Source organism: Mytilus californianus, unplaced genomic scaffold (assembly GCF_021869535.1).
Source record: "Mytilus californianus isolate M0D057914Y unplaced genomic scaffold, xbMytCali1.0.p SCAF_19, whole genome shotgun sequence".
In the NCBI taxonomy this organism is placed as follows: Eukaryota; Metazoa; Mollusca; class Bivalvia; order Mytilida; family Mytilidae; genus Mytilus; species Mytilus californianus.
In genome coordinates, this window is record NW_026262667.1 from 4,458,535 (window position 1) to 4,602,713 (window position 144,179).

The 144,179-nt window shown below is 32.4% G+C and overlaps 5 protein-coding genes across 5 annotated transcripts; 1 reads left to right on the forward strand and 4 right to left on the reverse strand.

Annotated features, from left to right (window-relative positions):
- Window positions 1-13,664: 13,664 nt before the first annotated feature.
- On the reverse strand, window positions 13,665-37,135 carry LOC127726994 (uncharacterized). Its single transcript, XM_052234365.1, has 5 exons — window positions 37,121-37,135; window positions 36,410-36,847; window positions 31,840-31,941; window positions 21,286-21,342; window positions 13,665-13,865 (listed from the first exon to the last, which is right to left on the reverse strand). The coding sequence occupies exons 1-5, from the start codon at window positions 37,133-37,135 to the stop codon at window positions 13,755-13,757; spliced, it is 723 nt and encodes a 240-aa protein (XP_052090325.1). The 3' UTR covers window positions 13,665-13,754.
- An 8,033-nt stretch (window positions 37,136-45,168) lies between these two features.
- On the reverse strand, window positions 45,169-57,189 carry LOC127727105 (alpha-ketoglutarate-dependent dioxygenase alkB homolog 7, mitochondrial-like). The gene is made up of 4 exons (XM_052234520.1): window positions 56,816-57,189; window positions 55,114-55,287; window positions 52,132-52,256; window positions 45,169-47,738 (listed from the first exon to the last, which is right to left on the reverse strand). Exons 1-4 carry the CDS (start codon window positions 57,104-57,106, stop codon window positions 47,603-47,605), a joined length of 726 nt encoding a protein of 241 aa, XP_052090480.1. The 5' UTR covers window positions 57,107-57,189; the 3' UTR covers window positions 45,169-47,602.
- Window positions 57,190-57,262: 73 nt separating this feature from the next.
- LOC127727094 (cilia- and flagella-associated protein 57-like) lies at window positions 57,263-70,090 on the forward strand. The gene is made up of 20 exons (XM_052234506.1): window positions 57,263-57,333; window positions 59,459-59,955; window positions 60,526-60,773; window positions 61,374-61,533; window positions 61,791-61,943; window positions 62,292-62,437; window positions 62,852-63,017; window positions 63,364-63,690; window positions 64,129-64,314; window positions 64,541-64,705; window positions 64,974-65,129; window positions 65,444-65,537; window positions 65,748-65,938; window positions 66,214-66,387; window positions 66,877-67,035; window positions 67,331-67,474; window positions 68,049-68,165; window positions 68,421-68,552; window positions 69,048-69,191; window positions 69,430-70,090. The coding sequence occupies exons 2-20, from the start codon at window positions 59,482-59,484 to the stop codon at window positions 69,739-69,741; spliced, it is 3,648 nt and encodes a 1,215-aa protein (XP_052090466.1). The 5' UTR covers window positions 57,263-57,333; window positions 59,459-59,481; the 3' UTR covers window positions 69,742-70,090.
- A 6,603-nt stretch (window positions 70,091-76,693) lies between these two features.
- LOC127727104 (probable very-long-chain enoyl-CoA reductase art-1) lies at window positions 76,694-103,527 on the reverse strand. The gene is made up of 12 exons (XM_052234519.1): window positions 103,476-103,527; window positions 100,020-100,070; window positions 89,940-89,991; window positions 88,713-88,757; window positions 84,700-84,803; window positions 83,542-83,654; window positions 81,962-82,067; window positions 81,493-81,565; window positions 80,948-80,991; window positions 78,445-78,502; window positions 77,696-77,830; window positions 76,694-77,012 (listed from the first exon to the last, which is right to left on the reverse strand). Exons 1-12 carry the CDS (start codon window positions 103,479-103,481, stop codon window positions 76,885-76,887), a joined length of 915 nt encoding a protein of 304 aa, XP_052090479.1. The 5' UTR covers window positions 103,482-103,527; the 3' UTR covers window positions 76,694-76,884.
- A 37,249-nt stretch (window positions 103,528-140,776) lies between these two features.
- On the reverse strand, window positions 140,777-143,801 carry LOC127727097 (Krueppel-like factor 4). Its single transcript, XM_052234510.1, has 2 exons — window positions 143,606-143,801; window positions 140,777-142,922 (listed from the first exon to the last, which is right to left on the reverse strand). Exons 1-2 carry the CDS (start codon window positions 143,681-143,683, stop codon window positions 141,735-141,737), a joined length of 1,266 nt encoding a protein of 421 aa, XP_052090470.1. The 5' UTR covers window positions 143,684-143,801; the 3' UTR covers window positions 140,777-141,734.
- Between the last annotated feature and the right edge of the window lie 378 nt (window positions 143,802-144,179).

Genomic DNA, 144,179 nt, shown 5'->3' on the forward strand with positions numbered 1-144,179 from the left:
ATTTGTCCTAATAGTAGTACACTACACTGTAAAAAAAATTTTGAGATAGAGCAGGTGCGATTTTTTTAATTTGAATTTATTGTCTAAAAGAAATGCACTATGAAATAACTGTGTTCTCGGGCCAGCATGAATTTAGAGAACATGCTCCATCATACCAAAAAAAAAACTTTTGTTGATTTCGAAAAAAATCCGCTACAGAAGGTTAACTTTCCCCTCTCCACCAATCACTCCTCGCTTCCTGTAGTATTAAAAGTGTATTAGCCCCTAATTAACTCAAAAACATGAAAATCTGCTTCTACCTTTGAACAAACAAATGAACTTCTACATCGACATGGAAAGCATTGAAAATAAAGTTTATTTAGTCCATCAAACATCAGCGTTACCACCATTGCACTTCGGTGTAGCTATCAAAAGATAGAGTCACAATGCAACCATCCCACTTCAGCGTGATCAAAACTCTATTCTGCGTCAAACCATCGCACATCAGCGTGACTATCGCGGTTAAGAATCCTACATATATCAATTATTTTTACATGTTGCAAATTATGACATTAAAAAATACAAAAAAGTCACTATCATACAAAAAAACCTGATTGAGTTTCCCCAGACATGCCAGAGAACTCAGTTTTGTCTCGCCTTGATGGAGCTAAGCTTAGGAATGCTGTTCCCGTGGGCAGCAGCGTCAACAATATATAAGTTTGTTATTAGGTCAGTTTAACGGTATGTAGTTGTATTAGCATTGGCACAACTCAGTTCCATGGAGATTATTTGGCCTCACCTCAACAGTCATGGTCTGTTGACTTTGAAACTTTTGCTTACTTAACATGTATTAGTTTGTGATCAGGTCAGTTTAACGGGAACCACTAGGGTACATGTAGGTCAATGATATTTGGTAGCAGATGCATAAGCATTGGCACATCTCATTCCATGGAGATCATTTGGCTCCGCCCCCTCAGTCATGGTCTTTTGACTTTGAATCAGAATGTTTTGCATAGTTTACATGTTAAAGTTTGTAATTAGATCTCCATTTAATAAGAGGAACCACTAATGTTTAGTCAATGATATTAGAATTTTGCAAGTCTTCTTTTCCATGGAGATTATTTGGCCCCACTACTATCAAGGTTCATTGACTTGAAACTTTTACATTGTTTACAATTTAAAGTTTGTGTTTAGGGAACCACTATTTGGTACATGTTTTTGGTATGCTGTTTAATGTTTAATAAGCATTGGCATTTCTCATTTCCATGGAGATTATTTAGTCCTGCACCTTATTGTCATGGTTCATTGACTTTAAATGTTTTGCATAGTTTATATGTTTATATATTGCCATTTGAATCCAATATTTGCATTATACTATCATATAAACTACAAAAAGGCAAGACAATATGTGTCAACAGTTTATGTTTGCTATAAATTTGTATTTTGAATAAGCACATGACTCATTTTATTGTCGATCCTGCGACTTTTGTCGCAGAAAGCTTGACATAGGGATAGTGATCCGACGGCGGCGTTAGCTAACTTCTTAAAAGCTTTATATTTTAGAAGCTAGAAGACCTGGATGCTTCATACTTTGTATATAGATGCCTTATGTTACGAAGTTTCCGTCTGTCATATGTCCATTGTCCTTGACCTCATTTTCATGGTTCAGTGACTACTTGAAAAAAAAGTCAACATTTTTTGTAATGCTAATTTCTTTCTTATTATGAGTAATAGGATAACTATATTTAGTATGTGTGTACCTTGCAAGATCCTAATGCCCGTCAGACAATTTTCATTTGACCTCGACCTCATTTCAAGGATCAGTGAACAAGGTTAAGTTTTCGTGGTCAAGTCCATACATCAGATACTATAAGCAGTAGGTCTACTGTATTTGGTATATGGAATGATTGTAAGGTGTACATTTGTACATGTCCAACTGGTAGGTGTCATCTGACCTTGACCTCATTTTCATGGTTCAGTGGTCAAAGTTAAGTTTTTGAGTTTTGGTCTTTTTTTCTAGTACTATATGCAATAGGTCAATTATATTTGGTTTATGGAAATATTTTATGATGTACATGTCAGTCTCACAGGTTTTATTTGACCTTGACCTCATTTTCACGGTTCATTTATTTCTCAGTGTTAAGTTTTTGTGTTTTGGTCTGTTTTTCTTCAACTATAAGCAATAGATCAACTATATTTGTTGTATGGAAGGATTGTAAGGTGTTTATGTCTGTCTGGCAGGTATCATCTAACCTTGACCTCATTTTCATGGTTCATTGGTCAATGTTAAGTTTTCATGGTTAAGTTTGTTTCTTAGATACTATAAGCAATAGGTCAACTATATTTAATGCATACATTGATTGAAAGGTGTACATGTCTGTCTGGCATGGTTCATCTGACCTTTACCTCATTTTCATGGTTCATTGGTCAATGTTAAGTTTTCTTGGTTAAGACTAGTACTGTTTCTTAGAAACTATTAGCAATAGGTCAACTATGTTTGGTTTATTGAATGATTGTAAGATGTACATGTATTTCTCGTTTGGTTTATCTGACCTTGACCTCATTTTCTTGGATCATGTTAAGTTTATGTGTTACTTGTAGTAAAGCTTTATATTTAGGACCATCAACATAAAATCAATGGTAAGTAAAGAAGGCGAGATATTTCAGCGTGTGCACTCTTGTTATGTATACAAACATAATAATTCAAAATATTATTCTTCCAATTTCTTTGTAAATATACACAAATGAATTTGGGTATTTATATCTTTTTGAGCTGTTACACTCAAATATGTATGCCATAAATTTGTCAATTTGCTTCCTTTTATGTTCTCGTCGTTAAGTGATTGAACTTATATATTGGGGGCCACATCAAACTGGCAGTGAGGTGAGAGTTTTTGCCCCTTGTTGAAGGCCTCACTGTGACTTTATGAAGAACAGCAATAAAAACGCTGTTCCTTTGCTTTTTGTGTTTTTTGCTGTGCATGTACTGATATCGTGTCATGTATGGATAACCCATATCCTTTCTTTTCTATTATACAATACATTTTAGATTGACTTCTGTCATGAATCATGATCAACAAACAATCAAAGAGCAAGGTTGGGAAGATCAAAATGACCATAGTAGGAAGGTGGACCAAAAAATAAAAACAATTTGGGATTACCAATTTTATTTTCTATATTGTAATGAGAACTTTGTTCCTTATAAACATATTTGTTTTTTTTTTATTTTCAGTTACTGGCTGTGATTGTGTTGCTTGCCTGGGTATATGTTATAGCTGCTGGTAGATTTATATCCATCAGGACATTAGAAGAGCAGTTCCCAACCTCATAGATTTATATCCATCAGGACATTAGAAAAGCAGTTCCCAACCTCATAGATTTACATTATATATCCTAGGAAAATGGAGGTGAAAAATGACAACGCTGCAATACTGAGTAATTATGAAGTTCTACAACTCTTGTCTGACATTCATACTGGACGAGGACAAATCAAGCCAAACAAACACCAGAAAAACCTTGCAACTATTACTTATGAAACTGTTAAATATCTAGAAAATACACCTTGCAAAAACCAAAGTCCAGAACTTATTCAAAACATCATGACAGATTTGCAAGCATTTAATTTAACAAAAGCAGAAAAACTACAAATTTTGAATCAGTGCCCAACATCAGCTGTTGAAATACAACTGATTATAGAAGAAAGTGAAGAACGTTTAACAGAAGAACAGATTTATCAGCTGTTGGAAATTATTACAAAATATAATGTAACAAAAGAAGCATCTAACGCTGGAGATGAAGATATGGAAGATGAGGAAGATTCTGGGGAACAAACTTAATTGATTTACATATCTACTTGTAATATATTATGCCTGTTAATTAAATTTCTACTTGTAGTCTTGTACATGTATTTATATATATATGTATATATAAAGAAAATTTGATACTATTTATTGTATTTCTTTTTAATGAAAACAGTCTTTAAATAGGATACGCAAAACTAGCTTACATATGAAAGAATTGATAATGGTTTTACCTTGTTAATTGTTGTTGTTTGTCCATTTGATGTCTTTGATGACATGTATCTCATCTACAAACCATCTAATGTCAACATTGCATTGAGTTGGAACCTTATTTTTGCAAAATTCCAAAAGCTATTCAACCTTTGACAGTATAACCTTAAAATCACTACAATCAATAGTGTCTCATCCTTCTGTAAAAGCCATACATGTAAGTCAACCAACTTTGTTTTGGATCTGAATGTGAAATGTCTGAGACGTTGATACATTGATATTTGGAATGTTGTCTCATGCATTTGCAGAGCATATATTTTTTCTCTCTTCTTATTCAAACATAGCATGACACTTTCCAACTTCACTATTAAACAATTCAACCTTTAGAAAATGATTATAGATTTCCAAATATGTAATTGACCAAATAATGTATTTATATCATCTGTATAAATGTTACTAAAATACAGTGAATCAATGAAGTTGATCATATAAAGTTAGATTATTTGTTGTTTTATTTGATGTTGTCTCAGATACATGTTTCCCTGAAAGGCTTCAAGTATCATTTGAAGTTCGGGGCAAAGAATAGAAGTTGCAATAACGAGGTCAGCTCTGCCAAAATTCAAAGAGTCATAACTAGAAAAAGTCAATGGACCAGAACATGCACATTTGCATACTAGTATCAGAGTTCTCAAAATCTTTTTTTTTTCGGGTGGTCCTTGAAATAAATCTGCTGGTTCTCACTATTATTTCTATTGCAAAATACCAAAATTGTGTCGGTCCTTTACAACTTTTTCAAGAACTCTGCTACTAGTATTAGGATCTAACAATGTAGCAAGTTTCATGTTGATACGAATACTTTGATGTGATAACACATTTGTAATGGAGGAGTTGCAATGACAAGTTCAGTTTTAACTTAAATTTCTAAGTTCAAAGAGGGATATAACTAATAAAAACACCATTAGGCCGTAACATCCTACCAATATGCATATAAGAATCTAACACCAACAATGTAGTAAGTTTCATGTTGATACAATATTGGTGGAGTTGCTAAGACAAGGTCAGTTTTGCCAAAACGTCTAAGTTGAATTCATAAGTAAAAATAATCAATTAACTCGAACATCCTACTCACATGCACATCTGTATATTAGGATTTAACAATGTAGTAAGTTTCATGTAGATGTGATAAATCATGTAGAAGGAGTTTCAATGACAAAGTTGTTTCTGAAATGGGTAAAATTTCTCAGGTGTAAGAGCCATAATTCTTTATAAACTAAACAGAAAAAAATTCCTTTACATGGCAATGATTTCATTTCATGATCTTTTATTCTACAAAGTTTGAAGTGAATCAAATAAAGGATAAAGAAGCTGGTCCAGACGAACAGGCTGATTTCAACTTTGTTTGTAGGGAGGATGACAAATTGTAATTATTCTAAAACTTTTTGTTTTGAACTTTCCTATTAATAGCATCAATTATTTTGAAACATAAATGACTTACACACACTAGTAAGAGGGTTTGGTGTGCTGTTAAACCCAGTTTGACTTCCCTGATTCACTAAAAGAACATGCACCAATTCAATATCATATTCAACTTGTTGATTGTTTGCAGATTTTGATAGTAGATCAGTAGACCTGCTTGTAATATGTGTTGTCTATCAGAGTCCTGAGTAGATTTGCTAGTAATACTTGTTGTCCTATCAGAGTCTTGAGTAGATTTGCTAGTAATACTTGTTGTCCTATCAGAGTCTTGAGTAGATTTGCTAGTAATACTTGTTGTCCTATCAGAGTCTTGAGTAGATTTGCTAGTAATACTTGTTGTCCTATCAGAGTCTTGAGTAGATTTGCTAGTAATACTTGTTGTCCTATCAGAGTCTTGAGTAGATTTGCTAGTAATACTTGTTGTCCTATCAGAGTCTTGAGTAGATTTGCTAGTAATACTTGTTGTCCTATCAGAGTCCGGAGTAGATTTGTTGGTAATACTCGTTGTCCTATCAGAGTCCTGAGTAGATTTGCCAGTAATACTTGTTGTCCTATCAGAGTCCGGAGTAGATTTGTTGGTAATACTCGTTGTCCTATCAGAGTCCTGAGTAGATTTGCTAGTAATACTTGTTGTCCTATCAGAGTCCGGAGTAGATTTGTTGGCAATACTCGTTGTCCTATCAGAATCCTGAGTAGATTTGCTAGTAATACTTATTGTCCTATCCGAGTCCTGAGTAGATTTGCTAGTAATACTTGTTGTCCTATCAGAGTCCTGAGTAGATTTGCTAGTAATACTTGTTGTCCTATCAGAGTCCTGAGTAGATTTGTTTGTAATATTTGTCATCCCTTTGGTATCCTGAGTAGATTTGTTAGTAATATTTGTCATCCCTTTGGTATCCTGAGTAGATTTGTTGGTAATATTTGTCATCCCTTTGGTATCCTGAGTAGATTTGTTAGTAATATTTGTCATCCCTTTGGTATCCTGAGTAGATTTGTTAGTAATATTTGTCATCCCTTTGGTATCCTGAGTAGATTTGTTAGTAATATTTGTCATCCCTTTGGTATCCTGAGTAGATTTGTTAGTAATATTTGTCATCCCTTTGGTATCCTGAGTAGATTTGTTAGTAATATTTGTCATCCCTTTGGTATCCTGAGTAGATTTGTTAGTAATATTTGTCATCCCTTTGGTATCCTGAGTAGATTTGTTAGTAATATTTGTCATCCCTTTGGTATCCTGAGTAGATTTGTTGGTAATATTTGCCATCCCTTTGGTATCCTGAGTAGATTTGTTGGTAATATTTGTCATCCCTTTGGTATCCTGAGTAGATTTGTTAGTAATATTTGTCATCCCTTTGGTATCCTGAGTAGATTTGTTAGTAATATTTGTCATCCCTTTGGTATCCTGAGTAGATTTGTTAGTAATATTTGCCATCCCTTTGGTATCCTGAGTAGATTTGTTGGTAATATTTGTCATCCCTTTGGTATCCTGAGTAGATTTGTTGGTAATATTTGTCATCCCTTTGGTATCCTGAGTAGATTTGTTAGTAATATTTGTCATCCCTTTGGTATCCTGAGTAGATTTGTTAGTAATATTTGTCATCCCTTTGGTATCCTGAGTAGATTTGTTAGTAATATTTGTCATCCCTTTGGTATCCTGAGTAGATTTGTTAGTAATATTTGTCATCCCTTTGGTATCCTGAGTAGATTTGTTGGTAATATTTGTCATCCCTTTGGTATCCTGAGTAGATTTGTTGGTAATATTTGTCATCCCTTTGGTATCCTGAGTAGATTTGTTAGTAATACTTGTCATCCCTTTGGTATCCTGAGTAGATTTGTTAGTAATATTTGTCATCCCTTTGGTATCCTGAGTAGATTTGTTAGTAATATTTGTCATCCCTTTGGTATCCTGAGTAGATTTGTTAGTAATATTTGTCATCCCTTTGGTATCCTGAGTAGATTTGTTGGTAATATTTGTCATCCCTTTGGTATCCTGAGTAGATTTGTTAGTAATATTTGTCATCCCTTTGTTATCCTGAGTAGATTTGTTAGTAACATTTGTCATCCCTTTGGTATCCTGAGTAGATTTGTTAGTAATACTTGTCATCCCTTTGGTATCCTGAGTAGATTTGTTAGTAACATTTGTCATCCCTTTGGTATCCTGAGTAGATTTGTTAGTAACATTTGTCATCCCTTTGGTATCCTGAGTAGATTTGTTAGTAACATTTGTCATCCCTTTGGTATCCTGAGTAGATTTGTTGGTAATATTTGTCATCCCTTTGGTATCCTGAGTAGATTTGTTAGTAATATTTGTCATCCCTTTGGTATCCTGAGTAGATTTGTTAGTAATATTTGTCATCCCTTTGGTATCCTGAGTAGATTTGTTGGTAATATTTGTCATCCCTTTGGTATCCTGAGTAGATTTGTTGGTAATATTTGTCATCCCTTTGGTATCCTGAGTAGATTTGTTGGTAATATTTGTCATCCCTTTGGTATCCTGAGTAGATTTGTTAGTAATATTTGTCATCCCTTTGGTATCCTGAGTAGATTTGTTAGTAATATTTGTCATCCCTTTGGTATCCTGAGTAGATTTGTTGGTAATATTTGTCATCCCTTTGGTATCCTGAGTAGATTTGTTGGTAATATTTGTCATCCCTTTGGTATCCTGAGTAGATTTGTTAGTAATATTTGTCATCCCTTTGGTATCCTGAGTAGATTTGTTGGTAATATAAATTATCCTAGTAGTATGTGGTGTGCCTTTTTAAGATAAACACTGTTTCTAGTTACATTATAATGCTTGATGTTCTACAAGAGCCCAAAATGAATTTACACCTTATTTGGTCTTGAATTAATTGTACAAAGTTCAGGACGGAAAGACATTGAGTACTGTGTATTGGTATGTGTGTAGTAATCCTTTGAAGAGTTTCAGCTGCATGGAAATGTAAACAACAATAGATGTGTGTCTTTTGGTTTTTTCTTTCATTGGGTTGCTATTTCATAAATGTATTTAAATTTTTGCAAGTGGAAGGTTAGATAAGCTGTAATAAGTGTTTATACATAGAAGAGACTATGGACATCATTCTACTAAAGTACTTTTTCCAAGTGGTGCAACTGTATATGGATAATTATTTTTGGTTAAAGACTGAACAAGCAACCTTTTTTCCTACAAGGAAAATTGGTAATGATATGCTCCTGTTATTTTCTACAGTTCAGAATAAAAAATAAAGAACCTTTGTGAACATGCTCACATAACCCATGCCCAAACATTGTCATTGGGCTAACAAAATCTCATTAGATTCCTAAGTTCAAAGACTCAAAACTCCTACAAAAGTCAACTGATAATAAAATTTTTGTGAATATGCACATCTACATATTATGTCCTTATTGTCTACAAATTTTCAAAAAAATACTGTTGTGTGGTTTCAGAGGAGTTGCGATGACAAACTGTTGCAGTAGTATATTTAGGCCAAATTTTAAGTTCAAAGGGCATAACTCCTAGAAAAAATTTGATCATAATTTCCTGTCGATATGCACATCTACATAGTATGTCCTAAGTAACTACAAAGTTTCATGAAATTCTGTTTTGTGGATTCAGGGGAGTTGCGATGACAAGAACAGGACAGATGGACCAACGGACAGGTCTAAAAAATTATACCCTACAGAACTTTGTTCCATTGGGAAAAATCCTTCGGGAATAATAAAAAAAGTAACAAATTTCTGATCACCATGAGCTAGTAATCCCATCATAGAAATAAAATGTGATGTGAGGTAGATACTTCGATGAGACAGCAATCACATGATAAAACTAGAGGCTCTCAAGAGCCTGTGTCGCTCACCTGTATTTACTGATGCTTTGGAAATCATGTAAAATAAGATTAAAATCATAATTAATAGTATTAGATATTAGATATTATAATGATATCTAAGATAATAACAAAAAAACTGCAAAATTTCTGTAAAATTACTAACTCGGGGGCAGCAACCCAACAACGGGTTGTCGGATTTGTCTGAAAATTTCATGGCAGATAAATCTAAATCTGATGAACATTTTTGCCACATGTCAGATTTGCTCTAAATGCTTTAGTTTCAGAGATATAAACCAAAAACTGCATTTTACCCCTATGTTCTATTTTTAACCATGACGGCCATGATGGTTGGAAGGCGGGGTCATCGGACAAATTTTTTAAACTAGATACCCTAATAATGATTAAGGCCAAGTATGGTTAAATTTGTCTCAGTAGTTTCAGAGAAGATTTTTGTAAAAGATTACAAAAATTTACGAAAAATTGTTAAAAATTGACTATAAAGGGCAATAACTCCTAAAGGGGTAGACTGACAATTTTGGTCATGACAACTTATTTGTAGATCTTACTTTGCTGAACATTATTGCTGTTTACAGTTTATCTCTATCTATAATATTATTCAAGATAATAACCAACTAGAGGCTCTTTGAGCCTGTGTCGCTCACCTTGGTCTATGTGCATATTAAACAAAGTACACAGATGGATTCATGACAAAATTGTGTTTTGGAGATGGTGATGTGTTTGTAGATCTTACTTTACTGAACATTCTTGCTCCTTACTATTATCTCTATCTATAATGAACTTGGCCCGGTAGTTACAGTGGAAAATATTTTGTAAAAATTTACAAAAATTTACAAAATTTATGAAAATTGTAAAAAATTGACTATAAAGGGCAATAACTCCTTAAGGGGTCAATTGACAATTTTGGTCATGTTGACTTATTTGTAGATCTAACTTTGCTGTACATTATTGCTGTTTACAGTTTATCTCTGTCTATAATAATATTCAAGATAATAACCAATAAAATGCTTCGCTGGGCGCAGCTTGATACGACCGCAGAGGTCGAACCCTGAACAGTTGGGGCAAGTATGGACACAACAGTCAAGCTTGATACAGCTCTGAATTTGGATTGTGATTAAATATTTGACACAGAAAGAATGTGGTCTAAGAACTTCAATTTTTTTAATTTACCTATTATGGTCCAATGTCCAAAATCAAAATACATGGTTAGATTCAGCATATCAAAGAACCCCATATATTCAATTTTTGTTGAAATCAAACAAAGTTTAATTTTGGACCCCAACTTGGACAAACTTGAAAACTGGTCCCATAATCAAAAATCTAAACACATGTTTAGATTCAGCATATCAAAGTACCCCAAGAATTCAATTTTTGTTAAAATCAAACTAAGTTTAATTTTGGACCCTTTGGACCTTAATGTAGACCAATTTAAAAAACTGGACCCAAAATTAAAAATCTAAAAACATGGTTAGATTTGGCATATCAAAGAACCCCAATAATTCAATTTTTGATGAAATCAAACAAAGTTTAATTTTGGACCCTTTTGACCTCAATATGAACCAATTTGATAGCAGGCCCACAAAATAAAAAATCTTAATACATGGTAAGATTCAGCATATCAAAGAACCCCATATATTCAATTTTTGTTGAAATCAAACAAAGTTTAATTTTGGACCCCAATTTGGACCAACTTGAAAACTGGGCCAAAAATCTAAAATCTAAATACATGTTTAGATTCAGCATATCAAAGAACCCCATATATTCAATTTTTGTTGAAATCAAACAAAGTTTAATTTTGGACCCCAACTTGGACCAACTTGAAAACTGGTCCCATAATCAAAAATCTAAACACATGTTTAGATTCAGCATATCAAAGAACCCCAAAAATTCAATTTTTGTTAAAATCAAACTAAGTTTAATTTTGGACCCTTTGGACCTTAATGTAGACCAATTTAAATAACGGGACCCAAAATTAAAAATCTAAATACACGGTTAGATTTGGCATATCAAAGAACCCCAATAATTCAATTTTTGATGAAATCAAACAAAGTTTAATTTTGGACCCTTTTGACCTCAATATGAACCAATTTGATAGCGGGTCCACAAATAAAAAATCTAAATACATGGTTAGATTCAGCTTATCAAAGAACCCCAAGAATTCAATTTTTGATGAAATCAAACAAAGTTTAATTTTGGACCCTTTTGACCTCAATGTGGACAAAGTTGATAACGGGGCCCAAAAATCAAAAATCTAAATACATGGTTAGATTCAGCATATCAAAGAACCCCATATATTTAATTTTTGTTGAAATCAAACAAAGTTTAATTTTGGACCCCGATTTGGACCAACTTGAAAACTGGGCCCATAATCAAAAATCTAAATACATGTTTAGATTCAGCATATCAAAGTACCCTAAAAATTCAATTTTGTTAAAATCAAACTAAGTTTAATTTTGGACCCTTTTGACCTTAATGTAGACCAATTTGAAAACGGAACCAAAAATTAAGAATCTAAATACACGGTTAGATTCGGCATATCAAAGAACCCCAATAATTCAATTTTTGATGAAATCAAACAAAGTTAAATTTTGGACCCTTTGGACCTCAATGTGGACCAATTTAAAAACGGGGCCCAAAATCCAAAAACTTAATACACGGTTAGATTCAGCATATTAAAGTACCCCAAGAATTCAAGAATAAAACCCCATTGAAATTGATCAAGAAATAAGCAATTTATACGAAGTATCTTCTTTTGCACAATACTGTGCAATTGAATATTTCTTGCTATTGTGCAATACTGTACAATTGACAATTTCTTGCTATTGCGCAATATTGTGCTATTGGATATTTCTTGCTATTGCGCAATACTGTGCAATTGAAGATTTCTTGCTATTGCGCAATACTGTGCAATTGAAGATTTCTTGCAATTGTGCAATACTGTGCAATTGAAAATTTCTTGCTTTTGCACAATACTTATTATATAATAATTTACACATCCTGTTTGGTGTGTATCTCCTACCATATCATTATTATTTGCTTTTAAATATTAATCAGAAATAACCAACTTAAAATGGAAAATTTTAAAAGAAAAAAAAAAGGAAAAAAAGAAAAAAAAAGAAAAAAAAAAAATCCCCCCCCCCCAAAATTTTTTGAACCCCCTTATGATTCATCACCCCCAAACTCAATCCCAGCCTTCCCTTTGTGGTATGGTACCTTGCAGTACAATTTCAGAGAGATCCATACACTTGAACACAAGTTATTGTCTGGAAACTAGAAAAATGCTTATTTTTGGTCCCTTTTTGGCCCCCAATTCCTAAACGTTTCGGGCAATTACCCCCAAACTCAATTCCAGCTTTCCCTTTGTGATATGGAACCTTGTAGTACAATTTCAGAAATATTCAAACACTTACACACAAGTTATTGTCATGAAACTAGAAAAATGCTTGTTTTTTGCCCCTTTTTTGGCCCCTAATTCCTAAAATTTTGAGGCAATTACCCCCAAAATCAATTACAGCCTTCCCTTTGTGATATGGAACCTTGTGGTACAATGTCAGAGAGATCCATACACTTACACACAAGTTATTGTCTGGAAGTTACAAAAATGCTTATTTTTGGCCCCTTTTTGGCCCCTAATTCCTTAACTGTTGGTACCATAACCCCCAAAATCAATCCCCACCTTCCTTTCGTGGTATTGAACCTTATGGTAAAATTTCATGGAGATCCATTCACTTCAACTAAAGTTAGAGTGCGAAAATCAATGTGTCTTCGGACGACGCCAGACGACGACGACGACGACGACGCCAACGTCATACCAATATACGACCAAAAAATTTTCGATTTTTGCGGTCGTATAAAAACGGCAAAATTTTCTTAAATTACCAGTTCAGGGGCAGCAACCCAACAACGTGTTGCCTGATTGGTCTGAAAATTTCAGGGCAGATAGATCTTGACCTAATGAACAATTTTATCCCCATCAGATTTGCTCTAAATGCTTTGATTTCAGAGATATGAGCCAAAAACTGCATTTTGCCCTATGTACTATTTTTTAGCCATGTCGGCCATCTTGGTTCGCGGGCGGGGTCATTGGACACATTTTTTAAACTAGATACCCTAATGATGATTGTGGCCAAGTTTGGTTAAATTTGGCCCAGTGGTTTCAGAGGAGAAGATTTTTGTAAAAGATAACGACGACGGACGCCAAGTGATGAGAAAAGCTCACTTGGCCCTTCGGGCCAGGTAAGCTAAAAAACCAAGACATCTGAATGTCAAATTACTATCTTCAACAATAGACTGTTGTATATACAATATGTCAAGCTCTAAATCACTGCAAAAGTTCATTATAAGGAGAATTGTAGCATGCCATATATAATTAAACAAATATTTTTATATCTTTTAATAACATACTTTAATTGTTCACTCATACTTCAACAATTACAAATTTTAAATACAATCTAGTCAATGTCAATAATTAACTGACAACCTCAGAGTTAAAACTAGTTTTTCCTCCTAGAAGTACTTTCCTTTCTTTGAATCCTTGGTTGGCAAAATCACAATGTTCTCTAACTGGTACCTCACGTCCCTGAAAACGATAAATGCGGATTAATATATCAGTTCAGAAAGGATTTACCACAATTATTGGGTTTATTATTAAGCTTCCTTCCTTGATAGTATACCATTCTCTGTGTGTCCATCTATCTGTCTGTCTACACAGCATACAATAACAAGCATTCTGAGAGTATTGCATGTAATACATAGCCGGTTAAAAATTCATTGTATTGGAACAAAATGCTAACTTGATCTATAACTTAACATGGTGTAAACTATATAACAAATAATCAAGTCAATATCTTCAAGCATGACGAAAACAAGAGGCTCTCAAGAGCCTGAATCGCTCACCTGTATTTCAGAGAAGATTTTTAAATGTTAGCAAACTTGATGAACAAATTGTGTAAAATTGTCTTTAAAGGGCAATAACTCCTTAAGGGGTCAATTGACAATTTTGGTCATATTAACTTTTTTGTAGACCTTACTTTGCTGAACATTATTGCTGCTTACAGTTTATATATATCTATAATAATATTCAAAATAATAACAAAAAACTGCAAAATTTTGTTAAAACTACCAATTCGGTGGCAGCAACCCAACAATGGGTTGTTCGATTCGTCTGATAATTTCAGGGCCGATAGATCTTGACCAATTAAACAATTTTACCCCATGTCACATTTGCTCTAAAAGATTTAGTTTTTGAGATATAAGCCAAAAACTGCATTTGACCCTTATGTTCTATTTTTAGCCATGGCAGCCATGTTTTTTGATGGATACAAACTTCGGATACAATTTATAAACAAGATACCCTAAGGAACATTTAGTTAAAGTTTGAAGGTAATTGGCCCAGTAGTTTCAGAGTAGAAGATTTTTTAAATGTTAGCAAACTTGATGAACAAATTGTGTAAAATTGTCTTTAAAGGGCAATAACTCCTTAAGGGGTCAATTGACAATTATGGTCATATTAACTTTTTTGTAGATCTTACTTTGCTGAACATTATTGCTGCTTACAGTTTATATATATCTATAATAATATTCAAAATAATAACAAATAAAATGCTCCGCTGGGCGCAGCTTGATACGACCGCAGAGGTCGAACCCTAAACAGTTGGGGCAAGTATGGACACAACATTCCAGCTTGATACATCACTGAATTTGGATTGTGATTAAATATTTGACACAACACAGGTTTCTGACACAGAATGAATGTGGTCTAAGAACTTAAAAAATTTTAATTTACCTATTCAAACCATATCATTATTATTTGCTTTTATATATAAATCAGAAATAACCAATTTAAAATGGAAAATTTTAAAGAAAAAAAAATCCCCCCCCCAAATTTTTTGAACCCCTTATGATTCATCACCCCCAAACTCAATCCCAGCCTTCACTTTGTGGTATGGTAACTGCAGTACAATTTCAGAGAGATCCATACACTTGAACACAAGTTATTGTCTGGAAACTAGAAAAATGCTTGTTTTTTGGCCCCAAATTTCTAAACGATTAGGGAAATTACCCCCAAACTCAAACCCAGCTTTCCCTTTGTGATATGGAACCTTGTAGTACAATTCCATAAAGATCCATACACTTACACACAAGTTATTGTCCTGAAACTAGAAAAATGCTTGTTTTTTGCCCCTTTTTTGGCCCCTTATTCCTAAAATTTTGAAGGATTACCCCCAAAATCAATCCCATCCTTCCCTTTGTGGTATGGTACCTTGCAGTACAATTTCAGAGAGATCCATACACTTGAACACAAGTTATTGTCTGGAAACTAGAAAAATGCTTATTTTTGGCCCCTTATTCCTAAACATTTTGGGCAATTACCCCCAAACTCAATTCCAGCTTTCCCTTTGTGATATGGAACCTTGTAGTACAATTTCAGAAAGATCCATACACTTACACACAAGTTATTGTCATGAAACTAGAAAAATGCTTGTTTTTTTCCCCTTTTTTTGCCCCTAATTCCTAATATTTTGAGGCAATTACCCCCAAAATCAATCCCAGCATTCCCTGTGTGATATGGAACCTTGTGGTACAATTTCAGAGAGATCCATACACTTGAACACAAGTTGTTGTCTGGAAACTAGAAAAATGCTTATTTTTGGCCCCTTATTCCTAAACATTTTGGGCAATTACCCCCAAACTCAATTCCAGCTTTCCCTTTGTGAAATGGTACCTTGTAGTACAATTTCAGAAAGATCCATACACTAACACACTAGTTATTGTCATGAACCTAGAAAAATGCTTGTTTTTTGCCCCTTTTTTGGCCCCTAATTCCTAATATTTAGAGGCAATTACCCCAAAAATCAATCCCAGCATTCCCTTTGTGATATGGAACCTTGTGGTACAATGTCAGAGAGATCCATACACTAACACACAAGTTATGTCTGGAAGTTACAAAAATTCTTATTTTTGGCCCCTTTTTGGTCCCTAATCCCTTAACTGTTGGTACCATAACCCCCAAAATCAATCCCAACCTTCCTTTTGTGGTATTGAACCTTATGGTAAAATTTCATAGAGATCCATTCACTTAAACTAAAGTTAGATTGCGAAAACCAATGTGTCTTCGGACAACGCTGGACGACGACCACGATGCCAACGTCATACCAATATAAGACCGCAAAAATTTTTGCGGTCATATAAAAACTGCAAAATTTTGTTAAAACTACCAATTCGGTGGCAGCAACCCAACAATGGGTTGTTCAATTCGTCTGAAAATTTCAGAGCTGATAGATCTTGACCAATTGAACAATTTAACCCAATGTCAGATTTGCTCTAAAAGCTTTAGTTTTGAGATATAAGCCAAAAACTGCATTTGACCCCAATGTTCTATTTTTAGCCATGGCGGCCATGTTTGTCGATGGATCAAAACTTCGGATACAATTTATAAACTAGATACCCTAAGGAACATTTAGTTAAAGTTTGAAGGTATTTGGCCCAGTAGTTTCAGAGGAGAAGATTTTTGAAATAGTTTACGACGACGACGACAGACGACGGACGCCAAGTGATGGCATAAGCTCACATGCGGCCCTTTGGGCCCCGGTGAGCTAAAAAGTGTAGAAAATTGATTATTTAAGTGCATTTTCTGAGTCCAAGGACCATAACTCTGCACAAAATCATCAGACAGGAACAAAATTTGAACTTGATCTGTAACTTGTCATGATAAAACTATATCCCAATCATCAAATCAATATCTTCAAGCATAACGAAAAAAAGTGAGGAAAACTGATTATTTGAGTGAATTATCTAAGTCCAAGGACCATAACTCTGCACAAAATCATCAGACCGGAAAAAATTCAAATTTATCTGTAACTTGTCATGATACATCTATATACTAATTATCAAATCAATATCTTCAAGCATGAAGAAAAAAGTGATGAAAACTGATTATTTGAGTGAATTTTCTAAGTCCAAAGTTAAAAAGGGGCATAACTCTAGAACGGTAAATAGATATAAGGAGATGTGGTATGAGTGCCAATGAGACAACTCTCCATCCAAGTCAAAATTTATAAAAGTAAACCATTATAGGTCAAAGTACGATCTTCAACACGGAGCCTTGGCTCACACAGAACAGCAAGCTATAAAGGGCCCCAAAAATTACTAGTGTAAAACCATTCAAACGGGAAAACCAACGGTCTAATCTATATAAAAAACGAGAAACGAGAAACATTTATGAACCACATCAACAAATGACAACTACTGAACATCAGATTCCTGACTTAGGACAGTTGCAAACAATTGCAGTGGGTTTAAACGTTTTAATGGTACCAAACCTTCACCCTTATCAAAAACAATAGTGTAACATCACAACATAGAAAGACACACTATAAAATATCAATTGAAATGGTTTAACTCAATCAAAAGACATATTAACACCAGTGAACATACACTGAACAAATAAATTTGATCTATGATACAATGTAAATACAAAATAAATAAACCAAGGGAAGAATAATAAAAGTAACATATTATACCGCTGTGAAATGTTAAACAATTTAAGGAAAACAATATGCTTGAACAAAAATATCAGCCATGACTCAAAACCCAAATTCAAACTCTGTCTACATGTTGTGGTTCTTGGCATTGTGTATGAGTTTCATAAAATTTGCATGAGGAAAACTAAAGTTAGAGTGCGGAAACAAAAATGGGACGGACGGACAATCAAGGGTAACACTTAATGCCCCCATTGCCTACCGCAGGGGCATAAAAATTTAATCATAATTTTCTGTAGATATGCACATCTACATAGTATGTCCTTATTATCTACAAAGTTTCATTAAATTCTGTTGTGTGGTTTCCCAAGAGTTGCGATGACAAGAACAGACAAACAGACAGACTGACGGGTCAAAATCATTATACCTCACGCAACTTCATTGCATGGGGTATTACTTGAGAATGCCTTAAAAAAACATTTTATATGGTATATATTTGAATTGAGAAGAAAACTTCATTTCAATTTTGAAAGTTTTTCTGGTTTGTTGTGCTATAGTTATGGGACTATGACAGTCAGATTTAAGTATTTTTTTCACATGTGCACTAGATCAAGTATGTCCAGATTTACTTCTTTAAGGGCAATTTATCCATCAGCATGTGATATACTAACTTGTGTATGCTTGTATCAATAGGCCTTTTCACGGTTATTGCAGCCAAATTTAATAGGGGGCATATTTTCATAATGGAAGTGATAATGCTTTGAAAAACACAGGAAAACATCATTTAAACAGAACAGTTGCTTGGAAACCTGCATATTCTGGTACTTTCTTATAATTTCCACCTCCATCAAAAAAACATGACCCCTGTTTAATATGGCTGCAATAACAATAACCTTGAAGTGGCCTATTTCCTCCAAACTTTATATTGTTGTTGGAATTGGGTACAAATAATTATTGTATCAAAATCAGGTCCTTTTCAATTTGAAAATATTCCAATTCATCATTCCAGATTAATGCAATATTTCATCATTATCATATATGCATGTCTATGTTCAACTGTCGATTTTTATTGTTTGCAAGAATTCTGCAGAATAGTTTTGATTTCACTGAAACTTCTGACAATCACCATGAACCCCCCTTTGAAAGGAAATAAGCACTATTAAAGTCCATGTTCAGTTTGAACTGTGACTATCAAAGTTTTGATTGTCGCAAGTCGATCTAACCCCCCCCCCCCCCCCTTTGAAAATTCCTGGCTAGGCGTCTGTGGGCTGAAAACAGAGGAACACTTATTTTATTTTTTTTCGAATTTTGGAATATTAAAAAGCTGCACCAAGAAAACATGAAATGCTGATCCCATTAGTAGTCATCAACATTTTCATATAAATCAGAATTTATTTAAATTTATAAATAAATAATTACAGAATAACTAATCCAAGAATTCAAATAATTATAGAAAAATATTCAACGAGTGACTGAACAACACATTAATTCAGGAGTTAATGATCAGTGTTGTTCATTGAATATTTTTTAATATTTGAATTTTTTTGATTATTCATTCTTTTTATTACATTGACCATGAACTTTTTAATGGAAATAAAGAAGATAAATGTGGATAGTGTCCACATGTGGACACAGATGATGCCACCGCTTGCATATCATATAGTTATAAAGGGACATAACTGAAGAACAGTAAAAGTGATGCTACCCAAATTTGAACTTGATCTGAGTTTTGTGGTAATAAGCATTGTGTGTAAGTCTCATAACATTTGGTTGAGGCTAACTTAAGTAGAGAACAGAAACTAAAAATTCAGCAATTTTTCTATTCGTAAATAGGCATAACTCTAAAATGGTTGTGTATAAGTTTTATAACATTTGGTTGAGACAAACTAAAGTTAGAGAACAGAAACAAAAAATTCAGCAATTTTTATGTTTATAAAGGGACATAACTCAAGAATGGTAAAAGTGTTGCCATTAAATTTCGTACTTAATCTGTATTATGTAGTAATAAGCATTGTGTATAAGTTTCATAACATTTGGTTGAGGCAAACTAAAGTTAGAAAACGGAAACAAAAAATTAAACTGAGTTTTGTGGTAAAAAGCATTATATATACATTTCATTACATTAATTTAAGACAAACTAAAGTTAGAGAACGGAAACGAAAAGTTCAGCAATTTTTTCATTTGTAAATGGGCATAACTCTAGAACAGTAATCAAAGTGCTCGTAAGCAAAGAATGGTAAAGATTGCTTGAATTTATCAGTAGGAAGTAAAATTGAATATTGCATTGTATAAAGCATTGGTTGTAGTTGATTCAACTACCATTATGCACAAAGAAGGATAACTCTAATTTTCAAAGAAGACTTTAAAATATTTTTAGAAATGATGGGTAAAAATTGCTTTAATTTATCAGTGGAAGGTAAAATTAAACATTGCATTGTATAAAGCATTGATTGTAGTTGATTCAATTATAATCATGGACAAAGAAAGATAACTCCAATTTTAAAAATACTTGATATTTAGAAAAAATAAACTGCTTCGCTGAGCGCAGCTGGATACCCCTGCAGAGGTCCAACCCTGAACAGTTGGGGCAAAAATGGACACAATATTCAAGCTTGATACAGGTCTGAATTTGGATTGTAATTAAATATTTGACATACTATAGGTTTCTGAATAAATGTAGTCAAAGATCTTAAATTGGTTATATGAATTGAATTTATATTCAATTAAAAGATTTCTTGCTGTTGTGCAATACACTATGCTGTTGCGCAATACTTAGTAAATCTGTTGTCAGACTATAAACAAATAAAATTTATAAAATTCTAAAGGGAGCTTACATCAATAGATATAAACAATTCACCAAAGTTTCATAAGAATTGTTGAAAGCATTTTTGAGTTATTGTCTGAAAACTGGAAAATCCCCCCTTTTTTAATGAATAAATCCCCATAACTCGGAAATGTAATATCTAAAATTTATAAAATTCTAAAGGGAGCTCATATCAATAGATATAAACAATCAACCAAAATTTCTTGCAAGTTGGTGAAAGCATTCTTGAGTTATTGTCCGAAAACTGGAAAATCCCCCTTTTTTTAATGAATAAAACCCCATAACTTGGAAACGTAAAACCTAAAATTTATTAGAAACGAAAGGGAGCTCACGTCAAAAGATATAAACAATTCACCAAAGTTTTATGCAAATTGGTTAAAGCGTTTTTGAGTTAATGTCTGTATGTGATGCTATAATTTTAGAGAAACCGTACTATATCAAATCCATGGTGCAACTGGAAAATACTAGAGAGAAGACAGAGAACACTGAGGACACTGTAGATCTAGTATTGAGTGTGAAGTCAAATCCAATATTTATAAACTGAGTGCAGGTTGACATGAGTATGACTTGAATCTCTTTATTAATGGTAGACTTATCTGCCAAATAAATTCTTATCTACTATCTATACCATTCAGTCATTGAGACACACAAATAAGTAATGGTAGAATTCATAACCTAAAAGTAATTGTACTTACATATAACTGTCTTGGTTTACTACTATAAACATGCCAACCACGATTAGATTCCCAATTCTACAAATATAATGTAATTCATGACCATTATGCCTGTGATTTAAAATAATCTTTTTTTGTTGTTGCTTTTAATACTTTTATTATAAGAATGATTGTACATTACCTGCAGATGTGGAATACAAGTTTTCCAAATGTCTAGAATTTAGTTCCTTACATCAGTTATATGTATTAAGATTTTCTTTATATCATTATTGTAAACATGATATCCTATAATGACTTTGTCATACATCAAACACATGTATATATCATTTCATGACAGATTTTGTGCAATAAAGATTTTAGATTTATAATACATGCAATGGGTTTGAAGTGCCCAACTTTAGAACTGACCTTTTTTCGTATTTGTTTGTACAATTTTCTCTTCTTTATATATGTTAACTGATCATTTAAAGTCAAGCCTTAGTGTGATGTAATTTTTTGAAAACCAGGAAGGCAAGTCCTTCAACCAACGAATAAAAAAAACCTTGCCTTATCTTTATCTGCAGATCTAAAGTGGTTTTAAGTAAGAATGCAAAATTATACACTGAAAATAGACAGATATTGAAAACAAGATAATAAAATGAGTTCCTTTTTGTGAAATTGTCTGTATACTGATTACTTCCCACTACTTTACATTATCCAATGATAGAATTGTTGTTTGTATCCTGATTACTATCCTATAATAGGAATTTTGTTTGTATTCTATAAATTACTTTATGATATTCTATATTTCTTACAATGGGATTTTCCTATATACATTGATTACTTCCTAGTATTTTATATGGAATGCCGTAGCTGCCTGATGTGAACATATGTTATATGCACATACTATTCAATATATGCACATACTTTTTCTATATATGCACATACTTTTTCAATATATGCACATACTTTTCCTATATATGTACATAGTTTACTTTATATGCACATTCTTTTTCTATATATGCACATAGTTTACTTTATATGCACATAGTTTTTCTATATATGCACATACTTATTCTATATATGAACAAGGTTTGTCATGTGCATATTTTTCTCTTTATGAACATAGTTTTTCAATATGAGAATTACCATTCATATGACACTTTACCGAAAGTGCAATTTAACAAAAACCAACGTTTCAAACATTTCGAAGGAAGATTTAGATCCATTAATACAGGAGCTAGTTGACAAATTTCCTGTTGTGTCGAAAATATGATAAAACACTTTTTACGGCAAAAGACAGCTATACCTGTATATTTATTCCTTCCTTCATAACATTTGGTTGAGGCAAACTTAAGTTAGAGAACGGAAACTAAAAATTTTGCAATTTTTCCATTTATAAAGGGGCATAACTCTAGAACGGTTAAAGTGACGCCACCAAAATTCAAACTTGAATTGTGTTTAGTTGTAATTAGCATTGTATATAAGTTTCATAACATTTGGTTGAGGCAAACTCAAGTTAGAGAACGGAAACCAATTTAGGGACGTACGTACGTATACAGACGGACAAGGGTAAAACTTAATGCCCCCACCGCTACGGCGGGGGCATAAAAACGTGAATTCAAACAAAGTTTAATTTTGGACCCTTTGGACCTTAATATGGACTTATTTGAAAATAGGGCCCAAATTAAAAATCTGAATGCACAGTTAGATTCAGCATATCATAGAACCACTAGAATTCAGTTTTTGATGAAATCAAACAAAGTCTAATTTTGGACCCTTTAGACCTCAATGTAGACCTATTTAAAAATGTCCAAATATCCAATATAGTAATACATGGTAAAAACCTCAAACAATTCAAGACTTTAAATAAATCCTCATTGAAATTGGTTTAAAGATTTGTATTTATTTTCAATTGAAGATTTCTTGCTGTTGTGCAATACTTTGCTGTTGTGCAATACTTAGTAAATCTGTTTACAAACTAAATATAATAATTTTCACACCCTGTTTGGTGTGTATCTCCTGCCATATCAGTATTTGTTGTTTCTTTATATAGATCAGAAATAAGTTATGTTAGAACCAGCTTAGCCAGCATTAGAAAAGTCTTGTTTTTGGCCCCTATTTGGCCTCTAGTTTCTTAACGATTAAAGCCACCACCAACAAAATCGACCCCAACCTTCTGTGTGTGGTATGGAACCTTGTGGTACAATTTCATAGATATCCATTGACTAAATTGTTTGTCCGGAAACCAGAAAAACCTTGTTCCTCCCCCCCCCCCCCCCTTTTTGCCCCTTATTCCTGAACGGTTTGAGCCATAACTCCCAAAGTCAAACCCAACCTTCCCTTTGTGTATGGAACCTTGTGGTATAATTTCATAGAGATCCTTACCTTTATACACAAGTTATTGTCCGGAAACTAGAAAAATGCCTTTTTTGGCCCCTTTTTGACCCCTAATTCCTTAACACCCCCAAAATCAATCCCAACTTTTCTTTTGTGCTATTGAACCTTGTGTTTAATTTCATAGAGATCCATTTACTTATACTAAAGTTATTGTCCGGAAACCAAATGTCTTCGTAGGACTATGACATGATAGCAATATACGAATGCAAATTTTTTGCGGTCGTATAAAAAGATGCAAAAATGGACAAAAATCAGACATTGGAAGGGTAACAACTTCTTTAAGGGACCGGATGTTTACCTATTATGGTCCAATATCTAGAATCTGAATACATGGTTAGATTCTGCATATCAAAGAACCCCAAGCATCAAATTTTTGATAAATTTACACTAAGTTTAATTTTATGACCCTTTGGACCCTAATGTGAACCAATTTGATAACTGAGCCCAAAATCAATAATCTAAACACGGTTAGATTCAGCATATCAAAGAACCCCAAGAATTCAATTTTTGTTGAAATCAAACAAAGTTTAATTTTGGACCCTTTGGATCTAAATGTGGACCAATTTAAAAACGAAGCCCAAAATTTAAAATTGAAATACACGATTAGATTCGGCATAACAAAGAACCCCAATAATTCAATTGTTGATGAAATCAAAAAATGTTTAATTTTGGACCTCAATGTGGACCAATTTAAAAAGGGTGTTCAAAATCCAAAATCTAAATACACGGTTAGATTCAACATATCAAAGAACCCAAAGAGTTCCAGATTTTGAATTAAACACCATTGAAATTGGTCAAGAAATAAGCAATTTATACAAAGTATTAGAAAAGTATTGTTTTTGACCCCTTTTTTGCCCCTAATTCCAAAGCGGTTAGGACCCTAACCCCCAAAATCAATCCCAACCTTCCTTTTTTTGGTATGGAACCTTGTGGTACAATTTCATAGAGATCCATACTCTTATACACACGTTATTGTCCTAAAACAAGAAAAATGCTAATTGTTTTTGGCCCCTAATTCCTAAACAGTTAAGACAATAACCCCCCAAATCATCCCAAACTTTCTTTTTGTGATATGGACCCATGTGTACAATTTGATAGAGATCCATACACTTATAATCAAAATATTGTCTGGAAACAATATGTCTCCAGACAACGACGACGACCCATAATACAGCTGCAAATTTTTGCGGTCATATATAGAATTGGATACCCTTTTCCATTCCAAAAATTGTCAAGGCCCCCCCCCCCTTTATTTCCTCCTATCTCCCCTTTTCAGGTTACAATTGACCCATCCCTTACAGGAGTTATTACCCTTCCAATGTCTGATTTTTGTCCATTTTGATTTTTTGTTAAATTGCACCTTCTCGTTTTTTCATTAAATGCACTTTTGGTAAAGTGTCATATGAATGGTAATTCTCATATTGAAAAACTATGTTCATAAAGAGAAAAATATGCACATGACGAACCTTGTTCATATGTAGAATAAGTATGTGCATATATAGAAAAACTATGTGCATATAAAGTAAACTATGTGCATATATAGAAAAACTATGTGCATATATAGAAAAAGTATGTGCATATAAAGTAAACTATGTGCATATATAGAAAAACTATGTGCATATAAAGTAATCTATGTGCATATATAGAAAAACTATGTGCATATATAGAAAAAGTATGTGCATATAAAGTAAACTATGTGCATATATAGAAAAACTATGTGCATATAAAGTAAACTATGTGCATATATAGAAAAACTATGTGCATATAAAGTAAACTATGTGCATATATAGAATAAAATGCTTCGCTGGGGTGCAGCTTGATACGACCGCAGAGGTCGAACCCTGAACAGTTGGGGCAAGTATGGACACAAAATTCAAGCTTGATACAGCTATGACTTTGGATTGTCATTAAATATTTGACACAGCATAGGTTTCTGACACAGGATGAATGTGGTGTAAGAACTGGAAAAAATTTAATTTACCTATTATGGTGGAATATCCATAAACTAAATTGTTTGTTAATTTCAATATATCAAAGAATATGTAGAATTCAATGTTTGATGTAATGTAATAAAGTTGAAATTTGGACCGTTTTTGTTCAATGTGGACCAATTTGGTAACATGTATAAATAATCAAAAATCTAAATACATGGGAGCCCATTTAAATACATCATAAAGGTATTAAAATAGAAAGTGACATCATAGTCATGGCTAAAAATAAACAAAAATCCTTAATCAGCAACATTTAAAGTAATATCTAAAAATAAAATTCCTTTGTAACCATAAAAGCCCATTTAAATACATCATAATTATATTAAAATAGAAAATGACATCATAGTCATGGCTAAACATAGCAAAAAACCCTTAATCAGCATCATTTAACAGTAATATCTAAAAATGGAAATTACATCATAAAGGTATTAAAATAGAAAATGACATCATAGTCATGGCTAAAAATAAACAAAATCCTTAATCAGCATCAGCAACATTTTATAGTAATATCTAAAAATAAAATTCCTTTGTAACCATAAAAGCCCATTTAAATACATCATAACAGATATTAAAATAGAAAATGACATCATAGTCATGGCTAAACATAGCAAAAACCTTAATCAGCATCATTTAACAGTAATATCTAAAAATAAAAATTTCTTTGCAACCATAAAAGTAAAATAGAAAATGACATCATAATCATAGCTAAAAATAAACAAAAATTTTTTTTATTGGCAAATTTTAAATGGAGTTTATTATACTAAAACAATAAATTAGCAACCATAAACATGATAAAACCCCATTTAAACACATCATAAAAGTATTAAATAATTCAACTACATCATAAGGCTATAAAAATAGAAAATGACTTCATAGTCAAGGCTAAAGGTAAACAAAAAACCTTCATCAGCAAAATTTTATATTGGCAAATTTCCAATGAAGTTTATTACACTAAAATTGTTGGCAAATTTCCAATGCATTTATTAACAATAAAGTTATTGGCAAATTTCCAATTTACATAATTTAAAAGCAGTGTAGATGAGATATTTAAATGAGTTTGAATTACCAACCTTACACTGCTTTTAAATAATGTTCTTTACTCAATTATTTGTCTATTAAAATGGAAACCCTTGTTTTTTAACCTTTTTTCCCCTTATTCCTTAAACATTAGAGCCATAACCCCCCCCCCCCCCCCCTCCCCCCCCCCCCCCCCCCCCCCCCCAAAGCCAATTATTACTTTCCAATATAACCTAAATTTCCAATATACATAATTTTAAATTTCAATTCCTCATGATATATAACCGTATCATTATTATTTTCTTTCATATATAAATCTGAAACAACCATCTTTAAATGGAAAATTTTAAAGAAAAAAAAAGGAAAAAAAAAAATCCTACCCCCCACACATTTTTTCAACCCCCTTTTGATTCATCATCCCCCACCTCAATCACAACCTTCAATTTGTGGTATGGTACATTGCAATACAATTTCACAGAGATCCATACACTTGAACACAAGTTTTTGTTGCAAACTAAAAAAATCCTTATTTTCGACCAATATTTGGCCCCTTATTCATAAATGTTTGAGCAATTAACCCCAAAACTCAATTCCTACTTTCTCTTCGTGATAAAAAATAACTAACTTAAAATGTAAATTTTAAACAAAAAAAAAAGGAAAAAAAAAAATTACCCCTTTTTTGACCCCCGCCCCCCTTATGATTCATCACCCCTACCCCTCTTTCCCCCCAAACCAAGCTCAATAACAGCCTTGCCTTTGTGGTATGGTACCTTGTAATACAATTTTAGAGAGATCCATACACTTGAACACAAGTTATTGTCTAGAAACTAAAAAATGCTTATTTTAAACCCCTTTTTAGGCCCCTTATTACTAAACGTTTTGGGCAATTACCACAACACTCAATTCCAGCTTTCCCTTTGTGAAATGGAACCTTGTAGTAAAATTTCAGAAAGATCCATACACTTACACACAAGTTATTGTCATGAAACTAGAAAAATGCTTGTTTTTTGCCCCCTTTTGGCCCCTTATTCCTAAAATTTTGAGGCAATTAACCCCAAAATCAATCCCAGCATTGACCCTTTGTGATATGGAATCTTGTGGTACAATGTCAAAGAGATCCATATGCTAACACACAAGTTATGTCTGGAAGTTACAAAAATGCTTATTTTCGGCCCCTTTTTGGCCCCTAATTCCTTAACTGTTGGTACCATAACCCCCAAAATCAATCCCCACCTTCCTATTGTGGTATTGAACCTTATGGTAAAATTTCATAGAGATCCATTCACTTAAACTAAAGTTAGAGTGCGAAAACCATTATGTATTCGGACGACGACGCCGGACGACGACGACGACGACGACGCCAACGTCATACCAATATACGACCTCAAAATTTTTTTGCGGTCGTATAAAAACTATGTGCATATAAAGTAAACTATGTGCATATATAGTAAACTATGTGCATATATAGGAAAAGTATGTGCATTTAAAGTAAACTATGTGCATATATAGAATCAAAGAGCTGAAAGCTCTGAGGAAAAATGACGCCACTGTCTCTAATATTGTGATATTTTTTATGCAAGTCTTGATTTTCACATACCGTAATTAGTTTAACATTCCAACATGTCTCGTAAGCATATAATTGATATTCGTATATGTGTGTGTTATGTGAAGATGACAACTGGCTGTTTTTTAGTACAAATGTATAGGTCAAGACTACCTGAATGATCTACAGTATCCAATGACTACTGGCTGTTTTTTTCTATAAATAAATAGGTCAAGACTACCAGAATGATCTACAATATCCAATGACTACTGGCTGTTCTTTTGTACTAATAAATAGGTCAAGACTATTTGAATGATCTACAATATCCAATGACTACTGGTTGTTCTTTTGTACATATAAATAAAGACTACCTGAATGATCTAAAGTATTCTAAATAATGTGATTTTTGTCTTGCAATTACATTTTTCTAAATCAAGAATATAGACTTCTAGTATCCTTTTCAAACCAAATGATTATGAAGAGCCTGTTGTTATCAAGCTCTTATACCCCACATACATATACTCATTAAATAAGTTACTAGTGACCTAGTTATTTCTGTTACTTGAAGCAAATTATATTTCTGTAGATTTAGACAATAGTATAATATTGTTTTACTAGTTTTATTTCACCTTGAAGATTAGAAAAATAGGGATACTCCTTTGATTTTTTATTTCATGTCAGTCAGGTCGCTTTATATGAAACTTGAAACCACTTCTCTGCCATATTGTTATTTCATAACAACTCTGCCCTTGACCATGTTGACCCATGTAATTGATATTCATTCTTTAACCATATATCATAGTCAGTTAGTTTTTGATTTTGCACTCCCACACCACCTTTCAGGTCAAATGTCTGTCTCCATTTAAGTTAATGACATTGAACAATCATGGTATTAAACACAATTTCAATAGTGATAATGCTGTTCTAGTAAGTCACCTTATTCAACTTGGGTAGCATTCCAGTTATTGAAATTTGTGTCAGATTAGAACAATGATCTAGACCTTTAGGAATGGATCTTACAATTTAATATGGAGCCATAGTATGGGACCCCTACACGGTAACAAAAAAAAACAAGCTTGAAAGGATACAACGTCAAGTGGCAAAATCTATCACCAGAAATTACAAGTCAAGAGAGGATGGACGGGATACGTCTCTAAAATGCTTGCCTAACTGAAACTACAACAAGATCTCCAGACAAGACGAACAAGGAGTTGAAGCCAGAAGTTAATATTTATGTAAAAAGTAGTTGAGGGGCTGATTCCCGCTATTGAACCATACTGTCATTCTATAATATTATTGTGTAAGTATTTCTGTATTGTCCTTGTTATTGGTCCATGTCTTGGTGTACTGCTGGCCGAGGACCCGAACAATAAGGCCAATACAGAAATACATGTAATAGTATCTTTATTAATTAACTACAGTGTTACAATATTTTTTTATTTCATTTCACAAGAGATAAACATTTTTACCTTGAAGTGGAACTATCCAAATCTCAGTTTCTTTTTATAAGATGCAATATCTAATGATTTGGTGCCGTTTCCATGTATCTTCAGCCTGTTCTCATCTGATGAATTTTTCTACCCTTTCCAGTCACTATAAAGTGTTACAACTTTAATTTAGACACAACACATAAATAGTAATTGGAAAGGTACTGCCATTGCATGTGTAATGCAAATATATTTAAAAAAAAATAATGTAAGAGTTGAAATTGATACAACTATCCATAAGCCAATTGACCAAAGAACGAAGATTTGCGCAATTACAGAATGCATATGCCTGGTTCGGGTTTAAAAATAAAAGACCGTTTACAAAACATGAGAAGCGAAAGTAAACAGTAAAAATCGATTTGTACCATCGACATGATGAAATTATGAGGTCGTCAAGAAATGAACTTTGTGATAATTTACTCGTTCCCCAAACCTGAAATAATTCCATCGTCTACTTTCAAAATGCTTTTCAAATGAATGGGACCGTCTTTAACCTAAACTATATGCCATACTGAACGTTTCAGCTTGTTTATGGTGAGTAAATAAAAACTGGGTCGTACAAACAACTGTTTACTTTCAGTTTGAGTGTATCCTGACTTACGATCTAAAAACTAGAGACGTTCCGAAATCCTGTTTTGGCCGGATCAGAACTCGGCCAATACGGAAAAAAAATCTGTATTGGCCGAGTTGACATCTTATATTGCATATGCAGTTTTCATCATATTAAGTACAATAACAGTGTAGTTAATTAATAATGATACAGTTACATACTCTGCTGCTATAACTTTGTAAACAAAGATTCATACGCACCGCGCGGGTATAACCGTATTACTAATTTCCGATTATTAAAATCTTCGTAAATCTGGATAAAGACCAGTTTCTATCCAATGGATATCAAAATGATTCCGATTATTACTTTTTTAATGATTGTAAAGTTGAAATGGCATGAAAGGCTGACATTATTTAGGAGAACTATTTTGTCTAGCGATTGCTGATCATTGGAGGGTAAAAAGTCCAACACCATAACAAAACGGATCTATTTATCATGTATACATACCGATTGTTTACGATTGTATGACATGTGCATAAAAGTGAAAGCTCGAATAAATATGAAAAATATAACAAAGGGATAGCTCCAAATACCATTTAATAACAAAAAACATATGGACAGGTCAAGATATCTTTTTGGTAAATAAAATAACGTATGTTCACTGGTTCCCGTCCGACTACAACACTTTGTTCGAGTCTAGCGTAATTCAAGCAGATTCCAGTTAGTAATAGTATGTAAAAGTTGAAACCGAGTGCGGTAGGCGGAGGCATAATCAACTTCCGTTAGTTCTGGTCAATGGTATCGGAAACATGCCGCTGATAGCGTCATTTTCCAAAAACTATGTGCATATAAAGTAAACTACCGGTATGTGCATATATAGAAAAAGTATGTGTATATAAAGTAAACTATGTGCATATATAGGAAAAGTATGTGCATATAAAGTAAACTATGTGCATATATAGGAAAAGTATGTGCATATATTGAAAAAGTATGTGCATATATTGAAAAGTATGAGCATATATAAACATATGTTCACATCAGGCAGCTACAGCGTTCCATAATTTTATACTATCCTATGATAGGACTTTTTTGTATATACTGATTATTTCCTAGTATTTAATACTATCCTATGATAGGACTTTTTTGTGTATACCAGTTTATTTTAAGTATTTAATACTATTGTATGATAGGACTTTTTTGTGTATTCCAGTTTATTTTAAGTATTTAATACTATCCTATGATAGGACTTTTTTGTGTATACCAGTTTATTTTAAGTATTTAATACTGTCCTATGATAGGACTTTTTTGTGTATACCAGTTTATTTTAAGTATTTAATACTATCCTATGATAGGACTTTTTTGTGTATACCAGTTTATTTTAAGTATTTAATACTATCCTATGATAGGACTGTTTTGTGTATACTGATCATTTCCTAGTATTTAATACTATCCTATAATAGAATTTTTCTTTAATCTGCAATCACCCTACATCTTTTCTTTTCCAATTAATTATTACCGGTATGTATAAGACAAAGTTTGTAACAGTAATTACAGTCCTTGTACATGTATATAAAAGTATAAATATATTAATTTCCAATGTATACTAACATGTTCTGCATATTTGGCATAATAGAATACACCCAAAATAACAGCTGCACCCTTGAGAACATTTGGGACAATCCCTCTCAGACCTTTGGCATTAGCCTGACCCTGCAAAGAATAAACAAAATATTGTGTTATTATTTTTTGGCTATTGTAATGAGAAGATGATAACAGAACTAAGTTGATAAGACCTGCAGGCATCATCTGAATCATCAATCAAGAAAATGGTTGAAGCCAACCTTATTATCTTTTTTAAGCCCAAGACCCAGATACTTGTGTCAGATAAAGAGCTTAAAATTATTGGATATGAACTGAAATGTGTTGATAATACTCTCTATCTGAAACATTACTACATTAGTCTATTTGCCAACTTTTTACTTGAGTGGGTAAAGTAAACTGAACAATATGTTATATGAAACCCATCATGCCTGAAAAACTGCCCATTTTATCTTATACATTGTTGTACATGTAATTCCATCCCAATCATTTGATTTCGAAAAGGTGTAAAGTAAAAATCATCAAAATGAAAAATTTTGGAAGGGACCTTATATTCAATCTGACATTGCAATTTTCTATATGTTATACATGTGGTATAAATAAAAGTGAATAAAACATTTCTTGCAAAATTTTCAAAAATTGCAATGTTCATCCTACCCGGTATACATTTTTTGCATTAATTTCTTAATTTAAAGATGTTTTGCAAACTTTCTGTTCTTATATTTATACCTATAGCCAAATTTAAAACTCAAATTTAATAAAACTTGAAAAATAGGGTTTGTATAGTAAGGACTAAGGTAAAACAATTTTATTCTTTAACATATTTTACATGTTTTACATAGGTATATTATATAAGGAAATGCTCTGGATTCATCAGTGCTTAACCCAAAAAATCTAGACTTAAAGAAGTGTGCTTTGAAACCCAAATTATCCCTAATAAACTGCTTCGCTAAGCGCAGCTGGATACGCCCGCAGAGGTCCAACCCTGAACAGTTGAGGCAAAAATGGACACAATATTCAAGCTTGATACAGGTCTGAATTTGGATTGTAATTAAATATTTGACATATTAAAAGTTTCTGAATAAATGTAGACAAAGAACTTGAAATTGGTTATATGAATTGAATTTATATTCAATTAAAGATTTCTTGCTGTTGTGCAATACACTGTGCTGTTGCGCAATATTAAGTAAATCTGTTGTCAGACTATAAACAAGTAAAGTTCAATTTCTCCTCAATGTCATATTTCATTGTATTTGAAATTTATGAAAATCAATAAGGAGATTACATCAATAACTATAAATAATTCACCAAAGTTTCATGAGAACTGATGAAAGCATTTTTGAGTTATAGTCGAAAAACTGGAAAATCCCCCCTTTTTTAATGAATAAAACCCTGTTTTTGAGTTAATGTCCGACATGTTGACGACGGACGGACGGAAGGACGGACAAGACGGACGGACAACGGTATACCATAATACGTCCCGTAAACGGGCGTATAAAAAGTGCAAGGCATGGAAACTAAGGGAAGGTAGGGAGTCCGACAACAGAACTATATTGTTTGTTTTGATTTATTAAACATGTTAAAGATAAATTGTAATTTACATTATCATGATTGTGTTGCTATTTGCTTCCAGCTAACATTTAATATGCTAGACTTTCAAAACCCTAAATTGAACAGTACATGTACTGGATTTTCCAATTTAGCTGGAAAAATTTCTTTACCCAAATACTATAGGATTACATGTATACATTTACAGAGTGAAAAATCCCAATCTTAAATAAAATCTAAAGTAAATGTGCTCGTTGGTGTGCCTTTTTAACCTTTAACATTTCTATAAGATCCAATCCAAGAAAATTAATTACAAAATAAATGTTTTCAAATGAAGTTCCTTGCACATATTTTTTACTTTTATTCATCGTAATTTTAATACAAACTTGTTTGTTTGAAAATGTTGGCCAAAGCTTCAACAGATACATGTAGGTCTATACAAATAAAGTGATTTATACAGGAAGAGGAAACAGTTACTGAAGTACTAAGGACATGGCAATGACCAAGGAAAGGTCTGAGGAGGAACATTCCCACTTAATGACATTTGAATAATGTTTCTATCTTAACTATTCATTTCCCTTAAAACTTCACTCCTACTCATATCAACATTTTCAGGGAAACCCAAAAGCCCTGTGTTATTTCCCAAAAACGCTATTTTTTATGGTCTACCTTTTGCATAAAGACACTGCAATATTGATATACAAAAAACTTGCATACAAGATACAAAATCGTATTTCTAAAGTTTAAATGTATTTTAATATTGAGTGAAAATGACATATCTCAACATTATAGTTTTCATTATCAATCTCCAATAGAAAATATGTCTATAAAACTAACTCTGAAATTTGATATATGGATTTTTATAAGAAAATAATAAGAGCTGATAGGGAAGAACATAATAAAGACATGAGTAAGTTTGATCTTTTCGCAATGATTGATAGTAGCCAAGTGGAAAAGCCACATTGAAAATTTTGCAAATATATACTGGGGCAAGGTAAAATATCTGTCAATATAATTGCAAGAGCAGAACTAGCAAAGTTTTCCATTTTCCATAGATGTTTTTATTAAAGTACAATCACTGAAAAGAATATCCAGTGATGAAAATAATCCTTTATGCATGTTATGATATGATGCTTTCAGCTTATCTAAATGACACAACACAAACGGTACATTTTTATGGTTCTCATATGTAGAAAATATATCTAATGGACTAACACAAATAAAATATCTACATAAAATGGACTAACACAAATAAAATATCTACATAAAATGGACTAACACAAATAAAATATCTACATAAATAAAATACAGGTTGCAACTTACTTCTCCATTCATTAAAATAAATTTTGCATTGTGTATATATGATGCAGTCCGGTAAGATCACCTAAGGCTTTGATTGTATATATTTCTGCTTAATTATACAAAAATGGCATCAAATTTTATTTCAATCTATTCACTGAAAACTCAATTTTAAGTATATTATCTCATTTCCGCAAATATATCTAAAATGATTTTGAATATCAATCAAACAAATGGGTCACCTGTGTTTTTAACAGAATCGTGTTTGTCTGGTAAGTCCGCCCATGCGTAATTAAACATGTATGGAGGGCAGGTTTATCACATATTCACTAACAACAAAGTAAGGAAATTATGTGTTATTAATGGACATCTAAGAAAGGAATTCCAGATGAATGAAGTAAATTCAAGTCAATAATATTAAGAAATTGATGGAATAAAAAAATAAACCAAAAATGTTAAAAAAAAAAGTAAAAAATGTGATTTTAAAAATAGATAAGATTGTCTATAGCATGGTTAATAGTCTTGCCATATAAAATGGCCACCGTTCAGTCTTCTGAAATGCAGTTAAGACAAACATATTAATCATCCTTGTCCATTGGTTTAAAGTCTGTGCAGTATACAGTGGTTTTAATATAACCCACAATTTTATTTCAGAGTCAATATTTTTTTAATTTTATTTTTAAATCAAAAAAAAAAACAGCAACATACAGAAAGCTTGTGTCAAACTTTCCCATAGATAATGCAAATGTTGAAATTAAAATAGCAATACTTTATTAATACATAAGTTATGCAAATATTCAAAGTTAATGAACCATGACTGAAGGTACAAGGCTAAACAATCTCCATGGAAATGAGATGTGCCAATACTAATACAACTGTATACCAAATACCACTGAAATCTCATAAGTCGTTCCCTTCAAACAAACCTAACCACAAACATTAACTTGTAAACTATGTAAAAGTTTCAAATTCAATGAACCATAATGAGGGTGTGGGGTTATATAATCTCCATGGAAATGAAACTTGCAAAAGCCAATACATTTGCATACCAAATATCATTGACTTAACATTAGTGGTTCATCTTAAAACTGACCTTATCACAAACTAATACCGGTACATGTAAACGAAGCAAAAGTTTCAAAGTCAATAGACCGTGACTGAGGGGGTGGGGCCAAATACAATGTAGTTCCATAGTTTTTAAAATTAAATTGTCTACCTTTGATTTAGACTTGACGTATTTAGTCGTAAGCAAATGTTTTCTTCAAAGTTGAAATAATATAGCAGACAAAATATATACGGTAGGGACGAACATGGAAGTAAAGGGGCAGAATTACCAGACAGGACTGTTCATTGACTTATATATTGTTCATATGCCTGCAACCCCCAGGGTATAAATGTGCATTTCCTTGATAAATAAATAAATATTACTGGCATTTGACCATATGTCGGTTAAAAGCTCAATTATATAGAGCTTATGTTATTCTTTGTTTTTGTATACTACATGTATGCCAACTCTAAATAACGCTTATCTATTATTATTATCTGAGACTACTATAACACATGACATGTGTTATAGTAGTCTCAGTTATTATTTATAACAAAATAGCGCTATTGGGAAATAACAAGGGACTTTCTGTTTTTTTTTCACAGGATTTTGGCTACTTTCAGATATACAGGAAACTCAGATTTTCAGTACAAATTTAAACTGTGTATGATTTATTTGGTAACTCACAAGCACTGGAGTCAAAGCTCTAAATGTGGCATCCATTGGCATTCTAAATACACGCTTCAGGGGATTGACGGGAAGATTCATGGTTTCCAACGCAACGACTGCATTTGGGGGTTCATGTGGTGCTAAACGTTGATCTAACAACCACTGTTTTCTTAGTGCCCGGTCCTCTGCTGTCATCCCCTTGCCGGTCAATCGTTCACGTTCATAAGCCATTGGCTCGATATTCATTGCAGGATATCGACTCTTTGCATGTCGGAAATGAGTTTCCATTCTTTTTTCCAAATCCCATGGTTTTTCATCCCGTCCAGGAACGTTTTCTAAGTTTTTATTTTCCATGTTTACAGATGCAGTGATGTTTTTGCAACTGCCCTTCAATGGACTACTCAAATGGGAAACCGTACGGAGTTCATTCAATGTCAAGGTCACAATATCGACATGCTAAAATATATGTAATAGTTCCCCGAACCCAGTCCACAAAAGAAATAAAAAAAGCACAGATCAACCGCACAAACATACAAAATTAAAAACATTGGAAAAAAAACAACATCAGAAGCCAGAAGAAATTATAAACTAACAAAATGTTAAGAGTGCAAACCCTCTAACTGATTATGATTGAATTTTATGAAAGTCTTATAAGATCAATTCTAAATGAAATTATCATTAATCCATGAAAATAAGGTCAACGTCAGAGTAACTATGTCAGATGAACACCTTCATGACAATCATCTTAACACCAAACATGGTTGACCCATTACTTAAAGTAATCAAGAAAAAGCCTCATAACTTCCATAACATTGACCAGAATCAGATAAACCCTTTCAGTTGGAATATTCCCTTACAATAAATTAATGTTACCAATTGGAGAAGGTCCTCGTCACAAAAACTTAATGTTGACCAATGAACCATGAAAATGATGGCAAGGTCAACTGAACCGTGTCAAAAAACTACAACTTACAAAGGTCTTTCATTAGAAGTCAGTAAAATGGCCCAGTAGTAAAGGTTACGTAAGGGTATCCTAATGTATATAAATATTGGCTAAAATATGACTGATAAAAGTCCAATAACTCTGGAAAATCAGACCAGAAAATATTCACAAGATCACACACACTGAAATGTCTCACCTGCTTTACCACTCTAAGACATAAGCCCGAATCTACAGCTACTTTGTAGCTGTGGTTTTATCAGACATCATGTTACTGGTCATTGATTTGTGTTGAAAGTCTTAAAGATAAAGGTTTTACTACAAGTATCACACAAACTTAACATTTTTAAAGATCCAGGACAATGAGGTCAAGGTCAGATAAATCCTGTTAGACAGACATGTACACCTTACACTTATTCCATACACTAAATATAGTTGACCTTTTGCTTATGGTAATTTAAAACAGACCAAATCACTAAAACTTAACAGTGACCAATGAACCATGAAAATGAGGTCAAGGTCAGATAAAACCTGCCAGACAGAAATGTACACCTTACAATCATTCCATACACCAAATGTAGCTGACCTATAGCTATTAGTATTTGAAAAACAGACCAAATGACAAAAAACTTAATATTGACCAATGAACCATGAAAATGGGTTCAAGGTCAAATGAAACCTGCAAGACTGACATGTACCCTTTACAATCATTCCATACACCACATATAGTTGACCTACTGCTTATAGTATCTGAGAAATGGACCTAATCACGTAACTTTAACCTTGACCTCACTGATCCATGAAATGAGGTCGAGGTCGGGTGCACCCTGTCTGAAGAACACGAAGACATTATAAGAACCTATATACCAAATATAGTTATCCTTTTTCTCATAATAAGTGAGAAATTCACATGAAAAAAAACTACATTTCTTTTTAATGCAGTGGCTCTGGGGCGTATAGCTGGGTTCATATAATGTGCACGCCTAAGTAAAAAACGGGGGCATGGGCGTGGGGGGGGGAGTGCTTCCCCCCAGATTTTTTTCTTCACTAGACGCAAGATGGTGCTTTTGGAGGCATTTAAGACTTAAATTGAAGACTTATTCAGACATCATTTTCGGATAAATAAAACACATGGACTACACTATACAAAATCTTATTTAACTGAATATCTTAACCATGTTTATTCTAAAAGCTATTTTGAAGACAGACAGCGTCGACAGTTACCATTTCTCTACAAAAAAAATATAAGAAGTCTTAGTCCCCGCTGTCACATAATTATACATTAAAAAATTAACAAATACTAGTGGTTAAAATTAGTTTTTATCTTTTATATAAAAGATAACTCCTTTCCCGTCCCGAAAGTAAATAAACACAAATATTTTAGCTACCAATTCTTTCATCGGTGCCGAATTTCACAAAGTTCTGGTTTAAGATGACTTACTGAAAAAAATCGACATAAATGAACTACGGACAGCCCAGTGGCGGATCCGGAGGGGGGTCCGGGGTTTGGACCCCCACCCCGCTTTTAAACGTTTTTAAACGTCATGGCTAAAAAAGAAAAAGACAAACAAACAATAGTACACAAAACAACATAGAAAACCAAAACTGAACAACACGAACCCACCAAAAACTGGGGTGATCTCAGGTGCTCCGGAAGGGTAAACAGATCCTGCTCCACAGTTGCACCCGTCGTGTTGTTCATGTAAGTACAAACCGTGTGATATGTCTAATTCGGTAGGTCACATTCTGGGAAGGGGACGAGATTGTTGTTACGACAATTAAAACATTTTTTTGCCAATTATTAGTTTGGCCGTTGAATCAGCGTAAATTCGATAATGAAATCAGAAATGAAATATGCCATACGAAATTCTTGCAAATTTTTGCGGATTTCTAATTCTCATGAAGAGCGGAAACACGCCTGTAAAGTATATGCGTACAGCTTGCTACGTTTGACACTTCAAATTTTAACGTTTTGTTAAAAGTTCTCGGTCGGTATTATTAACCATTCATAAAAATGAGATCAAGTTCTACAGATTTTTTTTTAGAAACGGTAATACCTAAAGAGTCTATAGATATAAAGATTATATGGCTTATCTGACATGATTTGTTTATCATAGAATTGCTTTTTTTTTTCATTTCTCATCATTTTCTGTGATCAGATGATGTGCACGCCATGGCGTGTTAGCGTATATGGAGCTGCTGAACCATGAACAGGACAATGGAAATATGACAGACAGAAACCCTGTAACATAAGGTATCTGCATCCAGGTTTTCTACCTTCTGAAATATAAGTCTCGCATACTCTGACTATATTCACCAATCCCAACAACAGTGTAAAGTTTGTAGAAATCTAATCCAATCATACTAGAACTTGTGTCTTGGATCAGAGAATTCTCCAGTTCCTGTACGACATGTGAACAGGCAGATGGACAGACAGAAAGACAACGGAGACAAATGGACGGTCAGACAGACTACCGAGACAGATGGACAGATAGAAAGAATTTTAAACAGATAGTAGAAAACAATATACCCCTTCCTTCTGAGCAGGGGTATATATAATTCTTGAAAAACAAACTTAAATTGGTCAAACTCAATCTTTAATGGTGACAAGTGGTCCCTACAATACTTCCAAATTTCAAATGATTTGGCGGAGACCTTCTCAAATTATTGTCTGGAAACCCGAATTTTGACCACAGTTATTTTCTGCTTTATTGAGGGCATGACATTGGAAAGACAAAAGAGGTCAAATTGGTGTAGACTTACAATTATATGTCTCTGGTTCAGTGTACGATTTATTTTGAGAAGAACGTCAGTTTAGTTTGTCTTTATGCACCAATGTGTGTACTTATTTGGAGAGTGATTTATTTAAAGTTAATTCCTTGAACTCTTAAGACAGTGGGAAAACTGGTAAACCAAATAGAACTCTGTAAAGTTTGATGCGTTCACCGTAAGGAATCTGTTTTGACTATACTCACAACAACTAAAAACGTATAGGTAAATAGTAATAATTGAAAACAGGTACATTCCTGTGTCAATGTAATGAGAAGTGGTGTGGGTTACTAGAGTGATTTTCACGTCGCATGTTTGCTTGTGCTATTCAAAAGATAACCGATAAGTTGTGTTTTTAAAGAGAGAACAAAGAACACCCATTTTCTATTATATTATCAATTAACAATGTGACAGCTCTCAGTTTTCGATCGCGTACAGTGCAGATGAATGGAAATAATCATGAATGCTTGGAAATAATAGTCCCTCTTGAAACTTTTTCAGTTTCAACAGGTCCTAGACTAAATCACGTGAACATTATCCTTTACGATGAGAGACTGCACTGCTAATGACTGGAGCAACTTAAATTTTTTTGAGAAAAATTATAGAAATATTCTTTATTAAGCTGAGGACAATCCATGCTTTGCAAATTTTAGGGGGGCGCACGCTCGCCACGCCCCCACCTGAATCCACCCCTGAGTAGTTCATATACCACATCAACAACAATTCTATGAATTAGATTTTCTATTACGGTAGTAGTTAACCTTTGTCAGACTATTATGTTGTCATACTAATGGGATGTAGGACCAGGGGGTGTTGAACTAAAAGGATGTCAGACCAATGGGGTGTCGGATCAGTGGGGTGTCGGAATATCGGGGCAACCCAGAGTTGGGGACTTACTCAAGTTAATATATCTAATCCCAAAATTTTGCTGTTTTCCTGCTTTATCAAGTGAAAATACATCTGGAAATACAAAAGTCAAACCCGTCATGTCCCAACTGTGTCTGTATTAAGTGATCGCCAACAATATTTCCCAATTTCAAATGATTTGGATGGAGGCTATTTAACTTTCAGAAACCAGAAAATAAGGTTATTATCAACTTTATAAAAGCACAGAACACTTGTGGTGGTGGTGGGTGGGGCTGGGGCTGGGGATAAATATATAAAGAAGAAATAAGCAAAAGCAAACTATGCAAACAACAAAAATAACCATAAAAAAAAAAGAAACCAATAATGATTGGCAGATACAGAAAATCAGATAAAAATGAATCCACTGTATGTGCAATCTTCCAGTGAAGTTCCATGATACTGGGTTAAAATCTGTATGAGGAGTTGATTACATAATATGTGTTCCCCCTCTTTCATAATTTGGCTAAAAAATGAATAAGTTCCTAAGTCTGGATGAATCAGAAAAAAATCCTCAACCAATTTCTTAATATGTGCAATCTTCCTGTGAATTTTCAGGGTTCTGGGTTGAAAACTGTAGGAGATATAGATTACACAATTAAGATATAAATAAGAAGATACCCACTTTTCCCTGCCCACCCACCCAGACCAAAAATTGATGATAACTATGCTCGACAATTACCCAATTCCCTCTTCTAAAATTTCCAGGAAATGTACCTAATGGGACCTACAAGTGTTGGTTAATAATGACATTCCATCGCTATAATTTACCTAGGCAATTAGAAGGCACCAAAATACATTTGTAACTATTCTTTTTGTTTCACCTCCTGGGAAAGCGAGATACATCAGATTAAATAAAGCCTCAATTTGAGACATCATTAAATTACACAGATGTTGTGATTCTAACATTATTTAAGAAAGAGTGCACACGCTGAAATGTCTCACCTACTATACTGACCATCAATTTTATGTTGATAGTCCTAAATATAAAGTTTTAATACAAGTATCACACTAACATTTATGATCCAAGAAAATGAGGTCAAGGTCAGATAAACAAAGCCGGAAATACATGTATACTTTTAATACAATCATTCCATACACCGAATAAAGATGACCTATTGCTTATAGTATGAAGAAACATACAAAACCATGGAAATTTTATATTGACCAATGAACCATGAAAATGAGGTCAAGGTCAGATGAACCCTGCCAGGCAGACATGTACAGCTTAAAATCATTTCATGCATCAAATATAATTGACCTATTGTTTATAGTATCTAAGAAACAAAGTTAGCCAAGCAAACTGAACATTGACCAATGAACCATGAAAATGAGGTGAAGGTCAGATGATACCTGCCAGACAGACATAAACACCTTACAATCATTCCATACACCAAATATAGTTGACCTATTGCTAAAAGTTTAAGAAAAACAGACCAAAACACAAAAACTTAACATTGAGCAATGAACCATGAAAATGAGGTCAAGGTCAAACAAGAGGCTGTCAGAGCAACACCAAACCGGATTTCATGCAGAGGTCGAACCCTGAACAGTTGAGCAAGTATGAACATTACATTTAAGCTTAAAACAGCTCTGAATTTGGATTATGATTGAATATTTGACACAGCATAGGTTTGTGACTCAAAAAAAAATGTGGTCCAAGAATTGAAAAAGGAGTAGGTCCAGTAAGACCCCTTTTTGGCCCCAAAATATAGCAGTTTTACAAAATTGTTAAAATGTTAACTTTTAGCTATTTATTGGAAAATAGAATACTTCGGCTACATAAATATGGGCTGTTTTTGACAAAGCAATCCATATATATCGGGTACTAGCATCATTAAGTCATGCTAAATTACTGAAATCTTCACAATTTTAGCATTTGAGTTAAATTTTAGACGGTTTCCGTCTTGAATGGAAGTGGCCGCATTTGTGTTCATTCTTAATATTTTAATGCAAGTTGTATTTGATGATAATACATAACATATATAAAGGTTGAGAGTGAACACGAATGCGGCCACTTTCATTTTTGACAAAAACCATCTGAAAAGTGACATATTATAGCATATTTGACAGATTTTTCATATTTAAGCTTGAATTTGAGGATCTGAAATGACTTAATCAGTTCAAATCTTTCACACAAACTAATTGAATCGACTGAAGAAGACACTTAAGTGTTTAACAAGTGTCCAAAATCTTTCATCAGATGAACCTGAAATTCGAGGCCAAAATCGGCCCTTACCGGACCTACTCCTTTGAAATCGGACATTTACCTATTATGGTCCAATATCCAAAATCTAAGTACATTGGTAGAATCAGCATATCAAAGAACCCCAAGAATTCTATTTTTTTTAAAGCGTTTTCATGTTAATGAACGGACACTGTTTGGCTGCCGCATGCCCGCTGTACATCCCCAAATCAATAACCGATTTTTCTTTTGAAAATCCGGATAAATAAAACCTAACAGACTGACATGTACATCGTAAAATATTTCCATACACCAAATACAGTTGACCTATTGCATAAAGTATTGGAAAAACAGACCAAAACAAAAAACTTAACATTGAGCAATGAACCATGAAAATGAGGTCAAGGTCAAATAAAACCTGCCAGACTGACATGTACATCATAAAATAGACTTGACCACGAAAACTTAACCTTGTTCACTGATCCATGAAATGAGGTCGAGGTCAAGTGAAACCCCCCTGGATCCGCCACTGATTGTTATAATTTAAAGTCATTTACTTCCAAATTTAACAATTGATACCAATTTTTTGTAGTTCTTTACGACTTTAGTGTCACTGGCAAGTCAGGAGGAGAATCAAACTGCTCGTGATGGGTAAAGATTGCTATCACTTTGCAGTGGGAACTTGAAAAATTAAACATTGCATTGTATAAAATTGGTTCAACTACAATTGTGGACCAAGGAAGATAACTCTAATTTTAAATATTACTTCAACAATGACATAAAAAGATAGCTTGGACAGAGAATATTATTCTGCTACTTCATTAAGTTAAGAATTAGTTACCATAATTTAGAAATAGAAAAAGGTTGCTATCAGTGGCGGATCCAGAAATTTTCATAAGGGAGGCCCACTGACTGCCATAGAGAGGACCCGCTCCAGTCATGCTTCAGTGATTCCCTAAATAATCAACCAAATTTTTCCCACAAAAGGGGGGCTCCGGAAAGGATAGAATGTTAGCTGTGCCACTTGCTGGAGGATGAAAAACACTTTCTCCTTGAATGTAAAGTTAACAAAAAAACTAAGGGATAATCTATTTGAAAATTGTTTACCTTCTCATAATTATATGTCTCTTACCCAGGAACAAAAAGTAAAAGAAATGCTTAACCCCTCTATCACAGAACATGTTAAAAAGAGTAGCTCCTTTATATTTTGAAGAATTGTTATTTCTTCGCTATATAATGCTTGTTTTTGTTACAAACTAATTATGTTTATATGACAATAAAAATATTGATATTTTTGGAAGAAATACTAGATTCATGCACCATGCACAATTTATGTAATTTTTTTTGACAAGTATGGTTATACACATTCACATCATTTGTAACTTGAATCTCTAAATATATATTTCATTGATAAATTTCTTGAAATGTTCATGGATAAGATGTGTAGAATGTGATCAATGCACAATGTTTTTTTATCTCATAAGTAATGATAAAGTCTGGAAAATTGATAAACATAAAGACAGCCACATAAGGGTTTTGTTTGCACAATATTGATGTTGCAAAGGAAAAAACTATTCATAGGTACACATTAGCTGTTCCAAATCTTATGTTAACCTCTCGTGATTTTTCCCGCTGTGAATATAATGTTTTATCGAAGAAGATTCTCTACATTTTTTAGCCAACTAGAATTTTTATAGTCATATAATAATATCAATCAACACAGTTACTTGAAATTGATGTTTCACAATTCTTTTGAACCTACAGACTCAACAGTGGTCTTGGTGTGTTTTATTGTAATTTCTCTAATGTATGAGTAATAAATTTCAATTTCCATGAAGAAATCTATAAGTTTCTGACATCAAGTTACATCTAAATCTATTATTAGATATATTGATAGCATATTGTATTCATGAATTCATCAAGTATAAATAAACAAACAAACAACAATAATTCAAATTGAAATTTAGGAAACAAGAGCAGTGTTCTTATATGAATTTATTTCAATTTTACATATTTTGAAAATTTGGAGTTGGTCACAGAATTTTGGCAGCCATTGTTACATTTATTTACAAGTTGTTTAGAGCTTGACATATATAATGTAGACACCCATTAAATATTGTTGAAGACCCTAATTTGTTTTGTTATATGTTCTTGCATTCTTTTTGTAATTTGTTTTGACCTCTAGATATATTTTATGGGGTTTTCGTTGGTTAACTGTCACTGAAACAACACACATCTCATTTTACTGATCAGATAAATTTTAATAGCATGGTCACATTTACAATCTAGTATGACAAAGTAAATATGTTCATAACAAAGAAAACAAAACTGTAAACACACAATCATCTGTAAGATGAACAAATAGTATGCAAACAATCATAAGATCTGCAATAACACATTTTACAATATCAATATGATAATGACTGGTTAATCTAATTACATTTTTTTCTCTCAATCAAGTGTGGGAGACTTGTTTCCTTGCAAGCTAACAATATTTAAAATCTCACTGTAAATGTCTGTCTAGCAGACTGTTCTCATATCACATTAACATTGCATGTTCCTGAATGTGCATAATAATTGCTGCCTGATATTAAGCAGTTATAAATTGGATCATGATATACATTACATAAATATATCATGGAGGTCTAGAATAGTTCTATCACGAGATAAAGGATACTACAGATACAATTAAGTCTGCCTTATATCTTGACTTACATCTAGAAATTGAAAATGAGGGTCGGTTGAAAACAAAACTTTATGACAAAAGAGATGATTTCAGCTTCCCAATTGTGAACTTTCCATTTCTATGTAGTAACATTCCAGCAGTGCCTGCATACGGAGTATATATCTCCCAATTGATACGATATTCCCGGGGTTGTGTTTCCTATCATGATTTCCTTGATTGCTGCTCACAAGGAAGCTATTAAACCAAGAGTTCCAAATGGTGAAGTTGAAATCATCCCTTCGTAAATTTTACGGATGCCATCACGAGTTGGTTGACCGTTATGGAATAACCGTTTCACAGATGATATGGGATATGTTCCTTATGTCGTAACTGCAATTTCCTGCCTTTTCACGAATGTGACTTACCGAATTGGACTATTTACCGGATTTGTAATAACATAAGCAACATGACGGGTCCCACATGTGGAGCAGGATCTGCTTACCCTTCCGGAGCACCTGAGATCACCCCCAGTTTTTGGTAGGATTCGTGCTGTTAGTCTTTGGTTTCTATGTTGTGTCATCTGTACTATTGTTTGTCTGTTTGTCTTTTTATTTTTGGCCATGGCGTTGTCAGTGTGTTTTCGATCTGTGAGTTTGACTGTCCCTCTGGTATCTTTCGTCTCTCTTTTATGCATTAAAAATAGGTTAAGTTGATCTCTTTTACCAAAAATATGCCTTATGATTAAAAATGAAATAATGTATCGTTACTCTCCAACATCATTTCTGGTTAGATTTTCTCTAATGCATAACTTAACTTAAGTCCCCATGCCAAATATGGGATTGACTAGATCTTCATGACAAAAGATCAGCACTTATTAAAAACCTGCACTAAATGTACATGTATGCTCTGCAAGTTCCTATTCTATGGCATATCTGATAGTAATCTTGAACCCTGGTCACTATCCTCTTTGTCCTTAGCTGTCTTTTTTCCAATACATGTACTACAATTCACAAAATGTGCTCTTTCAAGATGGTACAGTCACATTAATAATTTCCCTTTGTAAACCAAGCCAGTTTAAAATGTCTTGTGATGTCAAGTCCAGTATGCGTATCTTCAAAACTCAGTGTTACTTTCATTTTCTAAGTGTTTATCTCCATATCACAAAAATTCTGCCTATACATTATTTTCTATTTTCTGACATGCCAGAAGCCTTTGTTCTTCCTATATTTACTAGTATTACACTAGCCTGTACATTATTTTCTATTTTCTGACATGCCAGAAGCCTTTGTTCTTCCTATATTTACTAGTGTTACACTAGCCTGTACATTATTTTCTATTTTCTGACATGCCAGAAGCCTTTGTTCTTCCTATATTTACTAGTGTTACACTAGCCTGTACATTATTTGCTATTTTCTGACATGCCAGAAGCCTTTGTTCTTCCTATATTTACTAGTGTTACACTAGCCTGTACATTATTTTCTATTTTCTGAAATGCCAGAAGCCTTTGTTCTTCCTATATTTACTAGTATTACACTAGCCTGTACATTATTTTCTATTTTCTGACTTGCCAGAAGCCTTTGTTCTTCCTCTATTTACTAGTCTTACTAGCCTGTACACATTATGGTGTAAAAAATTTTGGAATAAAAAGTGCAAAAATGCTTGTAAATATGCACTATGATTATAACATAGGAAGCATTCAGGTACAATCGTGATCACAAATTTCATTGGTCATATAAAATATTGATTCCTTTATTCTGTGTCTTCCACATTTGGTTCATTTCGGAGTATTATTGATATTCTTCTGTCTTTTGGTATAATTTGTCCTTTAAATTTAGATTCTGATTCAGGAAGAATTTCATGGGAGTATTCATACCTTATAGCATCTCTGAAATAAAGATGACATATTTATTCATATGGTATTTAGTAGGGATGTCAACTCGGTGAAGATTTACTAATCGAGTACTCGTTCAATTTACCGAGCGATACTCAAGTACTCGCTCGGATCAACATCTACAAAATGGAAACACAAAACTATACCCATTTCACATATTTTGGGTCTTTGTCTTATGGACGTAAACTCTCAACATAATTACCTAGGACTAGATAATAGTCCCTGGAATTTTATACCATAATTGGTAATAAATAATAATAAAATCTATTTTATTTGAGTGTCGCACATTGATTGATACAGTACATTTAGACATATATACAATTATATCTTTATAAATGCAATCAATGCCCAGCAAAACAGTTGACTTATGAGACACTATAAAACACATACATGTGCATATATACAATAAACTGCATGTTAATTCGTAAAATATTTCTAGGGTTAAAAATCTAATTAATTTAATTTAAAAATCGCTTTCAAAAATACTATTAAATATAAAATGTTATTTAAAATCATATAAAATACTTTATTAGAAATTCTTTAAATTAATAGCTCATTTGCTACATGCACTCATTATGTAAACTGGCAATGATCTAATCAATTAATTAATAAACATCTATAGAAAAATGTTTACTTAAACAACAGTATTTGTAATTCTTAAAAAAACACCTTTAATGATCAACAAAGGGGTGATGATTAGAACTTACTGATACCTTTAACAATTCTCTAAGGGTCGACACAGGGTGCAACTAATTTGTTCTTATTTTGGAAATATTATCTTTTCAACTTTTTTTGGGACGAGTCGATTTTTCAACTTTGTTACGTAATTAACAGTCCTGCTGATGAAAATACTTGCTCTGACGGTAAAGAGGTGTTGGAATGACTAAGAGACTATAAGCTAAAAGTGTAAGCCTGGGAAAGGTGCTCTTGTTCATATCCTACATCTGTTCGAGGAAATTTTAAATGACAATTAAACGCAAACATTCGAAGCTTTTTTTTTTTTTAATTTTGATTAATTTTGATTAATAATAATTTCCCGGGAGGCGCTCTTCATAATATTTTTTCTTTAATAATGCAATAACATTCTAACAGAAACCGATCAGTCAAGTATTATTTTGGTATTCGATACTCGGTACTACCGAGCGATACTCGAGTACTCGAGTGATACTCGAGTACTCGAGTACTCGTTGACATCCCTAGTATTTAGACGTGATAATCTCTAACTGTTACTTCATTGTACACATTATATATGTTAACTAGATTTCTGTTTTCAGGAACAACAATAATCCAATACCAACAAACATTATTTGTATCATAAAGTTTCTTTAAACTAGAGCTTCCGAGAAGCCTGAATAACTCGCCTGGAATGTATGTTTAATATTGCCTACCTTTCCTATAAGATTTTACTAAAGCTCTTAGCTTTGGCAACTTAAAAGACCTTCAAATGCAAAAAAAAAAAAAAAACACTTTTTAAAACTCCTTTCAGAAAAGTAAGAGCAGCAGATGTGCATACCAAGCCCGTAACTGGTTCACCTTAGTGTGTTAAATTAACTAAACTGTTGAAAAATAAACATTTTGCATGATATGAGCCCAAATATTGAGGCTCTTAAGAGCCTGAATACCTCACCTGGCAAATATATGCTCTTTTGTTTTTTATTTTCCCCTTAATAACAATGATGATTTTTGCAGTTTTCTCTTTTATAGTTTGAAGGAAATGTTTTTGAAAAATGCAACGAAATAGTAAACATTGTCATTTAAGGGCAATAACTCCAATAAAAGTTGGGTTCAGAAAAGTTTAGCATAAGTGGAAGAATGATAATACTGTAAATTCAGAAATTATTGTGTGCATTTATTATTGAGATTTTTTAAGAAGGGACAAAAATGCAAGATTAATTATTGCGATTTCAGGCAAATGTTCATTGAGATATATTGTATCAGATAACAGAATGCGAGTTCTTATTATTGTGACACTCACCTAGTTGCATTATTCTCATTAATAAAAACTTGCAATAAAATCTGAATTTACAGTACATAACAATTATGAATTTTGAAGCCATTGTTTCTCTATTTGAAATCCCCAAAATCAACAATATCTAGAAATAAACTAGATGAAGCAATGCAACATATCCTGCTGAATATTTTGTACCAGTTGGTTTCTGCAATGTATATTGTAGATTAGAGGAGCGGCACATAAGAAAAAGTGTGACAACCATGCAGATAAAATAAAACAACAGGTGATGATTAATTTAGTTAATGTATGTCCAACAAGTGAAACTGTGAGCTACTGCTCACTGATGATACCCCCGCCCAAATACTTGACGGTAAACAGGAAGTTGTTGAGTGATGAATCTGAAAACGCATCACACGGTATAGCTGACTTATATAAACCCTGAAACCAAATTTCAGAAATCCTTGTAATGTAGTTCCTGAGAAAAATGTGATGAAAATTTTTAACTTGGATGTCATGTGTAAAATGATTTAAGTGTTCGGTAAACAGGAAGTTGTTGAGTGATGAATCTGAAAACGCATCACACAGTATAGCTGACTTATATAAACCCTGAAACCAAATTTCAGAAATCCTTGTAATGTAGTTCCTGAGAAAAATGTGACGAAAATTTTCAACTTAGATGTCATGTGTAAAATGATGTAAGTGTTCGGTAAACAGGAAGTTGTTGAGTGATGATTCAGAAAACGCATCACACGGTATAGCTTACTTATATAAACCCTGAAACCAAATTTCAGAAATCCTAGTAATGTAGTTCCTGAGAAAGATGCGACGAAAAATATTCATGGGACGGACGGACGGACGGACTGACGGACGGACTGACAGATGGATGGATGGACGGACAGACAGACAGAGGTAAAACAGTATACCCCCACTTTTTTAAAGCGGGGGTATAATTATTTAAAGTCAAAGTTATTTTAAAAAGAAACGTGATTCTATCAATTAAAATGTTACGGAAATTATTGAACCAAAGCATGCAGATATACAAAACTATGTCTTCTATGTAGTACATTTCTTTTTTAAATCATAACTAATCCATAATGTATAATTGTCAAACAATACTTCATTCAGTGATTGTTGATGTTGATTGAAAACTTAAGCAGCTAATTAATTTTCCGGTATTGTTGCCGAAGTTTACCGATCAAGACCTTGATAAACAATCAACAAATAATCATGAAGCATGTGAAAAAAAGTGAATTGGAAGGGAATTTTTTTCAATATTTACTATGTGTTTCAATTTGCTAATAAAACTTTGTCATAACAGTTGTTTAATGATTTGGTGTATTAATAACTTTTTTCAGAATCAATTAACACTATCTACCTTCCAGTGCACGTTTGTTTACCTTTTTTATCATATGTTTTCCCTAGCACTTGCACTGTGTAGTAGCCAAAGGTTTAATGAGAGGTATTGTGGTTAAGGTCACTGCATACGGAAAAGTTATCAGCGAAATACATTTCTGAAGATTTTGATAAGATAAAGGATTTTTACAAAAAAGTCCATGTATATTTGTTTATAGTTAAACTTAGCCATTCAAGTATATAAAACATATTCAACATTTGTCTTTTAATTTGAAGTATCATATATGACTTTAACAGATAAATGGGGAATGTGTCCATGGGACACAGATGATGCCCCCGCTTGCATTTCATATAAATTTATAAAGGGACATAACTGAAGAACGGTAAAAGTGACACTACCCAAATTTGTACTTGATCTGAGTTTTGTGGTAATAAGTATTGTGTATAAGTTTCATAACATTTGGTTGAGGCAAACTTAAGTTATCCAATTTTTCCATTTGTAAAGGGGCATAACTCTAGAACGGTTAAAGTGACGCCACCAAAATTCTAACTTGATCTGTATTTTGTGGTAATAAGCATTGTGTTTAAGTTTCATAACATTTGGTTGAGGCAAACTAAACATAGAGAATGGAAAGGAAAAATTCTGCAATTTTTCCATTTGTAAAGGGGCATAACTCTAGAACGGTAAAAGTGATGCCACCAAAATTCAAACTTGATCTGTGGTTTGTGGTAATAAGTATTTTGTATAAGTTTCATAACATTTGGTTGAGGCAAACTAAAGTTAGAGAATGGAAACCAACTTTGGGACGTACAGACGAACAACGGTAAAACTTTATGCCCCCTCCGCTACAGCGGGGGCATAAAATTTTTTATATGATACTGAGAATCTTTTTTTTTTTTAGCTAACTGAAGAATTGTTAAAATGTTTATTTGTTATTATAATACCCCGTAACAATTTTTGCAAAATCTTTACACTTTGTTAATGTCTAAAACTAATTTTCACACTAATAATTACAATAAATGAATAAAAAATTAATAAAAAATTCACGTCTATCATGAGCTATTTATTAATTTCATACTCACTTCATTATGTATAATGACCTTCTCTTCAGTAATATGTCAGCATATCTATTTTTATCTTTATCATGCACCAATCTCATCACAGAAGAAGACAATAAACTTAATCCAGCGATGGTATTACCACAAAACTGTAAGCAAAATTATATAATTATCATTTATCAATATCAAATGTTTTTATTTTAGTAATTCCCCTCTACTTTGACACTGGTATAATTCAGTACATCATATTGGTATGAAAATCCTGGTTTTGTACTATAAGACACCAGTTTTTGTCAGTTGGTTTACAGCTATGATAAATACCAGGAATATATTTGATATGTACATCCTCCAGATGTTACACTGTTTTATTCTGGACTGACTTCTGCTTTTTTCTGCTCTTTGGTTGGGTTGTTGTCTTTTTGACACATACCCTGTTTCCATTCTAAATTTTATTGGTATATTTGAGTTCAAAGCTGCATGGTTAATTTGAACTTGATTGTCATACAAGTTATGGGTTGATGGAGCATGTATCCAGCATGTTCATTTGCAAATAACTGTACCAATTCAGGAATAAGACAGTCAAGCATGTATTGTTCAAATGTTAATGCTTTGAACAGATTTGTTTTTAATAAATATGATCTTATTGCAGTATTAACTCAAAAATTTATAAAGCAAAATGTTTTTGCCTTAATTTTTTTTAGTGCTTTTAGCTAGAAAAAAAAAGAAAACAGATCTATCTTTGTTGCAGAGAAATGATTGCAGTGGAATAAAGTGCGACGGTTTGGGCCTTGGAGTTTGACGACAATGTTATACCGTAAGCATTATATCCATAATCGATTTGGCTACTCAGAAAAACCAATATTCTCTATTCTAATGCAACATCCTTCATTTTGATTGGATAACGTCACCAATTTTCATGGCATCAATTCACAATTGATGATATGAAAACGTACGCGCAAGCGCAGACAACATATGACAGATTTTAAATGTATGATTTGACGTTGTTTTCTGTCAGTTTTATTAGAATGGAGATAACAATATTGTATTTTAAGCTCAGACGGCATCAATTGGGGATTTGATGGTCGCATATACCCATTTACTGGCTCCGTGTTACAGTTATCTCCTAAATCTATGTTTAATATTTACAATATATACATGATATTCCTTGTACAACTGTTCACATTATTTAACACCAAATTTCGATGTTTCTCTTTCGAATAACAAAATCATACTACCGGTAATTAAATAAACGTTACAGTCTGAGATAATAAATTCCTAATTTTACGCTACTATTAAATCTAAAGCAAAAAACAAATAAAGTATTTAATCAACTAGCTGTGATGCAGACTACGATTTGAACTTTTCTTGACCTCAATAATATATAGAAATAAAATTTAAGGAAGCCATTAACCTAGACAATTTACTTGTCTGAGGATGTAAATTTATGTCAACAATTTAAAGACCATAATCTAATCAAAGGTCAAAACATTTGGTGATAAAGTTTGTAAAAAGTTATTTGCAATTCAAAATAGTGTATAAACGATCTCTACTCTATTCATTAATTCTAATTCAAAGATTATAATTATTCTAACAAAAATAATCTAAACTTAAAAATAATACTGACTTCTCACCAATCTTTATTTTCTATACTTTTTATACTTTATATATCATACTATTTATTCGAATAAAAAGATGTCTTATGAAAATGTTGTTGTAAGCCAAGCCTCAAATATCAATCTGATTTTTAATTTGAAGTAGAAATGCACATGACTACAAATGTTTTTGTTTGTTTGTCAAGTTTCTTTCAAAGCCTAAATGTTAACTTTAGGAGATTAACAACTTACAGAATGTATAAAGTTTTGTGAATGACAGACAGGTAAGAAAAAAACACAATTTTCCTCACCACATCATTCACATGATTCAGGTCAAACGTCACAAAGCTTCAAAGTGAGTAAAAGTAATCTGCCTTTATAAGATGAAATGCCTACCAACTCTCTATGATTCATGCCCACATGGACATGATCAACAACACTACAGTATATCTCACATACAAAGATTATCACAGATAACATATATTTAAAACTGAATACATGCTAACATACTTTCCTACATGTAAAAGCATCCAAAACAACCAATTAATACAATGTACAGTTGACTTACTATATTGTATCTGAGAAATGCTTCTGTTACGAAATTTTACTTTCATTTATTATAAAATTTTTAAAATAAGTCTTTAGTGAAATTAAACTCAAATTGATATTGTTTTTTATGAGCTTGGTAAACCCCAACAACATGCTGTTACTGAGTACAAGTATGTGTACGTAAGCCAAAAAAAAAAGAACTTTGAGAAGTTGATTTTAAATCATACCAAATCTATTTTATTGAATTCTGACAGATATCAACTTGTCAACTTGCACATTCTTACAAAATAACCATATTGTCAACTGTAAAATACTGACTAGTTTAACTCCATTCTATGGCATACAGTAGCTCTGATCTCACATTCTACTTGATCTTTTCTGCATTTAATTCTAATAAATTTCATCTACTTAATTGTACCTAAAAAAGGTTTAAATCTAAAATCTTAAAGATTTTAAAATACATAAACTGTTTCCCTCCACACTTCATTTTGCTTACAACCACCGAGTGAAAAATCAATATACCTTTAAAACAGTTACAAGAAAGCTTGCACATTTAAAAAGTTCCAGTTTTGTTGAAAATAAAAATCATAGAATGAGATACATGTAGCTGGAATAAATCCTTTGTGACAAAGCAATTTTTTAGCATTTTTAAAAGTTTTAAAACATGTTGAAGTTCAGTTCAAGAATCGTCATTTACAACTACGGTACATTGTACAATGTATATTGGGATTTCAGTTAAACAAAATACCAACATCAACTGTCCAACATAAACTTATCCATATTGCATCAATATGTGGTTTGATATATATAGTTTCTTTTCTAGGTCCAGAATATGTGTAAATATGTTAATTGTGGAACATCTTACCCTTACTGCATCAATATGTGGTTTAATATATCCTTTCTTTTCTAGGTCCAGAATATGTACATATGCTAACTTTGGAACCTCTGGTGGGAAAGCAATATCTTTAACTCTATCCAAAATTTTCTGGTTTTCATCAATCCATGTTTTTCTTTCTGTTTCTCTAAACCCATGGATTGCCTACATTTCAAATAACTGAATAAGTCAAAGCCCATGTCAAGTCACAAAAAATGTTTGTTGGAAGGAAAAAACAAACATTAACAAAGAATCACTAAATACATAGATATACATTTAAATCTTAGATAAACATAATGAAATAATTTATAAAAGATTTATTTTTTCTAAATGTTAGTATTTTTTCTTTAACTGTTATACATGTACCTGGTAAATGTATTAAAAACAATATTCTGAACAAAATTCACTGTCAGTTAAATGATGATCATCATAAACAAAACAAGTTGTCATATCTATGGGATTGATGAAAATATTGTGAAAATATAAACTCCATGGTTTCAAGAAATATATCCTTTGTATGAAAATATGGTAAATATAAAAATAAGAAGATGTGGTATGATTGTCAATGAGACAACTCTCCACCAGAGACCAAATGACATAGAAGTTAAAAACTATAGGTCAACGAACAGCCTTCATCAATAAGCAAAACCCATACCGCATAGTCAGCTATAAAAGGCCCTGAAATGACAAATGTAAAACAATTCAAACAAGAAAATTAACGGCCTGGTTTAAATTTATGACTACAGAACCATGAATGAAAAACAAATATGATATACAGCAACAAACAACAACTACTGAATTACAGGCTCCTGACTTGAGACAGGCACATACAAAATGTGACAGGGTTAAACATGTTTGCAGGCGTCCAACCCTCCCCTAACCTTCATGTATGACAGTGTTGTAACAGCTCAACATATGAACAAACTATAAAAATCATTTGAAAAGGGCTTAACTCATCACATCAAATCAATGCTGAAAAACAAGTAACAAGAAGACAGACCAGATGTGGCAAGGTTTTTATACATCCCTATATATATATATATAGCTACAACATAAAAGACACTAAGTAAAGATATGAGCATGATGATTAAATTATAATTTTTTTTCTCCTATCAATTTTGTAACTTTATTCTTATCTTGTGACCCTCAGTCCAAGTACCTTTTCCATTTTGAAATGTATAATTTAAATATAGTTGACAATTAATGATCAATTATTATCAATTGATTCTATCATTGAGCCGTTACAATCAATTTTTTTAAAGTCATCTCTGACTCATCTGGTTTTGTATAAATTGATAGTCGAAAATACTGTAGTCTGTACCTTAAAAAAAAATGTGACGGATGGACAGATACATTGTAGGGGTAAAACAGTTTACATTTGTACTCTCCTTCAGACACTTTACTATCAATCAGTACACATCCAATGGATTTAGTGCAAAGACAATATATATATATATAACAGTTTGCATGTACAGACCCTTCCGTTCGGGGTTTGGTATCATACCGTCATAAAATATATGAGAAGAACATAACCTGTATCATGTCAACAACTCGTTTTAGAATAAATGTGTTAATTTCCGATGCAAAGACCCTATGAGTGAATCAATATTAATTCCAAAATATGCCATCTTTAATGACCTGAAAAGTTGACAACAGTATCGACTATCGTACCACATCTTATTTTTATATTTACATTGTCCCAGTGGTCATATTCATATCTAAGCCTCCTCATATATGGGTCAACTTCATTAAATAGCGACATTTCTTCGTGTTCACTTAGGAAATCTTCTTCTACTAACATATTCGTACGAATTTCTTTCTCTAAAGATATATCCTTAGTATCATAATAAGTCGTTATACTACGTGCAATTGTTTTATTCACGCCTTCGTTTGTCCGCATTGAAAACAGATGAGTCAATTTGACTTTTGTAAAAGACTTAAGCAATATGTTCAATTTCATTTTCCTTTCGAAGTTTCGTAGCATCTTCTTCTACTTTAACCATTTAAATACATTTGGAAAGTCGAAATTTGTTGACATGCACCTCCATCTTCGGATCTGTATCAGCGCTACGCTTAATGTAAGGAAATCTACGAATATATATCAAGCGTAAAATTGAACAAGATAAAACCGGAAGTAAACTATATTTCCGTTTCCCACAGCAACCAGTATATACATCGTTCATTGAAAAGATACAAGAAAGCCCAAGAAAGGTAACTAATGTTCCCATTTTACTACAACTTTTTGTTAAAAATGTATAAGTGCTGTATTAAACATTGTATTGTTAGAACAATCATTCAGATACATTTGGTTGTCACCAAAACTGAAATCAAATTATCAATGAAACAAAACTTTGTTTCTCAGTGTGATATGTTTCAGCATATTGCAAAACTGTGCAACCGAACTGTACCATTCGTTCAAACAAGGCAGATTTAATTAAAAACTGCTGTTAACTAAAAGAACCTGTCAGGACATTTTTTGAATTGACCGCAGTTCTATTTTACAATCACTGAATCAGGGCAGTTGCACTACAATCTTTCACATTTAAAGCATACTGTGTCCACTGTTATTTTTTATCTATGTCAATGATGTTCAATTGACTCAGATTGTAAAGTTTTGATATATGCAGATGATACTGCAATTTTATTTTCCCATATAGACTCTGGGGGTCATCTCGCATAAATTATCCAGAATGCTGGAGTCATGCCATGATTGGTTAACAGACAATAAATTGTCCCTACATTTGGGAAAGACAGAGAGTATAATTTTTGGTCCTAGTCGAAAACTTCGGTCTCTAATACCGGATGATTTTGCTGTCTCCTGTAATGGTATTAATATTGAATCCAAAACTTTTGTAAAATAATTGAGAATAATAATTGATCAGTTTCTGACTGGTGATTTTATTGTCAACTCTATAGTGAAAAAAGTCAATCAAAGGCTTAAGTTTTTATATAGAAACAAAGAGTGTCTAAATTTTCAATCTAGGAAAACATTGTGCTCTTCTCTGATTCAATGTCATTTTGATTATGCATGTGCATCCTGGTATGAATGTATATCAAAACAAATGAAGAATAAACTTCAAGTGGCATAAAATAAGGTTGTGAGATTCATTCTGCAATTACATCATAGAAAGAGTGTGACATATATTGAATTTGAGAAATTGTTTTTTTTAAATATTAGTAACACAACTAAGACTCGATCATGTTTTCAACATTTTTAACAATATATGCCCAAATTATTTGCATACTAATTTTGTTAGAAAGAAACATCTTTCAATACAAAACAGAAATAGTTAAAAGTTGCTCACAAAGAAATATAATTTTAAAGTACAAGTGAAAAAATTTTTGATGGATAAATTTAAATCCACCTTTAATAGTGAATTTGTTTTTTTATTAATTTTACTGAGGCTTTGACCATTTATCTGTGATAATTTTTAATGTTTTTTGTTATTTTTTATGTATCAACCTTTGGTGTGAACTGGAAGTCTCTTCTTAAAAGGACCTCACTGGAAATAAGTTTCAATAACTTTTGTGGGCCATCCTAGGGTATTAGGCTGCAGTGATAATCTAGTGTATATAATTCACTCATTATAACCTAGTCTATATAATTCACTCATTATAATCTAGTCTATTATCAAAATATCATGACAATTTTCATAATTTTATTTTTTAAATTATAATTTTTAGTACACATGTAAATCATTTTAGTGTTTGTAACTATTCATGTCTAGTGCAATTTCTATATGTCATTTTAATTTATTTGTGTCTGTCAAATTCATGCCTTTTATCTTGAATAAATATATATATAAAGATGCAGCCTTTGCAGGTCTAATCTCTTGTACGTAAAGTTATTATTATTTATCTGCTGTACTAATAAAAGGTATGAGCTGGTTAAAATTAGAATCGAGGAACTGGAGAATCCAATCTACAAGATGTTTTGTTTTTGTTTCCTCTAATTTTTACCATCTAGTTTATTAGCCTAAAGTTTTAGTTGGCTAAATTGTTGTTTCCAATCCTTGCTTCTTTTATGATTATATTATACATATATATATTCAATCTTGTTTTTGTAACAAGGGCACTAGAGAATAAAGTGGTGAGGTATTTCCTGGTATGATATATTTTGTTTACCATTTTGTCACTTGTATCAGTGACTTCAGTATATATTTAATAAGGAAATTTTGCAGTATTCATATATCTAGATGTTGTAATAGTCGTATTATAATTTTGGAAAGTATAGAGGATCATTATTTGTCATTTACTTTTATCTCATTTTTCTGTTCTAGTCTGGAAATAAAAAGAATGACCTGCTAAATATCAGGATTTTATTTGATATTTTCAGGAATCTGAGACAAAGCTGTCAAGATGGCAGCAGCCAACTTTGATGCCAAGCACATTTTTGGTTTGAAACCAGGTGTAGCTGGAAATGTTTGTTACCATGATGAACAGACAATTGTGTATCCATCTGGAGCCAACTGTGTTATGTACAACATTGACCAGAAGACACAAAAATTCATTTTACCAACAGAGAAGAGTGAAGGAATGACAGCATTGGCAATAGGTCCAAACAGAAGATATGTTGCCATAGCTGAAAAGGGAGAAAAACTTGTAATAAACATTTATGACTTGCACAATAACAGAAAGAAGAGATCTTTAGTGCAACCACCAGATATTAAAGCCACTGAATATGTCAGTCTTGCATTTTCACCTGATTCAAAATATCTTATTGCACTGACAGGGAAGCCAGATTACACTTTACTTTATTATACCTGGGAAAAATCTAAAGTTTTGGCTTCAACAAAGACAACCAATCCACAAACCAATAATCCAGTGTATCAGGTATTTATAATCAATGTGTTGCTTTAATGAATGTATTTAGTAAGAGTAGAATTTAGATTTGTTAGGCATCTTTAGGATTAGGTATGTCTGCAAAGTTTTTACACATGTATAATCTGTCATGAAGTGATAATACAAATATATTCAATTGTACACTGGTCTATTCAATTCTCAAATTCAATTCTTAATACTAAGAAATTTGAAGTAGGAGCATTTTAAATTTAATTTTAGGGAAATAGGCTGTAGTGATCCTAAAGTATTAAAACAACCAAAAAGAATACAATATAAACAGATTTGATTTATTTTTTTAGCTGGGTTTATAACAAAGAAGGTTCAGTTTTAAAATGCAGTATTTAATATTGTTAATTACTTTGTGAAAAAATGGGAATTTCCCTTTAATATCCCATTCTTCACCAAATCAATTGTACCATGAATGACCTTAATTTATATCTATATGTATACACAGTGAAGTAGTACATTTGTATTTAGTTGGAAAAAGAAATATAATATTAATCATTCCTTAAATCTCTTGAAAATATTTTGCCATCAGTCTTATTTTTGTCACCTTTTCAGGCTAGCTTCAACCCACAAGATAATACACAACTGTGTGTAGTTGGCAATGGAATATTTAGAAACTTCCGCTATAGTGAGGGTAACCTCAAAGCTTTCAATTTCCAAAAGATGGAACCACAGAATTTCTTATGCCATGCTTGGGTGTCAGAAGAAAGAGTTGTGGTTGGAACTGATACTGGGAAGTTGTTGTTGTTTGAAAATGGAGAAATAAAAAATGAATTCAACATTGGGGCATCACTCCAAGACAAGTAGGTTTTCCTGAAAAATTCATCAAATTCTGCATGATATTTCATAAAAAAAACATTGAATTGTTACAATCTTTTATGCTCAAAAGGTTAAACATATAGTTTTCCCTATTTTTTAACAGATTTAAAAATAGTTTTTGGTACACTATTACCTCTAATTATAAATATTGGTTTTACAATTTAAGATTAACATAAACCAGTATATTACAGAACCAAATATTTACTGCTATCATTCATTTGCACTAATTACAGTTTTTAAAATATATATCAAAAGCACAATTTATTGAACTATAAAAAGTGAAATACATATATGGTTAAATGTTACTGACATATATAAATTATAATACAATAATTTATTTATATTTATTTAGTCATGCCTTTTACAAGCAGGTACAATTTAACAATACTTATGTATTAAAATGTGTAAAAGTCATTCATGGGAGGCCATTATTTATATACAAAAACAAGTTACTTAGAAAAGCCTCAAACCATGAAAGAAAACAGTTATCTACATGTATATAAAAATCTACAACTCACTAAAGAACATTCAGATGATGTGGCAGCAAGTTTGTATATATATATATATTGATTTAACTGTTTTAGGAAGCAGGCAGATGATGATTCCAGCATTGTAGCCATTCCACAAGTGACTGCTATAGTTGCCTATTCTAAAGGATTTGCCTGTGCCTGTGGTCCTGGAACTGTACATCTGTATGAAAAGACAGATGATAAAGATTTGTTCAAAAAGTCCAAACAAATCAAGGTATTCATCCTCAGATAATATTATTCATATACTGGGTAAATGATATCATAATGCTAGTTTAGCGAAATTGATTTAAATTACAATCACAAAATTATTATTTATTTTTGTTTTATTTTAATTTTATGTTTATATATTTATTCATTTGTATTGAAAAATTTGTGTGTGAGTTGTTATGTGAAATATTTTCCTTGTTCCTAATAATTATTCAGTAAATGGTTCTAAATAATTTTTACATGAAACTTGAAATTATTTTACAGATTCCACAAGATAATTTCAGTTCTTATGCTACTAAGGCTCAACAGCAAATAATTACATGTTTAGCCATCAGTCCATCAGAAGAAACTCTTGTTGCTAGTACAGACCAAAGTCAGATATATCATATACAGTTACCCAGTGCAGATCTTGGGAAGGTAATTCAGATTCTGGAGTTAACATTTTACATTAGTATGCTTAATTTATAAAGGAGAACCAGCATAAAGCTTTGAAATTGTTGATTGTTTAGGATTTCTGACAAATACAGCTTTGATTGACAGACAGAATTTTAAAGTGAATGTCCTCATGGGAAACACCATGTTGATAATGATCTTTGCAACTGAATGGCACAGTTTAATTCTAATGTTTTATGATTGTTTTGGATATTATTTAATGTACATAATGAACATATATACATGGTATACAAATGTTGTGTGTTTCCATTCTTATTTTCAATGTATGATTCATTTAATTATCTGATTATTATTTTTTGTTATTTGTTTCAGAGTGAAGGTGATGTTGTCCAGTTTGAAACACTTTCTCAATCCTTCCATAGTGGACAGATTTTAGGTGTTGATATTTGTATCCGTAAACCACTTATAGCCACATGTTCTTTAGACAAGTCTGTTAGAATATGGAACTATGAAAAATGGTATGGTTATTGTGTTTAGTGTAAAAACTACCATAATAGTTCATGTTATTTAGTAATATTTGTAAATAATACTGTCATGCAGACTTCAGAATATTTTTACTTTACTTCTATCTAAGTTTCAAAGAGAAGTTTATAACCTAACAGTTTGCTCTTTGGTCGGGTTGTTGTCTCTTTGACACATTCCCCGTTTCCATTCTCAATTTTATTTAGTTACCCCCTTTCTATTTCATACAATTTTTAAAAGGGGAGATAACCACTTTTCAATACATAGCATTTCTGTCAATATTAACAGTTCATACAACCCAAAAGCATAAAACTTTTTTATTCAAGTTTATGTGTAATATTATATACTTAATTGTATATATACTTTTGATTATTGTTATATACGTTATACTTATTTAATTTTAATTTCAGTAATTTAGAACTGTATAAAGAATTTCCTGAAGAGTTGTTTAGTATAGCCCTCCATCCCTCTGGTCTGTATATCCTTGTTGGTTTCAATGACAAACTGAGGTTACAGAACCTATTGATAGATGACATCAGGACATTCAAAGAATTCAACATTAGAGGCTGCAGGGAGGTAAAAATTTTTAAGTGTAAATTTTGTATGACTTAATAGTCAGTTATACAACCCTATTCCTACCATATGATTATGTAGACATTTGAATTAGAATTGAAAGAAAGAGAAATTGACCATACCATAATTTTGTGTTTGATTATAGGTTGTTTTTTTTTTTTAAATAAATTGTATTTGTAAATAAATTTTATGAGATTAAAACAGATAAATAAAATTACTTTTTAAAACTTGTCTTGTGCTTAGTTGACATCATTTATCCTCCAAATGGAACCTTATTTTTGAAAGAAATGTAATTTTTTGTTAACTGTATTCTAAATAAATCTACAATTTATACTATGATATTTTACAGTGTACCTTCAGTAATGGTGGCCATCTCTTTGCTGCTGTTAGTAACAATGTCATCCAGATCTTCTCCACTACAACCTTTGAAGATGTTGCCACCCTCAGAGGTCACAATGGCAAGGTCAGATCTATAACATTCAGTAATGATGACACCAAGTTAGTGTCGTGTGGCATGGAAGGAGCTGTTTATGAGTGGAACATCTTTACATCTAAGAGAATTCGTGAGAACGTGGAGAAGGCCTGTAGTTATACTGGGGTTTCTGTAACAGCAGACAACAAAACAATATATACAGTTGGAACAGATAAGAGAATTAAAGAACTGGCTGATTTTGAGGTAAGATGGTCAGTCAAGGCTATATATATATGATGACATATATTTCTATACTTGATATTTAAATTATTGTCCAGTATTTAAAAAAAAGATTAAATGCTGACCTGTTTGCCCTTTATACTTTTATCACACTGTAAGAGAAAATACCCATACATGCATATACTATTAGATTTTACTTGCTTTTGTACAGTTCTGTTGTGGAACATTTTAAAATTTTGTAAGCATTTCATATTATGTCTCAAAAAGACTTCATGTACCATAATCAAAATTCGACTTCCTGGTACAGACTTTTAAATCTGCTTTAATGATGAAAAATTAAAAGCATAAACTCTTATATACTTATCTTTTTAATGTTGATTCAATCTTTTTATATATTGAAAGAGATGTCGTTTAAATAAGTAAGAATTTTGAAATAAATATCCAATTGCTTTTCATTTATAGGTTGTAAGGAACATACCAGTTGGTGATATATCACTTACAACAGTTGCCTTGTCACATTCTGGTCGTATGTTGTTTGGAGGTACAGCCAGGGGATCTGTTTGGTCATTCAAATTCCCATTGACTATGCCTGTTGATGGTAAACCTACATGGGAAGAGAAACCAGGTCATGGCATGGCTATTACTAAGGTGAGTTATAATGGATATTTATTGTTTTAAAGTTATCTTTGGGAATTTTTATGAATTGTCTCCCTTCTCAATAAATATGTGTCATTAATATGCGTGTTCCATAACTTCTGGGTTTTATCTTCCGTTCTTATTCACAAGGAATAGTTATTACAATCAGCTTCAAATTAAATCCTACAATTGCTCCCTTCTAATGCTATATTACTAACAATTTTGTTTTCTGGTTTAGATGAAGATCACTTATGATGACCAGTTTTTGGTGACTGTTTCTGAAGATGCCTGTGTCATGTTATGGAAGCTAAGAGACCAAGAAGCAAGAGGAGTATCTAAACGTGATAAAGATATTGGATGGACCGAAGAAATTCTCATTACTAAGAGTGATTTGGAAGATAAGGTATATTGGCAACTTATTTTTACAATTATGTCTTATTATATTCTATAGCTTCAATACTCTGCAAGTTCTTTCAAGTGATAAAGGTTTAAAAAAAAAATATTTTCATTTACTTTCATTTCTCTTAATTCCATATTTACAGATAACAATTAAAATATTGGAATATATTTCAGTCATTTACTAGATAGATTGTCTTGATGTATATTTTTCTTGCAAATCAATAATGAGATTATCTACCATAGCCATTCATCAAATGACTTTATTTTAACAGAACAACCAAATGGCAGAGTTAAAACAGAGGGTACAAGAATTACAAACAGAAAATGAGTATCAGCTCAGGTTGAAAGACATGAGTTACAATGAGAAAATCAAGGAATTGACTGAGAAATTCATTGAAGAAATGGAGGCACTGAAAACCAAAAACCAGGTAAATTTAATGTACTATCTTAAGAATCTTATATATGTAATGTCTATTATGTAAATCAAGGAATATTTTGTATACAACACAAATAACTGTTTTATGATATAATGTTGGGTTAAATATTGAAATTGTCTTCCGCCAAAATAGACAGAATTAGACAATTAATTTTTTTCTAAAATACTATGGCTATATTTTGAGGACCGAAAGGTTTTTTTCCAAGGCCCTACAATGTGATGTCTGATTTGAACAATATACAGCCAATTAAAATGTTGAATAGTTTTATGCTGGAAAAGATCTTAATAAACTTTCCATACATACAGGTGCTGAAAACAGAAAAAGATAAAGAAGAAGCTAGACATGAAGAGGAACTGACAGAAAAACTAGAAGCTCACTCTAGAGAACTTCAGGATTTAGGTAACATAATTGTACATTATTTATTTGATTTTATTTTTTACAAAAAGCATCAACTTTGAAATAATTTTATCAAGTATAATTATTATATCTTAGTTCATGTAGTCAAGTTTGTTCATATTTCATAAACAAATTTTCCCATTACAAATTAATGCAGGATTCTTGTTTTAGACTTAATACATGAGGTAATAACTCTCTACTTTTTTTTTGCAGAATCTGCCAATAACCAGAAACTTATGTTAGAGTATGAGAAATTCCAAGATATGCAGGCAAAAATGAACAGATTACAGGAGGAATATGACCGTCGCCTCCAAGAGAAGAATGATAGTCGTGAGAGAGCTCTACAAGAACTGACAGAATACTTTGAAACCAGAGTTCAAGACATGACTGCTAAGTTAGAACAAGTATGTCAATTTTAAACTAAATATTAGAAAATAAGGAGATGTTGTATGATTGCTAATGTCATCTTGATAACATTTAGCATTACAGTAGGTGGTAGTAATATTACAATGCTTTATTTTTTTTACATCTTTATTATGTTGAATTAGTGTCACTTGATAATTATACAACCAATCATTATCTCAGTAAAAAAAAAGAATTAATTCTTAAGCTTATTAAATAAAAAGCACCTAAAAAGTGTGCTACAATTCCTTAATACTAAAATATAATGACATTTCAGGCACACGATGAAGCTCAACAAGCAGCCAGAGAATACGAGGAAACTAAGAAACAGATAGAGGAAGATTCTGACAGAGAAATCTTAGACATCAAAAATAAGTATGAGATGGCACTGAGAGAAGAAAAAGATAAACACACCAAACTCAAGGGAGAAGCTGGTATTACACAGAAGAAGGTATTTATATATATATATTAAACTTGTTTAATATAACATAGTCCTTACTCAACCAAATTGCATTGAGGCCAAAAAGGCAGTTGTATATAATATGTACATGTTTGAATACTTTAAAGATTTCTTTACTTCAAAAGCAGTGAGTAGGAGTTTAAAATATTTTAGAGAGCTTAATATTTAAATGCTTTAATGTAAATATCGTGTTAAGCAGCTGATGATCTTTACTGTGCTCATGTAATTTGTCGACTGGAATTAAATCTCAGTGCTTTTTTTGTCATGTATAGAATTTGTTTATGATGGCAGATCATTGAAAGTCTCTGTTGAATTTATATTTATAGCTTTTCTAAAATTGGGGTAATTTAGAGGGTGATATATTGTATTTAAACCTGTCTGTTGAAGTTTTATGTTGACCTTTTGATTACTTTTGCTTTTTTGTTATGTAAATTACTGTCTCATTGACAATTTATGACAATAAAATCAATTCCATTTCAGTATGAAGGTGTACAAAAGGAAATTAAAGAACAGAAACAACAGATCAAGACAATACAACAAGAGAACAAGAAACATGAGAATACAATCCAGAATATGACAAAAGAAATTGAAAATCAAATTAAAGAAAAACAAGAGAGAGATGATACCATTCAGGATAAGGTAAGTTTCAAAGGATGATTTTAGGTTGTTAGTATATTTTAGTGTCCTTCTGCAATGTTTTGTTTTGAATTTAAGCAATAATGTTAGTAAAAGATGTTTAACATTGAAATACAAATGTTATGAAATTATTTAATTGAAATATTTTGTCTTAGAAATAGTATACAAGAACAATTGTAAAGTTTATTTCACCGACCAATTGTAAGTTACTGTTATAATGTTCCTAATTTGCTGAGGAAATAAAGGAAGCTTTGTTTAAACTTTTTTGATAGTAAAATTATATATACTCTTTCTACAGGAAAGAAGAATATATGATCTGAAGAAAAAGAATCAAGAATTAGAGAAGTTTAAGTTTGTGTTGGACTACAAAATAAAAGAACTAAGAAAGCAGATCCTACCAAGAGAAGAAGATATTAAGAAAATGAAGGAGCAAATACAAGAGGTATTGTTTTTAACTGTTTATAACAGAATGCAATAGAATTGTATGTCATTACATGTAAAAAAAAACTAGAGATCACAAGTCAACAATTGTATGTAAATTTTATCAGTTTTAAGCAACATTAAATAAAGATGCATAATACATTTTGCATGAAGGAAAGGGACACACCTTACTTGAATAGGTGCTGTGTCACTTACTTTCTGTAGTCTGAAAAACTACAAAATCTGAAAAAGATTCTTATTATTGTTTACTATTTCTTCAAATGTAGCACATGCTTTAAAATGATAACTGGTTTTCACACCATCAGAAAGTTTGTGACAGCACAACATGATAAATATATTAGCCAATAGAAAAAAACACCTGATTAAATGAAATACAGACTTACCAGTACATTTGTAATCATAATATTTAGAAGAAGTGGATTCCAATGTATACCAATCATTAAACTTCAAAACATCATATTTATTCTAAAATCAAAATGCTGTATAAATACATGATCATACCTACCTTATTGAAGATTGAATAATATATATATATAATCTATAAATGTTCCTAATCCAAATATTAATATTTATAGATGGAAAGTGAATTGGAGAGATTCAACAAACAGAACACACAACTAGAACTGAGTATCAAGGAGTTGACACAAAAACTGAAAGCTACAGATAAGGAAATGCACCAGGAGAGACAAAAGGTATAATTGAATTGTGTAAAAAATTTATCTTAAAGATGTCCTGTGCTATCAAATTGTAAAATCAACAGAAATAGAAAGAATGTTTAATCAGATCATAGTGCAATAAAGATTAATTACTAAATTTAGTATTAATTTTTGAAATGTAAGTTGTTTAAAACAAGTTGAAGCATAGTGAATTTTTCGACAGCTAAATGAATATTGATATTAAGGGGAGTTAATTAAAAATATGTGTTAAAATTCTTTTTTTTTTAATAGGTGCGAGATGTTGAAGCAGTTGTGAAAAGATTTAAGACAGATTTACACAACTGTGTTGGTTACATACAAGATCCAAAGATGTTGAAGGAGAGCATCAAGGCATTGTATTCCAAACATGTGCAAGAGGACATTGTAAGTGTTTATTATAAAGCTTCACATGTGCAAGAGGACATTGTTAGTGTTTTTTATAAAGCTTCAAAACTACATTATCAAAATATTAGTATGGAAGCAAACTATTACTCGGCTAGAAAACTACAAATTAAAAAAATTGTATGAAGGCAAACTCTGTTGAGAATACTTTTTACAAAATTTGCATAATGACAGGATGTCACTACATTAGTGCAAGCTGTTTCTTTTAATCTTAGAAGGTTTGCATCTATTTAGAGTTATATATACAATTTCTCATCTTGAATGCAACCACACACTTATTAAAAATGTGAGATAATAAAGACACACAGTACATTAGATTAGAATGAGTATTTACAAACTAGCATTTTATCCTTATTCAGCTATGAAGTGCACACATTACTAAAGTGATCAAATACATGACTTTTTTTTCAATCACACAAGTTTTTCAGTGCTTCATTGAAAACACATTTTATTTATGTTTACAAACATCTGTTTCAGACTGAATCAGCCAGTGTAGATGCTGACATCCAAAAAGAATACAGTAGACAGAGAGAACATCTTGAAAGATCTGTAGCATCCCTACGTAAAAAGTTAGCCAAGGATTCCGGTATCCACAGAGCAGACAATGTTAGGATTATGCAGGTATTATATCCCGATATTATAATTCAAATACTTTACATTTAAAATTTGCCATAAAGAATAATCAAATCTAAGTATAAAAAATATTTAATAAAAGGTGAAATTAAATGATTAAATGTAAAACCTGTGGACACTTTAGACCTTTTCTGTGGTATGGTAGACATTTTGAATTGAATCATTTGTTTGCTGTCTTCTAAATTTTTTTAAAACTTTTAGTAATGTTTTTATTCTATTTCTTTAGGAAAATGTATCCTTAATCAAGGAAATCAACGACCTGAGACGAGAGCTTAAAATAGCCAGAACAACAATACATGACTTAGAAGCAGCTATGGGACTTCATAGTAAGAAGGCAAAGAAAGATCCAAATTCTGTTCAGACGATATCATTTAAAGCACCATCAGTAATGGCTGAGCAGGAGCTTGAAGAGAAAAATAAAATCATTGAAATGCAGAGAATGGAGATAAGGAGACTAAGAGAAGAATTTGATTCAGGATCAAGACCACCATCTAGACCCTCATCTAATCCAAAACTACCACCTATGGAAGTTGCATAAACATTGTATGGAAATTAAGAATTTATTCTACTGCCGATTTAATGCTACACTACTTAATGAAAGATGAATTATTTTGGTCAATTTAAAAAATTTTGGGATATCTATTTGGAATAATTTATTTTTAGAAATTTACTTTTCTTAAGTTTTTCTAAGCTCTACCATTGTTCCAGAGGGTGGACCATTTCAGACTGTGATAATATTTTAATGACTTTTATATATATTTATTGATTTATTGAGTGCTAAAGCTCTCACAATATTTTGTGTGATAATCTTTTTTGTAAATGTGTAAATATAATAGAAGTAAATGTTATATCTTATTTGTACAATCGAATAAAAAAATAAAAGTAAATCTTTGTATTTACTCAGAATGCTTATTTACATGGTGAAGGAACTCACCTACAAAGGAAGCTTCAACTGTTCCAGGGACCAAGTGGTTTACCACATTTAGCTAGCTAAGGTATTCCAAGCTGTTGGCTGAATACTGCTGCTCAAGAAAGTAACTCGTGGATGGAATTTAAGAGAGACTACTAAAGATCTGTCATCATAATAAAAATAAAATGCTTTGCTGAGCGCAGCCTAATACGACCGCAGAGGTCGAACCCGGAACAGTTGGGACAATTTTTTGACATAAAATAGGTTTCTGACACAAAATAAATGTGGTCAAAGATCTTAAAAATTTGAAATGGGACATTTTACCTAGTATGGTCTGATATCCAAAATCTAACAACATGCATATAAAAAAACACCAAAAATTAATTTTGGACTCTTCAAACCTTAATATTGACTAATTTGAAAACAGGGCCCAAAATAAAAAATCTAAATGCACAATAAGATTCAGCATATCATTGAGCCACAATAATTCAGTTTTTGATAAAATCAAACAAAGTTTAATTTTGGACCCAATATCTGAAATAGTAATACAAGGTTAGAACCCCCAAAAATTAAAGACTTAATTTAATCCCATTGAAATTGGTTAAAAGATTTGTATTTATTTTCAATTGAAGATTTCTTGCTATTGCACGATTGATTGTTGGTTGCTTAATGTCCAGTGGCAAATATTTCATGCATATTCAGGACGAAGCTATTGCACGATATTGTGCTATTGGGCAATACTGTGCTGTTGCACAATACTTAGTTAATCTGTTATATATAATAATTTACACACCCTGTTTGGTGTGTATCTCCTGCCATATCAGTATTTGTTGCTTTTATATATAAATCAGAAATAATCAATGTAAAAATGGAAAATTTTTGAGAAAAAAAAAAAAAAATTATGAAAAAAAAATCCCCCCCAAAAATTTGAAAAATCTTGAAGAAAAAAAAATGAACCCCCCAAAAAAGATTTGGAAAAAATCCCCCACCCGCCCACCCCAAATTTTAGTTGAAATTTTTAAGATTATCTTCTTTTCAGGAAAAATGTACAATTTCAGAGAGTTCCATAAACTTTAACTCAAGTTATTGTCTGGAAACTAGAAAAATGCTTCTTTTTGGCCCCTTTTTTGCCCCTAATTCCTTAACATTTGGGGCAATTACCCCCAAACTCAATCCCAACCTTCCCTTTGCGGTATTGAACCTTCTGGTAAAATTTCATAGAGATCTATTCATTTAAACTAAAGTTATTGTCCAGAAACCAAATGTGTCTTTTTGCGATCTTGCTAATGCCCAGTAATTGTCTTGTTGTTTTTACAACCTTTTGTCAGGTAATGAATGGTAGAATATGAGGAAGACTTTACCAGTTTTATGTAAAATTTTTGAAATACTGGTAATACAGTTTACTGCTTGTTTATTTTCAATAGTTTGTAGCAGCTATTAACAAAAATGCAACTTTTAGTTTCACTGAAGTTGGTGGTCGGTCTGTCTAGACATAAGGTTGGAGTTCTTTAGTACATCATTGCCTTCCAGCAACTGTCACAATGAAGAAAAAAACAACAATTAAAGTGTTGTTCCATGGATATATTGGTTAATTGTTAGTGATTCATGCACATTCAACCCAAATCTTATTCACCTATTTATGACCAGAGTTTCCTCCCTTATATTGTAGCTGTAGCTGAATATATACCTTTGTACCATGGTATGTATGAAGTGTATGTTCCTTCTTATTTGGCATTTGTGGAATGATTGTTCATTTGATTATTTCTCATGCTTCTATCATTTCGTTATTTCAGATAAATTAGTTGTAAATTACATCTATTTTAATTGCCCATTTCCATCACATTTTTTGTTATAAAACTTTCCTATAACCCCTTATTGGCTATATGTTTGAAGATGTTAAAATTAGTAGTCTTTAGTCACACAATAACTGACAGATCTTGAAGGAAGACTTTACCAGTTATAAGCAATTTACATAAATTGATTACTTCTGCATATGTTCCTCAAATATACTTGTTATATGTAGCAGTACTCCATAATTTTACAGTACCATTTAAGTAATATGATAGACCTTGCTATAAGGTGCATTCAGTTCATTTTTCAAGGCCAACAACAATAATAGTGTTATTCCTTGAAATTCAAGGGTATAGGGTTATTTGCTATTATTTCATAAGATTTCTGTTTCATGCACATCCACTACATAAATATTACAATGATAACTACCGAGAGGTTATGACTGAGAACATGCACATGAGCATGTTGTAGAGTTAAACTGGTTCCAGGTTTTTGTGTCCATAAGTGGAATAACAAAAGCTACATAGAGCCTTTTTGTAATTTTGATAATGCAAATGTTGAAATTAAAATAGCAATACTTAAACATGTAAGTTATTCAAAGTCAATGAACCATGACTGAAGGTACATGGCTAAACAATCTCTATAGAAATGAGATGTGCCAATGCTAATACAACTGCATACCAAATACCATTGACTTATCATAAGTCGTTCCCTTTAAACAAACCTAAACACAAACATTAATTTGTAAACTATGTAAAAGTTTCAAAGTCAATGAACCATGATGAGGGGGTGGGGCTATATAATCTCCATGGAAACGAGACTTGCAATGCCAATAAATTTGCATACTAAATATCATTGACTTAACATGAACGGTTCATCTTAAACTGATCTAATCACAAACTAAAACATGTAAACCAAGAAAAAGTTTCAAAGCCAAATATTCTCCATGGAAATGAGATGTGCTAATGCTTATACAACTGCATACCAATTTACATTGGCCTACCACCAGTGGTTCCCCATAAACTGACCTAATCACAAACTAATACATGTAAACTAAGCAAAAGTTTTAAAGTCAATAGACTATGACTGAGGGGGCAGGGCCAAATAATCTCCACGGAAATGAAATATGCCAAATCTTATACAACTGCATACCAAATATCATTGACCTACCACTAGTGGTTCACCATAAACTAGACCTAATCACAAAATAATACATTGTTGACGCCACCGCCGCCGGAAACAGCATACCTATTCTCACTTTTTGACTCCGTCAAGGCAAGACAACAAACCAACAATGAAGTCTCAATAAACAAATCAACACCTAAGTAGTACAAACAAACCAACACCAAAGTCTCAATAAACAAAACAACACCAGTCTTAATAACAAACCAACACCAATGTCTCAATAAACAAAACAACACCAGTCTCAATAACAAACCAACACCAAAGTCTCAATAAACAATACAACACCAGTCTCAATAACAAACCAACACCAAAGTCTCAATAAACAAAACAACATCGAAGTCCCATAAACAAACCAACGACAAAGTCTCAATAACAAACCAACACCAAAGTCTCAATAAACAAAACAACATCGAAGTCGCATAAACAAACCACTGACAAAGTCTCAATAACAAACCAACACCAAAGTCTCAATAAACAATACAACACCAGTTTCAATAAACAAACCAACGTCAAAGTCTCAATGGACGAACAAAAAAGTCTCAACAAAAAAAACAGCACTAAAGTCTCATTATACAAAAATCATTAACTGACAGTGACAAACAAATTGGCTTATAAACAAGTATCAGGGTTGTGAATGCTCATCCCTCCTGTTATTATATTTAATATCAGTTGTAATAATAATAATAATAATAAAATTCTTTATTTAACTAAGGCAACACATTTAACAATGGCATGTTAATCTTCAATGAGGCCTTCAAATTAATCTTCCATGTAGAACAATTAAAGTGTATTAGAAATAGAGGCTCTAAAGAGCCTGTGTCACTCGCCTTGGTCTATGTGCATTTCAAACAAAGGACACTCTCCAACATTGTAGACGAGAATAAACTTCATGGCAAAATTCTCTATTTTGTTGATCTTGTATTACTGATCTTTTAGTCTGTTTAGTTTCTCTCTATCTTCTTTAGTTTTTGCTCAAAACACAAAAGATGGTAACAAAAATCCTCATTTAAGGGCAATCACTCCTATGAAAAGTGACAGTCTACTAACTATATCCGCAAAATTTGACTTTTTAATAGATCTTGCCTTGCTGATCATTTTTGTGATTTAAAGTGTTTATTTATCTATTATAATTTAAATCATATAAGGCATAATGGAAAAAAAATGTTTCTCTCTAAATATCATAGTTTGCATGATAATAGGCAAAAATGAAAAAAATGGTAAAATTTGTCATTTATGGGAAGAAACTCCTATAAGAATTTGTCTAACAGTTTTGACGTATATGGACAATTGGTAAAGCTCATTATTCTGAACATTTTTGCTCCTTTCAGATTTTCTCTAAAACGGTTAAAAAAATAAGACAAAACTTGCATTTTACCCCTATGTTCTATTTTCGGCCATGTTGGTTGGTAGGCGGGGTCATCAGACACATTTTTTAAACTAGATACCCTAATGATGATTGTTGCCAAGTTTGGTTAAATTTGTCTCAGTAGTTTTAGAGGAGAAGATTTTTGTAAAAGATTACCAAAATTTACAAAAAATTGTTAAAAATTGACTATAAAGGGCAATAACTCCTTAAGGGGTCAATTGACCATTTTGGTCATGTTTGACTTATTTGTAGATCTTACTTTGCTGAACATTATTGCTGTTAACAGTTTATCTCTATCTATAATAATATTCAAGATAATAACCAAAATCTGCAAAATTTCCTTAAAATTACCAATTCATGGGCAGCAACCCAACAATGGGTTGTCTGATTTGTCTGAAAATTTCAGGGCTGATAGATCTTAACCTGATGAACATTTTAACTCTGTGAGATTTGCTTTAAATGCTTTAGTTTAAGAGATATAATCCAAAATCTGCATCTTACTCCTATGTTCTTTTTTTAGCCATGTCGACCATGTTGGTTGGCAGGCGGGGTCATATGACACATTTTTAAAACTAAATAGCCTAATGATGATTGAGGCCAAGTTTGGTTTAATTTGTCTCAGTAGTTTCAGAGGAGAAGATTTTTGTAAAAGATTACAAAAATTTACAAAAAATTGATAAAATATGACTATAAAGGGCAATAACTCCTTAAGGGGTCAATTGACCATTTTGGTCATGTTGACTTATTTGTAGATCTTTGCTGTACATTATTGCTGTTTACAGTTTTAAATTATCTCTTATCTATAATAATATTGAAGATAATAACCAAAAGCTGCAAAATTTTCTTAAAATTACAAACTCATGGGCAGCAACCCAACAATGGGTTGTCTGATTTGTCTGAAAATTATATATGTTCTTTTTTTAAACATGGCAGCCATCTTGGTTGGTGGGCCGGGCCAGGTGAGCTAAAAAAGGGGTTGTAAAATTCCCTACATGCAAACATCTGTTACATTTGAACCAGGGCTTCCAAAACGGTCATATATTCCGGACATTTGTATAATGTCCGGTAAAAGTCCGGCTGGGCAAAGCATGAAACGGTCATCTACTTTTTAGTTGACAAGGCTTTCTTAAGAGACGGTCATTTTAACATAATTCGCGATCTTTTTGACCCAACCTTTTGCCTTTAACAGCCACACATTTCCGGTCATAAAAGTGACATGATCATTAAGTACTATTAAAACAACCCCTACTTGAATACCTTCTCATTTTAATCAAGGCTAATTAGTTGTCGAACAGCTGAAATTTACCTGTTTAGGTGACAGGTAAACTATTTTGAACCGGACATTGATCGGTCTATTCAAAGTTATTTTCTTACATTTCAGCGGTTTGCATCTAATTAATTTAGTCAAAAAGATTTAAATTATTAGAAATACGTTAACAAATATGATTTGATGAAAAAATTAAAAAGGTGAAAATGAAAAATCGTCATAACCACGTTGTTTGAACCAGGGACATGTCTCTGTTTGAACTAGTACACGTGTGCGCATGTGCGTATGTGTGAAATTTAATTATGCATCCTAATTTCTTCAAAAAATGCTTAAATTGTCATTGATACCTTTATCTCAGCATTATTTCGAATATTTTCTTGAAGAAACAACGTAGAAAGAGCTACGTACACTCATTCATGCTTTGCAAACGTACACGGAATTTACGTATCAGTCTCTGGTCCATGTTTTACCATTGTCAAGATAACATCCGGTATAAGATTTTAACGAATGTAAAGTTTTTGACAACGTTATTTTGCACAAATAAAGAGTCTAAGGCAGATATAAGTACGCTGATGTTGCACACTTCGAATGATGCACTGCCAATTTAACAGTTTACGTCAGAACTTCGAATTTGAATCAAAGAAAGTTTAATATCGTTTTTTTTAATGTCAATCATTGGGATGGCCATCTCAACAACTGAATACCATAATTGCCTTTTGTTTATTTAGTCTTAAGGGATTAAAATCGGGATAATATATAAAATGTCAGGCTGGCTAAAAATAATTTTGGAAGCCCTGATTTGAACCTGATATCTCCATATGAAATCTAAACTGTCTGCTGGACATGCGTTCATGAACAGGGATATGTAAGAAAACTTTGAAATCTTTCTGATTATTGATGTAATAAACTTCAATCACCATTATAGAGTCCAGAGGTGCATACAAATTTTAAACTGAAGTGTAACAAAAAAATCATTTTGATCACATTTAATATCAAAATTAAAAATAAAATTGTTTACAAGACAATAAATAAAGTGTTGACACATCAAAACAACAAACAATGTGCATTCCACTGGATTAAGTACAAGATTAAAGAATTTATTTCATGATCTCTCAACATTTTCAAAACTTCATTCATTCTCTCGTTTAAAAATAGAAAATGTCTACAACAAGAAAGGAACAATACTCTTTCTTCCTCTTGGATAATCTTTGAACTCTTTTTTGTAGTTTTTATGCTTTCCTATTGCCCATACTGCCATCTGGTAAAATCCTACAGCAGTAAACGTTGCAGCTAAAATAAAAATATTTCGTTAGATGTTTTTAACTGACATCAAGTAAAATATGTGCATATTTATTTATAAAAAAGAAAATAACTTTTATTTAAAAAAATAAAATAAATGAAAGAACTTTAATGGGCTAGTCTATATAACTGATGTTCCAACATAAATGAAAGCATGGAAGTCACCATCATATTGTTCCTATTTAGTATTATTCATCTCTCAAAGACTTTGGTAATAGCATTCTAATTTGAAGAGGAACTTAAAACAGAGAATTATTTAGATTAAGAGTTTATTAAGAATTCTAGAAAATGGAAAGGTTTAGATCATGGGATGTTACTCTAGTGTTGTCATTAGTTTTCTTCTGAAAAAAAGGCTTTCCGTTTTCCGTTGGCCACATACTTACGTATTAAATTGATAATTTGACTAGTTCTAATCTCCTCCATGACAGCCCCAAATCAACCAAATGCAGACTGCCTAATAAAGGGTTAGTGTATTTTGGTGATCCCACATCCTATAACCCTTTATAATTTAATAAACTGAGTCATAGCCTTTATACATTGATGGTCAGTAATATTTATTGAACCGTTTTTAACAAGATCAAACTTCAAATCGCTGGAGAGTTACTGCTCTGTTGGCTTTTGAAGAAAACCAAATTGTGCAAAGTTTTAAGCAGTAATTCAAATAAAATTGTTACCTGGTAAACACTGAGTCATAACACTGAAACTAATCCATGCCATTACTTCGTAGGTATAGTTAGGACAAGATACACATTTAAACAGCTGATTGAAGGGATTAGAGTCTGGTTGTGGAATCTTTCTGACCTTGGTACCTGAAATAAAAAAGAGTTAAAACTTTAAATCACTTTCATCACATCTCATTTCACATTTACTCAAAAAGTTATTATTGTGAATGAAACAAGCTTTTCCTATCAATGAAAGCATAATGAGCTTGAATAGGAGAGTTCCAAGATAGTTGTTGTTTCCATGTGGAGGTTGAAAAAGTTGTATCATGTGACATTTTCACATGCCAAGTTTATCTCACAAGTGAATTTAGCATATCGAATGATTTTAATCAATTTCCACTTCCAAAACTGGACCACACTTTCCTATTTTGACCGTCACACCATTATGAAGACCCACCATAAGGTGTCATCACCCATAAGTTAATGTTTTCTTGCAGACGATGTTGTATTGACTGCAACGTTGCATTGATTTCTTACATTATCATTATTATGTGACTTTTGTGCGTAAATTGGTGAGAACTAATTATTGGTAAAACTGCATATTTAGTGAGAGTCATGTGAAATTTAGACATATAATTTGACCCAAAACAGAGTAACTTAATATGTTACTTTGCAACAAGAGTCGTCTATCATGTCTATATGTAATTCAATATAATGAAAATAACATTTGTTTGCATTTCATCTACAACTATACTACATACCTGCTGGTCTCATATTCTTAAAGCACAAGTGGACAGATAAGTTTCCAAATTCAGATAACTGTAAATAAAAACAATGTATCTTGTTAAGTACGTCCTTTGCAATTATATGTGTATTGATGGAAATTAAATTTGAGAATACCATGCCATTTAAGGAATTCGCTGTTCAACAAGCTTACATACCAATTATTGTAAATTCAGAAATTATTGCGTTCACTTATTATTGCCATTTCGACATGACAAACCAAAATGTGAGAACAATTATTGCGCTGAAAAGCTGCATACAAATATATGTGTCCGATTTCAAAATGCAAGTTCTTATTATTGCAATACTCACACAGTAGCATTATTCACAATAAAAAAACCTTGCAATAATTTCTGAATTAACAGTTGTTATAACTTTTCCATAAAATACATCTTATGCATGCTCAATATAAAAAGATGACCAAAAATGAAGTTATTCTGGGTCAGTTACACTGGGAAAATGTCACAGAAATATTAAGATTATTTAACATATCAAAAATTTTACAGTATCTTCAAATAGGAAGCAGGTGTCTGAAAGAGCTGAAAAGCATTCACATGTTACAACTCATCACTGTCAAACTGCTTACAAAATATGAAGTCATTCTGGTCTGTAGTACAAATGTATTGGATAAATGTTTGACAGATATTAATTTCTTTCAACATATTGAAATTCAAAGTATCAGCAAACAACAATAGGCATCTGACAGATCCCAAAAGTGTTCATACTTTACAAATTATTACTATTATGTTGCTGACCAAATACAATGTCATCCTGTTAATAAGTAACGGAGAAAAGTGGAAAAAATATTTATTGAACAAAATATTACTCTGGATATAAGGGCACATTTTCCCAAATTATTCCTATTGTCTACTATGATAAATCTAACAAGAGGCTGTCAGAGCGACAGCCAACCAGATTTTAACATTTATTTGTGTCCTGGCATTTTTCAATACCACAAGGACCATAACTCCTGAATGGTAAAAGTGACAATCATCAATATTGAACTTGGCCTCCATTTTGTCATCAGTAACAACATATTAAAATTTGAAAAGCTTTGGTTGAAAGGTTCACGAGTTAAAGCACAGACACGACTGGAAAGACCATTTTTCAATCTTTCAAGAACCGTAACTCCTGAACGGTGAAAGTGAAAATCGTCAATATTGATCTTGACCTCCATTTTGTCATCAGTAACAACATATTAAAATTTGAAAAGCTTTGGTTGATCGGTTCATGAGTAAATGCAGGGACACTGTTTGGCAGCCGCCCGCCTTCCCACCGTACATCCCCAAATCAACAAGCATTCTGAGAGTATTGCATGGCAATACATAGTCCCCTACCGGTTAAAAATTCATTGTATTGGAACAAAATGCTAACTTGATCTATAACTTGTCATGGTGTAAACTAAAAGTCCAAGGACCTTAACTCTGCACAAAATCATCAGATTGGAACAAAATTCGAATTTGATCTGTAACTTGTCATGATAAAACTATATACCAATTATCAAATCAATATCTTCAAGCATGACGAAAAAAAGGGTGGAAAACTGATTATTTGAGTGAATTTTCTAAGTCCAAGGACCATAACTCTGCACAAAATCATCAGACCGGAACAAAATTTGAACTTGATTTGTAACTTGTTATGATAAAACTATATACCAATTATCAAATCAATATCTTCAAGCATGACGAAAAAAAGGGTGGAAAACTGATTATTTGAGTGAATTTTCTAAGTCCAAGGACCATAACTCTGCACAAAATCATCAGACCGGAACAAAATTCGAACTTGATTTGTAACTAGTTATGATAAAACTATATACCAATTATCAAATCAATATCTTCAGGCATGACGAAAAAAAGTGTGGAAAACTGATTATTTGAGTGAATTTTCTAAGTTCAAGGACCATAACTCTGCACAAAATCATCAGACCGGAACAACTTGATCTGTAACTTTTCATGAAAATGCAAAACACAAAATATCAAATCAATATCTTCAAGCACGAAGAAAAAAAGTGTGGAAAACTGATTTGCCGGACTGACGGACGGACAGACGGAGGAACAGACAGACAGACAGAAAGACAGAGTGCAAACCTAAAGTCCCCTTCGACTTCGTCGGTAGGGGACTAATAACCAATTTATCCTTTGGAAATCCAGTTAAAAATCTACCTATTTTGTAATTTCAAACAATATTCATGTAGGAAAAAATAATGTCTTGTCATACTATGAAAATGTGCCTTTATCAAATTAAGCAAGCACACAACTAAAACCTCAAAATTTACAGTTTATATACATTATTTCTAATAAATTACTCATATTTGTTATCCAATAGAATGACTGATGGCAAATTAGCAGCTTAACTGTAGACCTTTCAAACTAAATATATCTTTAAAGATAACTTTTATTCCAGGAAGTACAAACTATTTATTTCGTCAGCTATCGTGCAATGAACAATATTTCATTGTCATGTCTGAACCTTTAGACTTACCAAGAATGCAGCTAATCCACCATATATCTGAAGATCTCCATAGGCTATACATAAAATATAGAAAATTAAAATCACATCATAGAATAATTTTAGATAAGTAAAGTATATTAGTGACAATATAAATGAAACATCATCCCATTAAAACAAGTTTACCAAACATAGCCACCATGTGGTCACCACACAGCTTCATAGAGAAATGACATAGAATCAATAAAAGTTCCTAACTGATTAAAAAATAATTATTAAAAATTTAAAAACTAAAAATCCATTTAAAATTCATATCAAATCTAAATATTTTCAGAAAAAGATTTAAAGTGGTTTTTCTACAAAGTCTTGACTTTCAAGTATTTGTTCTCATTTAGTATAACCTCTCCTTTAAAACAGGTATGAAAGAAAATCTTTTAAAAATAAACTATAGATTTCAATGATAAATTCCAATAATTTACACACAAAAAACCATAATCTTTCATGGTGTTAATGTTTAAGTGTTGTGACAACATTAAAATGGATATTTATTTTGTGTGTCCATAACTGTTGGTTCTTACCTGGTGTAGTATACAGAGGATGGTTGATAAAATAGCTGATAAAAGCTGAAAATCCCCAGTAATAACTGCAGTTCTGTAAAGTAGATAAATGTGTAAATATACATGTGTAGTACACTGTACACATAGGTGTAGTACACTGTACACATATAAAATGTACAAAATTAGACTATGACTCTTATACCTTTAAGGATTGGGCCAAAAATAATCTTCAATAAAAGGAAAATGTACTTATTAGTTACATGATATATTTGACATTCCAGCAAGAATGGCTTAAAATGACAAATAATACAGAAAGAACTAAAGCTGTGTAATAAACTGATTTATTTACAAAAATAGTCTAGCCACAGAAGATTGTCTCAATCATATGAAACATTCAAGAAGGTCCAATTCAGTGAAATTATAGTTTAATATTTAAAAAAAAATAATATCAAGGTAAGGCAATGATTTTAAACATAAAATTGTATCCTACCTTAAATAAATTCATAATAGGCATTGTAGCATTAGAGAATCTGTGTACAAATACTGTCTCCAGTAATCTTTTGATATAATGGAAAGAATAACATGCTGCTGCAATGCTGAAATATATAATGTTCTGTTGAGGAGAGATGTTTTTGAATTATCTCCCCTAATAACAGATCCTTCAGATCTGAACTTTTTGTTAAACTGATCCAGTCTAGATATTTTGACATTGCTTTCAGATACCATATTAAAATATGTACACATAAGTAATCTCATGATAGATAGAAGAATGTGCCAATAACTAATTTAATCAATCTGGATTAGATGGATAGAGGTTTAAAGTTCCAATTAGATAATATCAAGCAATTTTCTTAATCATAAATTATTTTGTATTCATGACAGTTAAAAATACTAAGACATTCATAATCTTTAAAAAATTAAGGATGTGGTTAAACTGATTATTCTTACTATGTTCACAGAGTACACTATGACATCAAAAAAGCTAAAAACCTTTCTAAAATTGTCCGTTAATAAATTTTGAAATTATAAGAAAACTAAAGTTTCAACTCCCTCATGTAAAGTTGATCTTAGATGGATTTGGCTATTTTTTAGGTCCTTTTTGGTGATATAGCTCTACAACTGTTTCAGTTTTTATACATCCTTGGTTTTCAAATATTCGGCTTTGAGCGTTCCTGATGAAGATAAATCCAGAAAAGTGCTTCAGACGCATGAAATTTATAACGTGTTGTTTTCATTTTTTAAAGGTCATCAAATATTTCTTCCTTTATAATTACATTGAAGTAACATCCTGATTTCCTTTAGAAAAGAACATACTCTTGAAAAAGCCTACTGTGGATTCATTTATTTTCCAGGATATTTGATTTCATGGTTTTGCCAAAGTTAGCATATGAGCCTATAGAAAATTTGTACTTAGTTAAACATTTAAATTCATAAATCACCATTACTTACAAAATCCATCAACAAAAATTAGTATCCAGTAAATAATAATGAATCCACAGTATTTAAAACATTTACCCTCTTCCATCCTTCAAAAAAAGTGTAATAAATCCAGTCAAATTGATGAGAAAAAGTTGAAATTGTGAAATGATGATAATGGTATCCATACAAAAAGTTGTCAGCTGTGTAATTTTGTTGATTTCATTGATTGACACGAGGTAAGGTAGTAACCAAATGGTTAAATCATGAGCAATTATTGAAATTGAGGAAATGATTTTTTTTGGTGAAAAATGTGATTCTTGGAAACTCCAGCTGGGTAAATGATATAAATAATGTCAGCTGTTAGCATGATGACAAATAATCATCCCAATTACAATCAGAGTAGTTTCAATATTTATATCTAGAATAACTATTATATCTTAATCAACAGTAATCCACTGGGGTGCTTTCTAGTTACACCGTGATATATGCCGTGATAACATATATTAAGCATAAATAGTCCATTTTCCTAAAACTTTTTGTTAAAATCATCTCACACAAGAGCAACCATATACTGTAGTAAAAATTTTGAAAGAGAAAAAAAATAATAAAATTATTTTTGAGAAGTAATTACAAAAGTTTGTAACTACTAACTGTACTACATTGGCTTTAGGTTCTGATGCTGCTGCTACTCCATAGATAATTGCTGGTCTGGTATAAAATATAAGGTATACTACTAACGGTCCTGCATATTCACACATAAATACCTAGAAAATAGAAATTGTCTCTGTCAAAAACAGATAAAAAATATATTACTTTAAAGTTCCATCCTTTTAAGAAAGCTTTAACATTGCAGGCAGTGCAAAGTAAAATAAAATCTTTATACAGCACTGAAAAATTAATTGCTGTTAAAAATAAAAGAATAGATATTTTTGATCAGAATTGGAATGCTTTTGCCATCCTTTTCAGTGAATAATCAGTTATTTTTTACATTGTATATGTGTACATAAATTAATAGACATAGAATTGTCATATGATATATTGTCTCTTATATGAGAAAAAACTACATGATTCATCTGTGCAAATAAATAACCAAAACAAACAAAACAACTTTAAATTTCTTTGAAATTCATCTGATTACCTATCTTTCAATTATTTTTAATTTTTCTTGTTTTTTGTTTTTTGTTTTCGTTATTTGAATTAAAAAAATCTACAGACATATCTTATATATCTTTATATTTTACTACTAAAACAACACAAATTATGTATTTTTCAAAACCTGTGCATTTGTTATATTAGATAATTATATGTTTGATAATCTTAATGATAAGCTTCTTTATTGATATTACTGACATGGTATATGATTTTTTTAAGTATGGAAAATTGTATGTATAGTACTAACAAAAACTAACAGCTGTATAAATATGTTATTTACTTATGTTAACGAGGCCGGGATAAGGTACCGGTACTTGATGTTTTCCATTAACAAATGTACAGATTTCAATAAAATATGCTAAATTAAAAAAAAAAAAAGTTCCATCCAGAAGGGAGTTTAATTAAACATGTTAAATACAGATCTTTATCACATCATGTGTCATGCTTTTACCTGATTAGAAACAGAAAATGTTTATCATACAATTTGTTTTGGTTTAATAATAAAACGACCTTAAAGCATGAAAAAAAACTTTTGAGATAAAAAATTTGAAACAATTTGTGTCATAGAATTTTTTTTGGGTAGGAAGGCAACATCAAACAATTTTAATTTTATTTGTTGCCTGAATTAATATTATGTTTTAAGTGAATCATACATACTGTAGACCATCCTATCTGAGGTCCAAGGTCTTTAAAATACAATGTTGGTTTACTAGCAAGTCCAAGTTCTCCCAAAATATCTTCATCCTTCAATACCTTTCCTTCTGCAACACAATGGTAACATGTCCATCAATAACAAATTTTCTAAAAAGTTTTTCTTGAAGCAACAACTTTTTGTCATAAAAAAAATTATGAAATGAATACTCATCAAAATGTTTTTTAATCTATCTACTTTTTGTTACACACATAGCTGTTGTAAGTTGCAAATGTAAGTTACTACAGAACTAAATGATGCTTTTTATTTCTATGGTGTTTATTGTTCCACAAAATAATACATACGAGTACTCTCAAATGGTACTTTCTTGTTAATTTGACCTGTTGACACAATTTGTTATGCATTTCTGTTATTCAATGTTTACTTATTTTGTGTTATATCTCGTCTCACTATTTTTAATATGTACCACCTTTGATAAGTATTTAGTATGACAATAAATTTACACTTCTGTACTCGTACTGTAAACAACAAATTTATTTATTTTGTAAATAAATGTGGATAGTGTCCACATGTGGACACAGATGATGCCCCCGCTTGCATATCATATAGTTATAAAGGGACATAACTGAAGAACGGTAAAAGTGTCGCTACCCAAATTTGAACTTGATCTGAGTTTTGTGGTAATAAGCATTGTGTGTAAGTCTCATAACATTTGGTTGAGGCTAACTTAAGTAGAGAACAGGAACTAAAAATTCAGCAATTTTTCTATTTGTAAACACGCATAACTCTAGAACGGTTGTGTATAAGTTTTACAACATTTGGTTGAGACAAACTAAAAAATTCAGCAATTTTTATGTTTATAAAGGGACATAACTCTAGAATGGTAAAAGTGTTGCCACCTAATTTCGTACTTAATCTGTATTATGTAGTAATAAGCATTGTGTATAAGTTTCATAACATTTGGTTGAGGCAAACTCAAGTTAGAGAACTGAAACAAAAAAATTGTACTTGATCCTTCCTGAGTTTTGTGGTAATGAATATTGTGTATAGGTTTCATAATGTTTGGCTGGGGAAAACTTCAGTTACAGAATGGAAACTAAAAAATTTTGCAATCTTTCTATTTATAAAGGGGCATAACTCAATAATGGTTAAAGTGACACTACCCAAATTCAACTTGAACTGTGTTTTATCAGTGGAAGTCAAAATTAAACATTGCATTGTATAAAGCAATGATTGTAGTTGATTCAACTATAATCATGGTCAAAGGAAGATAACTCCAATTTTAAAAATATATTATATAAACTTAGATATTTAGAAGAAAATAAAAATTTTGCAATTTTTCCTTTTATAAAGGGGCATAACTCTAGATCGGTTAAAGTGACACCACCAAAATTCAAAGTTGATCTGTGTTTTGTGGTAATAAGCATTGTGTATAAGTTTCATAACATTTGGTTGAGGCAAACTTAAGTTAGAGAACGGAAACTAAAAATTTTGCAATATTTCCTTTTATAAAGGGGCATAACTCTAGATCGGTTTAAGTGACGCCACCAAAATTCAAACTTGATCTGTGTTTTGTGGCAATAAGCATTGTGTATAAGTTTCATAACATTTGGTTGAGGCAAACTGAAGTTAGAGAACGGAAACCAATTTCGGGACGTACGGACGGACGTACGGACAAGGGTAAAACTTAATGCCCCCTCCGCTACGGCGGGGGCATAAAAATGTTTCCGTACTCCTAACAACAAAATTATTATATTTAAATTTACCTGTGTACGTTATTTTATTTAACACCATTTTGTCCCATGTTAGAGTTTTTTTTTTTTTACATTGTTCCTACATCTTTTTTATTAATATTGTATCTATATTGTGTCATAGATCAAACTTATTCTTTAAGCATGTTAAGTGTATGTTCACTTGTTTTTGTTTATATGTCTTTATGATCAAGGTAAGCCATTTCAATTGATATTTTATAGTGTCTTTTTATGTTGTAATGTTACACTACTGTCTCAGGTTAGGGTGAAGGTTGGCGCCTGTTAAAATGTTTAAACCCACTGCATTTGTATGCACCTGTCCTAAGTCAGGAGCCTGTTGTTCAGTGGTTGTCATTTGTTGGTGTGGTTCATAAGTGTTTCTCGTTTTTTATATAGATTAGACCTTTGGTTTTCCTGTTTGAATTATTTTACACGTCATTTTGGGGCCCTTTATAGCTTGCTGTTGTGAGCCAAGGCTCTGTGTTGAAGGCTGTACTTTGACCTATAATCCTATAATTGTTTACTTTTAATACATTATGACTTGGATGGAGAGTTGTCTCATTGGCACTCATACCACATCTTCTTATTTATATATGAGTCTGACCAGTGTTCTCCCCAGGGCCTTAAAGGACAGCGGGCCCGCGATGTATAATTTTTTACCGTGGTGGTATCGTTCTTACCGCGATGTATTATATTTCTCCGTGGTGCTAAATTTTTTAGTTAAAAAATCGAAAATCGGTAAAGTTTTAAATGACTTGTTAAATCTTTTCCTTGCGGTATAAAATTCCAGGTGAAATTTGACCAGTTCAAACCAGTTCAGATTGTTTACACCACATGATCGATTCACCTTTATGAGGTTAACCTTTGTTGATTGGATTTAATCGATGTAATTAACACTTGTAAAATGATTCTTTTGTGTTTTAATTAAGAGATCATAACTTTATGATCGTAGATAACTATTTTATGGCTACACTCACCACCTGACAAGTCGGCAAATACTTTGTACACAAACCGTGTTGACCCGATAGTTCACACGACGGTACACATTTTGTACATTATAGTCATTATAAAGTTGGCTCATTACGTATAATTGACCATTATACACTTCTCAATACTTATATAATAGTATTATATGTCTCTGATTAAACCATGGCCAAATTATCTTTAATTTTGACATAGTTTATATTGCATGATATTCGGGTTTCAAACTATCATAGTATCTGTCAACAAGTAATTCAAAGGGGACAGATCACATGACCAAGTTAGTTCACATAGAATACCCAAGATTATTTACAATTAACTGCAATCTATTCTATTTTATAAATAAAATGCATGACTGTACCTTCAAACTGGATATCTATATCCATATGATAATTAATGAATAACAGAACTGATTTGCAAATTTTATCCATAAGCACATGTTAAATCTATTTATATCTACTTCCTGTCATTTAGGCGGGAAAATAGGGAGACTTTGTTGTTGACATTGAATAGGGTTACTTATAGAACTAGGATAAATTTATAGATTTAGGAATTCTTTTTAAATGGATCATGACAAATAAAGATTTAGATTTCAGTGCAGTATTAAGTCTGTATCTATGTTTGATTATCACTAAAGACAAGAAAAGTTAATATTTATATGAAATCTATGGCAAAATGTTTTGAAATTTATGAAAAATTTCTTTTTATTAAAATTTAAGATAGAAACTGGTTCAAATAATAATACAATATTTGTTCTTTTTAATTTTATATCTCCTTATGACAGGAATCCTTTCACAATACAACATCTTTCATTCTAGAAATAAGAAAGTTTTTTAAATTAAACTTTTTTGTTCTCTTTTGAATGATATTTTATTCTTATTGATCATTGATTTTATAATAGATTTAATAACTTTAAATTTAGATGAATATTTTGTAATGTATCATGTTTTATTTATTTTTTTTTTTAAATATTAAAGTATACATGTCAAACTGTTTATTGATTTACTTCTTTTTACCAATAATTTTCAATGTCTACATAACACAGTACCACAACATTAAAACAAAACAGGAGACATAAAAACTACAATTACTAGAAATATAGCTAAGCAAAGCAAACACAACTGATTGTATGAATCATTTCACCAAGCAGTCCACACGCGTTACCCTGGTGCTATCCAAAAATCCTGGGGAGAACACTGCTGACACTATTGCTTTATAGTTTGGCTTGAAATTTTTTTACATGAAAATACTTCTAACATTAAAAGATATTTGTACTTTTTACTTACTTGGATCAGTTTTAAATGCTTGTCTAGTTGGATAAAACTTTGAATCTGGAAAAAAATGGAGTTAAATATTTAAAAGTTCAAATATTTCATATATATTTGATATCAATTTATACTCTCTGATTAGTAACTTTACCATGTACTACCGGATTTGTTATTAAACTTTACCATGTACTACCAGATTAGTTATTAAACTTTACCATGTACTACCAGATTAGTTATTAAACTTTACCATGTACTACCGGATTTGTTATTAAACTTTACCATGTACTACCAGATTAGTTATTAAACTTTACCATGTACTACCAGATTAGATATTAAACTTTACCATGTACTACCGGATTTGTTATTAAACTTTACCATGTACTATTGAATTAGTTATTAAACTTTACCACGTACTACCGGATTAGTTATTAAACTTTACCACGTACTACCGGATTAGTTATTAAACTTTACCATGTACTACCGGATTAGTTATTAAACTTTACCACGTACTACCGGATTAGTTATTAAACTTTACCACATACTACCAGATTAGTAATTAAACTTTACCACGTACTACCGGATTAGTTATTAAACTTTACCATGTACTATCGAATTAGTTATTAAACTTTACCACGTACTACCGGATTAGTTATTAAACTTTACCATGTACTACTGGTATGCCTCTTTGATTAGTTATTAAACTTTACCATGTACTACCGGTATGCCTCTTTGATTAGTTATTAAACTTTACCATGTACTACCGGATTAGTTATTAAACTTTACCATGTACTACCGGTATGCCTCTTTGATTAGTTATTAAACTTTACCATGTACTTCCAGTATGCTGTTTTAAAATTTAAATAAATGGAGACACAGATTATCCCCCCGCTTGCATATAACTTTATAAATGGCATAACTCCAGAACGTAAAAAGTGATGACACTCAAATTCCAACTTGATCTGTGTTTTGTGGTAATAAGCATGGTGTATAAGTTTCATAACATTAAGTTGAGACAAACTAAAGTTAGAAAATGGAAACCAATTTTGGGACGTACATACCTATGTACATACGTATATACAGACGGACGTACAGATGTTCGGACGGACAAGGAAAACATTTAATGCCCCCTCCGCTGTGGCCAGGGGCATAAAAAAAGCCCCTGTAAATTGCTGCATAGATATGATTCAATGCATTGATAAAGATTGATTTTTGTCAGAAGCAGGATAAAAATCTAAAAGAACTTACTTTTAACCTGGTACTGCTTTTTGACATCTCCTATTGTGGATTTTGCATTTAACTGAAAAAGAAGGAGCATACATAATTACATAATTATTTTACTTTATTTGCATGAATTTTAGTTATATTCTTATGAATTCTAAAATATAAAGAAAATTGATATGTTCAAAACATGAAATAAATAATTTCTTATCAAGTTTCTATATAATCAATAACACACCTAAGGCAGAATTTGCACAAAAATATTTTATTTTTTCTTGTTTTATTTCCATGAAATAATATGAATCTTTATTCAACTCAAAAAGAGAAGGGGCAATAAGGCCCTTATTTGGCCCAAATATTAATGCAAATTAACAAGAGGCTCCCAAGAGCCTGAATCGCTCACCTGGTAATAATTATGCAATTTTGATAAAAAAAAAAAAAATCCTTTATCATAATCAGTTTCATACCTGCCAACTTTCACGATTTAGGCGTGTACTACATGATTTTGACCCTTTGTCACGATTGCACGATCGTGATCGTGAAAAAACCTCTAAAACACGATTTAGTGAAAATCTACACGAAAAATATGAATGTTCCCGATTTTGACCTGTTCCCAAGGGAAGACAATCGTGATCAGCCAATCAAATTCTGTGTTTCTCATGATCAAATTAATAAGCCAATCAAAAACGTTTTCTCTTAAGATAATTCTAACATGCTAGATTTTGAACTTGTGTTGTATTCCTCTGTGTTAGTCAGAATTGTATAGATTGAAATAAACAATTAATTTCCCCATAGGCGACAATGATAGCCTTTTTCGAGATACAGACTTCAGAAAGTTGATTTTTTTAACGAAACCTTGCTAGAATTAAAGAAAAGTTATTAGGACATTATTTTTTGGTCCAAAAAATATAGGTTCGCGTTGCTTTTCTTAGCGTAATTTGTACTTATCTCCCATGCCTATCAATTTTGCACTTAAAAATACGTGTCTCATCTTAGCGTTTAAAAGACATCTCAGTTCCGTTAGGGCTAATGAAAATAATTTATTTGGCCTTTGGTATAATGCAGAATGCACGAAGTCTCTAATAACAAAAAATAACGGGCGCACATATCAACCAATCAGGATTAGCTATACTCTTAATTCTGAATACCATGTTATGCTCATAAAATGGCTGCGCCCATAAAATCTAATGGTGTATTGTAACCTATACGGTATTTAATACTTTCTAGAATCATGCAATTCATAGTTCGTTAGATGCACAAATATATATGCCACACAAAAATCATCTTCAAAACGTTCTGGCATTACTCTCTGAATTTTCACAATTTTTTATCAGAGGTGACCCCAGTCAAAAAATAGGGAAAAAAAATTTCTGATTTTTTGAGTAAATGCGGTACTGCTAAAAAGGGCCTGAAGATAATGTCCACTTTCTCCAATGATTCTTTGTATGTCATCAAGTACTGATTATATTGATACCAAAACCGATCCATTATGTAACTACTACGGTGAATTTTGAACAACAGTTTTAAATGAAACCATTTTCGTATAAAAGTACATTTTTGAAACAGACTATAGCATTTCAAAATATGAAAAATGTGTAAATATTTGTGCTTAAACATCGAAAACTATTCGTTAACTACAAAATGTCATGCCTATTCCATTTTTTATAGTCTGTCATTCGAGTGAACATTTCAATGTTCAAGGGGATCATTTCTGTACATTTTCACTGAATTTGGTAATTTCGATAACAGCACATGGATCGAGATTGTCATGTTTAAAAATCGATTTGTATATCCAAACTCTAGACGTGTACATGCTTTTTTCAAACAAATCAGCAGAAGTTCAGAAAATGACATATTCTCTCCACAGTAAGTCAAAAGTCGAACCCACCCTTGTTTCTAAGGTAAAACGCAATACAAAAATGAAACAGACTATAGCTTAAAAACTAGTTAATCAATAATTCATTTGTCACCAAAAAATACAGTTTCACATCAAATATCAAGTAAAATTACTGTTTTTGACACTTTTTGAGCACTATGATAAAGAAATGTCGACGCTGTATAGATTGAAATAAACAATTAATTTCCCCATAGGCGACAATGATAGCCTTTTTCGAGATACAGACTTCAGAAAGTTGATTTTTTTAACGAAACCTTGCTAGAATTAAAGAAAAGTTATTAGGACATTATTTTTTGGTCCAAAAAATATAGGTTCGCGTTGCTTTTCTTAGCGTAATTTGTACTTATCTCCCATGCCTATCAATTTTGCACTTAAAAATACGTGTCTCATCTTAGCGTTTAAAAGACATCTCAGTTCCGTTAGGGCTAATGAAAATAATTTATTTGGCCTTTGGTATAATGCAGAATGCACGAAGTCTCTAATAACAAAAAATAACGGGCGCACATATCAACCAATCAGGATTAGCTATACTCTTAATTCTGAATACCATGTTATGCTCATAAAATGGCTGCGCCCATAAAATCTAATGGTGTATTGTAACCTATACGGTATTTAATACTTTCTAGAATCATGCAATTCATAGTTCGTTAGATGCACAAATATATATGCCACACAAAAATCATCTTCAAAACGTTCTGGCATTACTCTCTGAATTTTCACAATTTTTTATCAGAGGTGACCCCAGTCAAAAAATAGGGAAAAAAAATTTCTGATTTTTTGAGTAAATGCGGTACTGCTAAAAAGGGCCTGAAGATAATGTCCACTTTCTCCAATGATTCTTTGTATGTCATCAAGTACTGATTATATTGATACCAAAACCGATCCATTATGTAACTACTACGGTGAATTTTGAACAACAGTTTTAAATGAAACCATTTTCGTATAAAAGTACATTTTTGAAACAGACTATAGCATTTCAAAATATGAAAAATGTGTAAATATTTGTGCTTAAACATCGAAAACTATTCGTTAACTACAAAATGTCATGCCTATTCCATTTTTTATAGTCTGTCATTCGAGTGAACATTTCAATGTTCAAGGGGATCATTTCTGTACATTTTCACTGAATTTGGTAATTTCGATAACAGCACATGGATCGAGATTGTCATGTTTAAAAATCGATTTGTATATCCAAACTCTAGACGTGTACATGCTTTTTTCAAACAAATCAGCAGAAGTTCAGAAAATGACATATTCTCTCCACAGTAAGTCAAAAGTCGAACCCACCCTTGTTTCTAAGGTAAAACGCAATACAAAAATGAAACAGACTATAGCTTAAAAATTAGTTAATCAATAATTCATTTGTCACCAAAAAATACAGTTTCACATCAAATATCAAGTAAAATTACTGTTTTTGACACTTTTTGAGCACTATGATAAAGAAATGTCGACGCTGTATAGATTGAAATAAACAATTAATTTCCCCATAGGCGACAATGATAGCCTTTTTCGAGATACAGACTTCAGAAAGTTGATTTTTTTAACGAAACCTTGCTAGAATTAAAGAAAAGTTATTAGGACATTATTTTTTGGTCCAAAAAATATAGGTTCGCGTTGCTTTTCTTAGCGTAATTTGTACTTATCTCCCATGCCTATCAATTTTGCACTTAAAAATACGTGTCTCATCTTAGCGTTTAAAAGACATCTCAGTTCCGTTAGGGCTAATGAAAATAATTTATTTGGCCTTTGGTATAATGCAGAATGCACGAAGTCTCTAATAACAAAAAATAACGGGCGCACATATCAACCAATCAGGATTAGCTATACTCTTAATTCTGAATACCATGTTATGCTCATAAAATGGCTGCGCCCATAAAATCTAATGGTGTATTGTAACCTAAAATCGTGAACATGGAAGGTTAATGTTCATCTGCAAGGAGGTTCTTAAACAGCTTAAGAATAAAAGCATGGCTGATTGACAAAATTCAATGATGCAGTACTACCATAAAGATAATAAATACCGGGGTAGTAGTTTATTCACTAATTTATTGACATTACACTTGCTGAAACATATGTCATTTTTGTATTCAATTAAATTACCAAATGGGGCAAATCATTTAAGGTACAATGTACTATACATTTGTACTTCATTTTTCACAAGGGCCAAACAAACAGGTTCGGAACAAACCCCAAATGAGGGGTATATCCCTTAAATGACTGTTGTATAAAAGAAAAAAGAAAAATTAAGATTTTTTAACTTAAATTTTTAAAATTGGGAAAATTCATTATATTTGGAACAACTTTAAAGTCTTTTCTAAATGAGGGGTCCAATTATTTTTAATAATAAAGAAGATAAAAATCCAGGAACGTTACAAAATTCTTGGGCATGTTTTGACCATATAATACCAGATAGATGTATAATTCTTTAGGAAAAGTTTCTTCAAATATTATAGATATGTGCTCATTTGTACTTAAAATTGGTTTTTAATGTCCTTAGATTGAGGGGTTACCCCTCATTTGGGGTGTTGTTCCAAACCTGATAAAAGTCCTTCTTTATGCATAATTTTAAACATCAACAATCATTTAATATCCTAACACAAGAAAATAAATCCTTGTCTTCTAGCTACAGATTCATCTTTTCTACTGATATATTAATAATAACTAGAATCATGCTAATAAACTTAAGAAAAGGGCTTGTAAGCTCATCATACAAATATGACACTTTTTCTAGACCACGAAACAGCATGCGCAAAATATGTCGCAAAGAATTGTTGTCGCGCACTAAAACCCCCATGGGGACTTCCAAACGTTGGCAGGTATGCAGTTTCAAGGCAATAAATCCTATTACTAGTGTGACAATGTGGCCATGTTGACATAATTGCAGATCTTTTTTTACTTTTAAAGTTTCTCTCTAACTCAAATGGTTTTTCACAAAATGCAAAAAATAGATAAAAATCATAAAGCAGGGTAAATAACTTCTATAAAGATTTTGTTGACAGTTTTGGCCATGATGACTGATTTGTGGATCTTATTGTGCTGAATAGTTTTGCCTTTTTATAGTTTCTCACTGTCTATTATAGTTTGTGCAAAAACAGCACACATAGAAAAAAAAAATTTCAAGGGAAATAACTCCTAAAAGAAGTTAGTTGACAATTTCAGCCATGTTGACTTATTTGTAAATCTTATTGTGCTAAACATCTTTGCTTATTACAATTTCTCTCTGTCTATAATGATTTCTCTGCAAAAAATGAAATAAAATGCTCCACTGGGCGCAGCTTGATACGACCGCAGAGGTCGAACCCTGAACAGTTGGGGCAAGTATGGACACAACATTCAAGCTTAATACAGCTCTGAATTTGGATTGTGATTAAATATTTGACACAGCATAGGTTTCTGACACAGAATGAATGTGGTCTAAGAACTTAAAATTTTTTAATTTACCTATTATGGTCCAATATTCAAAATCTAAATACATGGTTAGATACAGCATATCAAAGTATCCAAAGAATTCAATTTTTGATGAAATCAAACAAAGTTTAATTTTGGACCCTTTTGACCTCAATGTGGACCATTTGATAACGGGGCCAAAATATCAAAATACATGGTTAGATTCAGCATATCAAAGAACCCCATATATTCAATTTTTGTTGAAATCAAACAAAGTTTAATTTTGGACCCCAACTTGGACCAACTCGAAAACTGGGCCCATAATCAAAAATCAAAACACATGTTTAAATTCAGCATATCAAAGAACCCCAAGAATTCAATTTTTGTTAAAATCAAACTAAGTTTAATTTGGACCCTTTGGACCTTAATGTAGACCAATTTAAAAAACGGGACCCAAAATTAAAAATCTCATATCAAAGAACCCCAATAATTCATTTTTTGATGAAATCAAACAAAGTTTAATTTTGGACCCTTTTGACCTCAATATGAACCAATTTGATAGCAGGGCCCACAAATAAAAAATCTAAATACATGGTTAGATTCAGCATATCAAAGAACCCCATATATTCAATTTTTGTTGAAATCAAACAAAGTTTAATTTTGGACCCAAATTTGGACCAATTTGAAAACTGGGCCCAAAATCAAAAATCTAAATACATGTTTAGATTCAGCATATCAAAGAACCCCATATATTCAATTTTTGTTAAAATCAAACTAAGTTTAATTTTGGACCCTTTGGACCTTAATGAAGACCAATTTGAATACTGGACCCAAAATTAAAAATCTAAATACACGGTTAGATTCGGCATAACAAATAAATAAATGTGGTCAAAGATTTTAAAATTCTAATGCGCCATACTGTGCAATTAAAGATTACTTCTTGAAATTTTTCAATATTTGAAATTTGAAAAAAAAATATTTGAAGAATAATTCTTTTTAATTTCTGAAATCTGAAAGGAGAAAAAATTGACCCCCCACAATTTCATTTTAACCCCCCACCCCCCCTTTTTCCCCAAAAAAAATCTTTTCCTCAAGATATGGTCATAATCTCAATTCAAATTTCCAATGGAGTTTGCAACCATAATTACCCATTTAAATTTACCATAGTGCTAACTTAATCTATTTTATAATAGAATTTAAAATGTGGTGTCAAATCTTTCATATGGATTTTTTTGTAAAAAAAAGAAGATGCAACATTTGCAGATATTTTTACTGGTCTTCCTTTATAAATATGCATTTCTTTAAACATAATTTAAAAGCAGTGTAAGGGAAGTAATCAAAACGTTGTATTTGGATTACCTCCCTTACACTGTTTTAAATTGTCTTAATTGTTCATTAACCATTACTTTATACATCATTTAAAAGCAGTGTAAGGGAGGTAATTCAAATGATGTATTTGATTTATCTCCCTTACACTGCTTTAAATTATGTTTTGTACTAAAGTATTTGTCCATTAACCAGGACAACCTTGTTTTTCCCCCTAATTCCTAAACGGTTTGAGCCATAACCCCCCAAAGCAAATCCTAACCATCCTTTGTAGTATGGAAACTTGTGGTATAATTTCAGAGAGATCCATACACCGTTCCACAAGTAATTGTCTGGAAACTAGAAAATGCTTATTTTTGGCCCCTAATTCCTTAACTGTTGGTACCATAACCCCTAAAATCAATCCAAACCTTCCTTTTGTGGTATTTAACCTTATGGTAAAATTTCATAGAGATCCATTCACTTAAACTCAAGTTATAGTGCGAAAACCAATGTGTCTTCGGACGACGACGCCAACGTCATACCAATATAGGATAAAAATGGATAAAAAAATCTTTCAAAGGCAATAACTCCTGTAAACATTCAACTGACAATCAGGGGTTCAAATTAGTGTGGGTCCAAGATCCGGGACCTGTCTTTTCTGGGAGAGGATTTTTCGTTTTTAGATTACAAAAGTCAAGGACCTACCATTCTTTACACTGATGCTTGATACACGACCATTGATTTCTTATGGAGGACCCTTCACTTAAAATTTCAAATGGTCCCTTCATTATTTAAAGCAAATTTGAACCCATGACAATTTCAGTTAAGTTGACTTATTTGTAGATTTTATTTTGCTGAAAACTTTTGCTTTGCACAATCTATAATAGTTGCTGCCAAATAATAAACAAAATTAGTCTTTCAAGCGTGATAACTCCTATAAGGGGTTAATTGATGATTCATGCTTATTGACTAATTTGTAGATCTTATTATTCTGGTCATTTTTACTGTTTAAAATTATATCTGTTATAGTTTTCAAGATAATCAAAAACTGTGAATTTGAAAAAAAAAATGACATTTCAGGGGTAACAGCTCCATTGGATGTCCAATTTTTCTGATATTTACTCAGCAGGTCAATTTTAACCCATGTAAGATTTGCTCATGCTTTAGATTTTCAGATAGAAGCCAAAAACTTTGCTAAAAATTGACATTTCAGGGGAAATGACTCCAAAATGGGTTGTCATATTTATTTTTTTTTATTTTCTCCTAGATAGACCTTGACCTGTTGATCATTTTTCCCTGTCCTATTTGCTCAAACTGATTTAGTTTATGAGATAAACGCCCAAAACTGCATTTTACCACAATGTTCTATGATTAGCCATGGAGGCAATGTTTGTTGACAGACCAGAGTAAAAACATACTAGATATCCTATGGATCATTCAGGTCAAGTTTTGAAATTGGTCCAGTGGTTTCAGGTAAGATCTTTGAAAAAGTTTACACCGGACAACGGATCCAAAGGGATAGCCAAAAACTCACATCGCCTTTTGGCCAGGTGAGCTAAAAGTTACCATACTTTGTCTATACTATACTAACGTACAGGGTGTTTAGGAAATAAAAATTAATTTCATATTTAACGAAATGTGACAGCAACAAACCATGACAAAATATGAATATTTTGTCAAATTTCATGATTTTCCTCGTTTAACATCATCTTTATAATATATTTTGGATTGGAAAAGTATGAGGGCACCCGAGACACAACTTCATATTTGATGAGATAATGTCAACAGCTATAAAAAAGCTTTTCTTAAATTATTTTGTTATTTCATGATGTTTCCACAAAGGAAATATAGATGGAATACTGCATAAATTCAGCACTTTTCTTTGTTTTCATGAAAAACAGGCAAATGATGACTTGATTATGACACAAGAATTTGAAGATTTAAATTTTTGATGAACTCATGAGCAAAACTTATGCATTATTAAAAAATTACCATTCTAAATTATGACTACAATTCATGACAACATGTACTTAAGAGGTGAGTTTTTTAGAAGCATACTAGCACTGCGCATTATATAAAAACAAGATGTCAACCTTGGACACATATATAACCCTGCCTGAGAGCTATGCTCAAGGGATTATATTGGTTGAAGGTTCATAAAGTGTGTGATACTTAAATAAACAGCTGCGCCATGAGCACATGATATGCCCGTCGTCTTGTGTGTGAATTTTTATGCAATAAGCATAAATAGTTTCTGACATACGGCGTGACATGCGAAAACCCCCTTTTTTTTTTACAAAAAACTCAATATCTCTTAAATAAAATTTTGAATCAAAACCAAAAAGTATACAGATCTTTAGATTATTATAACTAAGGAGTGTGTAAAATTTTAAGCAATAATCATAAATCGTTTTTGAGATACGGCGCGACATGTGAAAACCCCCCTTTTAAAAAAAAAAAAATCAATATCTCAAAAATAAAATTTTGAATCAAAACCAAAAAGTATACAGATCTTTAGATTAACATAACTAAGAAGTGTGTAAAATTTTAAGCAATAATCATAAATCGTTTTTGAGATACGGCGCGACATGTGAAAACCCCCCTTTTAAAAAAAAAAACATCAATATCTCAAAAATAAAATTTTGAATCAAAACCAAAAAGTATACAGATCTTTAGATTAACATAACTAAGAAGTGTGTAAAATTTTAAGCAATAATCATAAACTGTTTTTGAGATACGGCGCGACATGTGAAAAACCCCTCCCCCTTTTTTTACAAAATACTCAATAACTCAAAAATAAAATTTTGAATCATCACCAAAAAGTATACAGATCTTTAGATTAATATAACTAAGAAGTGTGTAAAGTTTTAAGCAATAATCAAAAACTGTTTTTGAGATACGGCGCGACATGTGAAAAACCCCTCCCCCTTTTTTAACAAAATACTCAATATCTCTAAAATAAAATTTTGAATCATCACCAAAAAGTATACAGATCTTAAGATTAATATAACTAAGAAGTGTGTAAAGTTTTAAGCAAAAATCATAAAATGTTTTTGAGATACGGCGCGACATGTGAAAAAAAACACACACCTGTTTTAAGTCCCGTAACTCAAAAAGTTTTAATCTTATTTTCACCAAAAAGTATACAGATCGTTTGACCATCATAAGAAACAACTATGTTAAGTTTCATGAAATTTGGATAAGTCATTCTCAAGTTACGGTGCGACATGTTTACGCCGGACAGACAGACGGACAGACAGACGGACGGACGCCGGACATTTGTATACCATTATACGTCCCGTCAAAAATTTGACAGGCGTATAAAAAACCATATCATATACACTTTATTATATACATGTATATAATTATAACAGGTGTTGATCTGTTGGGGTTTGATAAATCCTGTGACTGGTATCAATATCGTTCACGGATGACTTATACAGAATGATGGTCATTGAATTTATGACACATTTACTTGTATTTACTACTTGGCATATAATAAACACTATACTCACATTTTGTAATGTTGTCAATGTCTTTCCACTTTTTGCATGTAGCACAGTGACCTAAGAATAAAAATAGATATTGTTCATTTGAATTCACAAGATTGAAGAATTTGTCTGTTCAACATGAGACTGGTGACTTGAATATTGATACAAATCATACATGCATGATGAGATGATTAAAGCACTAAATTTTCATCTTGACAACATTTATACAACGTTTCGGCAATAAAGTTTATCGTCAGATTGTAGGTATTCCTATGGGCACCAGTTGTGCCCCTTTAATAGAGGACTTGTTTCTTTACCGTTATGAATCACAGTTTATGGCCAAACTCAGTAAAGAACCGCCTAAATTCCATTTAATTGATAAATTCAACAACACTTACCGTTATCTTGATGATATTTTTTCGGTAAATAATCAAGAATTCTCTAACTATACTGCTGAAATTTACCCAAAGGAACTTACTTTAAATTAATCTAATATCAACATCAATAACTGTCCTTTCCTAGATTGAGATATTTCAGTATTACACCAGAAACTCTACACAAAAATTTACGACAAAAGGGATGATTTTTCTTTCCCTATTGTTAATTTTCCCTTTTTGGACAGTGATGTTCCTTTGGCACCGTCTTACGGTGTTTATATATCCCAACTTGTTCACTATGCTCGTGTCGGTAGTGACGTTTTGGATTTTTAATGAGCGTAATCTATGTATTCCAACAAATTATTAAGTCAGGGATTTCATTACCACAAATTACTTAAAATCTTTACTAAATTCTTCCATAGATACAAAGATTTGGTCTGCAAGTTTGGCTGTACCTGTAGAAAACTTATTTCAAATGGAGTAGCATATCCTAAATTTTACGGTGATGTTGTAAACCGAGCCCGGTAATTTAGATATTGACACTATTCAATTGCAAAATAGAAATAAATGTGGATAGTGTCAACATGTGGACACAGATGATGCCCCCGCTTGCATAGCATATAGTTATAAAGGGACATAACTGAAGAACAGTAAAAGTGACGCTACCCAAATTTGAACTTGATCTGAGTTTTGTGGTAATAAGCGTTGTGTGTAAGTCTCATAATATTTGGTTGAGGCTAACTTAAGTAAAGAACAGAAACTAAAAATTCAGCAATTTTTCTATTTGTAAACACGCATAACACTAGAACAGTTGTGTATAAGTTTTAAAACATTTGGTTGAGACAAACTAAAGTTAGAGAATGAAAACGAAAAATTCAGCAATTTTTATGTTTATAAAGGGACGTAACTCAAGAATGGTAAAAGTGTTCTCACCAAATTTTGTACTTAATCTGTATTATGTAGTAATAAGCATTGTGTATAAGTTTCATAACATTTGATTGAGGCAAACTAAAGTTAGAAAACAGAAACAAAAAATTTGTACTTAGTTTTGTGGTAATGAATATTGTATATAGGTTTCATAATGTTTGGTTGGGGCAAACTTAAGTTACAGAATGGGAACTAAAAATTTTGCAATCTTTCAATTTATAAAGGGGCATAACTCAATAATGGTTAAAGTGACACTATCCAAATTCAACTTGATCTGTGTTTTATCAGTAGAAGTCAAAATTAAACATTGCATTGTATAAAGCATTGATTGTAGTTGATTCAACTATAATCATGGACAAAGGAAGATAACTCCAATTTTAAAAATTACTTGATATTTAGAAGAAAATAAAAATTTAGCAATTTTTCCATTTATAAAGGGGCATAACTCTAGAACGGTTAAGGTGACACCACCAAAATTCATATTTGATCTGTGGTTTGTGGTAATAAGCATTGTGTATAAGTTTCATAACATTTGGTTGAGGCAAACTTAAGTTAGAGAATGGAAACTAAAAATTTTGCAAATTTTCCATTTATAAAGGGGCATAACTCTAGAAAGGTTTAAGTGACGCCACCAAAATTCAAACTTGATCTGTGTTTTGTGGTAATAAGCATTGTGTATAAGTTTCATAACATTTGGTTGAGGCAAACTTAAGAGATCGGAAACTAAAAATTTTGCAAATTTTCCATTTATAAAGGGGCATAACTCTAGAATGGTTTAAGTGACGCCACCAAAATTCAAACTTGATCTGTGTTTTGTGGTAATAAGCATTGTGTATAAGTTTCATAACATTTGGTTGGGGCAAACTCAAGTTAGAGAACGGAAACCAATTTTGGGACGTACGTACGTACGTATAGATGGACAAGGGTAAAACTTAATGCCCCCTCCGCTACGACAGGGGCATAAAAACATTACTTTTACTACAAGGTGTTCAATGACCTTGACTGCCCATGAGGGTCTTACATGGTTGGCAAAATAGATTCTGCCATCATGGATTGTAAGGTAGCAGAAAACAATTGGTCTAGACATTTAAAGAAATTTGCAAATTATGAATAACATTGATGTGTTTTATTTTATTTTAAAATACAACTGTTTTTTTACAAATACAAATATATTTTGTTTGATTGAATATTTTTTTTCAATTTGGCCATAAAAGGGGAGATAACTCAGATAATGTAACTTTTATAAAGGAATGTGTAGTAAATTTACCTATTTTGTTCGACGAGTTTATTATTACTATTCAAATTAAATAACTAGAGTTGATATCAAGCGATATCCAATTCTCACAAGTTTTTAAACCAATTTCTCTTATAGTCAACACTCTCATCTGTTAAATTTAAAATTCTGTGAAATCATTGATAAAGTCATTTGTACCAAGGATTATCACTATACAAATCCTTGTTTGTACATACCAGTATGACGTCATATGTCATGATCTGGTGTCAACTTTTACATCAGACATTTTAAACTTTTTGTACACCTAATGTTACAAAATATGACAAAAAGAAGATTCTCAGTTGAAAAGTGTGGGTGTTTTGTATATAATTAAAGAAATCGAAAATGTCCGTTGCCAAGGACGAAATGTACATCATCTTAACCTTTGAAAGTCATCAATAACCTAATGCATCGCCAATGGAAATGTAGTTATATCGTCTCATGATGCTGGATAAGCTAATTAGATTTACACAATTTTTGTGAGAAATCTCTTCCTGCAAGAAATAGATAATACCAAGGATTTGTATAGTAAGATCTTACTATACAAATCCTTGATAATACTATTATAGGCCACAACCAGAAGATAATTCATAATACCCCTTTTACGATTATTCTAATATTTTCTATCCTCAATAATTATAGTTTTAACATAAAAAGCATGGCTGAAACGACTTGACCAAGTATGACCGTAACGATTGTGGCCGAAGTGGTAATTTGGCCGAAACGGTAGTGTGACACAAACGTCTTGCATCGGTATATATGTACGTACGGAGATCGGAAGTATTCATTATTATTGGAATAACTGTATGACAGCACTATTCCATTTATTTAGTGTGTTTATTTTCCTGCATGAGAATGACGGTGTAAATATAGTGACAAATATATATAGACTTTGACCAGTACCTCCATTCTGCTGTGCTTGTTTGTGTGTGAAGGGCGATAATTGACAAAGGGAGTTAATTTTTTATCATCGTCACATTTTTATCGTGTATCTGTGATTTTTTCACTATATATTTCATACAGAACTACGTAAATGAAATATATCTGAAATAATATCTGAACAAGTCTAATTTCCATGTTCCATCTTTCACCAGCAATTATATTTTTATTCAGGCATCTTTTTGGAATATTTTAAGTTTCAGTATTAACTAGAGTATATTATGCACCAACTATTGCCAATTACACACTCTTTCTTATATTTCTTCTAATAAAATAGTATAATTTAAATGTTCAAGCCCCCAAAAAATCATGTTGTCCGGTGTTGTTTTCTGACAACTAAATCATTCAAAGAATATCTAAATTAAGTACAGAGGCTTGTTAAGGGGGGGTATCAATATCCCATATCCCATTAAGTTTTTATCCCAATATCCCATATCCCTATAATGTTTACCCCTAATATCCCAATAAATATTGTTTACAAATATCCCATATCCCTAAAACTATTTTGAAATATCCCAAAAAATCATTATAAATTCATTCCCAAGCCCATTTTTTTCTCATCATCACAACTTCAACAATTTTGACTGAAAAATGATCAAATTATATTATTTATTTTCAAAATACTAACATTTGATTAAAATTATATTCCTTGTTGAACTAGAATATAAAGAGAAAAACAAACTGTGGTAAAGGAAATTTACAGTGCATACTTCCAGTGTTAAATAAGAATATATGTGTCCAAAAGATGAAGTGTTCCATCTTAGAGCCTTGTATAACAATCTCTTTTTATGTGATCATAAACGATAAATTTAGTGTAAGGGGTATAATTTCAGACTTTTTTTTTAATTGTTCAAACCGTGATGCATATGACTGTAAAATTTCATTTTGATAGCATTCTTTTTTCATTGGTAAGAAACTTAATTCATCCTACACGTTAACCTATGTTGGAAAGAACAGAAGGACTCAACCCTGTCTCTTGTCCGAGATTGCTCTGACATCCAACGGCTGTTTTGCCAGACAAGCTGAGACTCTGGGACGTCAGAGCACGTCCATATCAAAAAGTTGATATTTAGCATGCAAGTTCAATAACTCAAAATTTAACACAAGAAAGCTTTCTGCTAATGCACCTACATTAAACTTAACTGTTGCAATATTTTTACAGCAGGCAAAATTTGCACAGCCCTTGTTTTGCAAAGAAATAACACAAAATTTGACTCTGTGATCTTGAACTTTATGAATTTCATAGATCACAATATTTTTATTACTTTTTTCTAATTACCTTCCTCAAAACACCAGTAATAGAAGAAAAATATATTAATTTACATTGATTATTTAGTAATTATTCGTTATTAACATAGTTTAAGCTTTTAAAAAGCTATTTAAGAGATAATTTCAAATTCAAACGAGGCATCCATTTTATACGGCTAAATATATACTTTTTGATATGGGACGTGCTCTGACGTCCCTCGGCACCAGCTTATCTGGCAAAACAGCCGTTGCACATCAGAGCAATCTCGGACTACCCTTGGTCCATAATCTATTACAATCTGTGAAACGTGGAGACCGCTGAAGATCCTCGCCACGTAAAAAATAAGAGGTAAAACACTAGAAAATATCCCGTAATCATATAAAGCATCAAAACAAATAAAAATATTGACAACAATAAGGCTTAACTCATCAGATGGATACATCTAACAAAAATCTATAATTATTTCAAGAAAATTATCAATGCATTTTTTTAAAAAGTCAGAATGCGAATACATATGTTCAAACTCTTTTAGGTCATTTTTTAGTAGCAACAAACAAAAGAACTATGTCAATTGGACATGCTTTGATACTATATCTGCGATTGAATTTTTACTTGATAACATTTTTGTTCGCTTTGGAGATTCCGTATATCGTCAAGTTATTGGAATTCCAATGGGGACTAACTGTGCACCACTTATTGTTGACCTGTTTTTGTATTGTTATGAGTTACAATTTATGACTAAAATCAGCAAAGACCCATCGAAACAACATTTGATACAAAAATTTAACAATGCTTTTAGATATTTGGATGATATATTGGCTCTCAATAATGACGACTTCAGTATGTATACTAAAGAAATTTATCTTGTTGAACTTACTTTAAATAAAGCTAATACTAACAATGACCACTGCCCTTTCCTCGATCTTGATATCTATATCATTAACGGGAAGCTAAATACAAAAATTTATGATAAAAGAGATGATTTTTCATTTCCTATCGTTAATTATTCATTTTTAGATGGTGACGTTCCCTTGTCACCATCTTATGGTGTTTATATATCTCAACTTGTACGATTCGCTCGTGTATGTAACAACGTATTAGATTTTAGCGAGAGAAATTTATGTATTACTGAAAATTATTACACCAGGGTTTTCGATATCACAAACTTGTCAAAACATTTACTAAATTTTATCATCGGTATAAGGAAATCATTCGTAAATATAACTCAACATGCAGACATCTTATACGTTCAGGTATTTCACATCCAATCTTTTATGGTAATATTCTTTACAAAGCACAAAAATGTCAGTATTCACCTCAAAAGCTAACAAAACCTTTAAACAGACTTATTAAGAAGGGATATAGTTACGATACTGTTGTCAAGTCATTAAAGATTGCATATTTTGGCTTTAATATTGATTAACTTATAGGGTCTTTGCATCGGAATGAAACACATTTATTCTAAAGCCAGTTGTTGGCATGACACGGGTTATGTTCTTCTCATATGTTTCATGATGGTATAAAACTAAACCCCTAACAGGAGGGATTGTGCCTGATATTCATATGATGAAGACATAATCTTTCAATCAGTTTAATTGACGTCTGGAGCTGGCATGTCAGTAACTTAGGCTGCTTTACTGTGCTTATTGTTGTACGTTTGTTTTTTCTACATTGGCTAGAGGTATAGGGGGAGGGTTGAGATCTCAAAAAACATGTTTAATCCCGCCGCAAATTTGCGCCTGTCCCAAGTCAGGAGCCTCTGGCCTTTGTTAGTCTTGTATGATTTTTAATTTTAGTTTCTTGTGTATAATTCGGAGTTTAGTATGACTTCCATTATCACTGAACTAGTATACATATTTGTTTAGGGGCCAGCTGAAGGATGCCTCCGGGTGCGGGAGTTTCTCGCTACATTGAAGACCCATTGGTGGCCTTCGGCTGTTGTCTGCTCTATGGTCGGGTTGTTGTCGCTTTGACACATTCCCCATTTCCATTCTCAATTTTATATGAGCATATAATATAAAAAAAGAAAATGTGGTATGACTGCCAATGAGACAACTCTTCACAAGAGACCAAGTGACACAGAAATTAACAACTATAGGACACCGTACGACCTTCAACAATGAGCAAGGCTCATACCGCATAGTTAGCGATAAAAGGTCCCGAAATGACAAATGTAGAACAATTCAAACGAGAAAACTAACGGCCTAATTTATGTATAAAAAAATGAACAAAAACAAATGTGTAACACAGCAACAAACGACAACCACTGAATTACAAGCTCCTGACTTTGGACAGGCACATACATACAGAATGTGGCGGGGTTAAACATGTTAGCGGGATCCCAACCCTCCCCTTAACCGAGGACAGTGGTGTAACAGTACAACATAAGAACGAACTATACAAATCAGTTGAAAAAGGCTTAACTCATCCGATGGATACAAATAGAAATACATCTAACAAAACACAGAGTGGACGTGACCGAGTACTTGTACATCCCATCAACAAAAAGACACTAAGTACAGATCTGAGAGTACTCGCAGTTACTGACAGCTAGTTCAAAGCCAATAACAACTAATAAAAAAGTAATGCATCTGAGACTAAATTATCAATCATTACACATCCAACATCCAATGGCACGGTAAACAACATCTCCGTAAAAATGAGGATGAGCTATCCCGTTTGAAATAAGTTTTCTACAGGTACAACCAAACTTCAAAACCAAATCTTTATATCTACGGAAGAATTTAGTAAAGATTTTAAGTGATTTGTGGTAACGAAATCCCTGACCTAATAATTTACCAGTAATACATAGATTACGTTCATTAAAATCCAAAACGTTACAACAGACACGGGCATAGCGGAGGAGTTGTGATATACAAATACCGTAAGATAGTGCCAAAGGAACATCACCATCCAAAAAAGGAAAATTAACAATAAGGAACGAAGTATAGAAAGCAAAACAAATACTTTTAAAATTATCAGTACATATGAGCATATAAATATCGAAAATAGATCAATCAAATTGGGTGGGTTTGGATGACTTTTAAATAAAACGACCATAAACTCAATGAAAATCTACAAAGCACTAAAATTACCTTCAATATTAAACTTTTTTGGGCAATTTTATCAAGTGAGATGTAAATATTTCTGTACTTAACTTTTAAATTCCTCTTATTTTTTTTCATGTTAAAAATTCAATATCCTTAAAAATGCATCAATATCCCATATCCCGTTTACTTTTAGGACAAATATCCCATATCCCTAAAATTAAAATGGCAAATATCCCGTATCCCAATATACCCTATACAAGCCTCAGTAAACAGGCTTCCGATTTTCACAAATATGATAGATTATATAGAAAACTTGTCTCTTAATGGTCTGATTTTGTTATAACTAAAGCATGTGATAAAATTTTGCATTTTTAAGGGTCATTTAAATTTTGTCCCAAGGGGTAATTTCCCTCCTGTTACCACTGGGTTTTTTCACCTGTGGAAACGTTTGAAAGACCAAGATTTTATTTCTTGTAATGCAATGAGCATCATTTCCTGAATGTATGACTCCATATGTATGGGTGAATGGCAGCCAGTTTGAAAAATCCGAACTCCCCAAATATCAGAATTTAGAGAAAAAATAATTTTGTTGTTCTCTCCTGTTACAGCCTTTTTGTGTACCTTCTGAGAATATTTCATTGTCAGCACTAAAACAGCAAATGTGTTTTTATAGTATCTTATTAAATTGATATGTAGATGGAAGTAATAAACTTCTACACAATTCGAATAAAAGGACAAAAAGTACTGTGTAATTCCTTTCTGTTACATTCTGTCATGTTACCTGATAAAAAGTAACAGCATAATCATAATCAGTAACAGGAAGGATGTTAAAGACAATTTCACTGATGAATCACAAAGTTAATCTACTATATGTCAACCATTTTATTTAATATAAGTTATGATCATCATATTAAATAAATCTCAACATAATATACAGTATATTGAATGAAAAGACAGTTTTTTTTTACTTTTGATAACAGCAGAGAACATTGTGCAATTCTAGTATAGTAGATGGTAACAGAAAGGAATTAATTTTAGAATTTTTCATTACCTAGGCAGATTTTTCATCTTGCAAATACAGTTTCAAAAGATAAATGACATTGTTTGCTGTTATCTTCCAATTGTGACCAATCTGAAATGATGTATTTTTCTTAAACTATGAAATAAATTGTTTTGAAAAAAAATTTCTTCCTGTTACCAACTCTGTCCTGTTACTTGTCTTGTTACTCAAGATTCTTTCATGGTACCGACATATCGGACTATATTTTAGAACATTTCTTAACCTTTTGTATTGCAAATGCTAAAATAAATAATTGGCATTTGATAAACTATTGCAAGATATACTAGTAAACCTTAAATAGTATCTTAAACTTATTCCTTATTCCCATTAGAAACTTTTTAAAATTGATTCACTTTGGTAACAGAAAAGAACTGGAATTTTTTGTACCATTTTTAAAATTGCCATTGTTACCACATTTAACAATTGTTTGAATTACAGACAACAGTTCCTATATCCTCAATGTGTGTTCTTCGATTTGTGCTATTAAAATACCAGTTCTAAAGACATTTTTTTTTTTTGGTTTTTCCTATTGCCAAAAATTAGACTTTTTCAGATATTGTCTCATCTCTCAAATGAGGCAAAATTTGTTTGGTTATTTACAAATGAAAATTTGTCTGTTCTTAAATATTTAGGGAACTATATTATTACATGTCTAGATGTTAGACGAAATGTAAATTAATGTATGTAATAACAATGATAATTGTATATGATTTTATGGTTCTGGTCCTGCCTGGAATTAAATGTATGTGATTTTTATAGAATGGAGATAATAACATCTGTCTGAACTTTTTAATGTTTCATTTCAATATATAAAAAAATGTTTTTCTGTTACAAATCATGATGTATTGTTTTATGTGTACATGTCATGCTGCCCATCAAGGGCCCTTGATTGGAATACTAAATATTCTTATTCTTATTCTTATTCTTATATACTCAATATTTTTACTAGTTATAATTCATCTCAGGCAACTATTTTAAAAAATCGGGACCCCTGACAAGCCGTCAACGTTTGAATTTGATACTTGTAAAAATCCTATGCAATTATATATGAACTTCTATAAGGGGAGTCCCCCCCCCCCAATAAATCCTCCTGTGGATGTGATATGATTGCCAATGAGACAACTCCCCACCAGAGACCAAATAAAGCAGAAATTTAACTATATCAGGCCACGGCCTTCAACAATGAGCCAAACCCATACGTCATAGTAATTAAGCTATAAAAGGCACCGGAACGACCAATGTAAAACAATTCAAACGAGAAAACTAACGGCCTGATTTATGTACAAAACAATAAACGAAAAACAAATGATATACCACAACAAACAGCAACCACTGAATTACAGGCTCCTGACTTGGGACAGGCACACACTGAATGTGGCGGGGTTTAAACATGTTTGCCGGCGCCAAACCCTCCCCTAACCTGGGACAGTGGTGTAACAGTACAACATAAGAACAAACTATAAAAAAATCAGTTGAAAAGGGCACCTGTCATCAGATCGATACAAACACAAAAAAAAATCGCCCAGTTTTCTAACAGATACATTAATGTGATCTTGTATTCATTCGAGATTGTCGAGCATTTTATTAGATTTCTATGCCCGTTATCAGTTTACTATATGCCGATATTCCCACACATGTAGCTTACGTTAACTTCTAGTTATCTAGCCAAAAATTTCGCTCAAACCGGTCTAGAGGCGTCTAAAGCTTAGTGTGTGGTGTGTACCTTTGCTCATTATTGAATGCCTCGCTTTCACTATTAGACGAAGAAACATCAATAAAAATGGTGTTGTTTTACTTTAATTTTTAAAAGTGCGTCTAGGGATTTTGTGTTATTAATTATTGACGCACCATGCATACACCTTTTTCCAATAGGTGAACGCAATAAGCCACATATATACATAAACTGCTTATATTACTGAATTATTTAAGACGAGCAGTTCATTGTATACTTATTTGAACCTAATTGTAATTATGATTGATTGACTAATTCTAGTTTGCTAAACGTCCAGTGGCGAATACTTCACGCATATTTAAGGCATGCACACATCAAACAATAAATCAATTGTTACAGTTCTGTAGTCAAAGGAAGGAAATGTGATCTGTCACTGGAAAAATGATGGCATGAGGAAGAGAGGCGAAAGATACCAAAGGAACATTAAAACTCATTTGCCGAAACAAAACTGACAATACCAGGCAAAAAAAAAGACGAAAAACGATCAGGGTTAGGTTACGACAGAAACCATGTTGCCTAACAATATCACCCAAGGATCTCACAGTGAGACCATACAGTGTTAGGTTACGACAGAAACCATGTTGCCTAAAAATATCACCCAAGGATCTCACAGTGAGACCATACAGTGTTAGGTTACGACAGAAACCATGTTAGACCATACAGTGTTAGGTTACGACAGAAACCATGTTGCCTAACAATATCACCCAAGGATCTCACAGTGAGACTATAAGACAATCTTCTGCTCCTAAACAATCTTATAAGCAGTGTTGACAGACATGTGATTACTGCATGTAGATGAACTACTTAGACCACTCGATCACCAATTAGGCCCCGTTAAGTGTTGAAACTATGTTACAACATTTTATATGTTTCTGTTATGCCAAATCTTCCATAATTATTTCCGTCTTTTGACTTTCGCTTTATCCTGTATATATAAGTAACAAGTTAATTTGATTGATTAGTGTTTGCTTATTATAACTTATTATCATTTCTATCTGCGTACATGAGGGTTAAGATCTCATAAACATGTTTAACTACATTGAAGACCTGTTGGTGACCTTCTGCTGTTGTCTGTTCTATGGTCGGGTTGTTGTCTCTTTGACACATTCCCCATTTCCGTTCTCAATTTTATATGTGTCATTTATGTATCACACTGATACAGGGACAGTCTATACTTGTCACTGACTGATATTAAAACAAAATCTATGAATCCAAATAGTTATTCCTGTGTATAAAATGTATAATAAAGAGCTGCGCCACGAGTGCATGATAAGCACGTCACCCTTTTTGCTCGTCTCTATGCTTTAAATGAATTTATATGATCAACTAGAAATACTGTGAGCACTGCTCATATAGACCCTCCACCGCCCCCCTCAAAAGACATGTACACAGTGGTACCCATTGACAAAAAACATGAATAATTTGGCAATATTAAGGCTACCTCAAGTTTAACTAAGTTTGTGGCCTCGGTTTTTGAATGATTAAAATTCCATAACCGTCCAAAGTTTTCGACGATTTTTCAACGAATAAAGTTCCATAACTCCGTAATGTCATATCAAAATTTCTAAAAAAAAAAAACCAAAAGGAAGATTATTTCAATAGACATAACAAGTAACCAAAGTTTCATGAAAACTGCTCAAAGCGTGTCATAAAACTGGAAAATCCCCCCTTTTTTATAAATAGTCCAAATTCTTCAAAACGTAAAATCAGATTGGTTTTAAATCGAAAGGGAACGTATGTCGATATATATAAACAATTCACCAAAGTTTCATGAAAATTGCTCCATTTTTTATGAATAAAATCCCATAACTCGGAAACATAAAATCGTTTTTTTTTTTAAATCGAAATGGAGCTTACGTCATTAGATATAAACAATTCACCAAAGTTTCATGAAAATTGGTGAAAGTGATTTTGAGTTGTTATCCGAAGTATTGACGACGGACGGACGGACGGACCATAATTCGTCCCGTAAAATGGCATAAAACGAAGCCACGTCAGTCAAAATGGTGATGTTCAACCCGATGTCGCATGTTGGGAGAGAAAGAGGTAGAGAGATTTTTTGAACCGAAAAGAACCAACAGAGTCAAGTGATTGATCTGATGGCCATGTCCATGTATGACTTACTTAAATGTTAAAAGACGCCTTCATGAACAATTTCGTCCTTCAACCAACAGTGTATTGAAAATGTTGATAAAATATTTGTTCAATCTGTCTTAATATTAATATTTAATGGTATGAATGGACTATCATCTGGTTATATATTTAATATATATTTAACATAACATATTACTATGTCCTTTAAGCACCTGCCCTTGGTGACTCCTGCATTTAGAGAACTACATATTAATCTTATTTATGTGCATAAGCCACGAGGAGGACTATAATATAGTAATAATTTTTTAGTATTAGTTTATGCTTGTGTTGTAAAGTGTTTAAGTATTCATATGTTTGTGTATTGGCTCGAGTGCCCTTTAAGCACCTGCCCTTGGTGACTCCTGCATATGAACAACAATACTATTTGTTCATATGCATCAGCCACGGGGAAGGACTTAACTCAAAAAGCTATTTTTTTTTATAATGGATGTGATGCAGCTTCTGGTGCATGGTCAATAAACACTAAGCATACTGTTTTAACTGACTATATGTATTATTAACTCAACTTATATTTCATGTTTTTCAATTGTTTTTTTTTCTTTTCTTGTGTATTTTATATTGCAATTGTGTGATATAAAAATCAATGTACTGACTATGCCCATAATGGGTCCTCTATTGGAAATAAAAAATGTATCTATCTATCTATATATACTACATGTAGTAATCGTTATAATTATTCGATCAAGCCGACAACATCGGGGAACATCTTCATATATATATACCAAAACCAAATCTGATTTTTGTTAAAGAACAATAAATATTCTGGTCTTATTTAATATTTGGAAAAGTTTGCGAAATGATGTTAAGGAAACAAATAGTTTAGATACTTTTAAGTTCAAATGTTCTATTTATTTTTTTTAGTTTACAAGTTAAAGATTCATGAATCACACGTTTTTTTATGTATAATATATTATTATTTTCCCCCGTCCATCATCCCGATAGACCCACTAACTTTGCATGACATAAATGCCACTGGATGTTAAGCAATCGATCAATCAATCAATCAACCAGTTATGGTTTGTATTGTATGCATTTATTAATTGGTCTAAATCAGCCAAAAGGGCCATAAGAGCTTCTGTTGTAAATGGGTAATACCAGTTATTATTATAGTTTTAACAAAGCTTTTCAGCATATTTTGTAGAAAAAATTATACTGCATGTGACGTAGCAATTTTAATTTATAGCGACAAGAAAGATGTACCAAAACGTCTAATATTGGATAAACACCCATCTCGGAGAAGGTTTCCACAAATGTTTAACTCTTATTTTCTGAAGTTAAATTTCAGGTCTCTGATCTAAGATAGTAAGTGACAAAAAACCTAGAAGCACCTAAGAGCCAGAATCGCCCATCTTTGCTTGGTTAATAATAGACATGAATAAGAGATGTGAGGTATGAAACATCAACTCAAAAACACAATAACAGTGGGAAATCTAACGTACGAAAACAAAAGAAAATTCACTTTTCTTATGACAGAATCGAGAAAGTCAATAATAAAACAATGCCGGTGACGATACTGATCAAAAGTTATTTCTAAATAATAATTATACATTTTTAAGAAATTTATTTGTTACACTGTGTAATTAGAAATATACATGAAAAATACACGATGTTTTATGTTCAGTATTTATCGAGAAATTTGCATTAGAAGCTTGTGAAACTGAAATTTAAAAAATGCCAATCTTTGCTGCATATTGATAAAAAAAATTGGAAAAAAATCATGTACATACAAAATCTAAAGATCTTTCGGGTCACCAATTTTCGGAGTGTTCCACAAAGTCCTTAGCATGTTACAGTTTCCCAAAGTATACTTATTTTTTCACACCTAAGTTATCGAGCACACCGGTCTGCTCTTGTCACATGTGCATCCAATAGAGAAATATTATCTTTTCGTGAATATAAAAATTTAAAAGTCTGTCTGTGCAGGTTAAGAAATTAAAGATAACTATTCTTATAAAGTAGGTATCTTTCTACTATTTTTTATACAATTTTAAGAAAAGGTCGTCTCGATTTTTGAACATGTATTTGCGGTCTTTTCGATCTATTCATATTCAATGTTTACATCGAGATAAGGTCCGTTTGAATTTGCTTAGTAACTTTAATTCAAAAGTGCCAATCTTTGCTGCATATCAATCAATTCCTTTGGAATTTTTTCCCTGACTTTCTCTGATCTAGCCGTATATATATATACGGATAATTAGCATGTTCCAGAGAGGTATACAGCCAATAGAAAAATAAATTGAAGTTGGTACTCCAGGAATTTATTCGCATAGCAACATTTATAACCAATTTTACATCAAACTTATATACCCTGCTTTACTCGTCGTTTGCTACTTAAGGATGGAAATGATAACATTAAATGGAAGTTTTGTTTTTATTTCAACTTATTTCTATTTTTACTATTTACCAGAACGTTTTCCCGTGAATCCATAATTGATAACGTCCTTGCTAAAATGGGACAAACATTGAGAAGATATAGTTTTCAGTGTTTACAGGGGAGGTAATATTTTGTCACTAGATTTCCCACTGAACAGTTAAAGAAATTTAGAATAACGATAAAAGCTAAACGAGTTCTCCAATGGCCCTTGTTTAGTCTAGGTGATTCGGCTAATACCTCCTTCAGTGTACCAATATTTTTGTATATACCTTGCATAATCATGGAAGCGGAAAAATGTATACAGACGTGTAATATTTGTTATAGAACAGACCCAAGAGGATTAAAATCTCGAGATTTTAGAGAGATTTAATTATAGATACTTCGTGATTTTTGTCAAATAATGGAAGTAGAACTGAGGCGAATAAATTTAATCCTTATAACTTAAAAGGCACTCTATACTTTATTTTCTTTATATTTATTAATAATTTATTCCGACTTGAAAATTTCAATTTTTAAAGTATCATCTTAATTGGCTTTAATAGCTCTCAGTATTGTTTTCTTTGTAAATATCAAAATTTAAACTTTCAATACTTGGGATTTAATTGGCATTTATATCGCCAAATATTTATATTTATACAGCTAAACATTCAAATTTACTTCATTTTGTGTGTGTCCTTCAACAATTTGGATCCCTATATCCCACTTTCATTAACATAAGAATCGAATTTGTGATTTTCTAACTCCATGGGACCCCTACTAGATTAATCTATTTGTCATTGTGTATTGGTGCGAATTCACTGAATAAAAAGAAACATAAAAGTAAGATTGATCGGCTATAAACACTTTCATCTTCTTTGACATTGAACCAATCACTGCGGACAAAAAACATCTAGCCAAGATCAATACATATTTAGTGAAACATATCGATTTGTTTCCAATAAAACATTTAATACATCCGGATACATTTCTCCAATTTCACACATCTTGGATAAGCAGACGAATTGAACAGATTTTATAGACAATGTTTAGTAAAGCTTCGACATCTTCAGGAGGTGATTCCTTAAGCAAGGAAAGTTCAAGATTGGACTTGAGAAAATCCCAAGTCAAATCTCCAAACACAGAACTGTCGAGACGGGAAAGTAGTATGGCTTTAAGCTCTACACCGGCTTTGAAAACTCCACCACAAGGTTTCACTGGTGCTTCTCTCGTAGGATTACTTGCTTCAAAAAGGTTGGCAAAACGGCTAAGCAACAAGATTCACAATAATCGTACTGGGAGTGTGATGAGCTCGAGACTGTCTGGAATGGGAATCAGACGGGAGCCAACTTATCGTATGGAACCTTATAAAAAATTCGATCCACAGAGAGTAGAAGCAGTTATTAAGAGTGTAGTCTGTGACAAACTGGGAGGATACAAGTATAACCCTAAGCTTTGTGCTGTAATGAGTAAAGTGATTAGTGAAGAAATACGTGATAAAGTTAAGGCACTCCATTTTGACAGATACAAAATAATATCCTCTGTTGTAATTGGGGAAAAGAAAAATCAGGATATTATAACTTGTAGTCGATCTGTTTGGGATGACAAGTTAGATAGCTATGCAGTGTACAACTATCAAATTGACAATATTATGTGTGCTGTTACTGTGTATGGAATTTACTTTGAGTGACAGGTACGGACATGTTTACTATATTGATACAAAGTTTGTAACCACGAAATATGATATTTTTTATACAATGATTAATAATTTATTTGGATTCAAAATTCAACTTTATTCTTTCAATTTCCGACAAGATGTCAATAAAAAACTATTGATTGAAAATAACAGGTGCGATCTGTACGAGAGGAAAAGTAGATGTTTAAAAAATAAAGAACAGTGTTATTATTGCTTTTATTATTCTTATAGAGTAACCAATTATATTCCGGAGTAAGTAAGATTTCGACAATGAATGGTCTTATGTTATACGTTTCTAACCATTGGCTTCTCAAAGTGTGGGAACGGAACTGTACGAATGTTGAACTTTTTGCGTTGAAATCAAAATAATATGGTGTTTAATAGCGAACAGATATTTTTTTTTTATTAACCAAATATGGTGCCTAAAATTTGGGCAATACAATTAAATGAATTACACAATAATAGCCACCAGCTGTGGTTTCATTAGTTAGCTCGTATTGGAACAAATTCTCCGTCCTTCGTTTCCTTGTTAAAGTTAGTGTACATCCACTTGGTAGTTGGACTGTGTAGGTTCTTTACTGTAGGTCTAGATAGGCAAAGGGGGGATGTAATTGATTCATGACGATAAACTTTAAGTCGTTGTTCGAAATCGACATTATAAGCGTTGTCCATATTGAGATTCAGAGAAATGCAGAAGAAATGTAGATACAAAAATGGGACGGAAGATCGCAAGGACGGACAGACAAACAGATGGAGGACGGACTCCCCATCACTATACCACCGATTTAGAAAGAATGGTTTAATAAAGAGTACTCAGATCTTATGGGAAAAGAAGGACTAGAAATAGTGCAGTCGTTGATCGGTTGGCCTTTTTATTCCTAGCAAGTTGAGGACCACCTTTCTAAAGGATATTTGGACTTGGAATTATAAATTCTACATGAATAAAAAAATCCATCGTGGTATGAATCTACAAATATAAATTACATAAACATAAAAGGGATAGAATAATAGATTAGCTTCTGCGCGTATTTTACCTTTTTCACTTGGTACTTCATGTGTTGATACCTTTTGTAGTATATTTAGCTATGTTGAAAGACGTGCATAATGGCTAATTATAAAAATAAGAATTGTTCAGTGTCTAATAAACCTACACAATATTTCCTCTGCTTTTTTGCAAAATATGTGCAAATTGGGTACTTTGACGTTGTATAATTACCTGCATAAAAAAAATATTTAGATATTCTTTATGTATAGTGCATGTTCAATCTGTTTGTACTTTGTACCTTTTGTTTTTGTTCTAAAATAATGTCTGATATTGTACTTTGGTTTCCTTTTCTAGAATTCAAAGATCTTTCTGAAAGTAACTGCGAAGTGGTTAACCTCGCAGTTATTTCTTGAAAAATCTTTGAAATTCTATTTACCTTGCAAAGGTGGTGATGCCCCACCAAGAGTATAATATAAACAAATAAATAGCGAAGAAAATGTGCTTTGGTGCCTGTTAAAACGTTTAAACCCGCTGCATTTGTTTGCACCTGTCCTGAGTCAGGAACCTGTTGTTCAGTGGTTGTCGTTTGTTGGTGTGGTTCATAAATGTTTCTCGTTTTTTATATAGATTAGACTATTGGTTTTCCTGTTTGTATTGTTTTACACTAGTTATTTTGGGGCCCTTTATAACTTGCTGTTCGGTGTTAGCCAAGGCTCCGTGCTGAAGGCCGTACTTCGACTTATAATTGTTAACTTATTACACATTGTGACTTGGATGGAGTATTGTCTCATTGGTACTCATACCAAATCTTCTTATTTCTATTTATAGTAAAATAAATAGTATATAAGGAAATGTTCTGAATAGTTGTATACATGGTATAAATAAACATACATAGTGAACGGTGGAGACTGATATGAAAACCAGTCAGCAATGATTATAAAAGAAAAAAATCAAAAAAATTACCAGACTTTAACTTTTCTACCTGTAATATCATTATTGTTTCAAATTTTCTCCCATTTATCCAACACTTTTTAAAGGGAAGGGTGATTCGTGAACCTGGCCAGTAGAAACATTCAATACGAACAAGTTCTCTTATTTGAAAACATGTCAGAACAAAATTGACATGAAAAAATATCATGCACAGAATGACACTTTCCAGTATGTAATACACATAGATAAATCAGAACGTTCATCTGGCATTTGTCGTGAATAAATTAATTTTTCAAATGCATTCAGCTGGTATTTAAAATTTGAAAGAAATAAAATTGAAATATTATAACCAAGTGAATACGTAACAGCCTAATAGAGAGGGATCCTCGAATCAAGGTCGTCTTTGCAAATAAAATCAGTTTAATTTACCATGGAGTACAGAATGTCCAGGTAAACCGATTTGCCGCTGCACAATTGATAGTTGTTATTACCTGCATGTACATGTCAATTGTCTACGTTTCTTACTTGGTTCAAATTTTGTTAATATACATATTATGCAAGATGTTAGAAAAGTAATCTCCTTTTATGTTTATATTTTTTGTTTAATATTTATGTCCCTGGTGTCAATGTTTGGAATTTAATAAATGAAAATTTTTGAAAATTCTCATGTAATGCGTTATACAAGAAAAAGCGAGTTTTCATTTCAAATATCTTCATTACAGGCGCTTGGGTACAGGATTTAGATATTGAGTTTGTCATTGTTTGCATTGGATATTCAATTTTCTAACACTACTGTGCTTGTCCCTGATGTCTTTATATCTAGCTTTGAGTGAATTCATCAACTCCGATACAATCGCTTATTTTACTATCAATACCTTAAAAATCAACAAAAAGCTAGTTAAGACAATCGGAGTTTTTTTTTTTTTTGAAAATTGAACTGTCAGTGCAAACATTGGCCTAAATACAATATTGAAATCCTTTACCCAAGCGCCTGTGGTTTTCATAAATGACGAGGTTAGCTTGGAGGTATCTATGACAAGACTGTAATACGGCACTTTTTTTATCCAGCTAGAAATACTCAACTGCGATTTAACAATAACTTTACTCCGAAATTGTTCAGAATGATGATACTGTTGCATAAACTGATTACAACAATCTGTTTTAATAGTGTATATGCTAAGCACCGATCATTTTCATTGATTTTGCTGTTTGGTGATCTTCAGTAGATGAAAAAAATGATTCTATATGTGTATACCCAAAACTGATAATTTCATTTGGCGACATTGTACTTTTAATATTTCATACAATAGGTGTCTTAGTTAAAATGCTTACAGATATACTTGACAACAAGTGGCCGTAAATAAAATATTTAATAATTTACATACGATGTACTACATTAAGATTATACATATATATTTATAAAGGAGCTTATTTCCTTTACATTTTTGGATTAACAAATAAACTTAATAAATCTTCTACAATACAACTAGCGAAGAGTTTCATTATTTTGTATCTAAAATTTGTAAACATTTCTTAACTAACAGCAGCAAATATGGAATCAAGGAATATAAATGTATATATAATAATAACTTCAACATATAGAATTGGGTATATCATGCTTCACATTCGCAAATGAAGTCCCCATCCTTCAGGCAGCATGTGCATACGACTATATAAACAATTTGTATACCTCCTAAGTATCAACAAAAGGTCCCCAATTGATTCGAATTAAGCAAACATAGCAAACACTGATGAACGTATGAGAATTTTTCACGACGAAATAGATGACTTTAATTTTAAATTAGTCGTTGTGAACTTTCCATGTGTATATCATACAAGGTAAGTATGTGTTAGAATATACAAGTATTCGATAAACAGGAAGGTAAGTATGTGTTAGAATATACAAGTATTCGGTAAACAGGAAGTTGAGGATTGATGACAGATCTGAAACTGCATTACACGGTATAGTATACTTAAATGAAGCCAGATAACAAATTTCAGGAAGCTAAAAGTTGAATTTCCTCAGAAAAATGCAACTGAATTTCATGGGACGGACGGACGGACAGAGGTAAAATAATATACCCCTCTTTTGGAACGGGGGTACATAATGAAATATTAACTTGATTCATGGTGAATACATAATGAGGAACGTTACAGTCGATCGACAGGCTGCATACAAATCAAAATCGACTATTCGGAGTATATCGGTTGCCAACCCCCCAATGTAAGCCAGTCTCCGATCTTGCTATTCTTATCCGTTTGCACTTGTCAAAGACTGAAAACTTGTTACAAAGTACGTTTTAAAAATAAAGATAAAAGATTTTACGAGTTGTTCCTTCTATGAACTGACAATTTATACCCATCTCAACATTATAAGTAGATTAGGTTTTTCAAAACAATACAACAAGTCAATTTACTTAACCAAATAAAAACTTAACTCCGGAGTATTTCGTTTGACACCCGCTCCTGCGTGGAACTTCATCGTTACAAACTGGCAACGATGACTGGCCTATACCATAATACGACCAGGAAATCTTCTTCAGTATAATTTTGAAACTTCCAAAACTAACTTCACTGAGCATCCATCTTATTCTCTAAAAATTCCATAAACAGTGGCAGAACAGAAGATTTCTTGGTTTTGAAATGAAGAAGTTGCGTAACAATCAAACCTATCGTCCCATGTACATCGGCTAGATAACATCATTCCTTGATTCCCCATCTGTCCGATGGTAAGAACACATATAATTTTATATCTATCCAAATTCAGACCTTTGACTCGGTCTTTGATTTCATCCGACAAAGATTTGCCTATTTTTGGTGTAAGCCTTGCACTATATTTCATACCATTTAACCTAGAGTGTAAAACGTTTTCTATAATGTCCTTTACGTCCTGTATATTGAACTTAACTTTTGGTTCCATTCTGTAAGTAGGTTCCATTTCAGGTAGAGGCACAGTAGCTATGGATGAAGCTTTGCGATTCCCGAGAGCTTTCATGGAAAGTTTCTTTGCAAATCTTCGTGATGCCATAAGTCCTATAAGTGATGGTCCTGCAGTACTTTGGCGAGGACCCATGATACTTTTCTTTCGCTCCGCGGAATCGGCTATCGACGGACTTCTTGCTTTTTCATTTGGAGTTACAGCTTTTCTCTCTAACTCCGCTTCCTGTGTTGCTGCAGCTGCAGCTTGTAGTCTTTTCAACATTTTCGAAATATGTCAACAAAAAAGTATAACAATCCACATTCAGATGTATATGTATTTTGGCAATTTCGTAGAAGCGTATCCAAGCTGTTTTTAGATCAATGCACAATTATATATTCCTTAACACCTGAAATACACCAGATCGTTATAAACATTGTATTAAGCTCGTGTTTACTTTATAGTGGAATAAGAATACTAAAGCGCACAAAGAAAGGACTGAATAAGAAAATAAGTAAGACTATTTGGAGATTTAAAACATTTAAAGTAATTACTATTCATTATCTTGAAATTTTGCCACTTGTTTTGACAGTTATGATTATGGTGTAGATTTAAAAAGATTCAACTTATCATATTTCTAAAATCGTTTGAACTGATAACTTGAGATGGAATGACAATTCTTTTTTTTTTAATTGTCGAAATTATTATTGAAGTAGATAAAAGATTTTCAACAATTATAATGAGACATATGTATAGTCAATACAAAACGAGGAAGCGAGGGTCATTACGGTAAAAAACAAACGTGAAATAAAGTTTGTAATATAAAGTCTTATCAATAATTGGCCAAAAGTAAAAAAAACTTACGTACTGTTCGAGAATAAGAGTCAATAATATAATTTTTGAGCTTACCAACACATCATGCAAAAGCGTCCTGCTGCTGACATGGCAACCGATGATACGTTAGAAGTAAAAGTACGCTCAACAATTAAACATATATGGTTTGTTGAAAATATTTAAATTAGTATTCAAACTAATCAATAGTTTTCCGAGCTTAGTCAATATCAAGTAATTTTGAATGAAAATATTATTCTCCCAGTTCCACAAAGCTTTAAAATATACAAGAGAAATATCGACCATTACTTAAACATATAATTTCCCTAGTCGTTCATTTAAAGGCTTTAAATTATGAAAACAAATTCTATTTTTACAAATTCTTGAGTCTATAGATGATTTAATTTATATCTCAGTTTTTTCAAAAAGATAAAGACTGTAATTTAATTTTAAAATCATGACATTATCAATTAATCATTCAACTTGCCTTTTAAATCAAAGTAAAGAAAAAATATAAAAGAAATTTGAGCAAGTTTGAATCATACAAGACCCCCAGTGCATGTATAATTACTTTGCTAAGTGGTAAAGCACTAACTGGAACGAGCAAAGTAACCAGTGTTTGCAGCATATTTTTGCCAAATCTTTTTAATGTAAACCTATGCATTCTTTATCCTTAGATCTATTCGAACTAGGGATACTGAATGACAGATTGAGTGCCTCTATCAGGGGCGGATCAAGGGCTCGAAGAAAAAGGGAAGGATGGGGTGTTTGCTTAAAAGTGTGTAATGGGGGGGGGGGGGGGGGAATGTGTACGTCCTCTTTGTTCCCATTTGTCTCCCACATGAATCCTCCACTGACTATCCGATAAAGAACCATTTCGTAGTGGGAACCAGATCCACGGCTCTGTCATTCCCCTTCAGATATGAAGATAACATGTTTTCGTCAAGCTATATCAAGTATTGAGTAACCATTAATCTATCATAAGAATTTTAAAAATAAACATACATTAAATCAAGTTGGGCCAATTACCTCTAAATTTATTTCACATTAAGGTCATTTTCAAAAAGTTTTTCGATCTTACATGCACAGCATCGTAGCTTCCTGTTCCAATAACATTATTTCGTATTTCTGAATGTGCAACCTGGGATAGGTTGTCCTTCGAAAAAAAAATGCAATCTTGTGTCAAAATTGTCTGCAACCGCAATTTATATATATATATATATATATTGATTCTGCTTGTGAACGAGACAGATTGAGACGTTGCAAGTTCTAATGCAGTTTCTGACTGGTTTTAACCTTATACAAAAAGTGTATCGATAGAAAATTTGGCTATGTTTAATGGCACAGGGATTATTGAAGCCGAAATCATGCAGTAAAACTGACTAAATCGTAGACCTGGTGTTTTCTCAACAAAACAACACCAATTTGTCTCACGGTTTTAAACATTTATCCGTTTACAGAGTATTTGTTCAAAATTCCAAAATTTCGTATATGTCCACCACAATAGTATGCCTTTTTTGGTGGGATTTGGTTATCAGGATGGTAAATGGAATAAAAAAGGAAATTATATTTACACACGGAAATGAATCGTTAATACAACAAACTGAATTTATATAGCTTGAAATGTGGAATATTTTTCTTTTCGATATATAATATGTCATTTAATCAAATTGAGAGAATTTTAAATCAAACGGTGCAAATCAACAATAATGACATATTGTATACTTACATTTAATTTCAAATTTATCCAACGTAGAATGGCTACCCGAAGTGTAATCTAACCGATTTCGTATCTAATTCAAATGAATACATGCTAAGGATTCCAAGATTTTAAACGTATAATTGAATAAGCAGTAGATCAACTATTATACTTCCTATAATAATCTGTGGTGGTTAATCTGCTACAAATAAGTTAATTCGTCCGTCCATTGTCATAAGTGTGATCAATATATCAATTTTCATATTACATTACCTTATATTATGTAACTGGGACATATATTTATCACAGTTTACAAGGACCATAAAGCAAGACAAAGAATATTGCTTTTACATGCAAAACTAGAGGTCCCATGATACACTGATGGATATTACTTGAACAAGTTTCTTGGCATAATGCAGTTTTAATTTGTCCGTTAGGAATAACAGACTATCAGAACAATATTGTATATAGTAGTATTTTGTATCTCGAAGGCATGAATAAGTTAGTGACTTATGTAGAGTTAAAAACATGTTGTGGGCGTGTGCAATCATCTGTTTTAAATCAATGAAATAATTATATGAAATAATCATTCAAGCTAGATCAAGACAAATTAAGCGACCGGGAGACTGGTCTGATTCGTTCAACAAGAAAGTTCGGGGTGGTCTACCTTGTTCATCATCGCTCTGACTTTCTACCCGACAATTTTTTACATGTCAGAAAAGTTCGAGTAGGGATCGAGAATCCAATCACTCGAGAAGAGATCGGGAATTCGTCGAGTAGCGGTCAAATTAATCGGGAAAGGATCGTGTAGAGATCGAGTTTGGTCGGAATACAAATATTTAACCGATCAGTACACGATCATCTCGACCTTTTCTCGACTAATATCCGATCCTTCCCGATCACGTACGAACGGACGTACAGACGGACAGGGGTAAAACTTAATGCACCTTCCGCTGCGGTTTTTATACTGAAATTTTACATACCCGACTATCCCTATGACCCCTATACGATCAGGTCGATCTGATCTGGTCGAGATCGGGTTGTGATTGAGTATAGTTGAATTAGTCTAGCTAGTGGAGTAAAGATCGTGTAGAGATCGTGAATTGGTCGGGATCATCGATTAGATATTCAATAAGTGGTCGGGTTGAAGTTGTGAAGAACCGTTAATGAGTCGTAAATGGTAGAGTTACAGTCGTGCACGGTCTGATAGAAGTCGTAAACAGGCCCGATACAGAATTTGGTTACGCTTGGTCATGGATATTTGGGCAATCTGGATCATCGAGTTGATCTGATCGGCAGTGTGAACATAGCTTGACCAAAAAGTCCCTTTAGAGGTAATAATATATGGTGAAACTTTTGACGCATATGAATGAATAAGAACGAATGTTTCGCAGTATAAATAACCATTCTGGCCAGCTTAGTCAATATTATATCGGCTGAGAAAGTTTCCCAAAAAGTCATAAGAAAATATTGTCATTTTAATATAAGGTCAGGGTAAAATTTCTCGATTCCCAAAATGTTTGAAAGCCCCATAATGAATAAAGAGGACAAGATACTAAGGGGAAATACAAAACCAAATGATAAACGTAGACAGCGTGGCATCAAGTGTTGCATAATAACATACCAAGTGATAAACGTAGACAGCGTGGCATGAAGTGATGCATAATAACATACCAAGTGATAAACGTTGACAGCGTGGCATCAAGTGATGCATAATAACATACCAAGATCCATAAATTACTGTATATTTTATGAAATATGCATTACAGACAAAAGTAACAGAATCAACAGCGTTTTAAAAAAAAAAGGGGGGGGGGTACAAAATCTTATAATTCATAAAAAAAATATACGTACCAGAGAAACTATAGCAACAATATAAGTAGACCGATAAGGAGAACAAGACAGGTTAACCGTGGAAAATAAAAATATTGGTGGAGGGACCCAGTGTACCCGGAGTGAACCATCGAACTTCGGCAATCCTAGTAAATTAAGATCGGAATCAAGCCACGTATACGGGGTTCGAACTCACAACCTTAGTGTTGACAGGCTAGTGATTAACGGAAAAAAGAAGAATACGATAGCTTTACGGACAGTGTAGATGAACGGACAAAGAAGAAAAAAATAAGTAAACGGACAGAGAAGAACAAGGTAGGTAAACGGACAAAAAATAACAACGAATGCAAACGGACAGAGAAGAACAAAGTAGGTAAATGGACAAAACTAAGAAGTTGGATAAACGGACAAAGGAGATATGTGGGGTTCCCCTCATTTAGACACCATACATAAAACAAAGAAAGACAAATAGATAGCAGCATAATATCTGAATGTCAAGGAACAGTAAATGGGCTAAGTCACATATTTTAGTAAAATTTTGCATTCAACGTTGGCTCGGTGAACTATAACTGAAAATCGAAAAAATGATGCATTTATCTCTTTTATTTTCTGAAATATTACTGATTGGATTCTTTCAAAATATGTGAACAATTGCATAGAAAGCACATCAAATCGGTGAAGAAACGTTCTTAAATTTGTGTTAAAATGATCAAATCTCTAATATAAAATCCATAGACTTTCTTAAAACATTATATGTTGATACACAGATTTCCATTTAACAAAATTTTACCAAAATCTGTGACATGGCCATTTCACTGTACCTTGACATTATCAAAGCGATAAATCAAGCCTCTCTCCAATATGTGAAGGTCCTAAGTGATAGTCAAACCTCTTTACAATATGTGAGGGTCTTAATCGGTAAACCAAGAATCTATTCAATATGTTAAGGTCTTAAGCGGTAAACCAAGCCTCAAATACAATATGTGAAGGTCTTAAGCGGTAAACAAAGCCTCTATACAATATGTGAAGGATTAAGCGGTAAACCAAGTCTCTAAACGTAAAGGTCATAAGCGATAAACCAAACCTCTATACATGATGTACATGTCTTAAGCGATCAAGCAAGTCTCTATACAACATGTGAATGTCTTTACCTATAAACCAACCCTATATATAATATGTGAAGGTTAGACAAGTTGGGAAAACAACTTTAAAAGACAACCAAAGTTCTGTAACGAACACTAAATTATTTAAAGGATAAAAAAACCTCATCAAGATATAATCAAAAACATCCACTGACGATGCTATTGCTTCGGGAAAAGCACAAAGCATAAAAGAGCATAAAAGATTTATTTAAAGTCGGTTATACATATAACAATACAACATAAGCTCTGTAGAGCTTTTATCCGACATACATATATGACAAGCACAATACATAAAACATACTAACATGTATCAGGTTTTATCCTCCCTTTTTCCTTCTCGATCAGTGGAAAAACAAACCTTACATAGAAGGTTGTACTATAGGTACACAGAATAGAACAAGATGCAACTTCGGCATGAAAGAGGACAAAACATATAGGAACAAGCAAAATAATACTAAATAACACCATCAAAGATTGCTGTCCGAGCCACCGAGTCCATATGTCATAAAGTCATATTTTCATGCTCCAATAGACAGTTTTTTGTTTTGAATAAGGTAAGAATTTTAGATATTTCACATAGAAGGTTAACAATATTGTGTAAGTGAGTTCATCATACGATGTACATGTGCATGACAAGGAAGGTTAACTTGGCCTTGATCTCAGTTTCAGAGTTAAATGATCTGAAAAATCAATTAAGATATTGCAGCAGGCGAGAAACTTTGTCACATAATGTTTTGTAATAACGCGTTGATTATTCTGCTTCACACGAGAAAACAAGTACACATTGAACGACGCTCACACGAGAAAACAAGTACACATTGAACGACGCTCACACGAGAAAACAAGTACACATTGAACGACGCTCACACGAGAAAACAAGTACACATTGAACGACGCACCAGTGTGCTCATACTAGTGCTAAAATTTATTTAAAAAATCTCCACTTTATTGAAAACCTGACCCGTTTAATTAAAAAGAGCAGAAATTCTACACCTTATCTTCTGGAATTCTTCTAGTTTCAATAGGCAATAAGTGTGCCAAAGTATTTTTTTTAAATCAGTGTGTCAAAGTCCTTTCTGTTTAAATCACTTCAGTCTTCGTAAAACCAGTAACACACATTCTGCCACCCTTCCGTTTGAGGAAAACAATAAAAAAAAAATTTGGCTTTCAATTTTCCACCATGTTTTGAAATAGAAAACAATGATGTATACTTAATTATTGTTTTGAGACGATCTTGCTTACCTTAGAAGTTACGTTTAATTGAAGCGAAATGAAAGAAAAGTAGAAAGTTTGAATGCTATTGCAAAATTAAGAGCCCTTGAATTTGAAACATGTGTACATGTAGAGATAAACAAATTCAAATGCAAACATTTATACTGTTTATGTTATTTAAAAATCATAATAACAAAATTAGTGGTAGTCGTTCTAATTTGATTTTTTATTGATTTAGCAGCTCAATGATCGTATGATCTCATCTCCGAGGGATATTTATTTGTTTCGTAATTGAGAGCGATAAAGCTTTTCATGTTGAAAAATCAATACTAGAGGTTATTGAGCTAGTTCAATAGAAATTTATATATTTTTTTTGTTTTCGGAATTTTTGATGCATCAAAATTTCTCTCTAAGTATACTCGGGGACCATTACAGTAACATATAATATGTTAGTCCTATATATGATCAATAAAATCTGACAGCAATTAAAACATTTAGTTTTTCCATACCGGGTTGAAGAAAATATAACAACAAACAAACAAACAAACAAACGAACAAACAAATAAATATATAAACAAATTTAAAAAAAAATTCTAAATACTGAAATTATATTTTCAAGATTTGACCAAGGGGAGGTAATGCAATATTACTTTCACTGTGTGCGTACATTTATTGACAAAAGGAATATTTTAAGGAACACAAGTTATCCGCGATTTCAAAATAATATTCATCGCTTCGTTTAGTAAAGTATAAAATAAACGAGACTTTGAAATTTCACAAAGGCATTTTTGTTTTAAATCATTGCTAGAAGTTTATATAGTTTTTGTCAAATTTTTATTCTATTAACGTTGGCAAATGTTTGATAGCGATCTAAGATGTGTAATATAATAATAGGCAATACTTCCTTCTTGACCACCAACCCAATCATGTTTGGCAACGCCTATTCCGTCAACAGAGAGGTAGAGGCTGAGGGTAGAGAAAACTTTTTTTTTTTTTTTTTTTTTTTTGTAGAGAAAACTATTTTGAAACTGCATAATGATTGTTTTTGCCACTGGACGTTAAACAGCCATCCATTATCACCAAAAGGATCTCTTTCTGGATAATCGGAATACATTTTGGATATGAAGTGGATGGGTGGATTGGTCTTTTAATCTTTTTTTAATTAACAGTGGCGACCAAGCTTGCTGGTTGATGGCATCATGTGTTCATCATTATAACTATCAAATGTATTTACGAGGATACTTTGAATCTTGATTTTCCATCTAATATACAAATCCAAGGGGCATAACTCACGGCGGGGGATAATAATAATTTACTTGTAACTAGATACTTCAAATAGCTGTTCATGCACAGAGAGAGAATTGATTTTTTGATCAACAAAAGTTGTGATAATCATCTTCTGGCAAAACTTTAGTTATCTCCCTTTGTACAGCTAACATCAATTATCTTGGAAAATTTTTACTTTCAATTATAGTGGCACAATGACAACCTGTCTTGTTATATATTCAATATTTTCACGCTTATCTTTATAAATACAGTATATTTTTTTTCAATTTAGATAGATCAATTAGCCCATATAGCCAGTGTATCTTTCGTTATTACACATCCTTCGTTCATGTCTCTGTAATTTAAAAAAAAATCATTGAACCAACTTTGGCGAACTTTTTTAAGAAGTCAGTTTGGTTCAATTTTTAATTCCTTAAAAAATCTTAAATAATATGATTGAGCAGACTAACAGGAGAACGAAATGTACGTAATTAACTGATGTTCAGTAAAGTAATAAAAAGAAAAAAAAAAATTTTGTCAACTTTATATGATGGAACGGTGTTTTGACACAGCCTTGTCGAATCATAATCCGAAATGGCCAATATTACTAAAAAAGGAAGAATATTAATCGGACATCATTTTTCTTTATATAGAAAAGCTTAAATTTAAAAAATAAATAAATCTAAAGCTCATTTAGTTTCTTTAAAAAGTACACCTTCTTATTCATACCTTTTTATTAGTTTGAAAATAAGAAGATTGACACATTGCCATGGAACAACTAAGGACCAGAGCGTGATTACCTTCTGTCACAAATTTAACAATGAGCAGAGACAAGTACTGTCAGGTGTATAAGCTGTAAAAGATGACGGACACAACCTATGAAATTGAAGACATATTTCAGCAAAGAATACTCTAACAAATTATGCTCTGAAACTTTTAAACCAATCTCTTTGGTTTGGTAGGACTGACTTTAGAATACGTAACAATTGTTGAGGATGATTTCTATTCAAAACATATAATTCAGAAAAAATCTTCAAAAATAAAATCTTCAACAAAATTATCTTAATTGAAAAGTAGCAAGATCATTAGGAGTATTTTGTTCAATGCTGAAGAATTTTCAGTAAAAACTAAATATTTCCTGGAAATTAACAAACATTCATTATGCAACGTAAGTTCCTTGCAAGTTTCTTTATTCTAAAATTTTTATCTCGCCTTTCAAATACTGGCAACAGATAAGTCTAGTGTGAGTCAAATAAAGCTCACCTTACTCATACTGCCAACAGCTGGGGGCTTGTTTGAGCCCCATAAAACTCATTTTACCTATACTGTAAACAGCTATAGCTAGTGTGAGCCAAATAAAGCTCACCATACACATACTGCCAACAGCTTGGGCTAGTGTGAGCCAAATAATAGCTCCTCTTTCCTATACTGACAACTATCTAGAGCTATAGTGTGAGCCAAATAAAGCTCACATTTACCATACAGTCAACAGCTAGGGCTATTGTGATCCAAACAAAGCTTAACTCCTCCATACTGTCAACAGAGAGCTAGTGTGAGCCAAATAAAGCTCACCTTTACTATACAGTCAACAGCTAGGGCTATTGTAATCCAAACAAATCTGAACTTTCCCATACTGTCAACAGCTAGGGCTAGTGTGAGCCAAATAAAGCTCACTTACACATATTGACAACAGCTAGGGCTAGTGTGAGCCAAATAAAGCTTAACTTCCCCATACTCCACAGCTAGGACTAATATGATCCGAATAAAGCTCACTTACACATACTGACAACAGCTAGGGCTAGTGTGAGCCAAATAAAGCTTAACTTCCCCACACTCCACAGCTAGGGGTAGTGTGATCCGAATAAAGCTCACTTACACATACTGACAACAGCTAGGGCTAGTGTGAGCCAAATAAAGCTTAACTTCACCATAAGCCAACATCTAGGGCTAGTGTGATCCGAATAAAGCTCACCTTACACATACTGTCAACAGCTAGGGCTAGTGTGAGCCAAATAAAGCATAACTTCCCCATACCCAATACTGTCAACAGCTAGGGCTAGTGGGAGCCAAATAAATCTTAATTTCCCAATACTGCCAGTAGCTAGGGCTAGTGTGATCCCGATAGAGCTGAACTTCCCCATACTGCCAACAGCTAGGGCTAGTGGGAGCCAAATTAATCTTAACTTCCCCTTACTGCCAACAGCTAGGGCTAGTGAGAGCCAAATAAAGCTTAACTTCCCCATACTGTCATAAGCTAGAACTAATGGGAGCCAAAAGCTCAACTTCCCCATACTGCCAACAGCTAAGGCTAGTGTGAGCGAAATAAAGCTTACCTCCCCCATACTGCCAACAGCTAGGCCTAGTGTGAACCAAATACATCTCACCTTTCCCATACAGTCAACAGCTAGAGATAGTGTGAGCCAAATAAAGCCTAATTTCCCCATACTGCCAACAGCTAGGGCTAGTTTGTTCCGATGAAAGCTCACATTTTTCATACTGTCACCACCTAGGGCTAGTGTGAGCCGAATAAAGCTCATCTTTCCCATTCTGCCAACAGCTAGGGTTAGTGGGAGCCAAATAGTGCTCACCTCCCTATACTGCCAACAGCTATGGATAGTGTGAGCGTGGCACGATTTCTCTGTCGTTTATTCTTCAACAGGTTTTGAATAAATAAACAAAAAAGTGTCTGAATGTGTGGTAGTGTTTTCGAAAGGATATATTGCAAATAAATTACTTTAGAAGTCATGTCGTAAATTCTTCATAATTATCCCGTAATAAACTGGTCTTACAAGAAAAGGTTTGATTCACTTAATTCCACTTAAAACACCATAATGCATGGTTATATCTAGTACAATAAAACGCAGTTCATCAAACTTTGATTGTCATGGCCAAACTAACTATTCACAGAGGGTCTACACCTTTATGAATACACGTATTATTTGTATATTTTTTTCCTGCACCAAATACATAACAGGACAAAAATATGTAAAATGAGTTTGGCTATAGACAACATCATGTAAGAAGCTCACGTGAGTAAACTTTATCATGATACAATATCAGCTTACAGTTAAGTATTAGTTATAAGATTAATCTTATTACATATAAGAAGCTTACCTTTCCAAAGCTGCAGGGGAAAAATAGATATTAAATAATATAGTGAGACCTGGAAAAACGTGAAGAACATGACACAAAACACCTATGAACTCAATAATAATACATAACAAAAACCTGTTAATTTGATCATTACTGTTGAGTCAAATAACATATGACCTCGCATTGGTTTTTCAGTTTTCATTCTGATATTTTCATTTTTCATTCACATTGATTGCAAAAACAGAAAATAGAAAATAAAAAATTGAAAATAGCAAAATAGATAAAAAGTTAATATCTGAAAATAAAAGAATAGCATTCCATCCTCACTCCGCAACCCAACTCCACGAGACGCACATATTTCATCTGTCCAAAGGCAACAACTTTAAAACAATTTTTCTTCTTTTTTAAAAACTTTTCCATGAATATTCTTCAAGAAATGTAGGCCTGCAATTGCTAACAATGTTATTTTTTATATAAGTTATATTTCCAAGGAGCATAACTACTCGAACTCTTCGAAGTCTTTCATGATATTAACCTTTGATATACATTTCATAAAAATCCAACAAGAAAGGTACATGTGAGAGTGCTTACAATGCAATGTTCAATATAAATTACATTTCAGATGGACATAATAATGGTCAAAATCCTTGATCGGCACTGATATTCGAGCTCGTCAAATTTAGCTGATATAAACCTATGATATAAATTTCTGATAAGAAATGTAGGCTTGTGATTGCTAGCTACGCATTTTTCTATATAAATTCCATGTCCAAGAGACATAACTCCTGTACAAATAGTTGATCAACGCTGATTTTCGAAATCGTCCCAGGCATTGCTGATGTATATCTTTTGGGTTTATAACAATCCTACCTGAAATGTAGTTTTAAAATCGCTCACAATTAAAAATTTCCATATAATTTACATTTCAAAGTGGCATATCTTTTTTTTTTTAAATAGTTGATCAGAACTGATTTTTGAACTCGTCGGAGACATTTCTGATATATTCCTTCAATATGAATGCCTTAAAATCTGGCAAGAATTGTACACCGGATAGTGCTGACAACACCGGACAGACGGGCGGACGCCAGAACTCACGACTGGTATTTCTATATTTCCCGCACTGTGTGGCAAATAGAAACAGAAAATATCGCCGATGTCATATGTTAATTAAATGATCCCAATATACTGGACAGACTTCCTTATATACCCCTTTTCATGTATGTCTATGCCAATTCCGCCAATAAGATGGTTTCAAAGGGAAATATTTCCTTATACATGAAGACTTTGCTCTGTAATTATTCACTCTTCTTGTCCGGCGATTCAATTTTTCATTCTCTATTTTTCAACCATTTGCTGCCGTATTGCTAGAAACGACACGCATAAACGAAAGTAATAAATTGAACAATGGACTGGAGCTTAATCGGAACCGAAAATAGTGGTTTGTAAGGAAGTGTGGTCACTATCAGAAGGGCTATATTTGCAAATAAATTCCTTCAAAGGAATTGTCGTAAATTCTTTAAAATAATTCCGTTTTAAACACATCATTACGCATGGTGCTAAGTGCATACGCAGTTCATCATACTTTGATTTTCATGGAGAAATCATTGTGGAGGACAGTGGCGGATCCAGGGGGGGGGGGGATCCCGGGGTTGAAACCCCCCTTTTTTTTGACGATCAATGCTTTTGAATGGAGACATATGGTTGGAACCCCCCCCCCCCCCCCCCCCTCTTTTATCCTGGGTTGGGAACCCCCCTTTTAAAAATGGCTGGATACGCCCCTGGAGGATCAATACCTTTATGACACGTATAAACGTATTATTTGTACTTTTCCTGCAACAATAATCTGTAAAACGAGTTTGACTATAGACTATCAACATCATGTAAGAAGCTCACGTGAGTTAAATCATAATACAATATCAGATTACAGAAAAGTGTTATTTTTAAGATTAATCTTATTACAAAGCCGCTGTTCCAAATCCGCAGGAGAAAATAGAAATTATATAATTCGAAGAGAACTGGAAAAACTTGTAGAATCAAAAAACATGTATGAATTCAATAATGATACATAACAAAAACTTGTTTAACTGGTAAAACAGTTAACTTCCTATTAAAATACATATGAACCATTCAAATGTGTCTGTGAACAACTTTTCTTGGTGTTGACCTGAGTATTGAAATATGGTCACTTGGACGTCTAAAGACTTTAAGACATTAAGACTTATGTTAAGCATCCGTTTGACTGTGTGGGGTGCAAACATTCGCAGCCCTGTCCGGTGGGAATGGGAACCTAAATTTAATTCCGCGTGATCGGAGAGGAATGCTTGTACAAAACATGTAATTACTTATTGAGGCATCTAACAGTGGCATGCAAGGTTTATCTCCCTCCCAGTCAACATACTCCCTTTTCTCAGTGACATATCAAATTTCCAGCCCTTCATCTTAATTGACACACTTTGCAGAACTTTACATCCTTGGTTTATTGTAACATAGGTACTAGTAGTAAGACCAATTCCCCCCGAATATATTTGTATCAAAGACCATTTAAAAAAATCAATTTTCTTTTAGACTGTATTATTGTATAACAGCGTTAGCGAGTACTTCCGGGTTTTGGTATAGTATCATGATTTATTTTTTATCATGTAACCACATTATATATAAATGTTGAAAGGTGACTCAAAACTGCAATATTGAGAAATTTGAGTATTTATCCATAGTAAAGGGACATACCTATTCAACCCTGTAATTAAATCTTTGAATATTGTTTTTTATTGGTATAAATATTGATTTTGTTATCAGTAAATTAAAACCATACTAAATATTACACATATATGTACTTTCACGGTACTACAATCTGTCGATACCTATATTTTGGCAATGCAGAAGGTCATGTTTTTCTCTGACTGTTTTTACACTAAATCCATTGGGTGTTGGATTGATTGATTGATTGATTGGTGTTTAATTGCACTTTCAACACTATTGTGCTATTTCGTGGTGGTCTGTTTATATTGGTGGAGGAAGCCGGAGAGAACCATTGACCTTCTGTTGGAAAACTGACAACCCTAGTCAATTAAGATTGGAGTCAAGTGCACCTGTCCCGTGTGGGATTCGAACTCTCAACCTCAGTGTTGACTGTCTAGTGATACAGTAGTTCGACTACTTAGACCACTCGGCCACCGAGGCCCCTTGGATGTTGGATGTGTATACTGATTGATATTTTAGTCTTAGATACACGATTTTTTTATTAGTTGTTATTGGCTTTGAACTAGCTGTCAGTAACTGCGAGAACTCTCAGATCTGTACTTAGTGTCTTTTTTGTTGTTAGGGATGAGGGATGGATATATACCCTGCCACGTCCGGTATGTGTTTTTGTTTGATGTTTTTCTTTGTATCGATCTGATGAGTTAAGCCTTTTTCAACTGATTTTTATAGTTTGTTTTTATGTTGTTCTGTTACACCACTGTCCCAGGTTAGGGGGAGTTGAGCGCTCACAAACATGTTTAACCCCGCCACATTCTTTATGTGCCTGTCCCAAGTCAGGAGCCTGTAGTTCAGTGGTTTTCGTTGGTTCATGTCTGTCATAATTGTTTTTCGTAAATTGTTTTGTTATAAACTAGGCCGTTAGTTTTCTCAATTGAATTGTTTCATATTTCTCATGTCGGGGCCTTTTTTAGCCGACTATACGGTATGGGTTTTTCTCATTGTTGAAGGCCGTACGGTTGCCTATACTTGCTTACATCCACTTCATTTGAACTTTGGTGGATAGTTTTCTCATTATCAATCGTACCACATCTCCTTATTTTTATACACATGCTGAACAAGAAAAAAAATTACGTCTGAAATAAAAATGTGCTGAACCTTATTAATTCATTTTGGTAAGATGCAAAACAAAAAAAGATATGTTGCAATAATATACCAAGATGGTCTTCAATGTCTTTACAAGGCTATTGCTAACATTTCCATAATACGGTTATATGTACATTTGTTAAAAAAATCTTTACCCTAGGATTTAGCAACTTTTATTAATATTCAAATTTCTATAGATTTCATAAACTTTTTTATTTTGACAGCGTGAATGAATGAAATACAGAGTAAACTGGCTATATTTGTTATCTTCCTGATCATACCGTCATATATTTGCCACTGAAAGCTACGCAAAACGAAATCAATCATTGAAATAGCACTGATAAGGATAAAATATTGTAAAGAACTAAATTAATCACCTGAATAAAAAAAAGTTTCACTTGATGGAATTTTCTTTCTAGACTTAACTTTATTTTTTAAGCTTCTGTAGGAAAATTTGTGAACGCATTAATGCTTAAGTCCTATAACATACGACTTTCGCATTCTGTGGTTTTCATGCTGCCATGATATTTTCGTTTTTAATTCACATTGACAGTAAAATCAACAAGAAGTAAATGAGAAATAGAAAATAGTAAAAAAAAAAATACAAATATCAGAAAACAAATAGAAAAGAAATATCGCTCCGAAGTCATATGCTTTAGGACTTGTATTTTAAATTCTAATATGGTGTTATCCCCCTTATACTGTTTAATCCGTGCACTGAATATTATGAAACATCAGTGTGAAAATTTTTTCCATGCATTATCTATTCTTCAACAATATGCTGCAATATTATGGCTTGAAAAGCCATGCATAAACAAAAGTAATAGATGGCAAAATGAAGTCTGGCATTATCGGAACCTGAGAATGTGTAAAAGTCAATCAATTTGATACCCAGTAACATCTGTCTTTTTCTTACCTAATATCTCCATAACGACGAGTGATCAGGCAAAACGTGTAATGGACAAGAGACAAAATAAAAAAACTTTCAACTTGTGCCTTTATAATGTACATTGTTCATTTCCAGTAAATAGTTTTTGACACTATTAACTGGCTAATAGTCTTTTTCAGACAATTTCGAAAAAATAGTAAATATATTCGTCTAAATTTTATAATGAAAATATATACTGATGTATAATATCATAACTATATCCTGATATGGTTTACGATGGACTAGTAACACATACTAGTAGATGTACATATACAAATTTGACTTCGTATTATATCCCAAGGGCTATATTGTAATCACCTTGTCCTTTCACCAATTTGTCCGTCCGTCTGTTTGTCGGCCAACAAATATTTTCGTCACAACTTTCTGCATGAGAAACTTCTAAACAGAATGCCTTCAGATTTGGACAGCAACTTAATAGTGATGAATTGTAACGACTTCTGTCAGATGTGTATTTTCTGTCTGCCGATACTAAGAATTTTTCAATATGTTGAGCGAACTTAAAATTGTTCGTTTCGTCACTCATTTCTCCCATACTACTAAACAGAATGGCGTCCCATTTAGTCAGCAGCGCAACAGTGATGAGTCGCAACGTATTTGTATTTTCGGATTTTTCAGGCACATACCTCCTTTTTTCCTATACTTAAATTACGAGTTAGGGTATGCTCAACGCGACAACGCGTGTAATCTTGTTTGGAATTGCAAGCAATTTTGGTTTTCGAATTGGAATAGAAGTGTAACTGCAAACAAAAACCCCCAATATTGTGATTTAAAAAAAAAACTGTCATAAGTCAGACATCAGATCAAAATCACTTTTATTATTTTTATTTGAATAACCTGCTTCTGTCGTTTTCAGAAAAGTCAACATTTTTTTTCAATTCAACACGGTTAGAACAAACAATAAGAATACCATACAATTGAAGGTCATCTTTGTATTCAGCTTCACCAGACCAACTTATAACCGACAAGCAAATACGAGAGAGAGAGGGGGATGTTTTAAAGTCGTCGAGATATCAGCACTGTATTAAGTGATGATCCTAAAGCTCATTATATTTGGAGCCAAAATTACTCTCTTGCATTGGTGAATTGTTCAAATCGGGCTAAAAATGAGTTAATACTAGAATATCGGTTAAAACTGGTGTAGTTATTCGATTGACAAAAACAATGTTACACCTTGTCGTCACCATGATTACCTGTTGGGGGCTTATTTTTATCCATTTCTCATCTAAGAATATATGATAGAAATTGACCATTACTCAACGTTATTAATCACGGTATAACTATAAAATGTACGTAAAATGGGAAACAAAATTGTAAATATATATTTTCATTTATGTGTCTATCCAGCATCTTTTGATATCTTATTCCATCTTTCTCTCATTGTAAAGGTTCCGTTTGTCTTGGTATATAGAGCCTTTCACTGGGTCTCAGTATATGTAGACCTTTTTTTCTGTGTCTCGGTATATATTCTATGTCTCGGTATATATAGACCTTTTTTCTATGTCTCGGTATATATAGACCTTTTTTCTATGTCTCGGTATATATAGACCTTTTTTCTATGTCTCGGTATATATAGACCTTTTCTCTGTGTTTCAGTATAAAGATCCCTTTTTCTGGGTCTCGGTGTATATAGACATTTTCCCGTGTCTCGGTATATTAAGACCTTTTTTTCTGTGTTTCAGTATATAGATCCCTTTGTCTATGTCTCGGTATATATCGATCCCCTTTTCTGTCTAAATATACAAATAAACTCATCATGGATACCAAGATTCAATTTGTGTACGACAGACGCGCGTTTCGTCTACAAAAGTTAAAAAGGCCAAAGAATGTACGAAGTTGCAGAGCATTGAGGACCCAAAATTCTGATTTAAACTTTTTTAAGTTCTCAGTGTCTCAGTTTATCAACCCTTTCAACTGTATCCGAGTAAATATAAACTTTGTCTCTTTCTATCAGTATATAAACTTTTTCTCAGTGTCTCAGTAATATAAACCTTTTCTCTATAAGTCTCAGTAAATAGACCCTTTTTGTGTCTCAATACATAAACCCCTTTTCTGCGTCTTTGTGTATAGACCTTTCCCCGTTGTTTCAGATACTAGATCATATATCTGTGTCTCAACCCTTCTTTGTGTCTCAGTTTCTATGCCTTGTCTCCCGTTTCTCAGTTTATCTCAGTATACATACCCTTTGTCTAGATCTGTCTCATATATATCCCCTTTATAGATGTCTCTCGGTATATAAACTCTTTTTCTGCGTCTCATTGTATAGGCAAGTTCTATTTGTCTCTGTATATAGACTCGTATTATGTGTCTCAGTATAAATATTCATATTACATTAACATGTTCTCGTCCGGAATATGCATATTAATTTGCCGCTGCACGTTAAGCAGCCACCCATCATGATCACGTGTCTCAGTATAAAGACCAGTTCTATTTGTCTCAGTATAAAGACCAGTTCTATTTGTCTCAGTATAAAGACCAGTTCTATTTATCTCAGTATAAAGACCAGTTCTATTTATCTCAGTATAAAGACCAATTCTACTCGTCTCAGTATAAAGACCAGTTCTATTTGTCTCAGTATAAAGACCAGTTCTATTTGTCTCAGTATAAAGACCAGTTCTATTTATCTCAGTATAAAGACCAGTTCTATTTGTCTCAGTATAAAGAGCAGTTCTATTTGTCTCAGTATAAAGAGCAGTTCTATTTGTCTCAGTATAAAGACCAGCTATATTTGTCTCAGTATAAAGACCAGTTCTATTTGTCTCAGTATAAAGACCAGTTCTATTTGTCTCAGTATAAAGACCAGTTCTATTTGTCTCAGTATAAAGACCAGTTATATTTGTCTCAGTATAAAGACCAGTTCTATTTGTCTCTGTATAAAGACCAGTTCTATTTGTCTCTGTATAAAGACCAGTTCTATTTGTCTGCAGAAAGACCAGTTCTATTTGTCTCAGTATAAAGACCAGTTCTATTTGTCTGCAGAAAGACCAGTTCTATTTGTCTCAGTATAAAGACCAGTTCTATTTGTCTCTGTATAAAGACCAGTTCTATTTGTCTCAGTCTAGATTTTTTTTTTATCAATGCGTTGTTGTCTCATTTGTGTTTACCCCGGTCGTCTTTTTATTCATATCCTCAGAAACAATGCAGATTTGATAAAACTGAGAATGCTAAACATGATAAAAAGGTGTACATTTTAATCTTCCAGAATATACATTAAACATTAACCGCTGGTATTTAACCAAACCTTCAAGACTAAAATATCTATAGTGAAACAAACAAATTGTAAGTTTTAAACATATTTATTATATATAAGGTGTTAACAGACCTGTAAGAGTCAGACCATGCTGACCTGACAGGCTTGCTAAATATATTATACTTATAGTATATGGCACTTGAACAACTGTGAACACCGTTGACTAGGTAAGGGGGGCATAATATATACAAGTACAAATAATATCAAATAATTTAACAATAAAAAGCACCAAAGTTAATAATATAACAAAAATAATTAACCCTAGAAAGATCTTTTAATCAATTGTTTGATTTTAATTATTAAGTACCGACTCCTGCGGTGGATGAAATCATCATAATTAGCTGGTCTACTAGTATTATCCTTATATATTTGACTGTTTAATTTCTGATTACAAAGGTATACATATATGACCTGAAATCGGGTCTACATAATTGAAACCAGTCGCAAACGTTGCATGTCAAGATTAAATCTTTCTTTCTGAAAAATTCATTTGTATAATTCAGAACTTTAATTTATAAAGAAATTAATGAACAATACAAAATAAAATATGTATAGGCACTTAGTATAATTGCACTTGTCCATTGTTTTAACATTAACACGACAGTTAAATAACAATAAATAACTTTCGTTGTTTGTCACATTCTTGCATTTCATTACAAACTTTTTTGACATTGCATAGTTGTCTTTAATAGCACTTGTATTCAAGACTGGTCACAAAACCTTTTACATGTTTTTAACATGAGAATTTTACATTGAGAGTTAACCCTCTTTAGACCAACTTGGACTTTTTTCGCCTTGACCGAAACGGACCAGCCACGACTTTCGGCAAGGTACACCATACCACTATAGTTCTCGGCCAGCACAACACTGGTCGGATTGGTATGGTCTTAACATACTGACATCATACGACATATAAAAATATTATTACAGTCAATATAAATGTCATATATAAGTTCTTGACCATTTTTAAGTCCTCTTTGCGTTGTTAAATATGCCTCTTCATGTGGAGTGACAAGTGGTCGCTTCTTGAGAAGGCGCGTTCGCAAAGATGGCACTGGAATGGACGATCACCAGTATGTTTACGATAATGGCGAGTGAGTTCGTCTGATCTAGCAAATTTCCATCCACAGCCTTTCCATGTACAATGATACGGCTTTTCACCGGTATGGGTACGCAAATGAGCCTTTAAATGTGAACTTTTGGTGTAAGTTTTGCTACAACCAGGATGGGTGCATGTATGACTCGTCTGTCGTTTGCGTCCCCAGGTGCGACGACCTCTTCGCTTTGGTTGTATGGTCCCTGGTTCCATCGTCTGTTGTGGAAGAAGAAGATCAACTAACTGTGGCGAAGACGGTGGCGTTACCATTTGATGTGGCATCATCTGTGGCTGTTGTGACATTTTGGCCATAAACGGATGACCAGACATCAGATACATATGCGTTTGTGGTGAATGTACTTGTTGAACGGACTGTGAGTGTGGTAGGTGGTAAGATGACATTTGATTGTGTGTTTGTGACATCATCAACGGCAGCTTCATGTGGTCCTCAACACTACCTAATTCTGGTGATGAAGGAGGTGATAAATTGCCTGGAATACTTATAGAATATCGCATCTGATGAGGTGATGAAGGACTAACGACGTTACAGTGAGATTGTGGAACAGTCATGGTGGTATTTGTATTGTGCATATATGTACTACATGAACTAGCTGTATACTCTTGTTTAGGAACAATTGGTTTAGTAAAGTCACTTTTTACATTTTCCATTTCTAACGAGTTGTTATTGTTCATACAATTGTCAAACTTAATATCAGGAATGTCCATAAATGTAGAATGAAAATCTGGAAGTGGATCTTGTGATGACGACATAGGCTCACGCTTCACTTTTGATTCGTTGTCTTCTGGGTACAATGAATTGTTCTCAATACTATTTGAAAGAATAAAGTCAAAGTCTAATAAATCCTCAATCGTTTCTTGTGTATCAATACATAGGTTCGCTGAACACAAATCTTGTTTTCCGAAAACTAGATTGCACTGTTCGGTAGATGTTGAATTTACATTAGAAACTGGAGATGCTGAACTGCACTGCATCTGGTCAATGACATGAAGCATACTACTTTCGTATGGTGTGTTGTCTTGGTACATCAAGGCTAAACTCTCGACGTCGCACCAATTCTGAAAGGATAAAACATTTAATAATTATACACACTGTATGTCACAATAAGATTGATGCAAGGTTAATGATTTAAATACACAAGTATGATGCTCCCCTGAAGAAAGTGGTTATCAGTTGTCTGATAATCTTTTCTCTATGTAAATTTTTAATAGAACGATAGAAAATTATAGAAATAACTTCATCACTACAAACTAACAAGCCTATCTTTTACCTGTGAATCGAAATCGAACAAGTCCATGATAATGCCTATATACAGCCTCCTTGGTGTCTCTTCGTATAATGAATCAGCTATAAGAGACTTTCATTTTATACCGTTAAGTAAGGGGGTTTAAAGAACACGCAATAATGAACTGAAATCGCATTACACTATTCATTTTAATTAATTAGATGATATATAATAGATATTTTCGTTATGTAGGAGACAATATAATGTTACATGTTAATCCGGTAAGCGTGAATGTTACAGAAGATTCTTATGTAAAACAGATTAGGTTGAGGATTATCATTTTTATCGCACGTGAAAAAAATACATGTGATATCCAAGCTGCATTTGAGTTTGAATAAAATCGACATCATGTCGTTTTTAGGTCCTCAAAAAACTTTTCCAAACACATAATATAATAGGTATTCACTGCTACATTATGCAAGTTATAATATTGTCTTAAGTGTAAATTATACTTACATTTGTCAACTTTTCGAAGTTTTCTTCATATAAACTTTTTGAATTAAAGTTTCCTGATTCCATTCGATCACACAACATTTTGAAGTTTTAATTGATCTTAGTTTGTCCTCACATTTAACTCTTAATCAAATTATGTCAACAACGGATTAATATTTAGAATGAATAATACTGATACATATAGTTAACTTTATACAGTTTTACAAGGTTTCCGTCAAAATACTGCTCAGCCAATCACATTCAAGGAAGTATTTATAGATACCTATATAAACCTATAACTTTACCTTGTAGTCAATACAGTTCTGTCCCACACGAAACACAACACAGAGACGGCGGAAATATTTTATTTCCTCATCGATTACAAAAGTTGAAAAAAAATATAATAAATAATATTGATCAATATTTTATAAGATTTTATATATTTGATTACAACCAGTTAACGCTGTACCAAACAAGAAAACTTTCTGTCCCGATTAATGCATGACCTAATTCATAAACAGGTGAACAAACGGAGATTGTCGAATTCCTACGATGCAATACACATCCTCATTTTTCGCTGAGCATCACTTGGTATTAT

Bases quoted from the DNA above. Each gene is read 5' to 3' on its own strand.
- LOC127726994 (XM_052234365.1), bottom strand. The intron at 31,942-36,409 runs GTGAGTTACCAA...TATTCTTTGCAG, and splicing joins GAGCTTTGACTCCAGTGCTT to GGTCAGGCTAATGCCAAAGG. The intron at 13,866-21,285 runs GTAAGTACAATT...TATCGTTTTCAG, and splicing joins GTAAACCAAGACAGTTATAT to GGACGTGAGGTACCAGTTAG.
- LOC127727105 (XM_052234520.1), bottom strand. From the start codon at position 57,106: ATGCTACGAAACTTCGAAAGGAAAATGAAATTGAACATATTGCTTAAG. The intron at 55,288-56,815 runs GTAAATATAAAA...TTTGAAATGTAG, and splicing joins AATATGACCACTGGGACAAT to GCAATCCATGGGTTTAGAGA. The intron at 47,739-52,131 runs GTGAGTATGAAA...TCTTTATTTCAG, and splicing joins AGGTCATTATACATAATGAA to AGATGCTATAAGGTATGAAT.
- LOC127727094 (XM_052234506.1), top strand. From the start codon at position 59,482: ATGGCAGCAGCCAACTTTGATGCCAAGCACATTTTTGGTTTGAAACCA. The intron at 63,018-63,363 runs GTAAAAATTTTT...GATATTTTACAG, and splicing joins ACATTAGAGGCTGCAGGGAG to TGTACCTTCAGTAATGGTGG. The intron at 65,939-66,213 runs GTATGTCAATTT...ATGACATTTCAG, and splicing joins TGACTGCTAAGTTAGAACAA to GCACACGATGAAGCTCAACA.
- LOC127727104 (XM_052234519.1), bottom strand. The intron at 88,758-89,939 runs GTAAGTTCTTTT...ATTTTTTTCCAG, and splicing joins AAAGCAGTACCAGGTTAAAA to ATTCAAAGTTTTATCCAACT. The intron at 82,068-83,541 runs GTTAGTAGTTAC...TATATATTTCAG, and splicing joins CCTAAAGCCAATGTAGTACA to CATTGCAGCAGCATGTTATT.
- LOC127727097 (XM_052234510.1), bottom strand. From the start codon at position 143,683: ATGTTGTGTGATCGAATGGAATCAGGAAACTTTAATTCAAAAAGTTTA. The intron at 142,923-143,605 runs GTAAGTATAATT...TTATCCTTTCAG, and splicing joins ACTTCGAAAAGTTGACAAAT to AATTGGTGCGACGTCGAGAG.